The sequence below is a fragment of the Primulina eburnea genome, chromosome 6 (genome assembly GCF_022965805.1).
Source record: "Primulina eburnea isolate SZY01 chromosome 6, ASM2296580v1, whole genome shotgun sequence".
Lineage (NCBI taxonomy): Eukaryota > Viridiplantae > Streptophyta > Magnoliopsida > Lamiales > Gesneriaceae > Primulina > Primulina eburnea.
The window spans coordinates 37,134,470-37,275,479 of NC_133106.1; the positions used below are offsets into that span (position 1 = coordinate 37,134,470).

At 33.7% G+C, this 141,010-nt stretch overlaps 17 protein-coding genes, 2 long non-coding RNA genes and 2 pseudogenes across 33 annotated transcripts in view; 10 read left to right on the top strand and 11 right to left on the bottom strand.

The window, feature by feature from the left end:
* Positions 1–2,902: 2,902 nt before the first annotated feature.
* LOC140834973 (ATPase 9, plasma membrane-type-like) lies at positions 2,903–8,265 on the bottom strand. The gene is made up of 15 exons (XM_073200220.1): positions 8,070–8,265; positions 7,221–7,340; positions 7,031–7,129; positions 6,777–6,914; positions 6,373–6,687; positions 5,772–6,098; positions 5,516–5,635; positions 5,265–5,387; positions 5,043–5,147; positions 4,663–4,972; positions 3,980–4,494; positions 3,685–3,858; positions 3,403–3,585; positions 3,145–3,326; positions 2,903–3,037 (listed from the first exon to the last, which is right to left on the bottom strand). Exons 1-15 carry the CDS (start codon positions 8,124–8,126, stop codon positions 2,941–2,943), a joined length of 2,865 nt encoding a protein of 954 aa, XP_073056321.1. The 5' UTR covers positions 8,127–8,265; the 3' UTR covers positions 2,903–2,940.
* A 3,267-nt stretch (positions 8,266–11,532) lies between these two features.
* On the top strand, positions 11,533–17,372 carry LOC140834972 (nuclear pore complex protein NUP96). Of its 2 annotated transcripts, none has more exons than XM_073200218.1 (6): positions 11,533–11,667; positions 12,458–15,089; positions 15,414–15,537; positions 16,026–16,174; positions 16,352–16,449; positions 17,114–17,372. In XM_073200218.1, exons 2-6 carry the CDS (start codon positions 12,513–12,515, stop codon positions 17,346–17,348), a joined length of 3,183 nt encoding a protein of 1,060 aa, XP_073056319.1. In that variant the 5' UTR covers positions 11,533–11,667; positions 12,458–12,512; the 3' UTR covers positions 17,349–17,372. The 2 variants fall into 2 exon arrangements, with proteins under 2 accessions (XP_073056319.1, XP_073056320.1); XM_073200219.1 differs by having other exon boundaries at positions 17,153–17,372.
* A 2,794-nt stretch (positions 17,373–20,166) lies between these two features.
* On the top strand, positions 20,167–31,420 carry LOC140834974 (sister chromatid cohesion protein PDS5 homolog D-like). 4 transcript variants are annotated; one of them, XM_073200222.1, is made up of 14 exons: positions 20,167–20,429; positions 20,543–20,665; positions 21,226–21,429; positions 21,542–21,723; positions 22,318–22,444; positions 22,542–22,709; positions 28,012–28,285; positions 28,355–28,482; positions 28,775–28,851; positions 29,997–30,048; positions 30,296–30,376; positions 30,488–30,540; positions 30,834–30,905; positions 31,068–31,420. In XM_073200222.1, exons 1-14 carry the CDS (start codon positions 20,292–20,294, stop codon positions 31,075–31,077), a joined length of 1,689 nt encoding a protein of 562 aa, XP_073056323.1. In that variant the 5' UTR covers positions 20,167–20,291; the 3' UTR covers positions 31,078–31,420. The 4 variants fall into 4 exon arrangements, with proteins under 4 accessions (XP_073056323.1, XP_073056322.1, XP_073056324.1 ...); XM_073200221.1 differs by having other exon boundaries at positions 28,012–28,482; XM_073200223.1 differs by having other exon boundaries at positions 20,167–20,278; positions 28,012–28,482.
* Positions 31,421–39,135: 7,715 nt separating this feature from the next.
* On the top strand, positions 39,136–41,544 carry LOC140834977 (probable WRKY transcription factor 40). The gene is made up of 5 exons (XM_073200226.1): positions 39,136–39,417; positions 39,530–39,589; positions 40,109–40,435; positions 40,566–40,682; positions 40,976–41,544. The coding sequence occupies exons 1-5, from the start codon at positions 39,337–39,339 to the stop codon at positions 41,336–41,338; spliced, it is 948 nt and encodes a 315-aa protein (XP_073056327.1). The 5' UTR covers positions 39,136–39,336; the 3' UTR covers positions 41,339–41,544.
* Positions 41,545–42,539: 995 nt separating this feature from the next.
* Positions 42,540–44,395, top strand: LOC140834976 (putative receptor-like protein kinase At1g80870; annotated as a pseudogene).
* LOC140834978 (early nodulin-like protein 17) lies at positions 44,350–45,225 on the bottom strand. The gene is made up of 2 exons (XM_073200227.1): positions 44,935–45,225; positions 44,350–44,842 (listed from the first exon to the last, which is right to left on the bottom strand). Exons 1-2 carry the CDS (start codon positions 45,104–45,106, stop codon positions 44,499–44,501), a joined length of 516 nt encoding a protein of 171 aa, XP_073056328.1. The 5' UTR covers positions 45,107–45,225; the 3' UTR covers positions 44,350–44,498.
* Positions 45,226–45,659: 434 nt separating this feature from the next.
* LOC140835540 (pentatricopeptide repeat-containing protein At2g03380, mitochondrial-like) lies at positions 45,660–46,136 on the bottom strand. The gene has a single exon (XM_073201027.1). It carries the CDS (start codon positions 46,134–46,136, stop codon positions 45,660–45,662), a length of 477 nt encoding a protein of 158 aa, XP_073057128.1.
* Positions 46,137–46,772: 636 nt separating this feature from the next.
* On the bottom strand, positions 46,773–48,253 carry LOC140834979 (chaperone protein dnaJ 8, chloroplastic-like). Its single transcript, XM_073200228.1, has 3 exons — positions 47,825–48,253; positions 47,470–47,538; positions 46,773–47,150 (listed from the first exon to the last, which is right to left on the bottom strand). Exons 1-3 carry the CDS (start codon positions 48,047–48,049, stop codon positions 46,992–46,994), a joined length of 453 nt encoding a protein of 150 aa, XP_073056329.1. The 5' UTR covers positions 48,050–48,253; the 3' UTR covers positions 46,773–46,991.
* Positions 48,254–55,331: 7,078 nt separating this feature from the next.
* Positions 55,332–56,841, top strand: LOC140833596 (uncharacterized). Its single transcript, XR_012118503.1, has 4 exons — positions 55,332–55,475; positions 55,556–55,620; positions 56,125–56,201; positions 56,328–56,841. It is a non-coding gene; the product is annotated as an uncharacterized lncRNA (long non-coding RNA).
* Positions 56,842–58,003: 1,162 nt separating this feature from the next.
* LOC140833597 (uncharacterized) lies at positions 58,004–58,680 on the bottom strand. Its single transcript, XR_012118504.1, has 2 exons — positions 58,485–58,680; positions 58,004–58,295 (listed from the first exon to the last, which is right to left on the bottom strand). It is a non-coding gene; the product is annotated as an uncharacterized lncRNA (long non-coding RNA).
* Positions 58,681–62,643: 3,963 nt separating this feature from the next.
* LOC140834980 (AP2-like ethylene-responsive transcription factor At1g16060) lies at positions 62,644–66,396 on the top strand. Of its 2 annotated transcripts, XM_073200229.1 has the most exons (8): positions 62,644–63,051; positions 63,203–63,285; positions 63,464–63,472; positions 63,671–63,759; positions 63,878–63,951; positions 64,221–64,271; positions 64,893–64,969; positions 65,724–66,396. In XM_073200229.1, exons 1-8 carry the CDS (start codon positions 62,900–62,902, stop codon positions 66,242–66,244), a joined length of 1,056 nt encoding a protein of 351 aa, XP_073056330.1. In that variant the 5' UTR covers positions 62,644–62,899; the 3' UTR covers positions 66,245–66,396. The 2 variants fall into 2 exon arrangements, with proteins under 2 accessions (XP_073056330.1, XP_073056331.1); XM_073200230.1 differs by lacking the exon at positions 63,464–63,472.
* Positions 66,397–66,645: 249 nt separating this feature from the next.
* Positions 66,646–74,891, bottom strand: LOC140834982 (tubby-like protein 8). Its single transcript, XM_073200238.1, has 9 exons — positions 74,241–74,891; positions 73,923–74,037; positions 73,622–73,798; positions 67,797–67,849; positions 67,625–67,721; positions 67,161–67,250; positions 66,988–67,083; positions 66,854–66,921; positions 66,646–66,765 (listed from the first exon to the last, which is right to left on the bottom strand). The coding sequence occupies exons 1-9, from the start codon at positions 74,699–74,701 to the stop codon at positions 66,690–66,692; spliced, it is 1,233 nt and encodes a 410-aa protein (XP_073056339.1). The 5' UTR covers positions 74,702–74,891; the 3' UTR covers positions 66,646–66,689.
* A 4,118-nt stretch (positions 74,892–79,009) lies between these two features.
* Positions 79,010–86,779, top strand: LOC140834981 (uncharacterized). Of its 7 annotated transcripts, none has more exons than XM_073200232.1 (21): positions 79,010–79,118; positions 79,724–79,905; positions 80,251–80,505; positions 81,437–81,561; positions 81,953–81,997; positions 82,086–82,167; positions 82,272–82,340; positions 82,422–82,592; positions 82,703–82,768; positions 83,294–83,362; positions 83,455–83,637; positions 83,726–83,775; positions 84,169–84,330; positions 84,657–84,766; positions 84,871–84,965; positions 85,043–85,084; positions 85,604–85,726; positions 85,807–85,855; positions 85,939–85,988; positions 86,149–86,210; positions 86,466–86,779. In XM_073200232.1, the coding sequence occupies exons 2-21, from the start codon at positions 79,741–79,743 to the stop codon at positions 86,533–86,535; spliced, it is 2,043 nt and encodes a 680-aa protein (XP_073056333.1). In that variant the 5' UTR covers positions 79,010–79,118; positions 79,724–79,740; the 3' UTR covers positions 86,536–86,779. The 7 variants fall into 7 exon arrangements, 6 of the variants coding, with proteins under 6 accessions (XP_073056333.1, XP_073056336.1, XP_073056332.1 ...); XM_073200235.1 differs by lacking the exon at positions 79,010–79,118 and adding an exon at positions 79,147–79,264; XM_073200231.1 differs by lacking the exon at positions 79,010–79,118 and adding an exon at positions 79,271–79,437.
* Positions 86,780–89,908: 3,129 nt separating this feature from the next.
* On the top strand, positions 89,909–93,949 carry LOC140834983 (very-long-chain aldehyde decarbonylase CER3-like). Its single transcript, XM_073200239.1, has 11 exons — positions 89,909–90,111; positions 90,221–90,441; positions 90,537–90,769; positions 90,933–91,152; positions 91,414–91,541; positions 91,695–91,945; positions 92,163–92,270; positions 92,668–92,874; positions 92,981–93,091; positions 93,242–93,415; positions 93,535–93,949. The coding sequence occupies exons 1-11, from the start codon at positions 89,995–89,997 to the stop codon at positions 93,688–93,690; spliced, it is 1,926 nt and encodes a 641-aa protein (XP_073056340.1). The 5' UTR covers positions 89,909–89,994; the 3' UTR covers positions 93,691–93,949.
* A 1,785-nt stretch (positions 93,950–95,734) lies between these two features.
* Positions 95,735–98,662, bottom strand: LOC140834984 (4-coumarate:CoA ligase 1-like). The gene is made up of 5 exons (XM_073200240.1): positions 97,601–98,662; positions 97,189–97,387; positions 96,519–96,732; positions 96,316–96,418; positions 95,735–96,035 (listed from the first exon to the last, which is right to left on the bottom strand). The coding sequence occupies exons 1-5, from the start codon at positions 98,594–98,596 to the stop codon at positions 95,922–95,924; spliced, it is 1,626 nt and encodes a 541-aa protein (XP_073056341.1). The 5' UTR covers positions 98,597–98,662; the 3' UTR covers positions 95,735–95,921.
* Positions 98,663–106,626: 7,964 nt separating this feature from the next.
* LOC140834985 (uncharacterized) lies at positions 106,627–109,169 on the bottom strand. Its single transcript, XM_073200241.1, has 5 exons — positions 109,112–109,169; positions 107,786–108,635; positions 107,540–107,701; positions 107,209–107,444; positions 106,627–106,851 (listed from the first exon to the last, which is right to left on the bottom strand). Exons 1-4 carry the CDS (start codon positions 109,156–109,158, stop codon positions 107,229–107,231), a joined length of 1,275 nt encoding a protein of 424 aa, XP_073056342.1. The 5' UTR covers positions 109,159–109,169; the 3' UTR covers positions 106,627–106,851; positions 107,209–107,228.
* Positions 109,170–113,820: 4,651 nt separating this feature from the next.
* On the top strand, positions 113,821–117,326 carry LOC140834987 (chromophore lyase CRL, chloroplastic-like). Its single transcript, XM_073200242.1, has 9 exons — positions 113,821–114,075; positions 114,151–114,200; positions 114,685–114,745; positions 114,840–114,875; positions 115,079–115,129; positions 115,867–115,959; positions 116,716–116,820; positions 116,924–117,016; positions 117,099–117,326. The coding sequence occupies exons 1-9, from the start codon at positions 113,884–113,886 to the stop codon at positions 117,231–117,233; spliced, it is 816 nt and encodes a 271-aa protein (XP_073056343.1). The 5' UTR covers positions 113,821–113,883; the 3' UTR covers positions 117,234–117,326.
* A 289-nt stretch (positions 117,327–117,615) lies between these two features.
* On the bottom strand, positions 117,616–126,540 carry LOC140834988 (probable beta-1,4-xylosyltransferase IRX10L). The gene is made up of 4 exons (XM_073200243.1): positions 126,047–126,540; positions 119,659–120,047; positions 118,835–119,076; positions 117,616–118,376 (listed from the first exon to the last, which is right to left on the bottom strand). The coding sequence occupies exons 1-4, from the start codon at positions 126,150–126,152 to the stop codon at positions 117,863–117,865; spliced, it is 1,251 nt and encodes a 416-aa protein (XP_073056344.1). The 5' UTR covers positions 126,153–126,540; the 3' UTR covers positions 117,616–117,862.
* A 1,204-nt stretch (positions 126,541–127,744) lies between these two features.
* On the bottom strand, positions 127,745–131,032 carry LOC140835542 (pentatricopeptide repeat-containing protein At5g50990-like; annotated as a pseudogene).
* Positions 130,884–133,323, top strand: LOC140834989 (mitochondrial import inner membrane translocase subunit PAM16 like 1-like). 2 transcript variants are annotated; one of them, XM_073200244.1, is made up of 4 exons: positions 130,884–131,033; positions 132,298–132,385; positions 132,738–132,868; positions 132,970–133,323. In XM_073200244.1, exons 1-4 carry the CDS (start codon positions 131,031–131,033, stop codon positions 133,093–133,095), a joined length of 348 nt encoding a protein of 115 aa, XP_073056345.1. In that variant the 5' UTR covers positions 130,884–131,030; the 3' UTR covers positions 133,096–133,323. The 2 variants fall into 2 exon arrangements, with proteins under 2 accessions (XP_073056345.1, XP_073056346.1); XM_073200245.1 differs by having other exon boundaries at positions 130,920–131,816.
* Positions 133,324–134,401: 1,078 nt separating this feature from the next.
* LOC140834990 (protein BONZAI 1-like) overlaps positions 134,402–141,010 on the bottom strand; it is a 9,049-nt gene continuing 2,440 nt past the window's right edge. The window contains exons 3-16 of one of the 3 annotated variants that reach the window (XM_073200247.1): positions 140,861–141,009; positions 140,709–140,757; positions 139,880–139,936; positions 139,180–139,365; positions 138,952–139,086; positions 138,489–138,550; positions 138,308–138,410; positions 138,116–138,230; positions 136,265–136,341; positions 136,051–136,188; positions 135,812–135,976; positions 135,497–135,610; positions 135,262–135,358; positions 134,402–134,832 (exon numbers count right to left, since the gene is read on the bottom strand). In XM_073200247.1, the coding sequence (XP_073056348.1) occupies positions 134,738–134,832; positions 135,262–135,358; positions 135,497–135,610; positions 135,812–135,976; positions 136,051–136,188; positions 136,265–136,341; positions 138,116–138,230; positions 138,308–138,410; positions 138,489–138,550; positions 138,952–139,086; positions 139,180–139,365; positions 139,880–139,936; positions 140,709–140,757; positions 140,861–141,009 (1,542 nt within the window). In that variant the 3' untranslated portion in view covers positions 134,402–134,737. Of the gene's footprint in view, positions 135,181–135,261; positions 135,359–135,496; positions 135,611–135,811; positions 135,977–136,050; positions 136,189–136,264; positions 136,342–138,115; positions 138,231–138,307; positions 138,411–138,488; positions 138,551–138,951; positions 139,087–139,179; positions 139,366–139,879; positions 139,937–140,708; positions 140,758–140,860; position 141,010 lie in introns of all 3 variants that reach the window. The other 2 variants (XM_073200249.1, XM_073200248.1) reach the window with 2 other exon arrangements.

Here is a 141,010-nt window from a genome sequence, read left to right on the forward strand (position 1 = left end):
CCTTGTTCTTGTCGAAAACTATCCAACGTATCATCTTTTTAAACAAATTTTTTAACGCAAAGCTTGTAATATTATTGAGATTATGAAATATATTTGATTACAAGATTTACAAACTAATAATGAAAATCACCGGTTTTCCAAACAAAAGAAGTTGGGTGAGAAATAACGAAAGACGTAAGTGAATCTACATAGACGTTCGTTGTGTGACGAATGTGGTTTAAAGTGGTTTTGCTATGTTGACTCAAAGATCGTTTGATATATAAAAGCATATGTACCAACATAGTTAAGGTCCTCTTTTAGTCGAGTGACTGCTTGCACTGCTAATAGATATTCCAATGTAATTCGGTTGATAAAGAGGTTATTTTCCCGTGTGATCTTCATTCCCATATCAATGACCACCAGTTCTCCACAGACGACCGAGGGAGCTAGGCTTCCGGATTTCTTTCTTGAAAGCTATTATTGGTTGGCCCTCATGGTTACGTATCACTCATCCTACGACAAAGTTGTTCAGGTTCTTTTTATAAGCTACATCGACATCCAACCTTAACTCATTTATATACATCAATGTTTATATTTTGAAATTCATTTCTATAACAAATGCTTAATTTACAACCATAGTCGCACACAACTTAGAATATTACGAGGTTGAATTTGAACCACAAGTCTAAATTAGGAACTCAATTATACTGGACCATACAAGTCATGTCCGAAACTCTGATGGGATTGAATTGGGACTTCCTTGTTCTCAAGTTCTGGAGACAATTTATATCAGGGTTTTTATTAAAATTAATCTAATTTTAAAAAAAAAATTTCAAAAATAATTTAAAAAAAAAACCATTTCAAAACTACCCCAGGAGCGCGGACGCATCAGATAATATTAGCGACGGAAAATATAACAAAACCGTCGCTCATTTGCGACGGTTTCACAAACCGTCGCTAAACCGTCGCTAATACACGCGACGGTTTATAATCCGTCGCCATAACCGTCGCTAAATGAAATTTTAATAAATTTCAACTTTAATAAATTTGCATGATGGACTTATACTCTTGCAAGCCCACGATCCATGTCCTCATTATATTAATCTCATTATAATCCCGATCGACGATCCAATATTATCGATGTGACAATTTCAACTTGTTTGTTGTTATGACGCACACTTTAATTTCGAGATACCTACCTCTACGCACTCTACACATAATTGTATCAACAGCGTGCACATATACGCTGCGGATAATCTTGAACTTTCAACGACCTGCAACTTTGTAGCGTGCAATATACGCTGCGGGAAGAGAATTTGCGCGGGCTTTTTTTTTTTGTAGTGAAGATTATGGGTGTTCAAACTTCGGATAAAAACGAAAATCCAAACCGAAGAAACCGAACACCGAACCGAACCGAAAATCGAATTTTGAAATTCAGATCTAAATATTAAACCAAAGTTTATTTGGTCGATTTCGGATTATATATGTCAAAACCGAAAAAATCGAAATTTCATTAAATTAATAATTTTTTATATTTTTATTTATTTTATATATTTTGATATGATATTTAGTGAATGAAGAACTATTTTGAGCAATTTTTAGTTGATTGTTGTTTTCTTAATTAATTTAGACCTTATATTTAAAGATTTTACTAAGAAAACATGTAGAAAAGTTAACATATTATATTTTACAATATATTTATATTATTAATTTAAATAATTATATCAAAATCGAATTAACCGACCGAACCGTTTTGGTAGAAAACCGAACCAATATGAATAAAAATGATTCGGGTATCGGATCATATATTTTTAAAACCGAACCGACCGATGAACACGCCTAGTGCATAGTGCAGATAGAGAAAAAAATCGACCGATGAACACCCCTATTTCTTGTCTTTTTTTTCGTCTGATTAAATTATGCGCATTTAGCGACGGTTTTAGGCATTTATCGACGGTTAAAACCTTTGCTAAATGAGCGACGGTTTTTGAAACCGTGGCAGATTCCATTACAGCGACGAATTATAAACCGTCGCTATTATTAGCGACGGTTTAATAAACCGTCGCAAATTAGCAACGGTTTTATTATATTTTCCGTCGCTAATATTATCTGATGCTGACATAGACCAGCGTCCGTGCTTACGGAGCGCGGACGCTGATCCACCACGTGTGGAGCGTCCGCGCTCCGTAAGCGTATTGATGGTTAATTGAACAGCGTTTTTTGTTTGTTTGAATGAAATCTTGACTTATGCATAAGCACTTATGCACATAATTGTGTAGATTTATAAATATAAAGAAAGGCAAATATCGTTACATTATACACGTGTTATTTACAAGATTCAATACATATCATTATTATATAGAAAGTGAATGGTGAGGAAATTAATGGCGGGACTATACAATTTGACCAATCAGGCCTGGTGATATATAGTCCAACGGTCGATTTAATAACGTGGTCTAATGTCTGTGAATTTATTGACCTAATCTCGTGGATCTACAAAAAATATAATGTCATCTTGACTAACATGATGTATCTTATTTAATTCTCCTGACCAAATGAATTTTTTCCTACCCTTGACCCTATAACTCAAATAACCACCTAAACAAAATTCGTGAAGTTGCCACCTTCGCTATTTTTAATAATTTATGCGAATAATTAATAGGCCAAATCTGGATCTTCATCCAAGGGACTGTTATTTACGTTTTTTTTTAAAAAAAAAATTTAGGGTTCTTTATATTTTTAAAAGACTATATTTATCTTGTATAAAATAAGGCGGAGCAAAATGGGATACGTGTATATACTAAAAAAAATGCAGACAGTGTTCCAAAAAGATAATCAATCAAATCTATCTCTAGTCTAAACGACGATATTCATCGACACCTCCTACTCCAGTTCAAAATTAAAATCCCAGAACTGAAAAATGGCTAGGACCTCTCTTATATTCCCCGCGGCTTCTGCCTCTCACACAGTGTAGTGTTGCTGAATCGTCTCAATGTCGAGGCCCTTCAGCTTCACAACCGACTCAACGTGCCCCTTGAGAGTATGAAGTTCTCTTAACCTGATCAAATTTGGATGTGAAAGGAATCAGATTAAGAAATATCATAACTTTTGAGCACGTTCAAAGATACGACAGGTAGGTGATCAAGTTTCCTCAAAAACAGTTACCTAGCAACTTCAGCGCGCTTCCTGGCCTGTTCTGCTATTTCAGATAATTCCCTGTAGTTGTTTTTGTCGTTAAAGAGCTCTGAAGTATTGGGTTGCTGGAGGCCATGCAACGTACGTTGTGCTGTAGCCCACTGTGCTTCCCTTTCTCCCCGGCCATAATCCTTCTTTGATGTGAACGCGGTCTGTGGAAATTTAAGGAAAGAATAACGTCCGATCAGTTTTTCATTTTCGGTTCAGATATGGGCTAGTAACACTTACCTTGTTCTCGATCATATTATTCCATGCTTTGCCACTCAACGCAAATCTGATAAAGAACTTGAATATGTCTAGTGGGATGTAGAAGACAATGCTGTAAAGCCATATTACACCAGCCCAGCCCCAACCAATGCCGTGGATCCTCGCAAATCCCCAGTTTGCATACACCGCAATTAAAGTTGCAATCTACGGATGAAACCATATCGATAGAATGTTTACATAACGTATATGTTCCTAGGGAGTGGACAGTGGATCTAATATTTACTACATTTACGCGCCACTTACCAGCTGTGCTACAAAAAAGGCAGACAGAAGGAGGAGACCAGGCCGTTCAACATAAGACCAGCTCCTTGATCTGGTGACGAAGATGAGAGCCTGGCTAACGATACTGACTTGAAGATAAAGAGCTGAATTGAGTTCGTGGTAATTGTCCCTTATTGATCTTACGCCAAATTTATCCTGCAAATTAGTAGTGAAGGCAGAGAATTAAGGACATATACTATAACTTGATTTTCTGATGCTGAATTGTTATAGGTTAGGTGCCCAACCCCATTTGCGTATCAAGAATAGTGTTTCCTACCGTGAAAAAGTCAGATTCTTGAGCAGCCCAAAAGAAAATAACGGTCATCACTGCAAGGTAAGTGCCAAGAACAATTCCAGTGAAAAAAATTTCTTTCAGCTTCCATGAGTCGGGCATGGGTGATGGCTTAACTTTGTCTTTTGAAATGGTCATAATGGTTCCATCATTAAGGATCGCGATTATCAAAACCATGAAAGGTGAGAAATCAAACTTCCAGATGAGTGCGATGAGCATGAAACCAAGGACAATACGAATAGTTATGGAAACTGCATAGATTGTGTAGTTCTTCATCCTCTGAAATATGGCACGGCTGGTCAAAACAGCACTCACTATCACACTTAATCCTGGCTCTGTAAGTACTATATCTGATGCACTCTGGGCAGCGTCAGTAGCATCGGCCACTGCAATGCCAATATCTGCTTTCTTTAATGCTGGGGCGTCATTGACACCATCTCCCGTCATTCCACAGATATGGTTTCTTTCTTGCAGCTTCTTCACGATCTCATATTTGTGTTCTGTGTCGCTCTCCAAGTCAGTACACATGACCAATGTAATAATATATGAACTTAGCTAATCAATAAGTTTCAAATTTCAACATACAGGTAGGGGGTTTTGCCTAACCCCCACCAATTATTTGGTAGTTAAAACAGTAGTTCTGAATTTTAAAATCTTCTCAAGCTCACCGGGAAAGACACCGGCAAAGCCATCAGCCTTCTCAATTAACTCTTCTACGGGGAGGTGTGCAATACTTTCATCTTTGTGCTGTCCAAGAAGTGAGGAAGAAGGATACATGTTCGTTCCCATTCCCAACCTTCTACCTGTCTCCTTAGCAATTGCTAGTTGATCACCAGTGATCATCTTAACATTAACACCAAGATTAAGGGCACGCTTAATTGTCTCTGCACTGTCGTGCCTTGGAGGGTCAAAAAGTGGCAGGAGTCCGACAAAGATCCAGGGTCCTCCAGCGCTCTCCTTGGTTTTCTCTGGTACAGTCTGTGAAGTTGAAAACAGTCATAGATATACATTAGGATATCTTGAGGAAGAATTATTATTATATATGAACCTGTTGACAAACAGCAAGTGAGCGAAGACCGCGTTCAGCAAACTTGTCGATGATGGAGTGAACATTCCTTTTTACATCATCCTTTACGCGGCAAAGCTCAACTATCTGATTGATCATTTAAAATAATAATGGATCCAGGATGATTAAGGATTAGACTATGCTGCAGTTACAAAGCACATAATCTAAATCTGTAATGGACTTTCTAAAAGGATGTAGTTTTACCTGTTCGGGCGCACCTTTGCTTACTCGGTGCCAATTGCCGTTGCCATCTATATATGTAATGGCCGTGCGTTTGTCCACGGGATTGAATGGAAGGAAATGCACCTCGGTAATGCCTGCTCTTGCCTAGATGAATAAGAATGGAACAAGACTCTTAATCCTTGGGTACTGTTGAATGCTGATTTCGTTAAGTCTTATCAAGAATTTTCCGTTTTATAGTTGTAGCATCATAGGATGTACTCAATAATAAATACCTCCTTGGGATCAGAAAGCATCCCAACAATACAAGCGTCGATTGCATCCTGATTCTCCACCCTTGAAGCTCTTGCCCCTAACAGAACTACTGTGTCCTTGTCCATGTCCTTCACATATACCTGCAGATCCATGATTAGCAAGTATTCCTCTGAAGTCAAGAGTTACTTATGTTATACATTTATAGTAATGCTATACCCCCGAAAAGTTAATCAGATCCACTTCTTTTCGATTAGTTTTTCTTTATAAATCACCAACCTCAATTAAGCTTTTGTCCACTGTGAGCTTGTTTAGGGTGAGAGTTCCAGTTTTGTCACTACACAGAACATCCATACCGGCCATTTCTTCAATTGCAGTCATCCTCTTAGTGATTGCCCCCTGCTGCGACAACCTGTGGGATCCAATTGCCATTGTTACGGATAAAACCGTTGGCATGGCAATGGGAATGCCTCCAATGAGAAGAACAAGCAGATTGTCTATTCCATCCCTGTATTTTCTTCGCTGAATTGGGAACATAACTAATATCTCGATGATGATCCCCACAGCAATAGAACATATGCAGAAGTTACCTATGGACGTTAACACCTAGCCAAATAGAAATGCAGATATGCAATTAAAATTATGAAGGAGAATGGGCAAAATTATGGCCAGGATGCGGTGCATAATACCACCGAAATTGTTGGTTAACAAAATAAAAAAAGAAGAAGAAGAATAAAGGTCTACTAGTGAAGCAATTATATTTCCATGATTATTGATGTTGTGCATTATATTCCACGATCATTGCTTCCTCTTCATTAATCACTTTCAATTCATGCAAAACAAATGATCAATCAAGGCGATAACTGTAAAAAAGTTTTACCTTTTGGAAGTGCCCAACTTGCTGGGTGCTGTCAACGAGATGTGCAGCTTTACCAAAAAATGTGTTAATTCCAGTGGCAATGACGACAGCCTCGATCTCACCTTGTTTGCATGTGGAACCTGAAAATACTTCAGACCCTGGTTGCTTCGTCACAGGCAAGGACTCGCCAGTGAGTGCAGATTGATCAATTTTAAGTGCATCCCCTTCAAGTAGTCGAGCATCTGCTGGGATGATATCTCCCAACTTAATGCTGACAATATCCCCAGGTACCAGGATGGCAGCTTCCTGCTCACTCCATCTGCCATCCCTCAGTACCTATGTGTAAACAAATGTATTATAATCAATTTAAGACCAAGAATAATAATGTACAATGCTTCTTACAGTAAGTGTAGAAAAGAGATAACCTTAGTCTTAGGTGCAAGGCCTGCCATGAGAGCAGCTGCAGCGTTGCCTGCATTATTCTCTTCAATGAAGCTAATGGTGGAGTTGATGATTAATAAAGCTAGTATGCCGACAAAATCCTGCCAATCTGGAGGTCTTCCCTGCGCAATTATTGTTGTTTTTTCAACAGTTGAGAAGGAAGATGATTAGATGAAGAAATCACGGAGACCTGCTTCAATAAAAATGCTTTGGTTGTGCAAATGTGTATCATAATCACCTGTCCATTGGCCAACGCAATAGCAATAATGGCAGCAGATTCCATCACCCATGACAAAGGATTCCACATAAATCCCAAGAATTTGAGGAACTTGTTTTCCTGTTTCGTGATTAATTAGAGAAATGACTATGTTATTGTCATAAAATAAACAGAAGACATATTGAAAACGGGAATAACAAAAGAAGAATGCCTCCTTCTCCTCTAGCTTATTGGGGCCAAACATTTGGAGCCTCTTCTCGGCCTCACTGGTTGTCAATCCCTCCTTTGTGCACTGCAGTTGATTAAATACTTCGTCCACGGGTATGTGCTCCTGTACTCCAAGAAAAAATAAATAAATTTTGAATAAACAAGCCAGCTATATTGTTTTATATAAAAGACAAGCACTTAAATATAAAAATCTTATTAACACACTGAAAATATCAGTGGGGCTGTATTTCCAATTATTGATCTAGAGCTTCTTTTACGCAGAGACAAATCACAGTCACATAAATGTGATCATTGCATGTTGAATTTCAAGGAAGATGATTTAATTTAATTTTGAGCTAATCATAAACAAAAAATGGCCTATTCCAACCGAAGAATACATTTTAACCAAGATGTCTTTTGTTTGATCCTTATTTGTTGTATTACTTCCACCTTATGTTCGAGTAGATTTCTCGTAAACAAATTTCACTAAGCGACGCCTATTTCTTATAATTGCTGCCGCTTAAAAGATCACTGGAATGGGGACCAAAGAAAATGCATATGACTCCAAGGTACATCACATTCCTGAGAATATAGATATATCTGAGTGCCGAAAATAGTCATTTTTTGGGAAGTGGTGATTCAAAAAACTGAAAACAATGCTAGAAAAGTACCAGATAAACAGTAAAGAATAATCCGAATCGGCATAATACGAAAATCAAAATGTATTACAATTCAAATCAGTCAGTCTTTTACGTAAATCAAGAACATGCATGTACAGCAGTACAAGTTTAAATACAAAAACAAGGAGAAAAAAATCCGATAAACATGATATAAAATGAACTATCTGCATTACCAGATCGACATTCTCCTTTTTTATCTCCTCCAAACTGATACCACCATTCGCCGCCATTGTCTTCTTTATTTCACTCTACCCAGAAAAATCACGTAAAATCGACGGTGATTCTCTATATTAATCCGTCAAAATGCTTTGATATGGAAAATCTTCGTATCCGCTTCAAAAATCCAACGAAAAGTATCGCTCCTCTAGCTAGGGCTCCACGTGAGTTCCAATATTGTTTAGAGAAGGTCGAGTCCTTTATATAAATACAGATCGAGTCGTAGTAGTATTTACTATTTATTTGAATACAAAAAAAAAGAGAGAAATTAATTAAATTATATAACAGGAGAGTGAGACGATGGTGGATTACCATTGCTTTATCAACTACCGCTCTAGTTTGTTGGTGGCGGACCCAGTGTTTTAGTCGCTGTTAGAGGTTAATATGCTTTTAGATGGCATTTAATCAATTAACACTCTATTTCTTGTATTTAAATATATTAATAAATTATATATAAATGTTATCTAATTTTTAATGGAAATAAAACCACTACAAATAATCTTGGTCCTGTGAATTGGTTTTTTTTTTTGGGACTTGTTTTGTCACATTGAGTATTTTTTGATGTGAATGAGTCTCATGTGAGACAGTCTCACGGATCTTAATCCGTGAGATAAGTCAAACCTACTTATATTCACAATAAAAAGTAATACTCTTATGTTTGGTTGAGTGGATTAAATAAAGATAGATTAATAGTCAAATATTTATCGTTAAAATTTTAAGTTGTTTTAATAATCATTTTGACCCGGTTTAAGATCCAATTTTATGGATAACTATTTGATTAATAAAATTGGATCTTAAACCGGGTCAAAATGATTATTAAAACATCTTAAAATTTTAACAATAAATATTTGACTATTAATCTATCCTTATTTAATCCACTCAACCAAACACACCCTTAGCATAAAACATAATATTTTTTCATGGATAACCTAAATAAGATATCGTGAGACCGTCTCATACAAGTTTTTGCCTTATGATGTTATGTTATTTTTTTCATATCACTTCATCATTCTCTATAGACAAAGCACGATAATTTTCGGCGTCATTCAGTGCTCTAACAAAATAAGATTAAAAAGAAAAGTGAAAAACCCGAAGTTCATGACTAATATCCAATTTTACTATTCAAAGAGTCAAAATCCAATGACCAACCAAACACACGAAATTTGTTTTAAGAAAATGGTCGTGTTTTGGTTATTATGATATTATTGCAGCTGTTACATTGTGAAATACGACAAAATATTTAGAATGTATAAACTTATTTTGTTAATATATTTTTTTATTTAAAGTAAGTAGTATTCTATTTTTGTTAAATAAAATCAATTGTTAAGAAGTAGAGTGAATATCATGTGAGACCGTCTCACGGATCATAATCTGTGAGACGGGTCAACCCTATCCATATTCACAATAAAAAGTTATACACTTAGCATAAAAAGTAATACTTTTTCATGGGTGACCCAAATAAAAGATCCGTCTCACAAATACGACCTGTGAAACCGTCTCACACAAATTTTTGTCTAAGAAGTATAGGCATATAACATACTAAATGAGATTACATGATAATGACGACATAAATTTTTGTCTAAAAATTGGCATGGTTTTATATTTTCCCTTTTTTAAAAATAAAATAAACTCGGCTTGTCAAATTTTTACGGAAATTAGTTTGTTTGGAAGGACAGTGATTGCTTTTAGGAGAGCGTTACTTTTAAATCAACGCTGCGTGGTTTTTCATTCAAATAAAGCAAGGATTGGATGGAGGCGAGGGATTCTTGTTTTATATTATATTTTTAGGCATAATTTAGTACAACTGATAGGATAAACGTGTGATATATAATATAAGGATAAGTTAATGATAAATAAGATGTAGAATATTATATTATAGCCAACTATTTATCTCTTTCTGTATACTGTTTGACATTTATTTTTTATTTTAATTTATTTTATTTATTATAAAATAAGAAAAAGAATAAAATTTCATTTTTTACATTTGAAATGAGATTTTTGGTCTTTGAGAAGTATAATTTTGGGAAGATTTTATGAGTAGGTAAACATGCATCTCAAAAAGAATTATTGGATTTCATATCGCAATTCGAAAAAGTAGAACAAAATAATTAATTATTTTTCAATAAATGCACAACCTATTTACTTAAAATATTGCCATCAGTATTTTTATACAGTAAATTAACTTATTATATCATTATATAATATATTTCAAATTTTAAATTGATTACACTCACATATGTATATACTCTACATCACTGTATTTTATTTTATTGAAAGTTATGACACTGTATGTTATGGAAATATAAAAAACAGTAATAAAAATGATTTTATTTTAAAAAATAAAATCAATTTAATGCCAAATTATCAAATTCAATAAAAAAACTAAAACTGTAAAAAGTATGTTTTTAATACAAAGTTGTTTGGCTTAAAAAATGTTGACTGTATATAATAAATTTCTTAATTTATTAAAAAAATAAAAATCTGAATTTCTTCATTTTGTGATTTTTTATTATTAATTTAAAAATAAAAAATATTTCAAAATATTTAATTTGCAAAAGTACTTTAATCCACGCTTACAAAGCGCGAACGCTCCATGTGGACGAGCACTATATATTATTATTATTATTATTATTTATTATAATTTTTAATAATTAATTTAATTCGAATATTATTATTATTATTATTTTTATTATTAATAATTTAATTCGAATTAAAAATATAAAATATCAATATTTATAATATATGTTAATTATTAAATATTTTGTATTATTTAGTTGGGTGATTGAAAAATTAGATATACGAAAGGATTGAAATGAGAAAATTAAAGAGATATGAGTGGATTGAAGGGGAATAAAAATAGTAGTATTTCATCAATACACCAATAAGATGTTTAACTTTAGCATATATTATCGATAAAACTTATACTGAATTACAATATTTTCATTCTATCGTAAATGTACATTGTTTATTTATATTTAAGCAATTATTATTAGTTGAATTTCAATCACAACATTAAAATAAAATATTAATCACAACATAAAAATTTTAATTTTTCAATCACCAAATCAAATAATACAAAATATTTAATAATTAAACTATATTATAAATATTTATATTTTATATTTTTCATTCGAATTAAATTGATAATTAAAAATTATAATAAATAATAATAATATATTCAAATTAAATTAATTATTAAAAATTATAAAAACAATAATCATAATAATATACAATGTTCGTCCATGCTTACAAAGTGCGGATGCTCGTCCACGTGGAACGTATGTGCTTTAAGCGCGAATTAAAATACTTTTGCAAATTAATTTATTTTTAATTTATTTTTAATTTATTTTTGATTTTTTTATTTTAAATTAATAAAAAAAAACCCCGAAAGTTGCCTCTTGCCTCTTAGCAATGGACAAATATCAAAGCGGCCCCTCCTTAAATCTGACTTCGAATTAGCGCCCTAAAACCCCTTCTCTTCTCCCCCGCGCTGCTGGATATGCATCTCACACTGGAGGCACGAGCGAGCCCGGGCAAGCTCAAACACGTAAACTGGTCAGTTTTTTTCTTCGTGTCCGCTTTTGTGAATCAGTTCCTTCGATTTTTAGTGTCAGACTTGTTTGTGATTTTTCAATTTAGCTCATAGTTTCTTCGTAGGCTGTTTATTGGATAATTACTATGGTTGGTAACTCGTTTTCGGCGATTCCAGGGTTCTTGTTAGGAGCATGGTACTTTAACTAAGTATAATATGTGCTACTTCTCTGCTGATTGTACTTCTTTCTTGGCTTGCTGGCTCGAACATATCCAATTGGGTTATGGTAAAGGGATGGGCTTTTGAGTTGTCATATCTTACAATAGTGGAACTGTTTTCAAGTGCATTAAATCTGTTGGGGTTTATCTTTTATAGTTGTAGATCATTCAAGAATTTTGTCTGAAACGATAGTGTGCAAGCGAGAATTAACTTCCCCAAATCCCCATAAGCAGAAGTGGCAAATGTTCTTAAAAAACAGTGGACGTTCACTCCATTTGTTTGCAAATGAACAAGTTGCCAGATTTTTCAACGTGAATCTTTTGGAATTTGATGTAATATTAGTTTTGAGTGAAGACATGTCATTTCACAACTTTCTTTTTCTTTAGGACATGTTAGCAACTATCTTTAAAAACAGGGGTAGACCACTTTAATTTTCACACGTGGTATATGTGATTGAACATATCATGCAGGGTAAATGAAATTCACGTGTGTGTTGAATTCCTCGATTCTCTCTGAGAATTTTGATTTCATGCTTGTATTCACATTTACATTACGTGTTGCTCATGCTAATTGAGCAGCCTGTGTATTTATCAGGGTTACTCTATGTACTTTGCTTGATGCCTAGCTCCTGTATCACGAATCTTTCGAGATGAGCATGGAAGTTGATTTAAGAATGCTTGAGTCAGTTCATGGTCCCCAGGCTCTGCACAAGAGAAGAAGAATTTCTGTTGACGGGGTGGATACTTTTCTCTCATGTCAGGTTTCTCGTCAAGTTGGAACTTCCTTACCAACGCTACGACGCTCAGATTATTATACGAAACCTTGCTTAAGTGAGTTAGCTATTCAGGAGTTTACAAATCCAGGTTACTGTAGCAGAGTCCTAGATTTTACTGTTGGAAGGGTTGGTTATGGATGGGTTAAATTTGTTGGGGAGACTGATATCAGATTTTTGGATTTAGACAACATCATCAAATTCAATAGATGCGAAGTTATTGTCTATGAGGATGAAAGTTCCAAGCCCGTGGTTGGTCAGGGCCTCAACAAGAAAGCTGAAGTAACTTTAGCCCTGCGACTAAAACCTTTGGATTATTTTACCGAGGGGCGCATAAGAAAAATTGTGAGGACATTGAAACACAAGACGGGGAGTCAAGGGGCACAATTTCTCTCATTTGATCCACTTAATGGTGAATGGAAATTCTTGGTACAGCATTTTAGCAGATTTGGTCTGAGTGAAGATGAAGAGGATAATGTAATGAATGATGTGTCTCCGGAAGCTGAAGTTCCAACTGAAATGAATGACAATGAGGATTCAGATGTTGATGAAGTGACTGCCTTGGAAGATCCAACTCTGCTGTCACATTCTCTTCCTGCTCATCTTGGGCTTGACCCGATTAGGATGAAAGAATTGAGAATGTTATTGTTTCCTGCCGAGGAAGTTGAGGCAGAGGGTTTTAGTGGCATGCATTCACGTGATAGTCCAACATTTGCTAAAGAACCATCAACTTCTTCATTACTCCATTCTTCTTCAAAGACAGAGCATAAGATGAGCCCCCATTTGGTTCGCAAGACACCATTAGCTCTAATAGAGTATAACCCTGGAAGTTTTAGTTCTAACTGCCAGGGGTCCATGTTGATGGCTCAACAGAATAAAGGTTTGCATCTAAAGGTGTCTACATCTGAAGGTTTTAAGCTGGATCTTAAACTTCACAAAACACCATTATCCGGAAGTCATTCACATATGGTAGTTGATGCTGCATTGTTTATGGGTAGGTCTTTTCGAGTAGGATGGGGACCCAATGGAGTCCTTGTTCATTCTGGTATGCCTGTTGGCAGTGCTAATGCTCAATGTGTATTATCCTCTGTGATTAATCTTCAAAAGGTTGCAATTGACAACGTGATTAGAGATGAGAGTAATAAAGTGAATAAGGAACTCATCGACCTTTGCTTTGATTCCCCCCTCAATCTTCACAGGCAACTGAACCATGTTATAAAAAGAGTTGATCTGGGAACCTTTGATTTGAAGCTTCAAAAGCTTGTCTGTAACCAACTGACACTTCCAGAGGTTTGTCGAAGTTACATTGAGATAATTGAGAAGCAATTAGAGGTGTCAAGTTTACCACGGCTCCCTCGCGTTCTATTCATGCACCAAGTAATGGTTTGGGAATTAGTAAAAGTTCTCTTTTCATCGAGGAAAATGAGTGCAGAATTTAAGTCTCTTGAAGCCGATGACGAGGGAGATATGGTACCGGATGGGAGGCAAAATTATCCTGAAGTTGACCTGGAAGCACTGCCACTTATGAGGCGGGCAGAGTTTAGTTATTGGCTTCAAGAAAGTGTTTACCACCGTGTACAAGAGGATATTAGTTCACTAGACGAGTCCAATGATTTAGAGCACATATTCTTGCTTCTTACTGGTCGTCAGCTGGATGCTGCCGTGGAGCTTGCCGCTTCTAGAGGGGATGTAAGACTATCCTGTCTGCTGAGCCAGGCTGGTGGGTCCCCTACATCTCGTTCAGATATTGCTCATCAGCTTGATATTTGGAGAAAAAATGGAATGGATTTTAATTTTTTTGAAGAGAATAGGGTAAGGCTTCTTGAATTACTTGCTGGAAACATTCACGAAGCGCTGCACGATGTAAAAATTGACTGGAGAAGGTTCCTAGGACTGTTAATGTGGTATCAGTTTCCACCTGATATTTCATTGCCTGTTGTTTTTAATACTTACCAGAAGCTTCTTAATGATGGAAATGCTCCATATCCAGTTCCAGTTTATGTTGATGAAGGACCAATAGAAGAAGCTGGCAATTGGGAATTAGGTGAACATTTTGACCTTGCATATTATCTCATGCTTCTTCATGCTAGACAAGAAGATGATTTTGGTGCTCTAAAGACCATGTTCAGTGCTTTTGCCTCAACAAATGATCCACTTGATTATCACATGATTTGGCATCACCGTTCAGTTTTAGAAGCCATCGGAACTTTTAGTTCGAATGATCTCCATGTTCTTGACATGGGATTTGTTTCTCAGTTGCTCTGTGTAGGGCAATGCCACTGGGCCATATATGTGGTGCTTCATATGACACATCGTGAAGATTATCCTTATCTGCAAACTTCTGTCATAAGGGAAATTCTCCTCCAGTATTGTGAAGTTTGGAGTGCACAGGACTCACAATGGAGGTTCATTGAAAGCCTAGGTGTCCCTTCTTCATGGTTGCATGAAGCTTTGGTGAGTTAGTGTTTCTTGGACCAGTTTGAATATTTTCGTGGATTAATGGTTTTGCTTTACCTTTCTTGAAGCTCGTTATGACCAATTTTACTAAAATCCGGTTCTTAATTGTTGCTGGTATTATTGAGATTGTATCACATGCTCATGTCGTACTAGGAATATTGAATGAGTCAATTACATGGAGGCCTCAGTAAAATAACTTTTTCCATAGAATACTTGCAATAGCTTAGGAGTGCTTCTTATTCACTTTCACTGATGGTGGCAACTATGGAATTTTTTCTCATGCGTTACTCATATTTTCTCTTGTTTCTTTTTTAAATGCAGGCCATATATTTTAGTTACAATGGTGACCTCACGAAGGCCATGCATCACTTTATTGAATCTTCACACTGGCAGAAAGCTCACTCAATTTTTTTTACTTCAGTCGCTTATTCTCTGTTTTTGTCAGGTAGAAAGTTTTCTGGTCTTTCTTTATGATTCTCCACTGAGTCTAATTTGTTGTCCATCATTGATCAGTTGGTTCTTTTGAATGTTTTATGCCATGTGAGGTACTTCACAGTTATATATTTAAAAGGGTGCCTAGATTCAGATAGCTTTCATTAATCTGAGCAGAATTTACAACTGTTTACTCTTTGTGTGTTGGAACTTTGATATGCTTGATTAGCTACAGTGTTTTTTCCGTTTATCTGCATGACAATATTTTCCGGTTGAATAATGCAATTAGAAGAGGATATAGGATTGAATACTCCTGCATTTTATAGTGTGTCATTAATTTGGTTAAATTGGAAGTGGTTCAGAAACTAATTTTTTTGGATGCATGTGCTTTTGGGTCTGGCGCTTAACTTCCACAAGATATGTCACTCAAATAGTTTGTTCCAGATGATGTATCCATGGCAGATTAAATAAAGAGATTTTGTTAATGTCATTGTCATGCAGCAAAACATTCAGAGATATGGAGGCTTGCAACTACCTTGGAGGACCACAAGTCAGAAATTGAAGATTGGGACATTGGGGCCGGAATTTTTATTTCATTTTATGTCTTAAGAAGTTCATTGCAAGAAGACAGCAATACCATGACTGAACTGGTACAACCTGCTTTTCTTTTTGTAGTTACAGAATTAGTAATTCTCAGTATTGAGATCATGTTGGTTATGAAGCTGATATTATGTTTACTGGCACCTATAAAGCTTTCTGATATTCCTATGATAATTATTTGCCGATACTTGCATTCTTTTCCTGATTTTCCAGTCTTAATTTGGCAGGGCACTCTTGAGAACAAGAATGATGAATGCACGGATTTTATTGTCCGCCTGAACAAATGTTTGGCTGTTTCAGGCAGCAAATTATCACTTGATGCAAGGTATTGATGTTTGAACTCGTGGTTATTGATGCGTTAGAAGCATGTCAATATGTCAGAATAGTTCTTTTCCTTAAATTCCATTGTTGATACCTTAGTACACACCAGTTCATAAATTGTTTGGGGTTCCCAACAGAAATTTAGATGACGTATGTGTGAATCTTCCAACCGTCCAGCTGTACTTAATGGTCTTGATATATATATATCTTGATATATATATATATATATATATATATATAGTGAATATAAAGGTCGATATATAAAAGAGTCTACTATTCAATATGCCAAGACATCAAGCTCGACCTTGGCTGCTTTAGTTTCAGCTACTTTTGCACTACTTCACTGGTCGCGAGCTTTTGATCTTGCAGTCCTGTTATTGTTGTGGAGTTCTTGTTTTCTTTCGCAAAATTGCCACTTTGAATGGCGACTCCTGCAGTTTACCTTTAGCATATTGCCGAATAGCTTTACTTCAGATCTCGTCTGCGGGATCTTTTGCTTTATAACAAGTCATTTTTTCCGGTGATAAGAAACACAATTTTCTGCCATCTCCTCTATATTCCAATGTTCTTGGATGAAGCTGCATTTTTTAAATATTGTTTTCCCTAAAGTACTAGTATTTATATTATTTTGTTGCGAAAGCCATCTATTTGTGTTTTCTCTGTTTCAGCAGCATACAAACAGCTAATCTATTATCTTTAAACCTCAGAGTTGTGTGCTCGAAGATGGCAGAAGAAGTCTGCAGCCTTCTTCTTTCTGATAGTCCCGAAGGTTCATCGGGCGAGGTTCAGTTAAGCTGCTTCAACACGGTTTTTACTGCACCCATACCTGAAAATTTACGGTCATACCATTTGCAAGACTCCGTTTCACTTTTCACATCATGTCTTTCAGAAATGGCACAGTAATCCTTTTCTTCCCCCCTTCACATTGCATGAATAATACTTGTGAGTAGAAAGTGCCGTTGATTGAAACTGTGGCATATGGTGTTGTAAGCAAACATAACTGTCAATTAGTGGGCGGGAATTTCTTTTGGGGTGCGGTTTGTCATCTTCATAAATATTAGCTACTCTGCACACGCGGTGCATGTGTGTACAATTTTTTTTTATAATTATTTATGGACTAAAATGAAATTTGACAAATTATCGAGGTACTAAAGTGCTATTTGAATAATTATAATAAAAAAAATAAAACAAAAATGTTTTTTGAAATTAAAAAAAAAACAAAAATGTAATTTTGATATCAAATAGGGGCAAAATAGGGAAACCAAAAAATAGACCAAAGATACCAAAAACAGTTATTCTAATATGCTTAAACTTAATAAATAGTAAAAGATTATAATTACGTTCAGTTTCTCCATAATATCTTTTGAATTGTATTTTTTCATCGGTAAATAAAAATTCACTAATAAAAAATATTTAGAAGTATATTGTAATATCCGGGCGATATTACAAATCCTGGAGTCTGAAGCAAAATCTTGAGGATACAAACGATGTAAATTCCTAATTACATACTTTTAATCAACAATTAACAATTGGCACGTCATATTGTTTGTAATAAATTATCGAAAATCCATAAAAGAATGGTATATCGACAAAAAAAAAAATTAGAGTAAGTCTATTGTGAGACGGTTTCACGAATCTTTATCTGTGAGAAAGGTCAATCTTATTGATATTCACAATAAAAAGTAATACTCTTAGCATAAAAAATAATATTTTTCATGGATGACTTAAATAAGAGATATATCTCACAAAATACGATCCGTAAGTTCGTCACAAACAAGCTTTTACAAAAAATTTAAGCGTGAGTTGTTCATATATGAAGTCGACATGAGGGACATGAGGCAATTCTGTTTAAAAATTTATTCTGATAAAAAATTATATTGCTTCGTTTTTTTAAAAAAGTATGCTCGTTTTTTTCAAATTTGAACCTCCATCTTTTATTGTATTTTACTTTATCTTCTTCAAAATTTGAATCTCCATCTGTTATTGTATTTTACTTACACATGTTGCATATATACATGTCAAGAGAATGAATAAAGTACAAAATTATGTGTATTGATTTATTTTTTGATATCTTAAAATCGAAAGGAGAAATTGTTACTTGTAAAAGTGCATAGATTAGAAGGAAATTAAAATAAATTAAAATGATGACTAAAGTTTTTATTAACCTGATTTGTTCAAAATGTTTTCATTTGAAAGATTAACGAGAGAGTAAGATTATTTTTTAAAAAATCCTTTTTTAAAGAAAAAAATTGAAATTGTTTTTTGTGACACCGAAAAAATAAAGAGTGTGTCTCTTGTGAGACGGTCTCACGAATCTTTATCTACGAGATGAGTAAACCCTACTGATATTCATAATAAAAATTGATACTTTTATCATAAAAAATAATAATTTTCATGAATGACCTAAATAAGAAACCTGTATAACAAAATACGATCCGTGAGACCGTCTCACAAAAGGTTTTGCTTAAAATAAAAACGAAAAGGGCTAATAAAATATAAGAGATTAGTTATGTGTGTAATTTGTTAAATAAAGTGTCATGTTTTCATTTTGGGGTGACTTAAAAGCGTAATGTAGTGTTTAGACATGTTTAAAAAAAATAGCATCATGTTTATAAAAGTTTTTATAAATTATTTTTAACTATAAAAACGTTTTTTAAATAAATGTCCAAAACATTTTTATAAAATAAATGTTGAAACATATATTTATTCATAAAACAATTTTTAAAACATTTTATTAAACGTTTGTAAAAAATATTTTTGTGATTTTTTTTTATTTACTTATCCAAACAGAATCCTGACTTTTTCAAGATTTTACACCAAAAAATTAAGATTTTGCTACATCTGATGATTACTACAAATTTTGTTCACTCGGCTGGCAGCGGTAATAATTCGATAATAGGAAAATAAAGAACACTCAAGTTTGAAAATTCACGCTCTTCTGGAAATCAATTATCCTTCTTTATTTTTCTTAGAATTTTGCTACCAAATTCGAAATGTTTTGTAAATATAATTCCAAAAAAAACTTAAATCTTTTTGCATTAAATATTTTACTAGATTATTTATAATCAAATATTAATATAAGAATTAACAACATATGAGTGCCCTCTTTCAACCTATTAAGGGAAAGTATTAGATGTGTTGAAATTGTGATGAATGACACTTTAAGTGTGTTTTTTTAATATATAAAATTTAAATATGGAAAAAAAATTATGCAAAGAAAATTAAATTCCAAGTTAAATTTTCTAGTTTTATCATTCTAAAAAAATATTTTTATTATCACATAATGTAATCAAGCATACGTTATATTATTCAGTATATTTTTTTATCATTTTCTTGGATTTTGTGAAATATTATTTGAATTCAATTTGAGAGAATTCGTAATCATTATTTGATGTAATTTTTTTTTCCACTTTTCAAGAAAATCTGTAATCTGGTTGCTTTTATAAATGTGTTAAATTTTTGGTATAAGGTCAACCTTCCAGAATCAGATTTTAATACCTTTTCAAAAAGGGGAAGAAAAAAAAAAGAGAATCAGATTTCAAATATGGAGGGAATATATAAAATTGTAAAAATTTAAGAATAAAATTAGGTCGAATTTACGGTTATGATACATCTCTCGAGACAAGTTTTGCCAAACCCCAGGGGTAATTACGTCATTTCGAGGGAATCTTCTCACTAAAGATTTTGAGAGAAGTGGACAGTAGATTACAGTGTGCTTGCTTTGCATCGTTGATCTCCATAAATTCATCCAAAAAGAGGAAAAAAATTGCGTCAACTACCCGGATTTCAAATCCTGAAATTTGTTGAAATTCATTAAATGGGGCAAAATCCAGGTAGATTCTTTGCATGCAAGAAAGTTGGCAAAGGATCCCTGTTTTACTCAACCCCTTTATACATCATCACCATTTTGGCTGTATCGAGTTTGCATTTTTCAAAATCAATTCGTCTAAGGCTTGTTTTCACATTTCAGTTAGTGTTTTTAAGGTGGGTTTTAGAGGGATGGTGCTGTTTGGTGCAATTCTTGAATTTTTCTTTGATTCTCAAGTTTCTTCCTTTTTTTTCGATTATTGTTTATTATAATTTTCTCGATTAAACAGGCGAACAAGCAAATGGCTTCTTCTCGTGTTTCGGCGAAAAAGATTGCCAAGGAAATACTGGGTGTTGGGAAGAAGCTCCAAGCGTTACCATCCTCCATCGATGAGCTACTCACGCTCCTTGAGGTAAAGCGTTTCCAATGTGAAGATTTCTACGTTTCAGTGGGGTACCTTAGCTTGCACCGTCTAATCCACCACATTTCACGAGCCTTTTGCGTTGGTCATTTATGTGTTTCCCAGAGTGTTGATTTGTGTAAGTGGGTCCAAAGATTCCATTTTTATTCATTTAACAGGGACCAACTGCATTGGATGCCTATTTCTTGAAGAGAGTTATAAAAATCTTATGAACTCCAACTGTTGATGTAAATGATTTCTACTTTTTTGCAACATCTTTGTTGTTGGATGTCTATAACTTTTAGGGAAAAACACATCTGATACCCGAAGGGTTTGAGTCAGTGGACAGCCTCGTACAAATCTATGCATGTTTGACAGGGTCAGCTATTTTATTTCATTCCTCTGTCTTGATGTAAATAATTTTTGACGTCACTGAGTAAATTACATGCGGAATCCGTAGATTTTTCGTGAATGATTATTATTGGACAATTCTGCGAAATTTAAATTCGGCTCTCTTGTTAGGTTGATAATAGTTATGGTTGAATAAAGATGTTATTTGATTTTTCTTTTAGAAAGCTGAGAGCATTTTAACCAAGGTGGATCAACGGCCGCCCGGGGCTATAGAGGTGGCACTTGTTCCATTGACTCAGATGTTGATCACTGATGAAATCATGCGTCACGCCGATGTTAATATCCAAATTTCTGTCGCATGTTGTTTCATGGAGCTAACAAGAATAAGCGCTCCTGATTTTACTTATAATGATGCTGACATGAAGGTATGTAAATACGACCACTTATTCTCTGTCATCCACTTGTATCTCATTATTCCCTCCTCAGAAAAACACTATTTATGTATCCTTACCTAGTAGGTTCTGTTAATGGTGTCAGGAACTCTCTAAATTATGCATCGTTGTATTGAAGCATTTGTCCTCGGAATCTGGTCGCAATTATTCTAGAGCTCTTCGTATGCTTGAAAATTTCGCGAGACTGAAATCAACTGCAATCCTTCTGGACGTAGATAGCGATGAATTGATTGTTGAGATTTTCCAAATTTTCTTCAGTGCCATCAGGTAAGTCTGTAGAAAGGTCCAGTTTATTGGAAAGATTTAATAAATTAACCTCCAATTGACTTTTCGAGGTAGTTAGCAAAATAACTCTTGTCAAACATTTATTTAAAAAAGAACCCTCCTATGTGTATTTGAATACGCTCAAATACATTGGGGCAGAGATACTTTTCAACAATGAAGTTTCCCAACATCATTTCCCCAAATAATCATTACATAATAACTTATTTTTATGTCCATTTTCTTCAAACAATTATGTTATATTCCCAATTTTTTCATTCAACATCGTCTCTATGTCCAACATTGCACCAGCTTTTCAAAATCTTAAACCAAACAAAATTCTAAACATGGTAAAATACTGCGAATAAAATTTTCATTACTTATGAGTTGAAACTAGTTTAGGGGAAACAAAAACCCAACCAAATGGCACCATAAACTCTAGTATATTTGAGGATGCTTGAAGTTTACATATTTTAGTCAAATGAGTGGCTCACTTTCTTTAAATGCTCTGTAAATTTTCTGTATGTTTAAAGATTAATTGACTTAGCTATGACATCAATTTTTACTTGGTATTTCTTATTGAACAAAACGATTATGAAGGCCCAACCAGCCTGCTGACACTTTTGGACATATGGAAACAATAATGTCTCATGTGATACAAGAGAGTCGCAAAATCTCATTTAAACTTCTGATGCCGCTTTTGGACAGTGTCAAAATGGATAATAAGGTAGTGACGGTATCCCTGATTTTAATGTGATTATAATACCCAAAATTTATTTTCATTCCTTTTCACCAATTGTAAAATTTACTGTTTCCTTGTTCAGAATATTTCACCTATGTCCTGGGAGTTGGGGAATACTGTCTTCAAAAACTGCTCGGACAAACTCCAGCGTCCTCTCAAGAAAACAGTGAGGGCAAAGAACCTGGATGTTGCTGAATATGCTGACATAATTGCTTCTCTTTGCCAGGGAGAGCCTATTAAGAAAAACATGGTTTGTTCCTACAATAGCAATTCTGACTTCAATGGCGTGCTTTGTTCGTTTGCTTATGCTTTAATTGAGAATATATATTTGTTATTTCCGTCTGGTGGAGGACATATATTTGATTGACCTTATAGAATCTGAGGATCATTCAGCATGATATAGTAGCATGTGTTTGTGGACAATGAAATAGACTATAACTAGCCTCCGGCTCAGCTATTCTTTGAAAGCCTAATGTGCCGTTTGCTTATGAAATTAGAAGCTCTAATCAAGTCCTGAACAATATTTGGAACATCTATTGGTCATATATTTCATAAATAATTGTTATCAGCCAAAGTACATCGACGGAGATTGAAAACATCTTCTTGGTCTTTGAGATTCTAAGAAGCCTTGAAAGATCTTAACCTTTTGAGATGCAATGGGCCTACTCCACTTGCAAATATTTGGCATCAGCTCAATCTCCCATGAGACATCCTTGTCGACCTATAACGACCAAGTGACGGAAATCCTACCGACCAAAGTGGTCGACGATAGAGTCCGTTCATCGTATCAAATTGATAAGTATAGTTTCTAGTTGACAAGATTGTACTCCCGAGGGAAATTAAGGCTTAATAAATTTTCCCATGTAAGGGATATTAAGGCGACTTTGTTAAAAAGTAATCAACGTTTGTCACAAAATAAAAAATGCCACTTTCCCAGTATGACCCGGTCCTCTGATCACGGAGTCACCTTGCTTCCTCAAAGCGGTGATATATGCTGATCGTACGTGTGGTAAGATGCAATACTAGTGCAAAATAAGAGTATTGAAGAGATACTACACAAATCAAAAAGTAGAAAATGAATGCTAGGAAATACAAATGGAAAATGCATTTTGCCAAACTAATGTGACTTAAAGATTTTTTAAAGATAAAATGTCCTTGTGAAAATCTTAATTTTGTCCCCTCCACGACAACTCCTAGTTGCTAGCATCTAGCAAACATATTTCTTTTCTCTTTTCAAAGCCTTAACACCATAACATTCCTAACAATAAAGGAAAACTAATTACCTTTTCTGCCACATGAGATCAAGGCTACAAATTCATCACCGCATCGGATGGTGCGGGTGTTGGCTCCCTCTATTTCCATTTTGCAAGTATCTGGACGTAGTTAAGTTCATAAAAAGGCTTTCATCTGCAAAATCCAACCCCGAGAGTACTAGTAGGTCAATAATAAGATAAATCACCCACATTTCCTTTTTATCATGTCTCTAACAATCTATAAACCATGAAGTAGATATGCATTATAGTTCATGTTTATAACAATGGCATGTGCTCATAAATATCAGTTCTTTAACTTTGTATTAACATAACAATTTTGTATGGAATGAAGAACACATGAATTTATGGTGCTCAATGAACAATCATTAGTGGCAAGTTTTACCTAGATCACGTCATGAAAGGAAGGAATGAAAAGAGAACAGGACTAATGAAAGAAAGGTGTTGGACGTTGTGCTCATATGGAATGGTTCCAGAACTAAGCCAAGGATGAGATGGTTGCTTACCAATATTAGAAAAGTCTCCCACTTCTAGCTTGAATCAAATAATAAAATCACTTGCAGTTGACGGAACATGTTATAGACATTAACTTTTAAATGTCTTATGATTCAATGATCACAAAGTGGTGATGGCTTGGACAACGGGATAAATGATTATTATTAATCCCTTGTGTGTGTACGACCAAGTGTGATTCGATAATGTAAATTAATATGCCTCATGTCTTCATTTTTTGACGAATGATTTGGCTCTACCCTGGCTACGACATCAAAATCGGAAATGGTATGACAAAAGAATGTTTACCTAACTTGTTGACTATGTAGCACGAACACTCCTAATTTTTTTTAAATATCGGACACGGACGACACGCGTACGTGTGTCGGATGCGGCAAAATCGGCGTCGTTGAATTTTTCCATGTTTGACCAGTCGGATAAGCCATGGACACGGCTAGGATACGTCATGGATACGACGGGGACATGTTTTTATATACGTTTCGCAAAAAAATGATTTTTTTTACCCTTTCTTTTTAAATAATCCTATGAAGGTGTACATTGTATATATTTACATAAATATGTATATATATATTTGTACAATATATTTATATAAATTCGTATATCTTTACAATTTCTAATACTAAATTTATATATATATATATATATATATAATATTTATATATATTTTAATAATTGTCATATCCTAGCCGTATCGTGTCTTATATTTTCAGAATTTTCCGTATTGCCGTATCCCTATCGTATTCCATACGATACCCGTACCCGTATCCATGCAACATAGCTCGTTGACCTTATTTCTTTCCTCCATAACTAGTGAGACTTAATTTTTACTAAAGAATGTTAAGCATGTGTGTTAATCATAAATTCGAGATTTGTTTCATTATCTTCGTAGATAATAAGAAATAAAACCTATAATTTATAGATGGCCAGATAATGTTTATGCTCGTTGTACCCTAGCTCTTGGAGTATCATTGATTATGATTAGGGGTGTGAACAAACCGACTCGGCGACTCAAAAATATTTGATTTGTATTCGAATTTATTAAATTCGAACATGATCGAACCTTTTTCAAGCCGAGCGCGAAACCAAATTATATTGCTTGATAGTTTGCAAGGCTTGTTATTTTATTAGTACAACACAAATATATATTAAATAAATAGATTTCTAGTCTTTCTATTATTTATTTTCGAATAATAGTTGGAATAGCTCTCGAAGATGTTCGAATTTTTCGAGTCGAACGTGAACCCCAGCCTTGATTCAAACTGAACTTGAACAAAAAATTTAAATTTTTCGAGCTTCAATCGAACTCGAGCCTTAAAATTTTCATCAAATTCTGCTCGATTTGGTTCGTTTATACCCTTAATTATGATGTACGCATGCTCATAACAATTGCCTATGTCTACGGGGTAATTCAATGCCAGATACGACTGCAGGATAACACCAACTGCCTAAATATGTTAGTATCCGAAAATTAATCCAATGGAGAAGATGAGGATACCATATCTAGTGCAACACTATATGTATCAGATATGGTGGGACTATTTTAGAAGTTTTTATTTGTCAAAGGCTTTTTTTAAAAGCAAAAGATTTTTTTTTTTTAAAAAAGAACATTTATGTTTGTATTCATGTTTGTGCAATATAGATCAGTTTTGTCCGGAACAGGCTTGTGCCTAAGATTTTTTTGGCTCGAATCGAAGTTCAAAAGTTAGGTATCTCAAACAATAGGATGCATTCAAAATTTCTATGATTATTAAAAAAAATTAGAACTAAATTTATGGAGTATAGACACAAACGTAAAACACAATAATATATAATATCAAAATATTTACAATATAATGATATAAACAAATAGTAAAGCTAAACTATTCTAAATAGCTATTAAAATAGTATTCATCTTGATGATTTCACAGCAAAATATTAACTAAGTTTGCATAATTAAGATATTATACTATTTGTTTCTTAAGCGATGATATAGTCGATTCAATTAATACTTCTTGTGATATAGTTAATTGGATATAAGTATTTATTGACCTCGACTTATAGAAATTTATTTCCCCTCAAAATTGAGCCTAAGTCGAGCACCTCTTGAGCCTCGACTCAGGTCTGGTCCTAGTCCAAACATTGTAGATCAGCCGAGTCCTATAAAGTTTTGAACCTAGGGAAAAAGATTATGTAGGGTTAAAGGTTTTATCAAACACTTATTTAGCAACTTGCATGGATGAAAGAATTAGGTCCCTTAAATTGTGAGTATACATTGAGATCAACCAAGTTCCAAATAAAATTTAACCTTTTTTCATCTTACGGCATTGAATTAAATATCATAGATGTGCAAATTTAGTCTTATAAAATGAAGTACCATTGTCGGAACACTCAACGCATCTCAAAATAAAGGCACGGCAATGGTATACGCTGTCTGGCCCAATTTTAGATGTGAAACCACTTAAAGGGACCGTTCATTCCACGTGAATAACAATTATTTTAAATCCTATTTATGGAAAACATTAATAGGGGGTGAGAATTTCTTCTTGATAGATGCATTTATTAATGCTTTCGAAAAAATACTAGGATGATATATTCACTCATCGTCGAAGGTAACAAATAGAGCTGTATCTTGTGGGGTCCTGCTGCCTCAAATACAATGGAATAGGAAAGACTTTATTGAAACAAAAGCCAAATTTGAAGTCTTGTATGTTGAAGTGCTGAGCCCAAATAAATATGCTTAGATTGAGATCTTGATACATTGTCGCACCATATTCATAAATAGACCAGCTAATGACATGCTGTGGGACATAGCCTTCCCTCTTTCTTGATGAGGGGGTTTGTAATCACAAACTAGGACTGAAGGAGATCCGAATCACATTACAATACCAGAAGTCATCTATAAGATAATTCACTGAAGTCGATCTACCCATCGAATTTGTATTTCATGTTCTTCGTCTTAGCTTTAGAAAATACTCAATTAGTTGCTTCCTAAGCAGAAAATCTCTTTCCATTGCTGTCGCAAAGTCCAAGAGTGCCTAGTGTCTGCTCAATCTTCGTTAGGAACGTTGTCTGAAGATGTTTCCAACATCCATGGCAACACTTGCTATCGGCAGTCTTCAAGACAGCAGTAACGTTGACAGTGTTTTTCTCTAAGATTCAGATCGTGCAAAGTGCGTGCATTATGTTGAGTAGAAAAACGGCCAGCCCTACAATGTCCTTGGTCTTCTTTTTTATAGATGAGAGTCTTATCACATAAGGAAACCTATTAAACAAGGAAATATAAGAGTTTTATTAGAAATAAACTCTATTTAACCATTTATATTATATCTCATCAAATCATTAACATAAATATAATATCTCAGTAAGTCAACAATATGATTAAATATATTTGCACAATTATCTCATTATCTTAAGAAAGGCAAAATCACATAATATTATCATACTCAATTTAAATCAATAAGGAAAGATATAGTTAGGCAAATAATTTGATTCTATCAAACTCGACAATATTATTTCCCTTCAATAATATTATTATTTAAACAATGAGATTACCGGATAAATGCTCCTCGTAAACCTGGTGATTTCATATTGCTCAATATTTTTCTTCATTAAATTTTAATGCTTCACAATTTTCTGATCAATTTTAGCAAAATCTTTTCATACCAGGCTTAATGGTTCAAAGTTCATTCTTTCTGGTTCTTACCACTTCCAAAAATTCTGCTATTGTTTTTCCTGCTTTTATCATCTCAAATTAAGATTCATTTTTTATATTTTTCTTATGTGGGTAAGATGGCAAAAGAAGTTGGTTCAAGTTCAACTGACTTAACGTCCAAGTCAGGTGAACTTTCTATTTATGAACCGGAAGATTTCAATCCACACACGAAGAGTGCTGGTAGCGGGGTCGCGAAAAAGGAGAAAGAGGACATGATAAATCAGCGGACTGATCTCGAGACTTCATCAAGACAGAAAGTGCTGAAAACGGAGGGTATGAAAAAAGGTTCTAACATCCAAAAGAAGACTGGTAAGAGGGGTGCTGGATCTAGTACCATCACAAAGAAGATAGATGAACAAACCGATACTAAGATCAATTCAGATGGAAAAGATGAATCACCATATCTTGATCAACATGGGAATGAACAAACCGATACTAAGATCAATTCAGAAGGAAAAGATGAATCACCATATCTTGATCAACATGGGAATGAACAAATTAAAAATGAGATTATTCTCAAGAAACATGAATCAAGTGATGCAAAAAAGGTAATTGAATTCTATCTGCTATTGATATTTGATGAATCCTGCACCTGTAAGTTCTTTAATTTTCATATGAGTAGCAGCTTCTCTTTCTCAAACTGCAAAAGCTGTTCAAAGGAGAAATAGCTCCAAAGAAGGAGAGCAAGAAAAAAAAGAATTACCTTTAATATTTAATTTAATTTTAGAATGGTTCTTAATATCTCTACAGTAATATTGCTGTGGAATAGATTATATATTTCTCAGCTGTGACTTTGTTTATATATTATCTTGCTTCCACACTTCTGGAAAATTGATTTAGAGATCAAGGTCGCATCTTGGTTCCGAGGAGGATTTGATTGATTTAAGGATAAAGGTTTGGTGGCCGGATGACAGCGAGTAAGCACTAAATATTAATGTCTTTTTTTCTATAATTATTCTTGACAACATTTTCTTTGTGTGTGTTCAACAATTTTCTTGTGTACTTAACGACATATCTAATTGATTTGGATGGATCAAAGAATGAAAGAACATGTTTGTTGTGTTTTTCTCACTTCAAAAAAAGTTTGCTACTTTGGCCATTGTTTGATGGCAATAATGTTTTGAATTTGTCTTTACTTACATTTATCTCTTAGCGACGCAATTCCATTGTATGCATGGCTTCATGCGTTTACAATGTCATAATAATGTATTAGGAAGTAGGAAGTAGGAAGTAGGAAGTAAGAAGTAGGAAGTTCTAGTTCTTAATCCTATAGATTTCATTAATGGCGTGGCCTATATACATAATCAAGATTCAATCAATCAATGCAATTGTGTGCAACTTCAACAGTTTCTTTGAGAAAAATTAAAGATGAGGATTGCTTTTATGAGTTCAAACAAAATAATAGTTTCTTCTGCACTGGAACCGTCTGCTCTTTTCTCTAAATATTTCAAGTTCATCTATCCTCTTATTATTTACAAAAGGAAAATGATGATGTTTTCCAACACCATGATTGGTGTTTATTATGTTTATTATATGTTGGGTTCATTTTCTGGGTTCCAATGTATTTTATTTCTGTACATGCTTTCCATTAGCTAAAAATGATATAGTGCCATGAGTAATCAGCCTAATGTTATGGATGTTGGTAAAAACTCTTGAGTGTTATTTTAGTTTATGTTTGGTGATTAAAGTTCTGATGCATGTGGAAATGAACTTCAGTATAACTCTTAATGTATTACTTCTATCACTCCTTAAATAGAGTAGTGACGGATGCGAAAGGGGAACGTGTCTTGGTATGTTGAATGTATCTTCTCGTGAAAAGTATACAAATGAGGTGCAAGAAAAAATAGATCATAAACTGGTGGGGGCGGTTCTGCCTCGATAAATTTTAAACCTCCACTTTCTCGTTAACAACTTGATTTCTTCTAGTATTGTCTGTGTCTCCTATTTCGAACTCAGAAAGTGTGTTAGGCAAGTGAGATGTGGCCAAAATAAACAACTAATTTTGAGCCTATATTACAAATTATGCAACTCTATGCTCGTATTTAAGGATCTGTTTATGCAGGTATTACCCAGGCACTATTGTATCTTTTGATCATGCAGCAAAGAAGCACAAGGTGATTGAATACTTCCTTTCTTCTAGTTCTTTTAATTTTTTTTTCACAAGGGTGTTTTGCTTTTGAGTGGGAATTATAAGCGACGACCTTTTCCTGGGCCTATGAAGAAGTTAACTTTGTTTTAACAGACTTCTTCCTAATGTCCAGTAGTAATACTCACTATTGCACAGATGCCGGTAGCTTTCTTAGTTTCTGCAAGTTTATTGCTACATTTTCTCCTTCAGATTAGTCAGCTGTTTTCTTACAGGTCGTATATGATGATGGTGATGTGGAAATTTTGTTCATGGACGAAGAAACTTGGGAACCGTTAGATGACCACGAAATTCAAGTTAGACTCGCTGTTATTTATGGACCCATTATCATTCTTTTATTTTAATCGATTGTTATTGTACATGCCTGTTTGGCTTACCTTTCTCCGTGCATATGTCATATAAAACAGGACTCCATGAAACATGACACCAATCCTCCTGCTCCTGCCAAAAAACCTGTCGTGTAAGTTTTTTTTTTAAAAATAGTGAGTAGAATTATCATTCCTCCGTTGATTCTTTGAAGTTGCAGTTAAACTATGTTTAACATCTTTTATTGATGAGATTTATGCTCATACAATTCTGCATTCTTCAGATTTTTTAAATTTTCTGAATTCTCGTGAAAGTCAACTGAAAAAAGGATGAATAAACTCGTCATATTCTTATTAATACATTTTATATTCTGATCTCTGTAATCAAGCTACAATCATGTCAATAAGTCACGGTGTTTGAAAGGAAATTTTTCATGAACTGGAACAGGTCCAAGAAAAAGAAAGGAAACTCTAAGTTAGGTCCATCCAAGAAACAGAAAGCTTCCTCAGCATCTGGATGGTATGTCGTCCTTTCTCGTTTCAAGAAACCTCAATTTGTTGATTGAGTAATGAGTGTGCACATTTGTAATTTTGTAAATGTTTTATAATGAAGTAATGCACTGCATGCCTTCCAATATGATGTTCACTAAGTTTTACGGTGAACTTTTTTATGGTTTCAGAGCAAAAGCTGAAAAGGGTTGCGGCATCGATTCTGGAGAGGTTTCAGTTCCTGTTGTTGGTGTTAAAGATGAACCGGATGCTGAAATGTCTGAGATGAACAGTGCTAAAAAGAATGACGAAAAGACAAACTCTTGTAACCGAAATGCAACCCAGTGATGGCACCACCTTGGATGTGGACAAAGATTAAATCTCCGTTTTTGTTATTGGGATACAACTTATTTACATTAATTCACCGTTTCAAGAATGAATTATACTCGCCTGCTGTTTTATCTCGAGATACTATCGTGCGATGTTTTCTTGCTACAGACTACATTACTTTGAAAAAACAATGTCGAGGATGTTTTGATGACTTAATTGCTTCCTTCGCATGTGGCTCTCAGATATTTATCGAGTTGCTTGTCTAAGAAAAATCACGGTGTTTTATGAAACCGTAGCTGGGCCATGAATTTATTTTTGTTCTCATTGTTCTTTTAAACACTGAAAAATACAACTTGGCAGCATTAGTAGATGTTTCCCATCTCGAGAATTGAATAACTGGGTCGAATTTCGACGCCAATTTAATGGCAAGCACGTGCAAGTGTAGAAAAATGATTCAAGATGTTCGGCACCGACGTCGATGTGAACACGCTCATATTCATATTTCGGCTGCCGTTTCTTCAACGTTTTGAATGCAAAGGCTCATTAAAGTCGATCCATCCCTTTGCGTGCATTATTTACTCATATTCAACAATCAACAATAATCCATCAATCTGGGTAACTTTGTATTGTGCCAGATACTTGGATATAAATACTTGATGGATGTGCATCAGATATTTTATTATACTAGCACGATGCACGTGCAAGCATCGTGTTTGCACGTGAAATCAATTTTTTTAATTTTTATAATATAATTGATATTACGTGCAACACACGTGCAAGCATCGTGTTTGCACACGATTCACGTGCAAGCATCGTGTTTGCACGTGAAATCAATTTTTTTAATATTTATAATATAATTGATATTACGTGCAACGCACGTGCAAGCATCGTGTTTGCACGTGAAATCAATTTTTTTAATATTTATAATATAATTGATATTACGTGCAACGCACGTGCAAGCATCGTGTTTGCACGTGCAAACACGATGCTTGCACGTGGAAACACGATGTTTGCACGTGCGTTGTACGTAATATCAATTATATTATACAAATTAAAAAAATTGATTTTCTAAAAAAACAATTTGAATCACTTTATTATTGAGCTTAATTTCTTATCATATTAGACGATTTATAATAACTTATATAACTTATTTTCAAAATTGTTCCTCAAATTAAAATTCAAGCAGTTGATTTTATGTTATATAATAAATTTTAATGAACATAATATATATATGAACCGAAACAAATTTCTAAAATATATATATATTCAAACACCACGTATAAAACATAATAACTTAGAAATCAACCAAATTATGGATTTTATCTATGTATAAATCATAATCTACAAAAACGAATCATACTAAAGATAAATAATTATAAATTTAAAATTATTGTGACTAACTCATAAAAACAAATGAAATAGTAATATTGATAGTAAAATATAATTCATAATTTAATTTAACCTCCTAAATAATTTTTTTACTTTTTATTTTTACAATTCTATATCATAGATAATAAATTCTATATATCGATCTTTCGTAGACTAACATCGATGACTATTAATTTCTTGTTAAATAAGTTTTAAAATAATAAATAAATCAACATATGTAAAGAAATGCAGATTCAAATATGATTATATGGTAAATATCAAATAAACTCATATAATACTTATTAAATATAGATTTTAAATTATTGGTATGATTTTCACCATTAAAATTTGAAATATAACAAAAAGAAACAAACTTTTATAAAAAATGTTATTTTTGTATCTATTGAATTAATTAGTTTGTTTTCAAAATAATTAAATAAAGATATTAAATATCATATATAAAAATTCTGATACTTTGACAAATGCTAATCAATTATCATTATAATTATATTTATTATAACAATTATATCATATATTGTTTTTACATTAGAAAATAACTTATAGTTTTTTTATTACTCATTAAATCTCTTTTCATTAATTACATATTCAAAGTTTTGATTGATGATTGATTTTATATGCAATACATGTAATTTTTTAGTTATATAATTTAAAAAATAATTATACCTATAACATAAATATTCGTTATAGATGATTTTTTTCATATTTTTTTTTGAAATCGTACTATCTTTTAAAATCAAATTAAACTATTTAATTTCAATTATTTGTTAAAAAACCAATAAAATATGTTAGTTATTCTACTCTTGCACATATAGTTATAAATTTTTCATATATCTTTTTGTGGTAATATAATTTATTATTTAATTAGAAATTGCACTAATAATATAATTACAAAATTACAATAAAATCATTGAAAAAAAATGTAGAGAGAAAATTAAAGGATAAAACATTTAAATGTAGTATAAATATAGGAGTTACATTGAAGTGTACATAGAAAGTTAATTTTGTCATTACACAATTGAAAAACAATGTCTTTTATCCACACTTTAACAGGTATATATATATATGATAACGTAGATCTGAAAAACAAAATCCAGATACCGAATTTAACATGATCAATGATCGGATCTCGATCATATCCAATATAGTTATAAACATATTTTTTTTGTTATATAAATTTATTTCTAAAAATAGTAGGTCTTTTGTTAGATAATTTTTATAGTATTGAATATCTTAATTTTTAGTTTTATCATTTGCGACTAGTTTGTTTGGGTATCGCTTCATCATTCATCACACGAGGGGATCAAGTCATGTAATATTCAATGAAAAAGACTTCACCCCTTTACCAATTCCACGTTCAAATTTTGACGGTTTAACATGTGAAGCACTAAAAAAACAGAACTAATTGGCAAACATGATAGAGATGTTGATTTATTTTTTCAACATTTTGATTGTAAGTCTTGTGCAAAATACCATGCATGCCCTTCTCTTAGACGAGTAGAACAATCACCTTATTAACTTACAATTTTTTTAAACAAAATAATCAAGAAAGATATTTGTTATAATCGAGTCTATAACCCAAGATCTCATCTTAAATTTAAAAAACTAGCATGGTGCACGTGCGTTGTACGTAATATTAATTATATTACAAAAATTAAAAAAAATTGCTTTTCTAAAAAATAATTTGAATCATTATGTTATTTATCTGAGCTTAATTTAAATTTCTTATCATATTAGACTATTTATAAGAACTTATATAACTTACTTTCAAAATTGTTTCCCAGATTAAATTCAAGCAGTTAATTTTATATTATATAATAGATTGTAATGAACATAATATATAGAACAAAATGAACTGAAACAAATTTTTTTTAAAAAAAAATTATATATTCAAACATCACGTATAAAGTATAATAACCTAAAAATCAACCAAATTATGGATTTTATCAATGTATAAATCATAATATACAAAAACGAAGCATATTGAAGACAAATAATTGTTAATTTAGAATCAACGTGACTAACTCATAAAAATAAAACAAATGAAATAATAATATCGATATTAAAAAATTTAAATCATAATATTTAATTTAACATCCTAAAGAATTGTTTTACTTTTCATTTTTACAATTCTATATCATGGATAATAAATTCTATATATCGATTTTTCATAGAATAACATTGACGACTATTAATTTCTTTTTAAATAAGTTTTAAAATAATAAATAAATCAACATATGTAAAATAATGCGCATTCAAATAAGATTATATGGTAAATGTCTTTTATCCACACTTTTATAGATATATAGATTTATGTCAGATGAGCTATAAATCAGCATAAGTTACAATTTTTCAAATGAATGGACGTTACACTTTAAATAAATTAAACCTATGAAGATTTTTTAATTAGTCTTCCTAATTAGGGATAGTGTTCGGTGGCCGGAGGTGATTATGGGAGATTAATTCCGAAATTTTCATTATTTTTTTAGAACCATATCTAGTTGATCTAATGATTCATATTTGTCACATCAATCTTATCAATTTATATAGACATTTTGATATATGATCATGATATTATCTTAAAGTATCCTTTGGTGTACTTTATGAATCAAATTTATAATAGCAACTTTCAAAGAATTTAAGTCGACAAAGTTGAAAACATCAAATTTCTTCTTTGATTATGTAGAATAGATGATGTACTCTTTAGCTAGTTCTCGGCCGCCATTGAAAATCAAGTCCCCCGAAATATAATCTGCACTAGGGGGGTGCAGTGAGTTAGGTAGGCACTAGTGAGTGACAAGATCAAAAATCGATTTTTCAATAGAGTCAAGTTCAAACTTTGATTTGTTTTTATTCGAGTAGTTCGCAAGCTACTCGAATAACTATATATTAATTTTTTTTAATGATACATAATCTAATAGTATTTTTGCTCACATGGAATCAAAATTTAAATCCTAAAATTATGATATAAACATTTTTGAGTTTTTCGAGCACGAGATCTAGTGATTCAATATTTTCACGAGTCCAGCTCGAGTTTGAAATTGAATACTTGATCGAGTTTGAGTAATATGACGCTGGAGCTTGAGTTCACCCTACTCGGCAATATTGTCTATGTAATATATTTGTCTCACATGAGGAAAAAATTGAAGATTTAAAATGATTTATAATTACTCACAATAAAGTTCACCCACAACAATTTGAGTAAATTATTTTCGTAAAACGACGACGAAAACGAATTAGTAGCTATATGAAACTCATTGTCAAAAGCAACTCTAAATCGAGGTTCTATATATCACTTTAATTTTCCTAATTTTACTATTTGGAAAAAGCGGTAGATTAAACGTTGGTGACCTATGTAATTTATTAAATAAATTAAATTTTTTGGCTGGGTCAGGTCATCATAGAGTTCAAATTCCAACCACGTGCTTAGAAAGTGAAGAAAATGTTTGATTTCTCGACTTTTTCCTAGTGTGAACAAGTAAACGACACTTCATTTCACTATAATGTATTTGAGGCTAAAATTGGGTATTTTAGTGACCAAATGTTTTCATATTTATTTTACGTAATATAAATGGAATAATATAGTTATATATGTAGTATAGATCATTTGAGAATATTCTTTCATTAAATCTTAAAAGACAGATAGAAATCTTCTTTTTCAGATATCTGATTTAGTTAGGCGTGTCAAAGTTTGGAGTTAAGGTCTCAAGTTCGAGTCTCATAGAAACATTCTCTGCTTAAGTCTATCTTCAGTTTTCTGTGAGTTTTATTTGGTGTACATGGTTAGTGAACTTTTGCGTATTTTCATAATTTAACCGATGTAGATCCAAAAGATGGTATATGTCCTAAATAAAGCGGTGACCCTCAAATCTGAGTCATAATATTATTTTACGGTTTTCTCAAATTGTTCATTGTGGAAAAAAATTAATTAAAATATATACGCAGATGTTATTGTAATTATCTAATATAATAAAAGTGAAAATATTCAGTGAATATGGACATAGAGTTAACCAGATGTTGCAATTGGTTATTCAACGAACACGACGTCCATCATCTAGTTGTACCTGATCCAGTCTTGGTCCATGCCCAAAGTCTTGGTCTAAGTTTACTTATCCGACTTTTTTGACAAATTCTTTTTTTTTAATATTCTTATAGTACTTTCGATATATCAATTATCTATACTTTTGTAAAAAAATTAAAAATGGAAAATTTCTAAGAAGTGAAATTTCAGTGTGCTAATATATAATGTAAAAAAATTATTTAGTGCGAAAAAATGAAGAAAGAGGAGAAAAAACACTCCTACTTACCCTTTTTTTTACAATTAATTACAACTTGGAAGTAATCTTTGTCGATTAGTCATGCTGATTTGTATGATGACCTCATTACTATGACCTATCAATGTTATACTACAGTTTAATTAATATCAATTATTTTGTGTTTGTTGTCAGTCACGTCAGCATTTCAATCAAAAATAATTAAAATGACAAAATAATATAATGTAGTTGATTAAATATGTAAATTGACCGACAACATTATAAAAAAATAAAAAAACATATTACATGACCAAATAATCAGTATGATTTAGCTAGGGCATTTTTATATTTAAATATTTATCTAACATAACTTAATATAGTCTGAGTGTAGTCCAGGTCTTCCCATGGGCATAAGAAACATTTTTAATGTAGACTGTATTTTTATGAAGGAAAAAACTTGGTCCTAGTAATGTAGCTTGTGCCAAGGAAAATTATGGTATGGTGCTTAAAATCACGTCCACGTGTAGCTAGATATCCTTAGTCAGTTGCGGAGCCAAGAATATGACTTTACCCAAGTTAGAATTTTAAACTCTAGAATCTTTTAATATTTTAAATTGTTCTACGTAGAATGAATTTCAAATGCTTCCATTATTTGATGAGCTTGAAATTCATCCTAATGAACATGAAACATTATATAAACATGCAAGAGATGAATTTGAAGTTTATGATTACATTTCAAAATTTTAGATTAAATATTTTATCTAGTCATAAATTATATCCACACATGTATATTTAACAAACTCCATGAAACAAATCTATTTTTAATTTAATTTATTTATTTACGACAACTCCGCAACGAGTTAAAGTGAGAGTATATTTGAAGTTCATCCTACATAAATTCATTTAATATTGTCAATTAAAACATAACTTTAATGATTATTTGTGAATTTAATAATAAGAAAATTTAGTAATTCGATGATATAACCTTGTTATTAATTAATATTGACAATTCATTAATAATAAGATTTCATGGTGGAAAACGCGAATACAAACGTGGCGGGACAGCCAAGCAAAGCCATAAAATAAGGCCCACGGACGATAAATACTTGGTTCTTAATACCAAAAAAAAAAATTATTATTTGGAGGTAATCAAGGTTCGCACGTTCTAATTCGGTCAAAGGTGGGCGCGACTTTGACTTATATAACCAATATTTGAAAGGTCTTCAACACCGTTTCTTCATTTAATAAATGCGATCTTGAAAACTATTTTAAAATGAATAGAAGAAATTTTGTCTGCTTTTTTTTAAGAAAATAATTTTGGGTTTTTTTGTCCTTCGTATTTTTAGAAAATTACTTATTTTTTTTAAAAATAAATTTGAAAATATTATATTCATATATTTTTTTAAAACAGTTACTTAAAAATTTATCGTTCTCGCTTGTTATGAAGTTTGAAATTTGAAGTTTGAAACAATAATACAAGAATTGATCGTTTTCAAGGGAAAAGGAAAACTACATAATCCAATAGAACTGATCCATTCCCTCCTCCCTCTCACTCCGAATGTTCTTTTGGTGTTTGTTGAAAAATTCGAAATTTAATATATTTTAAACTTTACGGTAACTCATAATACTTTAAAATATTTTACTTGTCTCCATTATATAGATTTTTTTTTTGTTTTAACATACATACATATTAAGAAAAATCAATGGAAAAATAAATTTGCATACAAACTTCCGATTTTATCCATATTAATTAATTCAAAAATAGTTGCTCGTTTTTCAAGACTTAGTTAATAAAAATATATTAATAAAAAAATATTGTTAAATAAGGTACAAACTTATAAATTCGATACATAAAAAAAAGTGAACTATATAATATAACTGAGAGGGATGTAGTGCTAAATACATTTATTTTGACATCATGGACTCGTTAAATGTCTGTTTGCAATAATTGGGAAAACAGATCATATACTATCAGCACAGTTTCAAACCGATTTATTTGATGTACTTTTACAAATGATCTTATGTGTTACTTGCTAGAAATTTAAAAGACCCAAACCTTAAAAATTTTAAGGAATTGATTTCAGCTTGGATTACTCCATATCTTTGATTTTCTTTTCAATTTTTAATTATTTGGTTTTTGCCAATTTTATAATCAGCTAGCCGACCTAAGTCTTAACTTCTTGCTATATCCAATTAAATCCAAACTACTACTCATCTTCAGGAATCCATCCATCCATCCATCCATCCATCTCCCTACTACTTGTCGGTTCAGTTGTATTTATTTACTGCTTTTTTTTCTCTCTATATATCTATCTATATACACACACAGACACACGCATAAATATATGATATTGATCTCTTCAATGTCTTAGACTATTGGGCAGCCAAACATTACACTCTTGAATATATTGAACATATCAAAGAGAACCATTTCTAGAAGAAATAAACTGCTTTAAATTGTTTGGAAAACACCTTCTTGAATCTGCGGGAGATATGGAGTTCTTTAGTGTGTTGAATACTTCATTAGATCTGAATTTGAAACCTCTTCGAATTCTTGATGAAACTCCCGAAATGGTTAGTATGTACTCTTTTATTTGTAGTCCTTTGTGATGGTAAATTGAATGCAGTTCAAGTTGTATTTGGTTATGCAGGTTTGGTGATTGATTTTGTTTGTTCTGGATTTCAGAAACATGAAGTGGATAGCAGTTTGGAACTGGGAGTCAGTTCCGTAGAAGTGAAACAAGAGGTTAGGACATGCAGTGTTTAGTCTCAGAAACACATAGTAACATGCAATATCGATATATATGTGTATATATATATATACACTGTAGCAACTGAGTAGCAATTATGTTTATATGGGATTATGGAAGAAATTTTGTGGGTTAATGGGACATTTTTCATTTGGAGTGTGATTGAAAACTCAAATTTGGTTTCCTTTAATTTCTCCTTTTTGTATAGGTAAACATATCGATGTAATTATGTAAACATTCTGAATTCACCTCTGACTGTGTTCGAGTTCTTGAAAGTAATGGCCAAGAAAAGCATGAGTGAAATTCGTGTTTAGTTGCCGCCCCGTCAAATGAAAATGCAATATATATATATATATATATATATATATATATATATATATATATATATATATATATATATATATATATATATATATATCCACTACTGAATTACCTTTGATGTTGATGGAGCGAATCAGAGTTCTCGTAATGATTTCCTGAGTCTAACTTTATTATATTTATTTCTGGTCATACAGAGGGGTGCTTTGTTAGAGAAACTAAACAGGGCGAGTGCTGAAAACAAGAAACTTACTGAATTATTAACAGTCATGTATGAGAATTACAATGCATTACAAAAAAGATTAAAGGAGTACACGATCAAGAATTCGGAGTTGGATTTGATTTCGAGAAAGAGGAAACCTGAAAGTGGTATCAACAATATTCATGAAGCATACATTAGTGGCTCTTCTGAAAGCAGCTCCGGCGATGAAGAAGATTTGTGCAAGAAACCAAGAGAGGAAAAAGACAACAAAGGAAAAATATGGCGGACTAGTGTTCGAACCGAAGCATCCGATGCAAGCCTTGTAAGTTGTAACGAATATAATCACCACAAATTCAAGAAATGAAAGACAGTAACTTCTTTGAAACAAATTTTGTTAAAAAAAAATATGTATGTTTCTTGTATTCAAAGACTGTAAATTTAAACGGTTTCAGATAGTAAAAGATGGTTATCACTGGAGGAAATATGGGCAGAAGGTGACTAGAGATAACCCTTCTCCACGGGCTTACTACAAGTGTTCTTATGCTCCAAGTTGCCCAGTCAAAAAGAAGGTAATTCAACATGCCTATCCTCTACAAGCCAAGAAATAAGACATGTTATCATGGTGTGATTATTGGTGATAAATACATGATAATAGCACTAAGATTGTTATCATTTTATTTTCATTTCCGTGTGCCATATTTTTCTGATTATGGTCTTGCATTTTTGTCTATTCCCGTCTTGTGCATACAAATGTATCCAATATGATTCCATCTTTTGCTAATGTAGAAAAATAAGTTGCTCTCATGTACAAATTAAACTAATTTCCAAGGAACTAACCTCTACATTGTATACACTCTCACAGGTTCAAAGAAGTATAGAAGATCGAACAGTTGTAGTTGCAACTTATGAAGGGAAGCATAACCATCCTCAACCGTCGGCAAATTCCACCCCCAACAGGAGCGTGACTCTTGGAAACATGCCATGCTCAACCTCTCTTAGTTCATTCGGACCAACGGTCACGCTCGATCTCACAGTGCCAAAGACTAGTCACGACGAAACTACAAGGAGTAAGTCAAGAGGCAAGATTGCTGCACCGGAGCGCCGACACTCTTTGGTGGAACATATGGCTTCTACTTTAACAAGAGATCCAAATTTCAAAGCAGCTGTGGCAGCTGCCATCTCTGGAAAGTTTCTTCAGCTAAATACTCACACACAAAAGCGGTAGAATTTTTTTTTTTTTTGCTCGTCGTTTATCGGTTGTTCAGATTAGAAATACATTTGAGATAGAGATTTACAGAAGATGTCACGCGAAGCGTGGAATCCACAGGATTCTCCAAAATTACAAATTAAATTTCCAAGAGCACCGAATCTTGTATTGTAAAAATATATATAAAAAAAACTAGAAATTAATTTCTTTAGATTGATGTGAAAGCATTCCAGTTATAATCGAATAATTGAGAACATAAGCTTCTGCTAGAGTACAAGAAACAACTTTGTCTTGAACGAAAGTTACCAGCCCCGAAATTGGGTACACAAGCAAATCAAAACTCAAGTCAAATTAGGGACTAAAATGCTAAAAATGCCAATGGGACAACTGATACCAATCCTTTAGAAGAAATATCCCCTCAAAATATTAGATCAAAATGATTCCACCTAGGTACTATATCAGGTTTCTGTCAGGACAAAATAACTGTCATAACCCCGATTACATCAAGCTTAGAAATAAGAACCAAATTTAGAATACGTATCTAATGATATATGTAACCACGCAACTCCCCAGTTTGAAATTTAGGTTTTAAAGCAATAACTGTACTTCTCTTGCAATTTTAGTAAATTTTTTGTCAGTGCTTAATCACCAATATAGCGTCTACATGGTGTAATGAATCCTGCTCTTGCAGATTATCCATAGTTGTTGAGTCCAGTCTAAGATGCACAAATATCCTGTGGCACCTTTTATCATCCACTGCCCATGTTCACTGGTTTCAATCTCCCAGCACAGAGAACACGATAATAGATGATAATGAAATATATCAAGTACTTAATATTTGATAAGATATCTCAAAAGTCATTGTTAGTTGTATATATGAACTTGGACAATCTTATTTGAGCTTTAAAAATTATACTTTTTATGAGTTAAAAAGACATTATCATTATTGATTTGTTGAATTAACCAAGACAAGTAATTTGGAAGAAATTTGGAGTACTATCTATTAAATGTATGTAATTATTATCTCCATATATGCAAGAACACTTTGCACCGGTGTTTCAATTTTATATATCAAAATAATCTCACTTTTTAGTCACCACCTAAAAAGAATTAAATTTTATGTTTTGTTATATATTTCATTGATGTTCAATTCCAATAAACCCTTTTCACAATAATAATGTTTTTAGCTAACGTATGCATGAACAAGTTGCTTCCTTCCCTTCACTTATTTTATTAAAATTTTGAAAATTGAATACTGAAATATTATCTCAACTTTGCCTGTCTTATCCCTGTGATTGTGAATGACTCGTATGGACTACTGTATATCATACATGCTTTGTTGGTACTCATCCATTGCATGATATATATGTATATATATATATATACGAGTAAATGAAGGAATCAAGCATCAAGAACGTTTAGACCACCACATTCTACCTGAAAAGAAAAATGGCTTCAAGACAGCCATTTCCACCAAATTCAAGCCCAAAACCAAGCATTATTGTATTCCACACAAGCTACGAAGATTCAGCTACAAAGAGCTCAAGAACGCAACCCACAACTTCAGTCACTCCAACTCAATAGGTAAAGGGGGCTCTGGTACCGTTTTCAGAGGTATTCTAAAAGATGGGAAATTGGTAGCTGTCAAACTTCTCGATTCAAGTTCATTCCAGTGTGAACCGGAATTTCAAAATGAGTAAAGATTCTTGGTGGGCTGAAGTCCTGTCCTCTTGTTGTTTCTTTATCGGGGTTTTTTGCAGATAAGGGTAAGAGGCTTCTGGTTTATGAGTATATGCCAAATAGAAGTTTGCAAGAATGTTTGTTTTCTGAGTCTGAAAATGGGGGTTTTAATTGTTTGAGGTTGAATTGGGCTAGGAGGTTTGCAGTAATTCTTGATGTTGCAAGGGCATTGGCATTCTTGCATCTTGAGTGTGAGCCTGCAGTGATCCATGGAGATGTGAAGCCAAGCAATGTGCTGCTTGATTCAAAGTTTAGAGCCAAGATTTCGGATTTCGGGCTGTCAAGACTGAAGCTCGAGGGTAAATTTGGTGTTGATTTGTTTAGCCAAGAGTTGGGGAGAAGCCAAGAATTGTGGAAGAGTCGAGAACTTTCGGTTAACTCAAATGCCAGTACTGGAGTAGGTGGAGCCATTGGTACACCAGTGAAAGCCATGAAAACGATGAGGTAAATTTTGCTTTAGCCTTACAAGCATCTACTTCTTCCAAAAATAGTTGTAAAGTTTATCATAACGTGATGGGATTAGGATTGGCAATTAAATCTTTAAATTTTAACTGTAATCTTGGTAATGGGATTGATGATAAGTGTGAAAATTTGAAGGGGAGGGGGTTGTCGACTTTGGAAAATGAAGGGGATGATTGGAACGTGTTTGTGCCTTATGATGATGAATTGAGTAGTAATGATCATAGTAAGGAGTTGAATTTGAATGTTGCTTTGGTTGATGATGATAATAATTGCATTAACGAGGGTGCCAAACAATGGGGGAAGGATTGGTGGTGGAGGCAGGATGGGGATGGCGAATTGTGTAGTAAAGATTACGTGATGGAGTGGATAGGGAGTCAAATAAGTAACACAACGAGCATGAGAGGTACATTGTGCTATGTGGCTCCGGAGTATGGTGGGTGTGGATACTTGATGGAAAAGGCAGATATTTACAGCTTAGGTGTCCTGATTCTTGTTATCATATCTGGTAGAAGGCCTTTGCATGTGCTTTCATCGTCTATGAAGCTCGAGAAAGCAAACCTAACAAGTTGGTGCAGGCATTTAGCTCACAGTGGGAATGTGCTAGAGCTCGTGGACGAAAGAATGAGAGATGAATTTGACGAGAATCAAGCAAAGTTGTGCATCAACTTGGCAGTTGCTTGTTTGCAGAAAATGCCCGAGTTGAGACCGGATATCGGGGACGTTGTCAAGATATTGAAAGGCGAGATGGAACTCCCATCGCTCCCCTTTGCGTTGTCACCTTCTTCTCCTTCCAAGTGTTTTAGTATAATATATTTCCGCCACCAAAGTAAAAAGTCAAAATACGTGCTTGTTGTTCTCAAAGTAAAACAATGAATGAGCAAATGAAACAGACTTATAAATTTGAAAAACAGAAACTAGAAAAATAAAGGAAAAAGAATATTCCTCAGTCACCGCCACGGACACAGCCGGAGCACCGCTAGAACAGTTCAAATCCAAACCATGTCGTGAACAAGCCACTCAAAACAGCTCCAATCAAGTCCCATCCACCAACAAGCGCCGTAGCCGGAGCAGAAGAATCCTTAGGGCCCCCAGCCAAAGCAGCTGTCGGCGGCGGCGGAAGCGAGTGGACGAGCACAGAGACCTTCATGCCGCTGAAGCATCCCCCTGTCCCACAAATGAAATAATACCTCTTCGCCTCGTTGAGAGGGATGAAGTCCTTCCCGCTGCTCCAATTCCCCGTCGCGCTTTCGACGGTGCAGTTATCGTACCCTGTCTGGTTCACTTCAAACACATTGTACTGTGTTTTCTGGTACCTAAATGCTACCCAGGGGAAAAAAAAATTGTACAGAAATCAGTTAAAATTCTTCAGATACCTCAAAGTCATTAATGAGAGAGAAATAAAAGTAGTTTACAAATGAGGTCGCCCACGTAGAACGTATGGTTGTTGGCCCAAAGAGTATAGTTGACGCCGGGGTTCCATCCCTTGTTGGCACCGACAATGTGGTCCGTCGCTGCGGCGGAGTGGAGGAGGATGCAGAGCAAAGCGGCGGCGAGTTGGAGGATAAGGGAAGATGAGGTGGCCATTACTAAATTTGTGGTTGTGGCCAATGGATAGCTAAGGGGATTTGATTTGTTCAGATTAACAGTTAGTTCAACGGATACAAAAAAGTTATTTTATGATTTCAAATTTCTACTTAAGGCGTCGTATATAATAAACATTTATGTAACTTTTATTTCCTTTTTAGATAATATAAGTTGGGTAAAAATGTTTCTGTATTCAGTAGTCCATGTATAGCTGGTGTGTGTGTAACTAAGAATAATTGACGTAATAAATCAAAATGGAGAAGTGATCTGGATCTCAATCAGATAATGCAAGTGGCCGATATCAGATTTGAAGTTGCGAATGTCAGACAGCTAGCTCACGCGTGTCGTAAGACACGTCAATAATCTCTACCCTTTTCTCTTCAGAGCAACGGAAAAGTTCAATACGCTTATTCAAGTCCCCCTGTTTTCCATAACCCACAATCCCCATGTCACTGTGTTCTTGTTTGTCATCTCGTCAAAAACAATTTATGTTAAGTTTGCATCACCGGATTTGGCATACAACTCAAGAAGAGCGGTGCCAACATAAACACTACTAGATGCCAAAAACCCTTGTTTGATGGAGTAAGCATGAAGTGCAGAACCAAATCAGATATCTCCTAAAGGCTAAAGAAGCACAAGCAGATAGGACAGCCACCATGGTCACGGGATCAGGGTGAAGGATAGTGGATCTCATTCTATTAAATAATCTCAGAGCTTCGTAACCATAGTTATTTTTAGAATATCCGCCAATAATCGAGTTCCAAGAAATGACATCCTTGTCTGCCATAGAGTCGAATAGATAAACGGCTTCTTGCATCCTACGACACTTTGCATACATGTCCGCTACAGCATTCATCACATTAGCATCATCCATCCCAATCTTAATCCCTAGACCATGAACTGATGAACCCAATTTAAAATTGCCCGACTGTGCGCAAGCTGAAAGAAAGCTAGCCCATGTGTGTGTCTGAACTGGGAGAAATGTCCAGCCATTTCTTGTTTGTGAATGACACCAATGCTTCGTGTCCATAGCCACTTTGAACATAACCTACTATCATTGCCGTCCATGCAACAAGATCGATGGTGGAACAAATGGCAGGTGTTCTTAACCTGCCCAAACAAACCGAAAGAAGTGAAGCTTCTGCAGGAGATTTAACAGACAAAAGAATGGATTTTTTTAGAATGATTCGATAAGAGGACAGTGGTGCATGAACTTCGAGCTTACGGGTCGGTTCATGAGCAAAGGTTGTGAAATGAGGGTGTGATTTTAATAGCGCGAGACGAGGGGTGTTTCTGTGTATTGATGAGAACAATTTCGTGTTCGTTATTTGGGTTTGCTTTGCTTGCTGAAATCTGCCGCCATGAGGAATCTTGTCTGTATTTTGGGAGCAAAGCCCAGTTAAACTTTTAAATAAAAAAAATTGAGTACGATCTGGTCCAAAATGGAACATTCAAAATGATAGCCCACAACACTAGAAGAAGCCCCTTTTCCACTATTTGTTGAAATTAATTAATTAATGTCACATTCACGAGAGTTGTTTTTATCCCTTTAATGCGGTGATATCTTCATTTGTTGAAAATTAGCATCTGCAGACAGAGTCTCATAGATGGATCCATCGTCTTTATGCTGAATCTTCTTATTTTTCACAAGTTTATAACAAAATGGTAAAATAATCATCGTAAATTCATTATATCAAAGTTTACCTAAATCCTCGAAGAACCGAAATATGTGCACATAAAAAGAAAATAAATATGAACATTATTTATATAATATCATCTTCTCTTGCTCAGAATACTGCAAAGATGTGGGCTGTAGGATTTTCCCAGGCAGCAGAACATTTACGCTTAGTAAACATTGAGTAGACATAAATTGTTCATTGTCCGATCAGATGTAAGGATTGATGTGGGATGAATAGTCCCGAATCCCAGCTCCTTCCCATCCCATCCATTCTTCCCAAAGATCCCATTCTTGATCTACCATCCCCTCGTCCACCTCCGAGTCGTACGTCTCCACCTCTGGTTCTCTCAAATTTCTCATCACAACCTGTTCATCACGAACCTTGTCAGGCGGCATAAATTTGTTTTTTTTCGATTCTTATGTCTATTTTTTCAATTATTATTTCGTTGTAACAACATCTTTTGTTGTATATTGAAAACACATCACATCACTAGCAAATACATGGAAATCAATCAGTCACAAGAGGGTGGTCCACTCAAGTTACGTCACAAACTTTAAAATTATTATAGCATGTGTATTTATTTTAATATTTATAATTATTTTAAAATATACTTATCTCGTTGAATAGTGGGCTAAACCTAAAAAAAGGAAAAGGGCATTATCAATTATTGAGTTAAATACTTACATTGTAAGCCTCGCTAATGTGGTGAAACTGGATTCCACAGTCGTTTCCTCGGCATACATCAGGATGATACTGCAATCATACAACACAACCAGTGATCAGAATATTACCAAATAAAGGTTATCGACAGTCAATTTTAATTTGTCGCAGATAATAGAGACCTGAATTGGTAGCAGATTTCAGTTCATTTGCATTTTTTGAACTCTACATTCAATTCAAGATTTTTTTTTTTAGAAAAAAAAAAAACAGAACAAACTTTTTTCTGGCTTTAGATCTTCCCCAAAGACCAAATCTTCAATGAGTTGGATTAAAAAAAAGATTAAAAATGTTTCACGTGATGTGGAGTCAAACGAATCACCTGAAGAGCGAGGCGTCTAAATGCCTTCTTCACCTCAGATTCAGAAGCACCAGGGTCGATTCTCAGCGTCTCGTACGGATCACTGACAGCAGGCGAGGAAGAAATACACGACACCCTGACTTTTTTCTTGCTATTATTGTTCCTCAAATTTCTCAGCGATGAATTAGAGTCTTTCAATTGACCCCACGAATTAGATGTAGGAGTACAACCCACAGCAGCGGCCATTAAATCTTTTTACAGGAATTCTCAATCCAAGAAATAAGCAATTTGAAGATCCTGAAAACGAGTTCTGAAAAGGGAGTTGGTTCAATGATTTATATAACGTCAATCAAGGAAAACGGAGTGTGCCCGTAATAATTGAAACGGAAAGAATGTAAACCAGTTGAATTGAACAGAAGAGTCCTGTTGTTCATCCGATATGAGGAAACGGGGTTGGTTGGGGGAATATATACAAGTGTGGGGGTGAAAAAGCGTCCTTATCCAAACCTCCATGGGTTGCGTGCCACCGTAATATCTCATTAGGTTACATTTTATTTTCGCCAATCAATAATAGGATTTTTTTTATTTAAATAAATAGACAGAAAAAAGGTAAATTCAAAATATTATTTATGACCATGTATCCATATAGCATCGGGGCCACGTGTCTTAAGGTAATGTTGTGGTGTAAACAGGATAAGAGTTCGGCGTTGACGATCTTATCCGTTTTTAAAGGAACTAATATTTATTTATTTTAAATATTTAAATCTGCCTGATATAAATATATATTATTTTCTATATTATTAATATATTGATTATATAACAAATACTTGCTATTTGATAGTATAATTTTAAATTTTATAATATACATGTGTGTGTGAGAGAGAGAAAGCAGCCGCTCCCAAATATATATATAGAATTGTTTTGTGTGTTCCAAAATGTATGAAGCTTATAAAATAAAATTCAGCAGGATGTGACGTGACGTGTGATAAATATCTAATAATATTATATTGTTTCGTAATTATATATTCATGTTCAGATTGTAAAATATCGTATGGATGAGCGATGTTTTGATCGACTTTCATTATTTTATTATTAATATATTATCGAAAATATATTTAATACATAAAACAAAACTAAAATAGTACAACTACTGATATAAAAAAATAGAGAAAAATGAGCGTAAACTTTATTACATTTGATATATACAGAGTGATTTTATTTTATTTTATTTTGTTTAAAAAAAGCGTAAAGCTAAACAAATAGCTGGCCCCGTTGAGCTCGCATATTCCATGAAATATGCGATTCAGGGTAGAGAATTCTAATTGTTAAAGGTTGTTAAGCACCCAGATCCTTTCATTTTTTGATGAGTCGGGTATTCGGGTTCGTGGACTAATTACAGGAACCTTCTCTTGGTTTAATTTGTTTCCAAAGTAAATATCAATGTGGTCATAGCTTATATTTGTATTTAGGATTGATTCTTATTTGGTTTTTTCCTTATGACTTGAACTTATGATCATCATGTTATCTTCTTAATATTTTATATCACGTTTGTTATATATATATTTTTTTTTTAACTGAAATCAATTGAAATGATTATATATTTAAGTGGCGTAATGTTTTTATCATCTTCGAAAGTGGTGATATTTTATATGATTTGTTTGGATTTTCAGATTAGGACATATAATGATGTAGAGTTAATTATAATTACGTTGTATCTTTGAAGTGCACTGCATCATTGACAAGATGCAATCGTTGTTATCTGAATGGGTGTTTGAGCGGATGGAAAAAGTAAACGTTTGACAAATGATTATGAATTTTATTTTTTTATCAATATTATTTCGTGCGAGCTTGCTATATATGATTTGCTCAGGTTGATTTATTTGATTAACGTGATTTACATATTATTATATTAGTTATGAGGTTTATACAACGTGTGCAAAAAAAAAAAATAGTTGTAGATTTAAACTTGATAAAGAAAATGGAATTGTTTTTTTAAATATAAAAAAAAGGTTATTCGTTTGAATTCAAACTTTGAAAGGTAAATTTATTTCATGGTTAAAATTCTTAATATATGGATTTATCTACTTTTTTGTTTTGTCCACACTTGATGCACATGTTTAGCACGTGATCTAATTGTTTATAAGTAAAAAAAAAAAAAGAAGGACCAAATTAGAAATTAAAATATCAATAAGGAACATTCGGATTTTAAAATAAATTATATTTTAAATGAATGTGTCTTTTCTCATGAGTTCAAAGACAATTTATGCAATTTATTTTATTTTAGAACTCAGAAAACAAATCAAGATAGTTACAAAGTAATTGAATCTCATATGAGATCGTCTCACGGATCTTGATCTGTGAGACAGATCAATTATACCGATATTCACAATAAAAAGTAATATTCTTAGCATAAAAGTAAAAAAATTTCATGAATGACCCAAATAAGAGATCCGTCTAACAGATACGACCCGTGAGACCGTCTCACACAAGTTTTTACCTACAAAATATGCTTCAAACAAAAAATCATCCGAGCAATTTGTTAATAACGCCAATGCGAAATCGTACACGTTTTTTGTTTTTTTAATATGTTTAGATTACAATTATAAAGCAAACAAGTAAAAATAATAATAATTTGTCTCGTTAGCCTTATTTTAAAAAATATATTTGACCCTTTTTAAAATTTATCACTGGTTCAATTCAATAGCCACCTCCCGTGGATTATAAGATACGTTTTGTATTTTCTTTCCCAGTTAAAATATCCCACGTTTTAATAATGATGAGATAATGACATATAACATGAAATCTATATTTTTTTATATAAAAAAATAACAATACAATATTAGATTATTTGTAGTTACCTCACTTATACCAGTCCCTAATTTGAAACTCAATTACAATAATTATATCTCAAATATATATATATATATATATATATATATATATATATATATATATATATATATATATATATATATATATATAAAGAGTAAAATATCGTACACATAACAAATTTTATGACTAAATTAACCCATAAAAACTATATCGTATACTTTTCTTTAATAATCCATCTTGTCATTTCCCGTAAAAAATATTCAATATTTTGAAATCTGTTAGTTTAAATATATGGTTTTAAAACATAGACATGAAAGTTTACAACATATTTTAACGACTAGCCCATATATTTATGTATATAAAACTTTATTTTTTAATATAATTTTTTTAATCAAATATATAATTAATTTAATTTGAATGAAAGAAAAAAAAAATATCGCAATACTTATAACTATGTTAAGCATTAGACAATTAATAATATCTGATTGATTGACTGACAAATTTGACAGACAAAAGACAAAGATGGTATTGAAGAGAGAAAAATTTATGGAGAATAAAAATCATAGATTTCTCCAATGTAATAGTATTTAGATGGATCGATTTCAAATATATCTGTTAAGATTGGAATTTGGACCTAACTCAACCTCAAAAGCTAGCTCAAGGGGGGAGGATTGTCCAAGCCAATATATGCCACTCAAAGGTTATTTATCCAACCGATGTGGGACAATTAACACACCCCTCTCACGTCCAGGAATGAACATCTGGAGCGTGGAGTTTACAAATGACCTAATTATGGGCAGAACGGGTGGCCTAATTATAGGCAGTCCAACACATAACGGTGAAACCCGGGCTCTGATACCATGTTAAGATTGGAACTTGGACCTAACTCAACCCCAAAAGCTAGCTCAAGGGGGAGGATTGTCCAAGCCAATATATGCCACTCAAAGGTTATTAATCCTACCGATGTGGGACATTTAACACACCCCTCTCACGCCCAGGAATGAACATCTGGAGCGTGGAGTTTACAAATGACCCAATTATGGGCAGAACGGGTGGCCTATTTATAGGCAGTCCAACACATAACGGTGAAACCCGGGCTCTGATACCATGTTAAGATTGGAACTTGGACCTAACTCAACCCCAAAAGCTAGCTCAAGGGGGGAGGATTGTCCAAGCCAATATATGTCACTCAAAGGTTATTTATCCAACCGATGTGGGACAATTAACAATATCAAAATGTATTTTTGATGTTTTAAAAGACCAAGATCGTGATTTCAATTCATTCACTGCATATTTGTTTAGTGTTTCATCTTAGTTATGATTAATTTCAAATTCATCCAATAATGATATCATTTTAAATCTTTTATGTAATTAATATGTAGATAAATAAAATATTAATTTAATATTTGATATACGGTTTCATTCTTAACAGTATAATCTAATCAAAATTCCTGGATTTCAATCCATTTCCACAAATCAATGTTTAATTTAATATATAATATAAATTATAGATACACATCGCCGGATGGATGGTCAATAGGGCTGGACTTATTAATTATCAAATTCAGGATTTTATCTTTACATTTAGGGGGGTGTATTCAATCTAAACTTTTAATGACTTTTAATGATTTTTTTTAAAAGGTGGACTTTTGTGGAGTTGATGGATTTTGATTGACTTTTATAGAATCTCATGGAATTGTAAAACATATTTCATAGACTTTTATAGACATTTTTTGTAGACTTTTGTAGACTTTTGTAATTGTGATTTATTTTTTTATTAATTTTTTTAAATAATTATTGGACATATATAACCTATTCAATTTTAAATTTTTATTTATTTATGAAAATGTAAATGAATTTTACTTATTTAAAGGTTAAATAAATTTAATTTGTGAAAAACGACAAATGAATATGTGAATTTGGGATATTTCTCAATAAATGTACATCCAAATCTTTAGGTTGAACCAAAGACTTTTGTTGACATTTTATTGTTGTACATTAGGTTATAATTCTTGTACTTAATAGAATTCCATAGAGTCATTAAAAGTCTATTGACATTTTGAATACCCATAGACTTTTGTAGAGTTTTTAAAAGTCAAGTTTGAATACCACATGACTTTTTAAAATTCTACAAAAGTTTATATTGAATACCACTAAACTTTTATGGAGTATATAAAAGTCTAGTTTGAATACCTCTAGACTTTTAAACTCCATAAAAGTCATTAAAAGTCTATAACCAATACACCCCCCTTAGATTTTGGATTAGCGTGTTGACTTGTATAGCCTGATCAATTTATTTATTTTCTTAATTGCGTGTACAAAACTTATCGAACTTAAATGTGTCCTATATATTTAGTAAGTCTATCCGTTTCACGTATTTTTATTCGTGAGATGAGTCAGCTATATCTATATTTACAATAATAAATAATAATTTTTACCATAAAAAAATTTTTATTTTTAAGATGACCCAAATATGATATTCGTCTCATAAAAATTATTTGTTAGACTCTCCCATCAAAATTTGTCTGATATTTAAAATATCAACAATATATAAGTTCAAATTCAACAATCTTTAATGAAACCGAGCAAATAAAATAACTGTCCGCGTTAACGAGACCTGGAAATTCAGCCGACTAGGCACTAAATGCACGGTTCGTACAGAGCTAGAGCCTTACAAACTTCGAGGTGATTGGGTAAAAAGTTTCAAAGAATTTAATAACTTTAATATCTATTGGTAAATAATACACGTTAATTAAGCAGTATATTTATTTATATTTATAATTTATTTTACACTATTATCTCAAATTTAAGACAATATATGATATTCGATATTCAATTATAACAATCCACTGTCAAAAAAAAAAACTACATATTCATATATTAAATATATATAATAATTAATAATCCATCTGTCCAAATTATTCATACTTACTTTCATTTTTGGGTTGTCCTAAACATACAACCTATTTTCTTCAATTAATAGGATTTTTAATTGTTTTACTAATATACCTTTGTTAAATTAATTAAACAAGTTCTGATTGGATAAAATGATATGTCATTTGATTGTTTGAATGAATGTTTGTTAGATATATTTTAAAGTGTTATCTTTCTAATCTATGTATATATAATGATAAAAATAATAATGGATTTCAAAGATATCCCAATGATCAGTGTCATTTTAAGTATACCATTTACATTATTTATCAAAACCTCTTATTGAAGGGTAAAATAAGAATTTTGTTTATAAACTTTAAATTTTCCATTATTTTTTGAATCTGTGTTAAAAAAACACACAAGCTTATATGTTTTATAAAAATAATTATATAAATTAACACAAAAACTTTCGTGAGACAACTCACGATCTAATTTTACGACACATATATCTTATTCGAGTCACTCATGAAAAAATTACTTTTTCTGTCAAAAGTATATTACATATTTTGTAGATATGAGCATGACTGACTAATCGCATAAATAAAGATTCGTGGAATCGTTTCATACTAGAGTTATTGATAAATTAAATGCTAAAATTTATAAAATCATCTTCATCATTAAAAAATTGATCATCTCACACCTTTTTCATAATACAAATAATAAAATACATAGTGTTTTTTTTATATTTATTGGAATGTGAACGGATCCACGGGCATATCCATGATTTCAAAATGGGGATGATGAACATTACAAATTTAAGGTTTCTTGTGTGACGAGTTGGTTCATACATAAAGCAGGAAAAATATTTTTTTAGTATAAAAAATAATAAATTTAATGAGTTGAATATATGTCTCACAAAATTGACATGTAAAACATTCATAAGAGTTTGTGTGAAAGTGTAAATGTTCTTCATTCATTTTTTTTAAAACACATTATGTTATAATCCTTATAATATGAACAAGATAAAATTTAAATTCCAAAAAAATTCTAAAAATTTAAAGTATCAAGATACAAAATAAATATAGTATACAACAATGAATTGTTTAAATAAATACTCGTAAGTATAAGTAAAAAAAAAATAGAAATTACATAAACATCATTCAATCAAAATTTAGGTAAACAGTTTTTACTATTTTAACAGCGTTTCAATTAATTTTGTTATTTATATTTGTATATAATTGATTGAGGATATTTGTTTATATACATAGTTAAATTAGATACAAAGTATAAAACTATATACTAAGATAACCATATATCTAATATATACTAATTATTATGTACACGCGATGCATGTGTGTACAGTCTTTTTTATCATTATCGATGGATTAAAGTGAAATTTGACAAATTATGGAAGAATTAAATTGATATTTGAATTGTTGAAATTTTAAAAAAATAAAAATAAAAGTGTATGTTGAAATTAAAAAAAACAAAAGTGTAATATTAGTATAATATAAGGGTAAAGATAGAAAAAAAAGTTGGTGTCCTTATTAAATGGTTACTGACTTACTGTCATGTCCTTAATTTTAATAAAATAGAATAGAATAGATAGACTATTTAGTTACTGTTAATAATAATGACATTATTAATCCATCTTTGGTTGATATCGATAATTCTAACACGAATGTAACATATTGGGCTCACTTTTTATGGGCTCGAGCCCTGTATACTTTCTATCAGTTTATGTCAGCCCTGTTAAAATGTGATTTTGAATATAAATCAAATGGGCCGTCCAAAGCCTTCATGCCCTACTAAATCCGAAAGAGGCCCAATAATGTTTTATTGGAAACCCGATGTTGAAGTGATCAAGGATCGATCGTGATACACAAACCTAAGCTAGAATTCAATATTTTTTCTACTGCATTCCGTTCGTAGCATCAAGATCGCAGCGCAAATCATGGCAACCCCTGTAAGTTCCTCTTGTATTACGTAGCATTCGGTTTGTGCGATCTCGTCTTTATATATTTTTTTGGGGTTTAATGCTTTCAGTTGGTCGATTCAAATCCAGCAATGAGCTGTTTGCTCGGCTCGGAAAGTGATTCTCAGAGAACTCTGTATGATATATGCATCTTTTAATGCATCGAATCTACTTATGAGCATGTGATACGTTAATTTTGATCCATGGTTTAGAATCCAGGGTTTTGGCTGCCAATGTGTAAGGTGCTCTTTAGTCGGGCTTTTATCGTTTTGAACTTAGTTTTTCCAGTGTGTAGTGTGTAAGAATTTTCTGGAAGTTCATTAAATTTCTTATTATCTGCAGTTTTTTCGTTTAGTAGTTTGGTTTTTGAACTCGAGCTATATATTTTGAAAATTTTCTGTGTTTGTTGTCTTTAATATTTTATAAATGATGCAATGATAGCAAGATAAGGTATTTTGAAAAGCGAACTGAGTCCTAGCTCTCAGCTGCCAGAGTATAGAGTTTCTGAACTTTTTGTCGTGGAATTAGATATTCTCGAATTTAGCTCAGATTTGAGTTGTTTTCTAATTTTATTATAAATGATTAATTAAGAATGATTGGTTTTCACATATATGCGTCTGCGTTGTGTTTTTTGGCGTAGGTATCCATATGTGACGGGGACCTCAGTGGTTGGTCTCAAGTACAAAGATGGTATTCTTTTGGCCGCTGATATGGGAGGTTGGATCCTGAATCTGCCTCTTTCTTTATGCTCTATTAACATCTAAACATATGTGTCGAGTAATTAATGAATTGCTAGGTCAAGCTTGGTGCCAATTTTACCAAGGTCTGCCTTTTTTTGTACAGATTTCCAGGCTAAAATTCCATCCTACAGTATATACTAGAGTTCTAATACTTGAAAGATGGATATCTAAGGAAGAAACTTGGTGGAATGGAAAGAAACTGGTTGTTGGGGTGGAATGCATGGATTACAGCTTTTTGGTTGTTGGGGACTAGCTATCATACTTTTTCAGTGACAATTAATATTACTCCACAGATATCAAAGATTACAGAGGAAGGAGTTGCAACTTTTCCGCCATACTCGTTGAAGACTTGTTGGAATTTCTCTGCTTTCCAGAATCCAACTATTGGTGCCGAGGGATCATGGTAGGAGGATCAAGTTATAAACTTGTGTTTGCATTTGCTAAATGTTTTTCAGGTTTATTTGGTTCGAATTTGGCTGGATACATTTTAAATATATAATTTTGTATGTTTGTTTTAGTTGCAACCCTTGGTCTTCAACTAATTCATATCAGCTACCCGAATTTCGCATCCATGTGCAATGTTTAAATCAAAGAATCATTCATTCCTGTCCCTTAAATCATGCTTCATAAACTCGGGCAAGTTTTTTTGTTTTCCAATTTTTTCGACCATGTTGCCCTTTTCAACCAACCTCTTTATTTCTCATAATGTATAGTGCAGTAGCGAGTTCCTTTTCATTTTACATGGTTTGTGTGTGAATCTTGTCCATCCAAATCATGTGGAGGCAGTGCCCCCTTAGGTAGCATTGACTTAACCTCATTGGACTCGTAACATTAAATGAGGCGACGCTTGAGACATATTTTCGTCCATTTATGACCGTTTCTGTGAGTTGGCATAAATAAATTATTTTTCATATTATCAACCGGTGAGATTTGGGTACGATTAGAGTATATATAATGTAAAAATAAACAAGTTCAACAAATTATCGAGGAGTACAGAGCAAATTTTATTCTAATCAGCTTAAGTTGGGCGGTTTTAAATATTCATTTTGCTACTGAATGTTGGAGTTTATTTAATCTGACTGGTTTTTTGTTATTATTCTTTGTGCATATTTTCTTCAATTTGCTCGAGTGTAGTCCGGTTCATTGATTCTATATATGTCATATCTAGAGTATGTTTTTATTTCGAATTCCATATTATATTAAAATATAATATACGTGTTACTCTAGATATAGACTAACCCATCACGATGTTGTACAATACATTTAGATTAAGACAATCTCTCGATCGATTTATATCCCATTAATTAAGATATAATTTTTATCTGAAAGTTTTAGGTCGAATCTTGAGGAAAAAGATTCAACTGATTTGAAACTCCTATTGCTAATATAAATCTGTTCAATTTTCTATAATTTTAAAAACATAGATTTAAATCCCCCGATTAGCTCTTACGTTTTCAACAAATTAAAACAAGATATTTAGTTTCAAACTATTATTTGCTGGAATGTTTAAGGAAAGGTGAAGACTTTTTCGAGGTTTTTTGCATGCTTCCGAAAAGTTATTTAAATGCGATCTAGAGTGGAGGCCTTGCCTAAGGTAAGCTTTGCTTCTCAATAGCAAGCCCTCGTTACCACAGCGCTAACGGAGACAAACAGCCGAGTGAAAAGGGGATGAACGAAGATTAACTGATTGAGCTACAACCACAACTGCTATAGGCTATTATAGGCCTTAGGCTGGAAACAACGGAGCTGCTAGTAAGATGTTGATTGTTTATCCCATCGTTACTTGAATCAAATGCTCCAATGATCGAATCATTTCATTTGAATACATAATCCTATACTTGCAATGCCTCATCCAGGGTTTAAAAACAAACTCAAGATTAAAGTCCAATTAGGATTTGAAATCCTTAAATTTATTGAACTAGACACACACACACACACGTGTGTTTGTGGATATATATAGATTGATAGATAACACTCGTTTACGGGGTCGGCGGGACGCTTACTACTGGCGGCGGCGGCGGAGGAGTTGGCTCCCTTACCATATTGAAACTATTGGCCATCAAGACATAATCTGCATTATTTATTTAATATGTAAACAATACAATATTGTAATGGGAATTCAGATATAAACAACATATAGCTTACAGAACAAAAATAATACCAGAATAAAGTAATAATATATAGAATAGTTGTGGGGGGTTGGAGAAATTACTTTCAGGCAAGGCAAAAAAAAACCTTATATTTTCGATTGCATGCATACCTGGAAAGATAATCGATCTCCCTTCAACTCTTGAAGAAACGAGAAATAGTAAAAGCATTAGGACAATCTTCTTCAAGCCCTCCATGGTGTGTGTATGCGTAATAGGCAAGATCGCTGGGCTCAATATATAGACTTTAATTTAGTGGTCGTGCTCGTTTTCTGAGGAAATAATTAATTGAACAATGGCATGAATTGAACGTTGCTATTTTTTTCATTATTTTTTAAACGCAAAATATATATTTTGATTAAATAATCGCTAATCAAGACTTTTAAGTAGCTATACAGCACACTATTTATATATGAATTTGGTATATATAAATATAATCGGTCTTCATCCATATCATTTTCAAATATAGCATGATAGGGAAAGTTACATGTAAGAAGACCATAAAGGTTCAACTTTAATTTCTGGATGTTAAACAAACCAAGTATAATTTTACCGATCTGGTGTGTGTGTGTGTGTGTATATATATATTAAAAAAATGAGCAAAATAGTAAACAAAATAAAAAAATGCACCGTTCGATCGAATTAATTTCCTGTGAAAACTACCACATCGATGAAATTATAATTAGTTTGTTTAGAAATTAAAGTTGAACTTTATGGTCTTAATATATGCATACCTATTATTCTACAAGTACTTTCTCTGCCATTACTACACCATTAATTAAGTTGCTTGACTTGACTCCAAGAAGTCAAATATATCTTTTCAAATATTCCATCACAAATCAATAATTTTAATAAAAGATGATTTAAATTATTAGTTAAAAAATTGTATACGTAATGTAATAATACACGTAAATTTCGAGCGACAACACCATTTTATTAAAATATCGCTTATAAAACTTAAAAAGGAGAAAAAAAAAATCAATGCCCATTATTATATATAATATATATTATATATATATATATATTAATATATATGTGTGTGTGTGTGTGTGTGCCTATTCTCAAGTCTACAAAACGTTTCTTATTTGCTGTCGTGAAGACACTACCGAAGTTTGTGTTATAGAAGTGAACATTTATCAATACATGTAGATCTTCTAAATATTAATAAACTCCATTTATATTAATAAATGTACACTATTAGAATTAGATGCACCTTTCATGATAGCATGAAATTCTCCCGTGGTTGGATAATTTTGGTTTCAAGGTTGTCTGATCAAAATACACGACCAGATTTTCAACATGAAACATCAAGGCCAAGCAGCTCAACAGCCCAAGTAATTGGGACTGAACCAGATTTAATGAAATTAACTTGTGTCAAATGACCCTTGAACAAGTCTAGCAAACTTTGCTGTCACTGAACAAACATCGGCCGATGCCATCTGAAACTTGCAGGCTTTGCCATTTATCGTTCGAGAGATCGGGATTGTCTGATGTTTCTTGCTCCGGTATCCGGCTTTCTAAAGGGCTAACTAAATCACTCATTGACATGGAGTAACGGGGCCCAGGTACCATAATCTGGTCCCAATTGTCGAGTGCCAACAGTTGCTTGACGCAACCATTGTCAATATTTACCACTGTCTGACCATCCCTAGCTGAGTGAGAAGGCATTAAAAGTCGGTTAGACATGAAAGGATGCTCCAGTTCCAAAAAAAAACAGGATAAAATAGAGACCAATAACCTTTTCCTTTACCTCCTTTCCAAAAATGAAACAAAAATCACATTGGAGAGGGAAAAATACAAGGAGCAACTTAAAGATTGTGCCGTATCGTTCCATGAAGCTCAGTTTTATATTTTCACTATATAACATGTCATTGTACGAGTATCTTACCAAATATCTAATCTCAAGAGGAAGATTGATGTAAACATGAATTCTAAATTGTATGACCCCATGGCAATGTAATTACCTGAGCACGGTGAGGGAATATCACGAATGTAAGACCCTAAATGCCCCCTGAGAGTATCTCGATCATTCTTTGAAAAGGAAGACCGAGCTCCTGATGAAGTAGAATCCTGTATTCTGAAAAATGAAGGGCTCCCCTGATTATTCAAAGTCAACTTCATTATCGTTTTTAGCTTGATCATCTAATATAGAGAGTTTGGGTTCAAAATATGGTGAATCCAATGTAATTTCTTCTTGCTGACTGAGAAAGTTTAAGTGCGGATCATATTGAACAAGTTTTTCGAAATGCTTCCCTAACAAGCCATGTCGGCATTCCAACGTTTGGCATGTTTCCTGGGGAAAGTTTAAATTGGATCGACTCCAAAAGTGATGGGCTTTTTTCCTAAGGCTCGATCCCATGGACTCAGTTCATCAAGCGGAGTGTATTGCGAAGCAGGCCGTGCATATCCACATATTCCCGCTTTCTGCTGCTGGATAGAATCAGGAAACAACAACCCATGATGCAAAGCCTTATATACAGTGAATCCATCGCATTGACTCACATATATAATGAAAATAGTCCTCTCCCTATATACAGTCCAAAGTCTAGAAATCAAATCAAACAAAGTATTGGTAAACAATACGGGTTTTATCAAACTTACCAAAAAGGGCTTAATCCATTCGTTTATTTGTACAATTCGAATTAATTCAATTAATAAATCAAGTTAATCTTTGTATAAATTCTAATTATGTTGTAATAATTTTATCTAATCATGTACTGTATTTGAGTTTGTACTTTAATATATATTTTTTCCATCAAAATGAGGGTATTATAGATATAAATATTTTGGGAAGAAAAGTTTATTTGTTTTACAAACAAATTGTTCTAAGAGTTGATAATTAATTGTATAATTGGAGAATATCAACTATATATTGTTGTGGGCTCAACATATGTAACACGCATAGATTTCATGTTTTAATGATTGAAATATGAAATGATTAACTAGAGGAAAATAAGTTTCTTGTTCGATTAAATTGTCTCCATTAGATGCAACAACGAAATACTTCATTAAATATCAGATTGTTTATTTTTGTATCATTCCACTAAACCAGGTCGTATCTGTTATTAATGTATGTATCATGCGATCCGGTCAAACTAGTCTGTTTTTCATCTGGATTTGTTCGTCGAGGAAGATAACACATAAAATAGCACAGATAAGTTACAACATAAGCGGACAAAACTGACTCTTATAACACAGATCATTGTATCATATTATCTTTATTTTACGTGGCGAATGATGGATAAAAAGGGAAAGAAATATTTGTAAATATGGAAGAAGAAATGAGCATGTAAGGATATTTAGATACTTTCATCATTTATCGTCTTTATTTTTCTTTGTCATATAATCAGTCTCATCCCTTGGTGGACGAGGGACGCGTAATGTTCCAAAAATGGTGTTTGACACCGGGCTTGAATTTATCATGCTGATCGAATAACATCCAACTCAATATCTTTTTAATTATAAATCAACACTCCCAGCAGTGTACCAGAATGTAGTGTCCTTAATTAAATCTCTCAATACTTCGGGAAATGCGTGAGTTCCATTTAAACAAAAAATCACACATTATGGACTTTAATTGATTCTATTGTATTGTAAACTTCATCAGCAGTTAGTTTAATTCAACTACTGACATAGTTTATTTTCGTAAAATCATATGTACAAGATTATTTCATTTTAATTAAGGAAGGGAAGCTATATATCCTTGCATGTTAAAGCTTGTACACAAATATGGATTAATATACAAACCTAATTACATGAAACCAGTTAACCATGAATAAACGATTTGAATTGACTCAATATTTGTATTATGTTAATCTAATGGTAAGTTAATCTAACGTTTCAGATATATCTATATGTGCATATGAAAAGTACTCATCAATTAAGAAACGTGCACGCGCGCGAAAACATAAATATACATGCATATATATTAATTCATATAAGTGTGTGATAAAATGTATAATTGTCACATTATTCGTGGTGCAGTGACATAAACATCTTATAATAGACGAGAAATGTGTGTTCGATCCCAAGTGATGATATATATATATATATATATATATATATATATATATATATATATAGTAAAAAAAAATAAAACCGACCGTTATAACAAAGGAAAATGTAAAATCATCAGATGCATGTGTGTATGTAGGCAAATGCATTGACTAAAATAAGATGACCAGAAATTGCAGCTGCGAAATAAATTTTGAAATGAAAAAGTTTATTGGATAATCACGACCCAATAGCCCACATCAAATGAAGACAACATACAAGAAAACTCAGCCGTTTTCAGACGGCCACTAAATACCTACAAAACCACCCTTTACTCCGCCGGCCACCAACCCTACCCCACCTCACTAACGCTATAACATTGTTTCCATTTTCATTGGAGGACTTAGTCTTCTTTTCTGGTTAACAAATCTCATCAAACCCCGTATAATCTTCTTCGCTTCTTCATTTTTCTTACATTTTAAAAACGTGTGGATTTTTTAGGGTCTTCTCGCTGCAGTGCTGCACTGAAATTTTCATGGCGAAAACCTCAAAGCAAAACCTTAAAAACAGTGCTGTCAATTCGACAGAAAAGAAGACTAAGGCTTCCCCAAAGGTCAAACGAACACGTAAAAGTGTTCCGAGAGAGTCTCCTCAGCAACGTAGCTCTGTTTATCGAGGGGTGACAAGGTAATATAATTCTCTATGTGATTTATGTTTTTCTGCATGTTGAATTTTTCGATTTATTACTGATTGTCATGAATTCTTAATTACTTTTTTTTTTATTGGCAAAATGATTAAATTAGTGATGAATGAATGATGTGGTGAAATAATATTTCAGACACCGGTGGACGGGTCGATATGAAGCTCATCTGTGGGATAAGAATTGCTGGAACGAATCCCAGAACAAGAAAGGGAGGCAAGGTATGTCAAGATTTCATTTCTTCTTTTTTTTAATAAATATTTTTATTCATGATTAGGAAGTTTAGCAGAATTTATTTAATTAAAATACGCCATCACTGATGCGGATTTACTTTTTTTTTGCTTTTTGTTGGTTTGCATTGCTGTCAATGGTGGTTGATGTGATCCTACAAAAATGCAGTATATCTTGGTAAGTATATTGACCACAATTATCATGTAATTTAAATGTTCAAACAAAAAGCCAAGAATGAAAAAAATCCCTTTCACAAATTTAAACAAATCGGCAATTAAAAACACTTTTTTAGTGATGAAATTAAAAATCTTGTTGATTTGATCACGAATCGGCCCTTTTCACTGAAATGTTATGATTTTAAATTTGTGTTTTTAGGGGCCTACGATGACGAAGAAGCAGCTGCACATGCATATGACTTGGCTGCATCGAAGTATTGGGGACAAGACACCATCCTAAATTTTCCAGTAATTCGAACTCCAGACAATTTTGATTATCGATGATCATCGACTTCATGAAAAAAATGACGATTCATTTCAATTTAACGACTTATTTAAAAAGCTTGAATTATTTTTATGTACGTAGCTTTCCACTTATCAACAAGAGTTGAAGGACATGGAAGGCCAATCGAAGGAAGAGTACATTGCTTCATTGAGAAGGTACAAAATAAACAGAACCAAGTCAATAGTACTATTCGTTGCAAAGAATGATTAATTAGGGAAAAAAACACCAATTTTAATGAAAATTGATTAAATTTTATGTAATAATCATTAAAATTTAAAATTTTACCCCCTTAATTTTATTTTATAGACTTCATATTAAAATTTAAATACTTCATTTTGGTCAAGATTCTTGTTACATTTTAGGTTATCAACGAATCTAGGTTGTTAACGTTGTTTTGACAATTTTTCATTAACTTCGATGGCAGGAAAAGCAGTGGGTTTTCTAGAGGCGTATCCAAGTATAGAGGAGTGGCGAGGTACGTAGTCTACTGAAATTCATTTCATTTAATTAAAAAATTAATAATGTTTTTTTTATCTTTAAAAATAATAAATATTTTAGCCTCCACAAATATTTTCTACTTCTCTTCTTTTATCTTTTCTAAATGTCCGATTTCGTGACAAAACATTATGACAATGACTCACATAAATCAGGGAAATAATTAATGGCTTTGAAAAAGTTCACAATCTCCCAACTAAAATAATTTGATGCGTTTCATAAATACAATAGGGTCCTATACCAAAATTTGAATTCACATCACTTATTGCCAAAACGGACCCTTTAGTTCATCACATAACAAAAGGTTAAAAATTGTGCCATTATGTTGTGAACTCTATGAATAAATATTTAAAAATTTGAATGATATATACATGTATTATTATGATATAGATTAGAGGCGAATTTCATGCGTCCTCGGGAAAAAATATTCAAATTATACGCACATTTTTATCTTCTCCATCCAGACTAATGCCAATGAAATTGGCTCTAGATATGGGAAATTGATAGGCATGATGAATGTGAGTGAAATGCTAGGTTCTATTCCATGATTTCAAGATTTTCGGGCAATAATTTGTTTGCCTTTTTTTTTTTTTTTGCTTAGACATCATCACAATGGAAGATGGGAAGCTCGAATAGGAAGAGTCTTCGGCAACAAATATCTTTACCTTGGGACATATGGTACGTCATAATATATATTTGCTTATATATTAAGATATTTATTTATTTAATTATTATTCATCATTTTTCATTCTCGAGCTATTTTCACTCACTATTGAATGTATTATTTCATTATTATTATATTAAATATTGGGTGATTGAGCTTGGAAAGGTCCACAGAGATACTCCTAATATAAAAATACACTGCTTAAGTATAGTTCCTCGAACATACTCGATTTAGAAAATGAAATTTGATAGTACATAAAACCAAAACTATAAATAAAAAGGTACACACATGAGCAAAAATGCAATTTCCCTAAAATATATGAAATTTCTAATAATTATTATAGTTTTGTGGGCGTAAGTAGTCAAATATTAAACCAACATGTTCACATGTATAAACGAGCATCAAGTATAATGGCAAATAGTTAGTAAGCTGAAAGCAAAAGAATATGGTTGGCTAAATTATATTGCGTAGATCACCAACCCTCGACAGCTAGCAAGATCTGCTATTGTACATTGTAAATGCAATTAAAATTTCAACACTCGCCCACCAAATTTTTCATGCAATTTGAAATCTTGAATTTATTATATATAGTTAAGTATTTAAAACAACCGAATTTCCCAAATCGCCCTTGAATAAATTCCATTTAGGTTCTTTGAGTTGAGGTATGAGTCTCAGACTCGTTACTTCGTCCTAAATTTAAGATATTGATGTAGTTGAGTTGTAAGTGGTCGAATTTCATTTTGGTTCTTATATCTTGATTTTGTGCAGCTACCCAAGAAGAAGCTGCGGCTGCATACGACATGGCAGCCATAGAATATCGTGGGATCAATGCTGTTACTAATTTCAACTTAAGTCGTTATATCAATTTGTCGCAACCTCTGGCAAGCGATGCACGAGCAATCCCTAATGACAAAGTTGACATTAACAAGATCCACGACCCTAATCAAGAGTCAGGATTAACCTACCTCAACTACCACGAGCAAAGCTCGAGTTCGGCTGAGACCACCACCGAAACGCCACCATATCTCGGTGGCTCATCCATCACTGCCATGTCGGCCCTAGGAATATTGCAACAATCCTCCAAGTTCAAGGAAATGTTGGAGCAAACAGCAACCTGTGACAGTCCTTTGAGCCTCTCTGAACGCGATATCCCTCCTCGAAGTTGCTTTCCTGATGACATACAAACCTCGTTCGATTTTCAAGATTCGAGCAGGTTCTCTGAGGAGCAAAGCATTATTTTCGGGGACTATGATTCCTTTGCGTTGCCAATGTACGAGCTTGATGATTAGCAATAAATTAAAAGTGATATTATTTCATTGCTTAGTGACTGAGATTAATTGATTCTTTTTTTGAAGCCAACAATATTCTAAGGAAGATTGACACTTGGTTACTTGGAGCATGCAAAAGAGGCTAGGTTTTTAATACTATAATAGAAATGAGAGATTTCATTAAAGTTCTATTTTGGGCAGTCTATGTCAATGCATGATTAGTTTTTCCATCTTGCAATCATAGTTCTTGAGGTAACTGCAGCTATTTTTTTTGTGTGTTGAAATTTTTTCTACCAATTTATTGTGATATTTTATGTGTTAAAAGTTGCTTTCATGGAACTGAACTCTATTATGGATGAAAATCTAGCACATAAGCGCATAAAATATTTAGTGCGGAAAATTAATGGGAAAATAGTGATGGATTTGATCCTTGCGGTAGAATTTTGATTCATCAAGAAATGCTCGATCATACTGTGCAGCAGAGTTTTGAATCTATGGAAGCCAAACATATGCAGAAGGCTTGGTATCCAGTTAATGGATATCTGCAAAATAGATTATTTCTGATTCTCAGTAATGTATCACGGAAAATAACACCAGGGATACTTGACATTTATATTTGATGTCACCTACCTATAATCCATTTCATATTTGGACTTTGCCACTCTTCCAAGTTGAAGGATCATTTGCTTTCCGTTCCTCTAATGTCAATCACAATAAGATTTTGATCGGTAGCTTAAAACGAAAGATGTATAATGAATGATTACCTCCAAAGTTAACTGGAAGTTCTTCATCGAACTTTGAATTTTAAGACCTGCCCTTCCTCCTCTGTCTCTGAAATCCAGCTCGTATTGCTTCGAGGTCTAAGCAAAATAATGGAGTTATCTTACGTTCTGTAAGAGAAGGAAATGATCAGATTAAATCCACTATACACACCTACCTTATTGTAATGAGGAACTTTTGAGAACAGCTGATGAACTTTATCTTTGTTCATCTCCCATTCTGTGGGTAATCCATTAATATGTTGTACCTAATACATGAAAAGCTACTCGATATGATTATAGGATCACATTTTTTCAAAAAGTTCGATGAAACTATTGATTAAAAAAGCACAGGGCCTAACATCTACAACTATTACTGAAAACTGATGGTAAGCATCAACCTTATCCAAATCTTTCATGCTGCAGAACAAAAAACACCAAATTTCAGATATAACTGGACCATATTTGGGATTGTTAGGGTATATAGTGGTAGAGTTGGAGACTCAGAGGCCTCTCTTCAATTTTCCTCGTAACATATATTCTTAGGTATTGCATATAAAAAAAAATTGATTTCTATTCTCCTAATTTTTTGAGTTTATATATATCCTCCATTCTCAAAACTTCAGGCTTTCATCAAGTTTACCTGATTAGCATTCTTCAGCTGCATAGAGTAGTGCTTAGGAATCCATGCCTTCATGCTTCGGTAACTTCCAGTCCAGGAAGATATAGTAGGCACGAATCTGCAAAATCCATAGTCGAGCTTTCATAACTTCATCAGGAACCTGTAAAAAATGGTTCCTAAAGATTCAACTTACTTCACAGCAGCCAATAATTTGGGGTTTCTATTCAACATATTCTGACTTTGCCCCTGTAAAATGCAGCAAATACTGTTAAAGAAAATAAAATGAATTTACTAATGCAGATGAAGCTAACTCACGACTCTTTTTCAATAATCTGCTTAGTTTACATTTTAAATTATTAAAATCAGGACAAGTTTAAATACGTGATAAAGTCAAATTAAAATATGGCTCATTGTGGTCTCGTGACTTCAACATGGGAATCAGTTTGACTTCTAATTCTAATTGTTGAGAAAAATCGAATAGACAAACTCTCAAGATAAAGAATCAGCAAAGCATCACCGAGCAATAAGAAGAGACACGCATTTACTTTGTTCGGATTATGAACAATCCTACATCCAAGGTTCTGGGAACACCCCAATGTAATCCACTAAAATGAACAAAGTCGGAATGATTACAACACACTCTCAAGATTTCACAGAGCCACACTTCTACCCAGTTGTAAATACAAAACTATATGTGTATATCAAGCTTTGATTCAGAACTCGATCTCGCTTAATCCAGCAACTCTAAGCTCAAGAATTGTATCTAGAAAAGTAAGAGGATCAGAGTGAATTTTATGCCCTGTATGTTGAGAGATTTTGATTCCGTGAAGAAGCTCAAGAACGTTGGCTATTCAGTTATATCAGATGGAACCACCACCATCCGTAACCAACTTTCTTCCATTTAATCCATTGGCTTATTTAGGATTGTTTTCAGCCGTTGGATGAGCTTCCTATTGTTATATACAATCCAAGCTCTTCCCTGCTTAATATAATGAGTCAAATAACTCTTCACAATTCTCCACCTATTTGGCTCATTTCAGTGCTTTCAAAACGATGTTCCCATGAATAAGACCTGGCATTCAGTCCATCAAGTTGAGCAAGCTCAAGGCAGCCTTGAGTTTGTTCACTGGAATAACTTTTGTTAACATGTCTGCTGGATTAATCTTTGTGTTGATCTTTTTGACACTAACGAGTTCCCTTGAGATGATTTCTCTGACAAAGTGTAACCTTACATCAATGTGCTTTGTTCTTTCGTGGAATACTGCATTCTTTGAAAGATGAATAGCACTTTGTGAATCACAAAATACTGTAACAGATTTCTGTTCATAACCCAACTCAGTAACAAAGCCCTTGATCCACAATGCCTCCTTGACAGCTTCTGTGAGAGAAATATATTCAGCTTCGGTTGTTGACAAGGCTATCACATGTTGTAAACTAGACTTCCAGCTTACAACATTTCCTCCAACCGTAAAGACGTACCCAGATATTGACCTTCTTTTATCAAGATCAGCAGCATAATCTGAGTCACAATATCCTATGACTCCGCATGTTGTGTGTTGTGATCTGGAATATATCAATTTGAGTTTCTTGGTTTCTTTCAAGTATTTTAGCAGCCATTTCACGGCCTGCCAATGTTCCCTACTTGGGTTACTCATGAATTTGCTAATTAGACCTAATCCATATGCTATATCTGGTCTCGTTGATACCATAGTGTACATAATGCTTCCTACAGCATTTGAGTATGGTACTGACTTCATGTAAGCACGTTCAGATTCAGTATCTTCTTCCTTGACCGACTTTAGCTTGAAGTGTGCACCAATGGGAGTGCTTACACTCCTAGCATCTTTCATACCGAAAATGTCCAATAGCTTACATATGTATCCTTCTTGTGATAGACTCAGAGATCTTGCAGATCTGTCTCTGATGATATCCATTCCTAAGATGCGTTTGGCTGGCCCGAGATCCTTCATGTCAAATTCAGAGTTAATGAGGCCCTTCAATCTCTGTATTTCCTTCAAGTCCTTACATGCAATGAGCATGTCATCTACATAGATTAGTAGATATATTTGTGACTTGTCTAAAAGTCTAGCATAGTAAATGCAGCTGTCATAGTTTGACCTCTGGAACCCTTGGCTCAAAATAAAGTCATCAAACCGCCTATACCACTGCCGGGGAGATTGCTTGAGACCATAGAGCGATTTGTGCAGTAGGCAGACTTTTCCAGCAGCATCTTGTTGTACAAATCCTTCAGGTTGTGTCATCAGTATCTCTTCTTCTAATTTGCCATGTAAGAAGGCAGTCTTGACATCCAACTGCTCTAATTCCAAGTCAAGAGCAGCAGTAATAGACAGTAGAATCCTGATTGAGGTGTGCTTTACAACAGGAGAGAAAACCTCATGATAATCTATGCCTTCAACTTGGGAGAATCCTTTTGCCACTAACGTGGCCTTAAATCTCGCTGCTTCTACACCTGGTATCCCTGTTTTTCTTTTGAATACCCACTTGCAACCAATGATTCTTTTGCCTTTTGGTCTATCAACGAGGGTCCAAGTGTTATTTTTATATAAGGACTCAAGTTCCTCATCCATGGCTTTCTTCCAGCTTTTGCTCATTTTGGCTTCAGTATAGCTGGTTGGTTCCTCAAGCTCTAATAGCTCAGCCACATTCAAAGCAAATGCTATGAAGTCAGCATTAGCAAATCTCGGTGGCATTCTTATCTGTCTTCTAATGCGATCTCTTGACAAAACATAGTCATCTAGTGGTTGGGCATTATCATTATCCATATGAACTTCCTCATCATTCTGGACTTCTTGCACATTAGTATGAGAATCTCCTTGAGTCTGATTCTGTGACATGTCATAGGTATTTTCGGTTTGCGAGTGATTGCCACCAAAAGGATTTTGGTTTTCAGTGTTTACATCTTCGACATTTCCTTCCAAGTCTTGAGGATTCACCTGATTTTGCAAGTCCTGCTCAGCTTGTTTAGAGCTGGCAATTTCTGGAATGTTCATGTTAGTTTTATAAAACACATTTTCATTAAAAGTTACATCTCTGCTTATCACACATTTGAGATCATCTAATAGCCATACTTTGTAACCTTTTATTCCACTAGGATATCCTAGAAATATACCTTTCTTTGCTCTAGGATTGAGTTTACCTTGTTTAACATGAACATATACCACACAGCCGAAGGTTCTTATGTGTTCATAATCAGGCTTTATCGAGGACCATTTCATTTCGGGAACTAGAAAATCTATAGCAGAAGATGGTGACCGATTTATCAAATAACAAGCTGTTGAAACAGCTTCAGCCCAGAATTTATTTGGCAAACCACTCTCACTTAGCATGCATCTAACTTTGTCCATAATGGTTCTGTTCATGCGTTCTGCCACACCATTTTGTTGTGGTGTGTATGTGCATGTTCTATGTCTAACAATTCCATATTTTGCACAAAGGTTGTCAAATTGTTGATTGCAAAATTCTAACCCATTATCTGTTCTTAGCCTCTTTATTTTATTTCCTGTTTGGTTTTCAATCATGATTTTCCATTCAAGGAATTTATTGAATGCATCGGCCTTTGTTTTTAGGAAATAGATCCACACTTTCCTGGAGTAATCATCAATTAAGGAAATGAAATATTGAGATTCAGAAAGTGACAGAGGTACCTTAGACAACCCCCCATAAATCAGAGTGGATGTAATCAAGGGTTGATTTTGTATTGTGAGTGGCTGTGTTGAACTTCAGTCTATGAGCCTTTCCCAACACACAATTTTCACAGAATTCCAGATTGTTGATTTGCTGCGGGTCCAGGAGACCTTGTTTGCTTAGTTCTTGTAGTCCCTTTAGACTCATATGCCCGAGTCTTTTGTGCCACAAAGCTGTTTTATCCTTGACAGGTGCTATGATATTTGTTTCTGAAGTGACGGTACTACCTTGCAAAACATACAGTCCTAACTTCAAATTTCCTTTCATTATTACCAGAGACCCTTTTGCAACTTTTAGTACACCGTCTTGAGCTTTATAGCTAAAACCTTTTTGGTCCAGTGTACCTAAAGAGATTAGGTTCCTTTTTAGGTCAGGGATGAATCGAACTACAGTGATCACTTTCACTGATCCATCCCACATTTTGAGTTTCACTGAGCCAACACCATGTACTTTGCAAGACTGATTGTTCCCCATTAGAACTTGTCCTGAGTCTTGTTCCTCGAAGTCAAATAACCAATCTCTTCTAGGAGACATGTGGTATGTACACCCCGAGTCCATGATCCATTGATCTTTTGGATCATCAGTAGTTATGGTTAGAACTTCGGCATCCTCATATCCTTGGTGTACATTTGCAACTTCTGTTCCTGAACTTATTTCAGTCCTCTGATTTGCCTTCCTTTGAGGACAATTTCTTCTAAAATGACCTTCTTTCTTACAGGTCCAGCAAGTCCTTTTAGGTCTAGACCATGATCTGGTTTGAGATCTTTGCTTGTTCCCGTAGACTTTCTTTTCCACTGATCTGCCTCTTACATTCAAGCCTTCGCCAGCTTGTCTATATTGCTTTCCAGCAGCCTTAAGATCCAACTCCTTCGAATAAGCAGCACCTGTGACTTCTTCAAGGGTGAGAGAGTCTCTCCCATACTTCAAAGTGTCTCTCAATTGATCATACTGTTTTGGCAAAGAGTTCAGCAAGAATATGGCCTTATCTTCTTCATCGATTGTTACTTCTATGTTCTCTAGATCAGAGAGTAACTTTGTGAAGTCATCAATATTTTCATCTATGGACTTATTCTCATCCATCTTGAATCCATAGAAACGTTGCTTCAAGTAAATTCTATTAGGAAGGGCCTTTGTCATATAGAGTTGTTCCAATTTGTTCCACATCTCACAGGCAGACCTTTCTTTCACCACTTTTCTGAGAATTTGATCGCTTAAACTCAGTACAATCGTGTTTCTTGCTTTCTTTAGAATCTCGGTTTTGTTCTGCATTGTGTCGGGCATTTTTGATTCACCATTTAGAGCCTCATCCAGCCCTAAGTTTCCCAGGTGTGCGATCATCTTTTCCCTCCACAAATTGAAGTCATTCCTGCCATCGAATTTCTCCACCTCAAATCTTGCAGTTGACATATTGTAGGTTTGCCCCTGGCCAGTAGACTATCCTAAAAAAGATCAACTCAAGATTTCGGACGGGATCACGATCAAGTGAATTCCTCCAGCTCAGTCAAGATTCAACTATCAATAAACTAACCTGGCTCTGATACCAATCTGTTGAGAAAAATCGAATAGACAAACTCTCAAGATAAAGAATCAGCAAAGCATCAACGAGCAATAAGAAGAGACACGCATTTACTTGGTTCGGATTATGAACAATCCTACATCCAAGGTTCTGGGAACACCCCAATGTAATCCACTAAAATGAACAAAGTCGGAATGATTACAACACACTCTCAAGATTTCACAGAGCCACACTTCTACCAAGTTGTAAATACAAAACTATATGTGTATATCAAGCTTTGATTCAGAACTCGATCTCGCTTAATCCAGCAACTCTAAGCTCAAGAATTGTATCTAGAAAAGTAAGAGGATCAGAGTGAATTTTATGCCCTGTATGTGGAGAGATTTTGATTCCGTGAAGAAGCTCAAGAACGTTGGCTATTCAGTTATATCAGATGGAACCACCACCATCCGTAACCAACTTTCTTCCATTTAATCCATTGGCTTATTTAGGATTGTTTTCAGCCGTTGGATGAGCTTCCTATTGTTATATACAATCCAAGCTCTTCCCAGATTAATATAATGAGTCAAATAACTCTTCACACTAATTCAAGTGACTCGATCAGACCATTGTATGTGTCGTTGGGATAGGGATCCTGAACGGTTTCTAGTTAAAAAAAATAATTTAAAAAAGGACATAAAATGCATCTTTAAGCTTCAAGCTCAGATATAAAAGAACATATTGAAAAGAGTACTCATATGAACCCATATGTGAAGTGAAATATGCCTATAGCTAAATTTAGGAAACTTTATGCTTACCTGATCCCATATATGGTATTTTGATCCCATTATGTTGGCAGTCACGATGCCAATTAAGTTGTCATCTAAGCCAATATTTTTGGCCTTTGGATTTATAGATATTGTGAACTCTGATCTTCCTTTGGATCTTCTGTGATGAGCCACCCCAAGTTTGCGATTTTGTCGCCCCTGACCCTCCTATCATGTGACATAAGCAACAATTATAAGTCTTGTGCATCAAACCCAAAATTTTCATATGATACTTGGTCAAGTGCCAAACATCAAGTCGAAAACCAATTCCATAAACTCGAAATGGTCTTACGTTTGTATAAAGTGTGTACAATGTGCCTCCATCGAATCCATCCGGCGACCTTTCTTTCACTATAATACATGTGCATCTCCCTACGTCCACCGGCAAGGGCCTACACAACAAGGACCTGCAAAGCACAATCACCAAGAACCCCGCCACCTTCAATGATTAAATCCAGAGCCAGTATTATCCGAACATTTTGATATTTTTTCCTATTCCAGATGGCCAATGGATGTTTCTGTTGTGCCTCTTAATAATTAAAACTTATTTCCCATTACTAGCATTATGTCAAGCTGAAATCTTGAATAAAATTCATTGAGTATTACCAACCTATTCGGCAAAGTCGACCACGAAGAAACTGGAGCAGCTTCGGAATCAGAATGGTCCCAAACATTGACCGAATCCTTGTTCTCTGAACCAAAATTATCCGAAATCTTCAATCCAATGTTCGAATCGGGCACTTGCCTCTTCATGCACAGCTGCAAAGAAGATGGCTTCAACAGATTCTCCTTCCCATTTGAAGATTCTCTCAAGAAACTCTCTTTTTTCCCATTTTCAATAACCTTGTTTTCTCTCCCATTAATTTTCTCGGGTGTGATATTTGGTGCTGAATTCTCTTTATCGTCATTATAAAAAGCTGAATTACAGCGCATTCTCACAGAAATTGAGGCCCCGTTCCACTCTCCTTCGCTGGAGCTACGGCTATGTTTCCTCTCGATAAGGGGGTTCCGATACAGGGAAGAGCTGCACGAAGATTGGCGAGAAATCGTGGTTTCTTTGCAACAAGCCATGGTTCAAAAGTTTGGAGTTTTGGAGGAAGTACTTGAGGGGTTTTGGAGAGTTGAGTGGAAATTATGAATCTTGGATTTATGTAGTAGCGTTTCTTTTTTGGTGTTACAGATGAAACCAACGGCTGTTTGAATTTGAAATTTTGAACAAGCAAGTGTTTCGGTTTTGTGTGTGAAATCTCGTACTTGGAACTAATCGGGTAAATTTATTACGGCTTGACAAATGATTCATCCCGTGTTTTGGTTTCGTTTCCATCTAAATAATATTTTAAGGGCACCTAGGTATTGTGGGTGTCATGTCATCCAAATATTTGACACCATCAAACCAAATATTGTGGCCTCTTGATTTGTGTGCAAAGTGAATAACCGATTTATAACCGGTTATTCATATTTTTTTTTTTCATTTTTTAAATATTTTTAATTAAACTTTCTAATTTTAATAATCATTTAAATACTTTTTTTAATATTAAAAAATATTCAAAAATATTTTTAATATTTTTTATAAAATTGTAAGTTATTTTATTAAATGAAAATAAACAATTAATTAAAGTGACAGTGAGACCCATAAATATTTGATCACCAATATTTGATTGTGAAATGTGAGATATTTGAGTAGTGAAATATTTGTTGATGATGTGGACTATCGGACCCACAAATATTTGGAGAAAATACATCTACTACTGTGGATGGCCTAATAATAAAAACATATTGATATCTGTTTGCAAATACGTTAGTCGAATAAATTGTAACGAACGAACTCTGACTCGACTAAAAAAGTATTGACAAAGCTATAAAATTTTTACTGTTCATAATATGCTTACCTATTTCATTGACTCAAACATGGATAAACAGCTCGAAGGGCCCAACTAATAAATAAATTTTCTACTTTGGAAGGAGGTGTATAGACAAAGATAACAGTACTTGATGTTTATTATTTTTAAATATTTTTATTGGACTTCGAGTCTTGAATCTGAGTGTGTATGGGCGCCCCTTCAGATTTTCTTTTTTTTAGTTGCGGCTCGGTCTGGGAAGAAGAGCAAGCGCCAAGAAATTTAAACTGAGAAAAGTCAGGATCCATTATCATTGGGAGGCCCAAAAGAAACACTAGAATGGGTGGGTTTTTTTTAATTAATAAAAAAACAATGGTTGAAATGTTTGGATACAGGAATTTTTTTAAAAAAAAAACTCGATTTATAAATATATTTACCAAATGTCGATTTATTTGCTATGTGTATAAATTAATATTAGTATTTAAAAAAAACAAAATTTCATATATCTTTACTAATAACTTAACAATATAGTTAAAATTTTTGTTACTGAAATAAATAACTTTTTAAAAAAATTAAAAAGAGTGGCAGGTAGGTAATTGGAGGGTTTTGGTGATGGCTGTGAGGGAGCACCATTGATTGATAGGTCAACTAAACATTTTAGTATCATTAGTTTGAGTAAAACTTAAAAATTCCGTATCACCAATTGTCTTGTCTATATTAACTTTTTTTGTTGGAACAAAAGGAAGCACACTTACAAGATCAAGATATAATATGTTGTAACATGAATAATTGTCCTTGTAAGATTTGGAGCCAAGTGTGTGTTACGATAAATATTTGATAGTGTTAAATATCTCACATCGGTAAACGTGGATTTAAACAATTTTCTTAAACTAACTTGTAGATAAAATCAGAGTCAAGTTCATAATCTTAATTTGATATCAAATATAAAGCTCATCTCGAAAACCAAGATGCACTTGAGAAGCAAATTCTTGAGAAGCTTAATTGGATATGTGCTTTCTTGCTTGTTTGAGCCCGTCATCCTGGCGCGCGCTACAGTTGGTGCTGTGGAGAAGAATATTGTTCTGAGGTAGACAGTGCCCATTTCAGCTTACCTAAATAATCATCTCTTGTATATAACGAGTATCATTTGATATGAACATTCATTGAACGATCGGCTATTTTAAATTGTTGAACTCTGACAGAATATTGAATGTAAATGCAAACAACTAGGCTAATCTAAAACTTGCAACATTAAGTGTCTGCCCTTATATCAGAATTGGCAGCCGCAGCTGCTGCAGAGATCGAAAGGTATAGTCTTCGAAGAAGCAATGGAAGACCGATTATGTGCTTACTCGTGTGCGGCTGCACCCTTCCCCAATGCAGTCAAGCAGGTAAAGAACTTGATTTCGCGTTTGGTAAATGTTGTGTTTGCAGTTCAAATGGCGGAATGGTTGGTTTTACTCACTCTCAGAGAAAACAATTGCAGAAGGAAAACAAGATCCGTACCCATTGCATACCACATGGCTCCAAGAACTAAAAATTGTGTAGAATTCAAATTACTGTTTATATCTAAAAACATTCGTATACAATTTAATTTGATTGACAAGAATTTTGACCATATTCCATAGTTGAACGATTTAGCACCAACTACATGATTATTAAGTTACAATTGACACCTTGATCGTTCATTCCAGATCAGATGCTCACACTTTCACTATGTTGGTGTGTGGACATCCTCACCCTCTACAACTTGCTGTTGCTTTAGGATTTTTCTTTTTCTTTTTGTTTTTTGAAACAGCTGTTTGCTTTAGAGTCTGTGGAATTGGATATCTCCTTGTACTAATTTGTTCCGGAAAAGTGGCTCCTTTTCTCTTTTGTAAAGTAATTTTCACAGTATTCAATATTCAGTGGCATAAACAAGAATGATTGATGAACCTATAGTCCTATACAATAAATCATGAAATGGGCCTCCAATATGAAATCACCGATTACTGTATCCATAATCAATTTATGAGACATATTTTTATTCGTTCCAAAATTGACTCGTTTGATATTTGAACTTTATTTAAATAAGTTATATATGACCATTTGTTTTGTCATCTAAATCTAATGGTATTATAATACTATATTTTGTTAAGGAAGATCTAAGATTAAATTTCTAAAAAAAATGAAAAGTCGTCTGAAAAAAAATTAAGAGGTGAGTAAACTTTGATTCAAGGTTAAGCTAATCATACTTAAAATATTGATGGATGGACCCCTTTAATGTAAAGAATTCCAGACACATGATTAACAGTAATTCTGTTGTGTTTGAATATTTATTTTATTAATTAAAATAACTTCACATGAATTGGAATTTTCATAATTTTTCTTTATTTTTTAAATAATATTTAAAAATACCTAATATTTGCTTTAAGGGTATATATAAATATATATATATATATATATATATATATATATATATATATTTATATATATATATATATATATATTTATTTATAATATCATGAGTCCATGACTGGGAGTTGAACCCGTGTGAGGTAAGTACAACCGGTCTTCCAATTGAAATTTATTAAAGTTTGTTCATAGTTAGGTGATATTAATTGTATTGTTATAATTAAATTTGGAAGTCGAGATTTCATATTAAATTTGTATGATTTCGTTTTCAACAGAAATGTTATTTTTTCAACAATCGAATATTTTGGTCTGCCTTTTCAAAATAAATGACAAAAATATACGAAAAGGGGCAATTTAAAGAAATGACCACATTCCAATTATAACTACCCCCGAATAAATTTGTGTAGGCAGTAGGCTTTGACTTGCAATGATTTTAATATAATTATAAATTAACACTTTCTTACAATTAATTGATAATAATCGTGATTTTTTTTCTTGTTACCATATTTGGTTAGCGAACGCATATCGTATCGCTGTGATTATATTCCATATCGGATGAAAAAAGTATATTACGCTAAATTTTTATACAAATATATTTTATACATATACATACATCTTACAAATATTTGATAGGAAAACAGATATTTACAAATATATTATAATAATAATAATTTTAATATGTTGTTTACTAATCATATCAATTTTTGTGTCAATAAATGAGATGACACTCATCTAATAAACATATAATTTTGATATATTTCATCGAATACAGTGAATAAATGACATTTCTTAAATATGAACACCATAAATGAATAACATAACAAAATTATAAAATATTTTTTCGATATATATAAGATAAAACAATCCACCTAAAAACATGCATATGTAAAATAAAACAAAAACAAAAACTTGTGTAAGACGGTCTCACAAGTCGTATTTTGTGAGACGATCTCACGAGTCGTATTTTGTGATTTATTTGAGGTCAACCATGAAAAAATATTACTTTTTATGTTAAGAATATTAGTTTTTAGTGTGAATATCGATAGAATTGATCGTTTTACAAATAAAAATTCGTGAGACAATAGAACTACTCGAAAAAAAAAAAAACATAAGAATTGTACAATGCTTCATAAAAACATAACAGGTCGCGAAATTTACTCTCCCTCCATTTTTCACCGACGATACTATTGATCTCTCCTCTATGTAGATACGTATATATCTTTATATCAATCGACGTTCAACTCCCTCGATTTCAGGTTTCTGCCACTCTCTGTTTTCAAGTTCTCTTTTTTATTTATTGTGTCATCATTCCCCGTGATTCTTTTCCTGCATTTATTAATGAACTATTATTGCCTGTTGGCATCACATGCAAGGGATGAAGAGCAGGAAAATCTCGAATAAAGTTTGAGTTTTTACGTTATTCTGTTATAGGTTTTTGGAATCGGTTTCATTTGTTGATGAATTTTGGATTCTAGGATGATTCTGCATTTATTCACACTCTTGGTTGATATCCCATGCAACAGATGAAAAGGAGCAAAATCGCAAAGAAAGATTGAATTCAACGTGTCTTCGCATGTTTGTTTTGGGTTTTTCGTTTTGGGTTTGTTTGTTCATGAAATTTCGAATGTAGGATGGTTCTGGGTTTATCCATCCACGCAACCGATGATGATGAGGAAATTCTATAAGAATTTTTTAATTCCAACGAGTCTGTTTGCGTGGGTCTAGAAGTCAAGCTTATTTTTTTTTATGAATTTAGGATTCTAGGACGACCGGCTAGGCGTAGTTATGTATGTATCGAGCTTCGAGGTTGTGCTTTGGGGTTGATTTGTATTTACGTGAGTGTTTTGACTTTTGATTGTAGATCGAGGTTTGAGTTCAATGGAGAAGGAGAAGAAGAAATATCCAATTGGAGCAGAGCATTATCTTCTGTTTGAGGAGATTGGGAATGGTGTCAGTGCCTCGGTTCATAGGGCGCTGTGCAACACACTAAATGAGATAGTTGCCATCAAAATTCTGGACTTTGAACGGGCTAATTGTGATCTGGTAATTCACCTCTCTACTATCTATGTATATTATTCCTATGGATGAAGACTCATGAATTTGAAATGTTTATGATACCTGTTTAAGGTGTTTTCCTTGTGATTTTAAGTAGTGTTTTGTTTAAAAATTAAAGTTCTATTTTTATTTATGCTATGATGCTTTCAACAAGAGCTAATCTGATCAATTTTATCAGTTCTACTAGTGGCAATTTCACTCAGTTGCTTGTAAAACATCACTGAATATGTTCTTATCTGCTTAAACTTATCCTTATAAATGAATGATGATTGATCCTGTATCCTGAAACATTAGCAAAACAATTTCTTATTCAGTTCTGGCATTTACATCCAGAATAATGTTTCACGGGAAGCGCAGACAATGGTCCTAGTTGACCACCCCAATGTTCTTAAATCACACTGCTCTTTTGTTATCGATCACACTCTGTGGGTTGTTATGCCTTTCATGGCTGGAGGTTCTTGCCTTCACATATTGAAGGCTGCACATCCAAATGGTTTTGAGGAGGCAGTTATTGCTACCATTTTACGCGAGGTGTTGAAGGGCTTGGAATATCTTCATCAACATGGCCATATCCATCGTGATGTCAAGGTGAGTAGATGTTTGTTTAATTGTCTCAAATACAATCTACTCTTAAATGCCTATTTTTTAGGTGCAGTTGGAAATAAGAACTTTAAATGTCTAAGACTAATCTCTTTAATAGCTTAAACTTTTAACTGCCATTCAATATGAGATCATTGCCGTTTATTTACGAAAAAGAGTTTCAAAAAAGGTTTAATAAAAAGGATACTTCCAGCGCATGATAAGACATGTTAGAGACAGTGAATCATGTCTTGTATCTCGAGGGACTGGATTAACGAGTGCTCAGTAGCTTCCATGTTTGCATAGGTGGTTGTTGCATAGGTTCTAGTGAAATGAGAACGCAAGTCATTATTTTTCTGTTTCACTAAGGGTAAGGACATGAAAATATTGATCGCGGCTGGCCATTTCTTAGTCTTGTTTTTTTCTCTCCAAGTCATAACATCCCCTTCTGTTAATGATAATAATAATATTGTTCAAGTGCAACATTTAAGGGTTTTGAGGAAAAACCTTGTGTTATTAATTCAGTCCGCTCCTTTAGTATTAAAATTTATTCTGTGTTTGTTATGGCTAGTATGAGTTTCTTCAACTCTAGGGATCCCATTATCATCCAAACCAGGTTCCCTTCAAGTTATTCTGAGGTTATACAGTGGAAGGACTTTTCTTCTTTAAAATGGTGTCATGAAAAACTCTCGTGTGTGATGAGAGGTAGCATTTTCTAGTCCAAAATGTCAAGAAGTTAATAGATTATGCAAATAAGAATTCTTTTGAGCTGAGAGCCTGTGTTATCATGAGCATCCCTGATAGATTGGGCACTTGCTTTAGTACCATCACAATAAATTAGCACCAAGCCATTGACATGGCCGTTAGGATAGTGCACAATATCCTGCATCTTTTTATCATGTGAATGTTATGCATTACTTATTTGATTGCATTCTCTCAGGCTGGTAATATTCTGGTTGATGCTCGCGGTGGTATCAAACTCGGGGATTTTGGTGTTTCTGCCTGCTTGTTTGATTCTGGTGATAGACAACGTATGAGAAATACATTTGTGGGCACTCCTTGCTGGTATGAGTAAGAATGATTTGGTGTTCTATACATTACCTGTTACTAGGACTCTTGGTAATGTATTTTTTTATGTTGGTCCGGTATCTGAATTTTATTTGCACCAGACAAGATTGACAACATATAAATTGATAGGATAATATTTGACAAAATGCACATACAGGCAAAACAAAACCTATTGGTTGGAATTTAGAACTTTTAACACCATTCCACTATACTTGTGCAACTGTCAGTGACTGTCAGTGGCAACATCAAACTGACAGATAAGCTTGAGTTGATGAAATTTACATTGTTTGAAGGATGTTGCTCATCATAGAGTTCAATTTGAGCTTGCACTTTCACCATTTGTCATTTTTGTGTCTGTATTATGGGAGTGAATTTTGTACTTTTGTAGGATGGCTCCAGAAGTCATGGAACAATTGCATGGTTATGACTTCAAGTCAGTGAATAAGTTTTGCATTCTACAGTTGCTATAATAACCAAAAATATGGAATTTTTTCTTACTTAAAAGTGTAAATGTTTTACAGAGCTGATATTTGGTCTTTTGGCATAACCGCTTTGGAGCTTGCCCATGGTCATGCCCCTTTCTCAAAATACCCTCCAATGAAGGTCTTTATTGATTTAAGAAGGGTTTTCTTTCAACGTGGGGAGCCCTTTGGTAAGCAGGTTATCTTCTGATTCAAGAATATTCACAGTATGGTTTGTTTTTATAGGTATTGCTCATGACCTTGCAAAATGCACCCCCAGGTCTGGATTATGAGAGCGACAAAAAATTCTCAAAGGTATATTAGTGAAAATCATGTCTGATTAGTTATCAATGAAACATTTTTTTACATGTTTTATGTGTATATTTGCGTTTCCAGTCCTTTAAGCAGATGATTGCTAGTTGTTTGGTTAAAGATCCTTTAAAAAGGCCTTCTGCAAAAAAGTTATTGAGGCATTCTTTTTTCAAGCAAGCAAGATCTAATGACTATATTTCTAGAACTCTTATAGAAGGGTTGCCAACTCTTGGTGATCGTCTTCAAGCATTAAAGGTCTGTTATTTTATAACACCGTGCCAAAATAATACTTCATAGCTGTCATCATCATCATATTTTTCTATGTGATCATATTCTAAATCGAAAAAAAAGTGTGATATGTTTAGAGAAAGGAGGAAGACATGCTTGCACAAAAGAAAATTCCAGATGGGCAGAAAGAAGAAATATCACAGGTTTGATTCCACGTCCTTGCCCCTCGGTAACAATGACATTTTGATGAACCCAATGTCTACAGCTGATTATTTGTTTGATATTTATAGCAGTTCGTGTACATGTATATTATCTGAACTTAACTTCATACTTTGAAGCAACGAGACTCCATAAAAATATATACCTAGCTTATAATATTTCCTTCTAGCAATCAGCCTTTTTTGAAATGATGTTTACTTTTGCAGCCCCAATTATTTCTCCTATGTCCTTTTTTCAAACAACATATTATCCAATCAAATAGGTTACAACTTACAATCGATACCTGGCACATGTTATAAATTTTTTTAATAACTTTGATATGCGAAGTTGATTGTAAATCTCCCCATAGTTTTAGCGAAATGGATGCAATTCCTTGACAAGTGTATAGAAGGTCTTTCATTTGAAGAAAATCTGGCCCTTGTGTTAAAAGATATTGTGGGAATTCAACTTTTTTGTACTTGGTGTTTGTTGCAAGCTTTTTTTTTTAATTTGTTCACGAACATCTGCAGAATGAATATAAACGTGGTATTAGTGGTTGGAACTTCAACCTTGACGATATGAAGGCACAAGCGTCATTGGTATTCAATATTTTGAATTTTGTTTACAAATATGATTAAATCGATACAATTAGTTGCCTGATGAATACATATATGATATCTCATGCTTTCAGGTTCAGGATGATGATGTTATAGCAGAAAAAGATGAAGATATGCAAAGCAAACAACTTCAGCATCAGATATCTCTGTCTAAGCAAGCTTCACAGCTTCAACATCAGTCGTCTTTGTCTAAACAAGTTTCACAACTTCAACACCAGTTATCCTTTTCAAGTGGATATTCTGATGCTGCAGATTCAGTATGTTTATGCCATAATGTGGTTTTGGAAAAAGTTACTCCTGGATATCTTTTTGGCATCAAGGTTCTAAGTTCATAGCTTTTTGCAGGACGATAATGTTCATGCTTCTCTTTCAATAGTTGACTCCAAATATAAAACGTATGTCTTCATAATCATAATCATAATCATAATATGATAACCGTTTCCTTTATATCATGTTTATACAGGATAGCATAGCAGCATGAATTATTTTCATACTGCTTATTTGCCTTTTCATTTTCTAATATTCAACTTTTTGTTTTGTTTTGTAATGCTCAGACATTGGATAGTGCATATGTTTCCTGTTTTATTGTGCCAATAATATACATAGTCCTGCATATGATGTCTTTCCCATTGTATAAAGCTCACAATATTGCAACTCCATCACTTTATTGAACTGCTCTTATCTAGCGTTTATAAGTTACTGGGCCATTCTTTGTCGTTCTCATAATTCTGATCTTGAAAATGAATATGATTGCATGTGCTTATGAAAATCAATTTTTTTCCCTTTAGAGTCAAAGATGAAAAGGCTGATGATGATCTGAACTCCCCGGGTTCAACGACTGAGCAGTTAAAATCAAGTGCATCTCATGAAAATGAAAACCTGTCGGAAAAACTTTTGTCCAATATAAATAGACCTTTATCAGGCGCGGCTCCTACAAATTCTCATATGGGGTACATTTTAATTCGCTTATTCACTCGTCCTGACAACCAGCGATACTGTTCTTTATACATCATGTCATTCATTTGTTCTCTCTATATGCTACAAGGATTCAGTGCTTTACTTTTGAAGTGGGCAGAGTAATTTATTAATTTTTTTTTGTTTAGTTAAAATATGTCTGGAGAAATTTTTAATTTCCTCAAACGGAAATTCCTACCATCTGGTGGAAAAAGTTACAATTATTCACATATGTAGATCTAATTACACAAATAGTTTCTTGTTGCATGTTTTCAATGTTTCCCTCATTACCTTGACATTTTTTACAATCTGTTATTCTTAGAGGTAAAGCCCAAAACCAATCACAAGTTTTGTCAACTGGTGGAGTTTCCAGTCAGCAAACAACGGATAATGGGCATTCAGAAATTTTATCCAAAGGCTTAAAAACATCAAGTAAGAGGTGCCCTATATTTCAGAACTTCTCATTATGACAGAAATGAGCTTTTCATGTATTTAAAATTATAACATTCTTGCTTGACTGCGGATTTTGAATGCAGCTAGTGTTGATGACCTTGATGAGAAGGCAAAATGTGCAGTGGTTCAGCAAAAAGGACGATTTAAGGTTACATCAGAAAATGTTGAGGTGGAAAAGGTTGTTATTCTGGTCCTCTTGTAACTTGTATGTGGTTGTGCTTACATTTGCTTCAGATTAATTAACTTATTCCACAGGTGGTTCCCTCTCCAACACTACAGAAAAGCTACAGTATGCAGGTTGGTTACAAATCTGTGTCAATGTAACAAAAATATTGTCTTTTCCAAGCTATTTACTTGATTTTTCTTTAGATCTTTTTACAAAGTGACAAAACAACTTTTTTGACAACTTAAATATGCTAATATTACTTCTCTGATAAAAAGAAATATTCTTTGATGTTGAATAAAATTCTTCGATAACACAGAAATAACTTCTATCACTGATTAAATCTAAAACATTGAACAGATAAAAAATTGTTTATAAATTGATGGATTATGTAGGATCGCTTTATTGAAAGTTATAATTGATAGTAACGGTATAATTCAAAACTTTTAAATCTTACAACGGACAAGCACCACGTTAAGATCACTATCTTTGTAGGAGCAATTATTCCAACTTAGCATATTAAAATAAAAATTTTTGGCAGGTGTTAAAACAGCATATTGAGTTCTTTGCTCGAAAACCTGATCTGTGTAATTAGAGTTTCCGCATGATTTTATGTCCTTCCTAATCACATTTCCACTTGTGTCGATTTTTAGGTGATCAATCAACATCCTTCTAGTCCTTTACCATTTCCTTCTGATGCTACACCATCAAGTCCTCTTGGTCATGCCATTTTCCCTATGCTGCACTCTGTTCTACAGACGAATATTTCTCAAAGGGTAATTCATCTGAAAAAGAACATTGTATTGAGGTGTTCTTGTAAAAAAATTTATTTACGTATTTATGTTTTTCTTGACAGGATTGCATTCTTAATCTTTTGAAGCAAATAGCTGTTGCTGATTCTACGGGTAACCAGTATAATGAATCTGGAAATAACGTAATTTTATATATGTCTATTCTTAGTACTTCATTTGACTAGTCCTCTTTGTAGATGGAGGCAGCATGCCAATGAATACAACTGTGACAGATAAATCTTTGCCGGTATGCAAAAGTACAGTGTTTATATGAATTCACTATGACTTCTTAAACTTTAAACATGTCTTTTTCTTTTGGGAAAAAAAACTTGAGTGTGAAAATGGCCCCATTAGTTTCCACTAGCTACGTATGCCCAGATTCCATTCATTGGATTCTGTTTTTGCAGTCAGAGGCAGCTCCTGACAGGGAAAAAGAATTACTCCTCGAGATATCTGATTTGCAATGGAGGTATTTATAACCACCAAAAACCTCATGTTTGATGATCATGCTTCCTTATATGTCCATTGGATATAGATAATTGACAAGCTTAAGAGATCATATTTGAATTTCTTACAAGAACAAGATTCGCTTGTCTAGGTACAAATAAAGAAAACAAATAGGGGGAATGTATGAAACAGTGCCTAAATTGATTCTTGACTCCACGTACTATGAACTTATGATTAACCAACTTGACATAAAGAAACTCATTTTCTTTTTGTGCAGGCTCATTTGTGCCCAAGAAGAGCTTCAAAAGTACAAAGCTGAGAATGCACAGGTCAACTTCATGAGTTAAATTTGGATTTGTTTCTTGATACATATAATTCCTTTCGGTTCGGTATGGGTATGGCTCAAAATACAGATAGTTACTATTTGGAAACCACGTTTAACATATATGCTATTCATTTATTGTGTACGAGTACAAGCTATAGCTATGGACATGAGTTCGAAAATGGGCATTTGTGGGCAGTTCGGTATGCATCGTTTACATCTACTGACAACAGGCCGTATGTTTTGATGAGGTGCATCAACTTGGTATATTTTTACATGAAATTTGTTTATGTTCTTTTCAGTGGTAAAGTACAAGTCTGAAAAATGTAATTTCTCTAATACATCTCTATTATTAAAGAAAACTATAAATAGTTTTAAAACTCATAATTGTTTTGGCATGCATATTATTTTTGTTAAGTTATAAAACATGTTACGTGTTTCTTCTATTTCTTCCTATAATGATAATAAAATGTTTAATTAGACATTAGTTTCTGAAACTGAACCACACTTGTAGCGCTCTGCTTTAAATTATTATAAGAAATAGTGTGTAGGGTCCCCTTCATTTGTTATAATAATAATAATACACAAAAACTCTTGTAAGACGGTCTCGTGAGTGAATTTTGTGATATAGATTTTGTACGTGGATCACTCATGAATAAATATTATGTTTTATGTCAAATATATTATTTTTGTAAATATGAGCGATTCATCTCACGAATAAAGATATGACGTACTTATAATAACAATAATAATAACAATAAGAGGACATTATATTAATTTGCTAATGAACCTTATCACAACCTGGAGGAGGGGCGCACACCGAAGAAAATTTGGCCAAGTTGTATTACAAACCCAGATATGTCGAGCTTTGGATCGGAGAACTGATTAAGGTCCAACCAGATATTCAAATTTCCAAGACACTCATTTAGATCATAATTGTGCAGCACCAACCCAACACCAAGCAAAGGCTATCTTTAGATAGATATGATACTCAATTCCTCAACACATACTTCAATATGATCCTTCCATTCTCGATTGGTTGATCAAATAATTCTGATTGCATCCATCCATATGCTTCCTTGCCAATTCGATTTTCGGCGGCGCATAGTCAGCTGCATGTCCATCGCATGGCGTCATCATATACGTATATATGTATATTGATATGGAATTCTAATAGGATGTGTTGATGCAACTTATTATGGTACTGAGACCTTTTGTGATGTGCCTGGGCACAGTTTCGGATTTGTTGGTGAGTGGGAGGGAGCGCTTGACTTGACAATATCAATTACTGGTATTGAAAATAATTTGAGTCAAAACAAACCAATTTTCCAAATGAGCACGATGTGGTCGTACATTAAAAATATCGAGGACTAGTCGGATTAGTTGGCGATCATCTAGAAAACACGCGTTAGGCAAATGGGTATCAGTTGTTGTGTTGGCCAGTAGTGGTTACTGTCACTTAATTAGGCGGTCAAATCCACTATACAGGTGGAGTTTATTGACTCCAAATGTATTGATAAATGTCTACATTCGGATGTAATCTTGGGAAAATGTCCTAAATTAGCATCTCATTGATTCGAATGTCTTATTCACACTTCTGATAAATTAAGCAATAAATATTTAGCAATTACCAGTACTTTCTCGGACGAGCAGCTTGTCACACAAGACTTGTTCAATGTATTTTACTTGACTAAGCTCGGAGTTTAATCAATACACGCCTAAAATGACTACGTGTTCTCACAACATCAAATAACAACAACAACAATAATAACAAATATTTATGCATGGTACTCCAATTCTCATGATCTCTAACTCTGAATTAGGTTTCAATATTCTAAAATAAGATCGTACACCATCTATTATATAAAATAAACAAAAATTACATCGAGATAACTCTGGATTATAATAGATTAATATTTGAGTTGTTTTTGCATTATTAATCTAACTAGCTAGATTAATTTTAAAAAAGAGTAAGTCTCCTATAAGAAGATATCACATATCTATATCAGTGATATGAGTTTGCTCAATTCATATTTACAAATAAAAGTAATATTTTTTTTTACATAAAAAATAATATTTTTCATATAAGGTCGGATTGAAAATCTGTCTAACAAAATTGACATATGAGAATGAGTTTTTGTAGAAATGCAGCTATACTACTTAGTAGCCAAAGACTATTCAAATTATGTTTAGATGCATTAAATTCTGAATTTTCAAAACTAAAGCTCGAATGAAAAGTTGTTAACTACCATTTTTACAATAATGGATCATATAGCTTGGTCCTGTGCATTTACATATATAGGTGGTAGACTGGTAGTATAATAACATTCTTTTGCCAGAAACTAATAACCTGTACAACATTTAAATATCTCCATTATTATTTTTAATTAATTAATTAATTAACTGACATTCCTTACTAATCCTATATACGAATTTAAGATTGGGTGACGTGTTGTAATCAACAAGTAATGAAAAAAATAAGTTATAATTGAGCAGAAACCGTCCAACTTCTCTGCTGAAAATTTTGGTATCGAATTGGAAATGGGAAAGTTACTTCATTGATTTTGTCATGTGATGAAATAAATATTTATTAGTCGGCTGTGAGTGTTGACACGATCTTCTTGGCAATGCGTTTGTGCGTAAAGGACGAATTGTTCTAAAAAAAACTAGAGGTAGGGACGGTTTTACTATTCGACAAGAATCTCTATCGAATATCTGCTACGTACTCCTCCATAATTCGTGGGCCTTCCTGTCTTAATGGAGACTAAATATTGGCCAAACTTTAGAGGAAGCGATTATTGAGTTCATTATCAACATCTCAACCGTAACCTACAATCTGCAATCCACCACCGATCTCTGTCATGGCTTCATGTACATTCTAACCATATTCATTTCCTTTATTGTCTGATGTAACACCGACTGGGGTCGACCGTTAATTGTTTATTTATTATTTATCTCTAGTATGTTTCAAACTGATTTTTTTTATTTTGCATTTACCTTGCATTTAAAGAATTTGACAAGTACGATATAATTTTTACCTTTAAAATAAAATAAAATGCCGAGTACTATAAAAACGAGATAGGTGAATGCAAAGATCTCATTTATTACTGTAGGCATGCATAAACTCTATATATTTAGAAAGTGTGAATACAATCTAAATTTCGTCTAAGCAGGCCCCTCTCTAGATGACACCTATGACCTATACACTCGAATCATGATAAGATTATCGTTGACTTTTTCCGATCACGTTCAAGAATTTGAATGTTGTTTTTGGATCCCGCAAACTGAGGAAATATTACCGGAGTAGATTTTTTTTGATTCCTCTCTCTCTCTCTTTCTCTGAAATATATATATATATATATATATATATATATATATATATATATATATATATATACAGCTTATCCTTGCCAGTGGAAGGGTCACTCAGAGATCATAAACAGTTTTTGTTATCTGTGTATATGTAATATATACGCAACAAGAAATGGCTGAGAAAGAAAAAGAGGGAAATATGATATCAGAAAACAAGAGAGTTTGCAGTCCAAACAAAAGGGATGCTCCATTTTTTCCTTGGCCGTGGGAGAATTTGGATAATTTCAAGGCAAGTATTTCAAAGCCCGATCTTTTGTTGACTAGAAAATGATATATTTAGTGTATGATATTTTCAAAAGTACACGGTCTGATTGTTTGTCAGTTTGTTCTTGGAACAGTATTTGCTGTATGGACCTTTAATAGGAAAAGTCGTGTATTCTATCTACAAAGATGAAATGATGAAAGGTGCTTGGTGCTTGCATATTCTTCTCTTGTTTGCACTTAGAGCACTTGTTCATCAGCTATGGAGCACTTTCAGTAACATGCTTTTCCTTACTCGTACGCGGCGAATCGACCAACGAGGCGTGGATTTTAAACAAATCGATGCGGAGTGGCATTGGTTCGACTTCGCGTTCTTTAAGATTTCTATTTACTTATTGATAGAATTGTTGTGCTTGTTGATGACTTTAAGTTTCTTGATCATATGTGTGACAGGGATAATTTCCTGATTCTTCAAATTATTGTGGCTTCATTGTTGTACTTGAGTTTCCCTTCCTTGGCTAGTCTTCCAATTTGGAACACGAGGGGTGTTCTATGTTGCCTGATTCTCCACATAGGAATATCGGAACCACTGTTTTATTGGATGCACAGACTATTGCACTCTCCCGATTTATTTCAACGGTACCATTGGCTGCATCATAGCTCTAAAATTACTAATCCTTTCACAGGTACCAAGTTACACCTGTCTTCTTCACAATACTGATATAGAATTATTGTGTTACTGGATTTCTTTATCATTCATATTTCACCAATACGTTTTTTAAATTTTCATTTGACACAAAAGAAAATATGTGAAAACTTCTGATGGGTATTTCGTTCATGGTGGCGCAGCCGGGCACACAACATTCTTGGAGCAGCTGTTGCTATGTATGGTCGTGGGGATTCCGACTTTGGGAACCGCCGTTCTTGGTTATGCATCGATAACTATGATGTACGGTTATCTTTTGCTGTTCGATTTTCTTCGATGTTTGGGACACTGCAATGTTGAAGTATTTCCTTGTCGCCTTTTCGAGGCCATCCCTATTCTGAAGTACCTGATCTACACACCAACGTAAGTTCTCATTCTTTCTTTTTTTTTTTTTGAGAAACATGAAATAACTAAATTAAACCAAGTGTTTGAGTTGTCTTCCTAACAAAATTTCAAAAATCAATTACGGGGCTTTACAAGTGTCTGATGTTGAAGTGGCATTAGTTCAATTATCGTGTTCATGTGTGTGAATCATTGTTATCCATGAGCTAGTCTTAATGTTTTTTGGTAATTAGTGCCTCAGTTTGGTTTTCTTAATAAAGTATCAGCTCATTGACTCTGCAGATACCACAGCCTTCATCACACGGAGATGAGGTCTAATTTTTGCCTCTTTATGCCTCTTTATGATAAGTTATGGAATACAATAGATGCAAAATATTGGGCTTCTCATCAAGAAACCTGTTCCAGGACAAGTGAGTTTCTTCTAAATTATAGAGTTGTCCATAACAATTTTTTATAAAATTCCTCTGAATATAGTTAATGGTTTATAGATATTATAACATTCGCATATTTAATCCACGCTGTGGTTTTTAACAGTTGTTTATACCTGTGACGCAATGGCGCAGGTAGCAGGGTACCCGATTTTGTGTTCCTAGCACACGTTGTAGATGTGATGTCAGCAATGCACGCACCCTTTGTTTTCCGATCATTTAGCTCGATACCTTTTAGCAACAAGCTCTTCTTGTTTCCAATGTGGCCTTGTACATTTTTGGCAATGCTTATCATGTGGGCCAAGTCAAAGACCTTCTTGTTTAGCTTTTACAATCTCAGAGGGAAACTGCACCAAACTTGGGCAGTGCCAAGATTCGGTTTTCAGGTATCTTATTTTTATGGAATCAAATCTTATGCTAAATTTGCTACTCTATATTTTACTACATCTAGTCCTTATGTTGGATAATACAGACAAATGATAGAATACAATATGTAGCCGGAGATTTGGAGTGAACCTTGTATTCGCCTCAACCAATCACAGTCATATTTATATTTTTCTATTAAAGTGTGGCTCCTGACGTTTTCGGTGTTAAATATTGTAGTATTTCCTACCTTTTGCTGCAAATGGCATCAATAACCATATTGAAGATGCCATCCTCACCGCTGATAAGCTTGGAGTTAAAGTCATCAGCCTTGCTGCATTAAACAAGGTAAGATTTGTTTTTTTTTTTTTTGCTTTTGCTTTTCATATAAGAGGCAGATTAACAATGGAAAAATGTAACTCAGTAATTTTGCCACAAAAATATTTATACAGTGCAATAGCCCAAACACTATATTTTGATAGTTAGGGGGTATTTACGGAGCTCCTTCAGAGGAAGTTGTCTCATGTCCATAGGTATTCTCACCGTGCCCACCCGTGTCTGTTCCGGATACATTTACCCTTTTATTTAAAGGTTGTTTCATCTTTTCCTGGGAGAATGACATGGGTTACTTCAGCACCGTAGCACTTGGTGGTAGTAGATTTTCTCTGCCACACATGCAAGGCCATCATTACTACCCAATATTGTGGTTATTTTCCTATTTAAATTAAATAAATGAAAATTCCAGAATGAAGGTCTAAATGGAGGTGGAACACTCTTTACTTCGAAGCATCCCGATCTTAAAGTCAGAGTGGTTCATGGGAACACCTTGACGGCTGCAGTGATCCTACATGAGATTCCTCAAGACGTTGATGAAGTTTTCTTAACAGGGGCGACCTCTAAACTTGGCAGGGCTATCGCCCTTTATCTTGCTCAACGCAAGGTTAAAGTTATGGTATGCGAAACTTTACAAAATTTTCATGCCGTCCTCTTCTAAACTGTAATGTGATGGAATATCATAGAAAACTGAAAGAACTTTTGTAAACATCCGATTTATGCAGATGCTAACACTGTCGACAGAGAGATTCATGAAGATTCAGAAAGAATTACCAGTGGAGTGCCAAAAATACTTAGTTCAGGTTACCAAGCATCAAGCAGCTAAGAACTGTAAGGTAAACATTTTGGCAAATCATTTTATGCACGCATTCTGCTTCAAGTCTATGGTACATAACAAGGAACCATCTGAAATGTATCGCGAAATCCATCAATCTACATACACATAAACAAGCCATATGCAAAACTTGAATCATGCATTTTTGCAGACATGGATCATCGGCAAATGGGCAACGCCACGTGAACAGTATTGGGCTCCATCAGGAACACATTTTCACCAGTTTGTAGTTCCGCCCGTTATTCCATTCAGGAGAGACTGCACTTATGGGAAGCTTGCAGCAATGAAACTCCCTGAAGAAGTCGAGGGACTGGGATCATGTGAGGTAATTACTTTATTTCTTATTTTTAGGTAATTAACTCCCTGACGAATTCGCGGCAAGTACCTTAAATTTAGATGTGAAATCGAGCCTTTAACTTTATCTCTTCTTTCTATTATTTGTAGTATACATTGGAACGAGGCATAGTTCATGCTTGCCATGCTGGTGGGGTGGTTCATTTTCTTGAAGGGTGGAAACATCATGAAGTTGGGGCAATCTATGTTGATCAGATTGATATTGTGTGGGAGGCCGCACTCAAGCATGGACTCAAGCCGTTATAGTCTCCATGTATATACTGCACACACATTAGTGATTTTACTAGATGATCTGTATGAGTGTATACATACATATATACATATATTATATGTATGTATGTATACTGCACACACATTAGTGATTTTACTAGATGATCTGTATTAGATTGCCAAATGTTAATTAATTTAAAAAATACCTCACTTTCGTTTCGTTATTTGACCATACCTTTTGTATTTTTTCAAAAAATTTATATGGGGAAATCATATTAATTATGTAATTATGGAAATAAGATTTTCAGATTTAAGCAAAATAAATTTGATAACCATATGGGAAAATAAGGGGCCATCTTGGTTTTGTATCCTGCTTTTCATGTTATTATGGTGTTAAAACTTTTTAAATAATATATTCTTTTCACACAATTTTTTAGGAAGTTGTCTCGTTTATCAATTTTGTAAGAAAAATCTCCTACTCAATTGACCATAAAAAATATTATTTTTCATTCTAAATTTAGACGTATCAACTCATATTCGTATATAAATCCATGAGATCGTGACACAGAGACCTACTCTTGTTTCAACAGTCTTTGAAAAAATATCAGTTTTCATTCGTCAATTAGATAGGCATATAATTACTTGTTACATTTTTACAAAATAATATTCGTAGTAGATTAGAGATCTAAACTTATATTATTAGTAAATGATAATAAACAAAACACATATAAAATAATATGGATTGAAACAAACTCAAAAAAATGTTTATTCATCCACACACCATACATTAAGGAAATTAGCCAAAAAAACAAAATCAACAATTTAGATAGAGATGAACGTCAATTCAAATTTATAGTTTGATCACAAATGCAGTTTTCAAGGAAATATCAAACTTTTCAATCTTAAGTCCTTAGCAATTAACAAATATTCTAAACAATAATTACAATAAGGCGAATCATTTGTGAGTATTCAAAGAAATTAAAAAGAAGAAATAATTATTATAGAATTTAAATTGTGATTGATGTTAGCATTTAGTTTGACATTCATGATCATTGATCCATTAATCTAATAATAAATTATGTTAAAAAATTAAAATTAATACAAAATAAAAATAATTTAGAATATAATTTTCATTTATGTCTTATGATATTAAAATTTTAAATATGTGTACATATGGACAGGGACATAGGATGAGAACTAAATCTAGCATGTGCTGCGTCCGTTCATTATTCCATTGAAAATCTTCCCCAGATATAACATATATGTAAGGAGAAATAAGAACTGGCCGCAGTACATGAGCTTATAACATGTGCTGTCGCCACTCATTCCATTTGACCTCTAATAAATGTCTTTTTTCTTTGTGATTACGACCTCTATTAAACATTATTATTATATTAATAAATAAATATAAGTGTGTGTCTTAATATAAACTGAGTAATAAAGATTAAAATTTTCAATATCTACACGTGTATTATCACGTTTCCTTATTACAACGTCTCTAAATTTGCATATTTTGTGTTGGGTGTGTCTTATGTGAGACTATGTGAGACCGTCTCACGGATCTTAATCTGTGAGACGGGTCAACCCTACTCATATTCACAATAAAAAGTAATATTCTTAGCTTAAAAGATAATACTTTTTCATAGATAATCCATTTAAGAGACTCGTCTCACAAATATGATCCGTAAGACCGTCTCACACAGGTTTTTATCTTTTGTGTTTTGGTTTTGTAAGTTGAATTTTAGATTTTGGTCATGAAAGTCATATTGTATTTTATACTTTGGTCCTCAGAAGATTAATTTGTTTATTTTCTCAGATAAATTTTATTATGTTTCGAATCAACTTTTTATAATATCCTTTACTTTTGTGTTTCATAATCAATGGCAATCATGGAATTACCTCCCGATCTCCACACTTTTGACACTTGTATTCCCATTGAACTTTGTTTACCCAAAAAATAAAATAAAAAACGAATTTATTGTACATTATTTTCCATCGAGTGACGCATAACTAAATTAAATAAAGCCATGTCTTCAGCGTTTTACTTCAATTTTCATTGATAGAAAAAAAGATAACAAACTAAACAAAAATACTGATGTATATGTTGTGATTCGAGGATTCAAGTTCCTTACACATACAAATTTACAGGCATGTATTTGATTGATTTCCCAAATGGGTACTTCAAACAAAAATATATGCATCACAATTATGCAGAAACGGGGTAATTATAGTAATTCTTCTGAAAATCTTTATTTTTTATTCATGCTTTAAACACCAGCTGCTAATCTTGCTCTGAGATCCTTTCTCAATATTTTGCCTGATGGAGACTTGGGAATCGCATCGATGAAAAATACGCGATTTATTCTCTTGTAGTATATCACCTACCACAAGTAACCAAACAATTAACAGCTATTATATATACTAGCCCATCAAGTGCAATATCAGAGCCCGCATATATAATCAAATTTGAGAAGAAAAATATCGCGATATATGACAATTTTGAGAAAAAAATGTTTACGTAAAAACAATTTGTGAAATAAAATATGGTGCCTTTTGTGAGATTCTTTATATAATAATATAGAAGATAACACTTACTAATATAATGAATTTTATGAGAAAGATTTATAAGAAATAAATCAAAATGAAAATTTGAAATCTAACCTGTTTAGCCATAAACTGTTTAATCTCTTCCTCGGAAATTATCCATCCATTTGATCTCACAACAAAGGCCACCGGAACTTCTCCCGCGGCCTCGTCTTTCATGCTGCAAATTAAAATAAACCCCGAATTTGCTTATATATATTAACTCTACTTATTCATACTTAAATGTAATGTATAGGTATCCTTCATGTTGATTGACTTACGGGACGACGGCCGCATCGGAAATGCAAGGATGGTTGAGGAGTATCGCTTCGAGTTCGGCTGGTGCCACCTGAAATCCTTTGTACTTAATTATTTCTTTCAACCGATCGACGATGAATAACTCGTCGTCCGCATCGATGAACCCGATATCGCCTGTGTGTAGCCATCCATCTATATCTATTGTCTTCTCGGTAGATTCCGGATCATTCAAATACCCTGAATTCATAAAAATACAAGAGTTGATCGATCACATCTCATCGCATCCAATTTTTTAGAATAGGGAATATCATGGCAAAATAATGGCATAACATAAAAATATATTTTAAAACAACTAGTGGGATTGGTAAGATTTGCCAGATGCCATGATTAGAAAATGGCTCGACTTTTTATTTTATTATCATATATACACTACAAAATGTGAAAACAAGAGGTCACCAAATTCACCAGACTTTTTAAATTAAAGTTTGTGGGGTAGCTGAATTATACGTCATTCATATTGGTGGTCAAAGGCAAATGAGACCTTTTTCCGGATCTTGCTATATATGATTTTCATTATCACTTTTAGCTGCGCGGCCGGTTGAAAGTTGTTATTTTGTATTTTGTAACATATATAATACTCCATAAATTTAAGATATAAAAAAAGATCAGATTGAAAAATTAATAAAAAGTAACCTTTCATGATTTGATCGCCTCTGATGCAGATTTCACCAGCGTGGTTGCGTCCTAGAGAAACTCCGGTCTCCGTGTCCACTATTTTCATCTCGGCATTTCTGACCACCGTCCCGCACGCGCCCGATTTTATCTCGAACGCTTCTTTTGCAAATGCTAAGCACATCGCCAGCACCGGCCCAGCTTCCGTCATTCCATAACCCTGCACGTTTGTATATAATTTAATATAATGTATGAGGAAATTTAGGTGCATGTTATAATATTATTCATCTTTCGTGCTGAGAATCATGATTAAACTCATTTTTTTTATATAAATGGGGTTGCTGTCGAAATTTTTTGGGAAATCGAATTTTCTAAATAATTAATGAATATTGCCGACAAGTAAATTAACCAAGTAAGGATCCAACGTACGTACCTGCCCAAGTTTCGCGCTCGGAAACTTGATCCTCACAGCATCCTCCAACTCCCTCCCCAGAGGCGCCGCGCCGGACATCACAGTCCGCACGGACGAAAGATCGTATTTATCCACCACCGGGCTCTTCGCAATCGCCAAAACAATCGGCGGTACGAAGGGCCCAATAGTCACTTTATACTTCTGCATCAGCTCCAAAAAGGGGACGATGTCAAACTTCTTCATGATCAAAATGGCGGCCCCGACCCGCAACCCGCAGAGCAAAACGGAGTTCAAAGAGTAAATGTGAAACAAAGGCATCACGCAGAGCATAACATCTTCGCTGTGTATGTACAAATTCGGGTTCTCCCCGTCAACTTGCTGGGCCACGCTGGTGACCAGACCTTTATGTGTGAGCATCACTCCCTTGGGTAGCCCGGTCGTCCCGGAGGAGTACGGCAGCGCCACCACGTCGTCGGGGTGTATCTTCACAGCCGGTATGTCCCTTTCATCGGCGGAAGTGAGCTCCGAGAACTGGTGACACCCCTCCGTGGGCGTCGAGTCAATGCACATCACCTTGATACCACTATCCAAAGCGTAGTTTCGGACTTTATCCACATAACACCCTTGTGTAATGATAAGCTTGGCATTCGAGGCCTTGACTTGCTTTAAAACCTCGGCAGGAGTGAAAAAGGGATTCGCCATAGTGGAAACGGCCCCAATATATGAAGCACCTAAAAACGCGAACACAAAATGGGGTGAATTCGGGAGCAAGAGCATAATGGTATCGCCTTGATTGATTCCGAGCTTGCTGAGGCCGCTCCCGACTTTTCGGGACGTAAGCTCAACGTCCTCGTAGGTGTAAACCACGTCTGTGGAGCCATCTATAAGACACGGTCGCGAACTAAATTTGGAAATGTTCTCGAAACAGTAGGAGTGCAACGGGAGATGCTTTGGGATGTAGATATCGGGGAGCTTTGATCGGAATATGATTTCTTCTTGCTTTGTAATGGTCTCCATTTATATTTCTTGGGATTTTGGGTGTCAACCTTTCTTTCTTTCAGAGTTGAACCTAAGTATGATACGTCGTGAGTTAGGGGTATAAATATTAATTTGGCATTGGCCAAATTACAGGGTTGGTAAACGGGGGAGTTGATTGGAGTTTTGGGTTGTTCAAGGGTAGAGTAGGGAATTTGTCTTTGTTGGGATTTGAGTATGGAATCTGTAACGGGTGGTTGGTGAGTAGAAGTGGAGGTCTGGGGTCCGTTTGAGGTAGGTAATATCGAAATATAATAATAATCTCTTATTTATTATTGTGTAATAGAACATTATATTATATTTAAAATTTATATAATATAACATTCAACAATGTACATTATATGAATATCAACTTATTTGGTGGATTCGGTCGTTTATATCACAATAGAAGAATCAATTCAATCTATGGTCAATCAATCAGAAATGAAATAAGCCATACATATAACAAATCGTGTAAGATGTGTGTCTCTTATTTTTTAAAAAAACGAGGGGAAATACGATTTGAATATAATCTATACATAAAATAAATGAATAAACGTAATTTTATTTTATAGAGATTTATTCATTTATGTGTGGAACATTTCTTTGACTTTTGGATGTCATCGTGTGGACTTTTCCGACTTGTGATGTATATACCTACCAAGAAGCGGTTGTTGACGGCCAACATCACGGCTACTGTCTTCACCTACTACAACGACGTCGTATAGCAGAGACTGGATTTTTGTACTCGTTTTCTGCACTAACGCCATTAATACACGTATAATTTATTGGGCAAATACTTATGTGAAACGGTTTCACGGATCGTATTTTGTGAGACATATATCTTATTTGGGTAATCCATAAAAAAATATTACTTTTTATTGTGAATATCGGTAAAGTTGACTCGTCTCACAAATAAAGATTCGTGACATCGTCTTACAAGATATCTACTCAATTTATTGTTATATTATCAAATTAAAGATGATTTTTTGACATATAAAAAAATAAATAGCTGTGAAATTTTAACATACTATACATTTATTGATTTAAGTTAGTATTAAAGGAAGTTGTAATTTAAAAAATTAGAATACTGTATCAAATATATTAAGTTAATTAGTTAGTTAGTTAGATAGAGAGTTAGCAGTTAACCAATACTGATATAAGTAAGGATACATGTAAACAGAGCTTCGCTCTGGTTCATTCTTCAGATACTCAATTTTCTCTCGATCAATGAATGCGTTCATGCAAACTTCGCATCTTCATATCTTCATGTAATATGGTATCAGAGCCAGGTTTCACCGTTATGTGTTGGACTGCCTATAATTAGGCCACCCGTTCTGCCCATAATTGGGTCATTTGTAAACTCCACGCTCCAGATGTTCATTCCTGGGCGTGAGAGGGGTGTGTTAAATGTCCCACATCGGTTAGATAATTAACCTTTGAGTGGCATATATTGGCTTGGACAATCCTCTCCCCTTGAGCTAGCTTTTGGGGTTGAGTTAGGTCCAAGTTCCAATCTTAACATGGTAATTGCGCTTTCGGTGAAGAACAAATTTGGTTTCGTTAACGGAACGATCAACAAACCATCGGAAGAAGATGCAAATCTTCTAAATTTTTGGACTCGGAACAACAACATTGTAATTTCTTGGATCTTGAATTCGGTTTCCAAAGATATTTCAGCCAGCGTCCTGTTCTCTGAATCTGCGGCCAACATCTGGGCAGATCTCCAAGAGCGATTTCAACAAAGCAACGGGCCCCGAATTTATCAATTGCGACGTGATTTACTCAACCTGCGCCAAGAACAGCAATCTGTAAGCGTGTATTTTACAAAACTGAAAGCTCTTTGGGAAGAATTGAATAATTTCCGTCCGATGTGTAGCTGTGGTCGATGTACTTGTGATGGGGTTAAGAAGATGGAAGCACACTTTCAGATGGATTATAGCATGACATTTCTTATGGGTCTCAATGATTCTTTTGCCCAAATCCGAAGTCAAGTATTGTTACATGATCCACTTCCTCCCATCAACCGTGTTTTCTCGTTGGTTGTTCAGGAAGAACGCCAAAGAGCAATTGGATCTCAACTCACAGCTCATAACTCGCCAGGAAACATGGCATTTGCCCTGAAGAGTGATCAGTCCCAAAAACAAGCTTATGTTCGAGGGCCACAGAGATTTCATCGCGAACGGCCATTTTGCACTAAGTGCAATATCCATGGCCACACAGTGGAGACTTGTTATAAGATTCATGGGTATCCCCCAGGGTCTAAGCCTCGTGGAAACACCACCACTCGACCAAATTTAGTCACTGCAAATCAGATATCGGGCTCACATGATTCTTCGGGTAATAATGCCAATGATGGTCCATCTCAGAATCTATTAGAAAGTTTTAATACTGATCAACTGAATCAGCTCAAGATAATGTTTGATCAACATCTTTCTTCGATTGATAAACACACTGGCAGTGTGAGTGGCTCAAATAATGCTCACACCACAGGTATGTGTTTATCCACATACATTCCGCCTGATTTATCTTCACATTCGCATTGGGTTGTTGATTCTGGTGCATCAAGACACATATGTTCCAATGCACGTTTGTTTACATCACTTCAACCAATCATTGGGTCTACAGTTACTCTACCTAACAACACAACAATCGAAGTTAAATTCTGTGGCAATATTCGAATTGGTGACTCACTAATACTTGAGGATGTTTTGTTTATACCGGGTTTCAAGTTCAATCTATTATCTGTCAGTTCTCTTCTTACTAATGCCAAATCAATGATCAGTTTTTATCACAACTCCTTCATTATTCAGGAGGCAATGACGAGGAAGACGATTGGCAAGGGTAAGAAAATAGACGGGCTATATGTTCTTGATACAAGTTCAGATCTTCAGCATATTGTTGTCAATCAGGTATCGATGGAAACATGGCATAGCCGTCTTGGACACCCATCTACTATAGTCTTGGATGCTCTCAAGAGTCACTTACAGTACAGTACACAAACATCTGATAAATATAAACCTTGCTTCATTTGTTCATTAGCTAAACAGAGAAGGTTAGCCTTTGTTTCTCACAATAACATGTCTACTTGTCCTTTTGATCTTGTACATTGCGATATATGGGGACCGTATCATGTTTCAACACAAAATAATCAACGTTACTTTCTAACATTGGTGGATGATTGTACACGTTTTACATGGATTTTTCTGCTTCAACACAAATCTGATGCTCATAAATTTGTGTCAAAATTCTGCATTATGGTTGAAACTCAATTCCTCAAGAAAATCAAAGCATTTCGCACTGACAACGCAAAAGATCTTGCGTTTACAGATTTGTTTCTTGAAAGAGGAATCATGCATCAGTTCTCGTGTGTGCAAACACCACAACAAAACTCTGTAGTCGAAAGGAAACATCAACATCTTCTCAATGTTGCTCGGGCTTTACTCTTCCAATCACACGTGTCTGCTAAGTTTTGGGGCGAGTGTATATTGACAGCCACCTTCCTGATCAACAGAATACCATCACCTACAACTCAGAATAAGTCACCTTATGAACTATTATATCAGAAAGCATTTGACTATTCTTCATTGCGCGTCTTTGGCTGTCTTGCATTTGCTTCCACTCTTGCTGCTAATCGTGACAAGTTGTCACCCCGAGCTCGTGCTTGTGTTTTCCTGGGATATCCTCCAGGTATTAAAGGCTACAAATTACTGGATATCCAGCGCCATGAAGTACTTGTGTCTCGGGACGTCATATTTCATGAAGGCATATTTCCATTTCTGTCAACTGACTCACCTGTCAGCTTCGATCCATTTCCAGATGTGGTCCTTCCATTGTCATTGGCCTCACCATCCATAGACACCATCACTCCAACATCTGTTGAAGATTCACATTCCAATGAATCCAGCCCCAACACTTCTTCTCATAATCATGCTTCTGATCAACCAGTAGCAATACCACCTCGCACATCATGTAGACATACACAACCCCTATCGTATCTTCGAGACTATCATTGCAACTTAATGCAGCAAAACAATCCTTTGCCATCAGGATCCTCATATCCTTTGAGCACTTATCTTTCTTATGACTCCCTAGCTCCTTCATATCGCCATTTGATACTCAATGTATCTTCCCAGTTTGAACCGCAATTTTATCATGAAGCTGTCAACCTTCCTCATTGGCAACAGGCGATGAAGGATGAACTAGACGCTATGGAAGCCAACAAAACATGGTCAGTTGTGCCATTACCACATGGGAAGCATTCTATTGGATGTCGATGGGTTTACAAGATTAAATATATGTCCAATGGCTCGGTGGACAGACACAAGGCTCGTCTTGTAGCCAAGGGGTTCACTCAACAGGAAGGAGTAGATTTCTTTGAAACTTTCTCACCCGTAGCCAAATTAGCCACCGTCAAAGTTCTATTAGCATTGGCCGCCAGTCAACATTGGCATCTTGTTCAATTGGATGTGAACAATGCCTTTCTTAATGGTGATCTATCGGAGGAAGTCTTTATGGATCTACCTCTTGGATACACTACCCGAGTTTCACATAGCAATGCATCTCAGAAACTCGTCTGTAAGCTTCATAAATCGATCTATGGCCTGCGTCAAGCCTCCAGGCAATGGTATACCAAGTTTTCTCAAGCATTACTCACATCTGGATTTGCTCAATCTCAATCTGATCATACGCTATTTACAAAAGGAACAGGATCATCTTTCATTGCTTTACTCGTATACGTGGATGATATTATCATCGCAGGGCCATCTCCACACCTGATTCAATCTTTAAAAACATTTCTTCAAGGCCAATTCAAAATGAAAGATCTAGGTTCTGTTAAATACTTTCTTGGTCTCGAAATAGCAAGATCACAACAAGGTATTTGTCTTTCCCAACGACAATACACTTTGAAGCTATTGGAGGATACTGGATTTCTTGCCAGTAAACCGGTTTCCACACCAATGGAACCACGCATCTGTTTAAACACCAATGATGGTGAGCTGTTGAAGGACGCCTCACAATATAGGCGCCTCATTGGCCGACTGCTTTATCTCACGTTATCACGTCCGGACATTACATTTGCGGTCCACAAACTAAGTCAGTATGTATCTCGGCCCCGTACAACTCATCTCCAGGCAGTGCACCATATCTTACGATATCTCAAATCATCCCCTGGTCAAGGCATATTCTTCTCCACTTCTTCATCCACCCAATTGCGAGCATTCTCCGACGCTGATTGGGCCTCATGTTCTGACACAAGGAAATCTGTAACAGGTTACTGTGTCTTCCTTGGTGATGCTTTGATATCTTGGAGGGCAAAGAAACAAGCCACCATTTCCAGGTCATCCACTGAAGCCGAATATCGAGCCTTGGCCAGCACCACAAGTGAAATTTTATGGCTCATTCACTTACTGCGTGACTTCCACATATTGTCGCCTTCTCCAGCCACATTATTTTGCGATAATCAGTCCGCAATTCACATTGCCACTAATTCCGTTTTCCACGAAAGGACCAAACACATCGACATAGATTGTCACTTTGTTCGTGGACATGTCCTAGATGGATCTATCAAGCTGCTACCCGTTCGCTCTACCTCACAATTGGCGGATATGTTTACAAAACCGCTCCCATCTACTACCCTATCGCATTTAATGTCCAAGATGTCTATCAAAAACATTTATAGTACATCTTGAGGGGGGTATATCAAATATATTAAGTTAATTAGTTAGTTAGTTAGATAGAGAGTTAGCAGTTAACCAATACTGATATAAGTACGGATACATGTAAACAGAGCTTCGCTCTGGTTCATTCTTCAGATACTCAATTTTCTCTCGATCAATGAATGCGTTCATGCAAACTTCGCATCTTCATATCTTCATGTAATATACTGTGCCGAAAGCTTAGCCATTATGAGTTATTCTAAGACGTATAAATCGACTTTGATAAGTTTATATAAATGGACTTTTAGGCTACGTTTCTTGTATTAATTTATGTCATATTATAAAATGTATAGGATGATTGATCTATATGAAACTTTAATATACGCCCAAAATTTTCTATGTCAGTTCGCATGTCCAGACTACAGTGCACTGTAGTCTGGTATCCGAAGGCACGTAAGCTTTCACAGCAAGTTCTCGGTTCAGACCATGCGGTCTGAATTGGATCTTAACACGGTTCGTTATGGTAGAGGAGGAGGTCCTTTGACCTCCAAGACTTAAGGAATTTCTTGAAAAAAACCAAACGTTGTTTTGATTGGGACCTGTATGGTTATCGGAGATAGCGCACTGACTCCTGCAACTTGTGGTAACTTCGGCATGCAAAAAAAAAAACTATTTAGGAAATTTTTTTTAGCCGTTTATAACATTTGTGTCAACTTATCCTAAAGTAAATATACCATATCTTATTGCATGTTGATTCTTGATTTAAGAACACGTAAAGTATTAAATTTCTCCTTTTGCTGTAGTTCTTTCAGCTCTCCAAGGAATTCAATCTCGCTCCACCAAAATAACTCAAGGGATATTATAAGTTTATAATTAATAATCGTAGAGTTACATTGAATGATGCACTCGTCAACTTTAATGAATTTTTTGAGATTCTGAATTGATTATCTTGCGCGTTTTTCGATTAAATTGAAGCCGCGACATGCTAATCGTCTATTAATATTGATCTCTTCGATGTTAGATCATGTTGTTTGGATATCAGTCGTGCTTCTGATTGCCCTGTTTGCCTTCCAAAGTTGTGGGACTAGCAAATTTAGATTCTTGTTCTCTCCAGTTATGCTAAATTGGTTTGCTACAAACGTTTCAATTGGTATATACAATATTATAAAGCATTTAAGAAAACAATTGTCATGAGGAGAAAAAGAAAAGAAAATAAAACAAAGAGAGTAAAAAAGACAAAGTCAAGCAATCAGAAGCGTAGCAGATAATCCTTGCAAGAAGTGACTTTCCCTTTTGAAAGCAACGGAAAATCCTGAAATTTATACTCTGTTTTATAGATGCTTGACACCCCCAATTAATCATTTTTGGATGACTGTCCAATTCCATTATATTACTGGAAAATAAAAATAAACGAAGAGGCTTTAATTTAACCAAAAGTCAAGCAATCAAACATTCAAAATATTGAACCACACAATCTTAATGGTGTTACATAACTTTTGGTTAAAAATAAAATATCAGTCCTTGTTACCTGTAATATAATCAATATTTATCTCATCACTAGTACCAGACACACCATATCTATTTAATTATTGGACATTATGAGTGGCATGGTAACAGCAAAAACGTGAACGTCTCTAATAAATTTCGAAAATATCAAGTTGATGGGATTGCAAACAGGTAGGGGTTTCGCAAATTAGCCCGACACAAAAAAATAAGATTAAGAATTGGGGTTTTCGAATTCGGGTTGACCTGAATGGAGAATCAGGTCATCTATTAACTCAAATTCACTTGGCCCTTTTTTGTCAAAGCTTAAATTGTGAAAAAAAAAAAACATGTAAAACAATGTAGAAGTAGAGTTTGAAACTTGAAAGTTACTTTGTGATGCTTGATATTTTTTTATTTTATATTGATATCGTAAATTTCCATAGTGTAATATTTATTTTGTAAAATATTTGAGTTTTCTATATAAACAATTGCCTTTTGTGGAGTAAATCATTGTTCAGATAATCAGACTCTTAAATTAAAATATTTAAACTCATGAAACATGATTATAATATTTATGTAAAGTTTTGTTATTATGCGTTTAAATTAAAATATTATTTTTATGTGTTTTTCTGAATTTTTATTCAATTATTTTGTTAAAAAATAAAAGAATAATATTGCAAAGTAAAAAAAATAGATCGGGTTGGGAAATTTTTTTTATACTCTTACTTCAGTCCGACCCACCTGAAAACATGTTTAACTTATCATAATCATAGTTCTTGATTGTTAATTTTAATCTACTTCCGTTGAATTTATATATGGATTTGTTGGGCTTAGTTTATACTCTATAAGAAGAAATATTAAGAATATGTAGTATATGAATCATAAATATTCAACACAAAATAAATATCCACATAAATTATAATCAGTAAGCACATCTTATTGTTTATGATACTTTAATACAAAGTGGAGATTAAAGACATTACATTTCCACTAAATTATTACACTACAAAAAATCTGCATGTAATGATGAAAATTAATGTGCTGACTCGAAACAAAGAAGTTTATTATAGTGTAACCAAAGTAAATATCTTCAATATCCTCCTAGCTGTGTGCCTGTACATGCAACATATATAGAAACTGTGGTCAGATTAAGTTACTAATTAAGCTTCAAAAGATGTAAAGATCTTAATGTAATCACGATTTTGCATAAACAAGAATAAAATTTTTATACTTTATTAATTCGAAGAGATTTTTAACTGTGTGCGGTAAAAATATCTACCCGCATTAATTTTGTCTATTGAGGTATAATTAACACAAACGTATATCAGAAAATATAAGTTGGCTTGCTTGCAAGTTCACAGTTTTGAATTTTGAAATAACGTCATATTTTTTGCATACCGAATTATTGATTATATATATGAATTAAACGAGGGGGAAAAATATTAGAGCTGTTGGAATTGAGAACCGTACGAGTAGGGTATAATTCAAGATCAATCAGCAAGCAAGATGGTAAAGAGTCCCATGACTCCTGCATGTCTTCTTGCACTGCTGTATTTAGATACGAGCGTCAGAGTTTCCCCATCACTAATTTTGACTGAGCCTGGTTTAGGGTAACAGGTCGACATTCCCACAACGTAGCCAGCTTCGTTTCCAGGTTCATGTCCTCTCCCGTATTTTGGAATCGACGTACATAGATCTCTTCCTCCCTGGATCCATTATGATAAATTAATATATGGTTTGCTATATTTTATTATCAGGTTCATCAGGGGAAAAAAAAGTTATATACTACCCTAATACGTACCTGTCCATAGAGGGCAATACCCACGCCTCCTACATGCTGATGCCCAACTCCATATACGAGATTGCCGCCTCTTGGTAAAGTAAAACTCACGGATTTTGTGTCAATGCAACGAGTCTTAGCGAAATCGATAATGCTGGAGCAAGATTTCACTTGATACTCAACCTGTACGATAATATAAATATACATTCATTAATACCACATGATTTCATCCGTGTCCATCAGCAAAAGATTATATTGCTTGACTACCTGACAATCATGTCGATAAACGATCCCTTGTGAATTGTTATCCTTTGTCACGATATCTGTTACATCAAGAACAAAGACTCGAACAGGCACGATGGATGTATCCCATTCCAAATACCTCACCGTATATTTCAAATAATAGGTTATATTGCCACTCTTGTTATATCCTTCCTCCATCCTGCACCTACTCCCATCAAGGCAACAGCTCAAACCACCGTAGTAATCGGGAGGCAAGAGCTCACCGTTTCCGTCCCTCGTCACGTTGTACAGCTCGCACGTACACTCGAGACATCCTGCTTTATCCACCACCCCTCGAGTGTCGATAACGTGCACATTGAGCAACCATTTCTCCTCATACCCCGCGGGAGCATCCGACGGATTGCCGACGACAATACCATAAGGATCCGGCACGGCGCTCGGGGTCCTTCGTGTCTCAGCCCCGGAACCAAAATACTGTATGAGAGCAATACCGCTGCACACTCCACTAATGTTGCCGAAAATCAGTGGGAGGCTGGAGTTAAGAGTGGGTTGGAAGTATTTGTCAACGATCCAATGGTGCAGATAAATTTGGTTGAGAGGGACCGATTTTCCATCTTGGTCGACTATTTCGGCGTCGAAGCTCTTGATGGCGACGTGGCCTTGGGGGAAATCGATGCTCGGGTAGTTTTTGTTGGAAACCATGCCTGGTTCCAACTCGATTTTTGGTGAGTAGTACACTTTGGTTTTGACTTCATTTTTGGCTTGGGCTTCTGAGTTATGTGCTGAAGCTAGGAGAAGAAGAAGGATGGACAGGTATGGCAGCCGGGTTTTTGAAAAGTTGACCATTGCGCAGGTTGAGCTAGGATGATGAACTCTGCAGAAAGATTATCGAAACACAGTTGATTGTTAAACTACTTAGGACAAGATAAATATATATGGACACTTGAAAAAACTATTTGTTAAAAAGAATCAAACTAATTAATATTTCTCGTCAGTTCTTTTAAAAAAAACATTTATATAAGTGGGAACACTCATTGAAGTGGTTTTTTTGAACAATTTTTCGATCAAAACATGAGAATTCTTGAAAAAGAATCATTTTTTGTATCAAAGTATGCTTCATTAACTACATAAAAAATTTTGCGAAATGATATCATAGATCAATTTTGTGAGATAGATCTTCTATTTGGATTGCTCATAAAAAAATTATTTTTTATTGTAAATATGGACATGGTTGATTCGTCTTATAGGATTTGTGTCACCATCTCTCATAAGAAATATTGTGAGACCTACTGCATAAAATATAATTCAAAACGGAATAAAATAGAAGAAAGAGTTCGAGCATAGACTTACGAAGTATAACAGTAGCGTCGAATGAAAAGATATGGTTCACAATACATACACAACTGAATGTGGTTTCAACTTTGGGTGCTATATATAGACAATTTTAAAATAGTATTATATATATGACTCTTTTTATTATTGGTCAATTTTATAATAAAGTTGACCAATATAATTATATGATAATATTCTTGAAACTATTTTTTCCTCGAAATTTCTGGGACCGAGTTTCTTGCTGGTCACACTTAATTAACACGCGCGCATGCAGGGTTTTGAAGAAATCTCCACCACATTGAACAACGAGAGTCAGAATAGTCGCAAATTATTCAAAAAAGAATGAACGAGAATAGTCGCACATTAAAATTTTCATGTTTCATCTACTTTTTTTTGTTTTTTTTGTTTTTTAATAACATAAATTTTATACAAAAAAAATTTATTAATCCGTTTCTCAGTTCAATTTTGTGAGACTTTTATTTTTTTTATACCAAAAATATTAATTGTTGAAGACATTATGTCTTATGTATTTATATGGACAATACATGAATGAAAATAAGTTGCTACACGAGTGGTGCATGCATGAGATATAGGAATACGAGGATCGTACTTTTCTAATTAACTCATGTACACACGGAAGCTTCGTAAAATCGGACAGGTGTAACGGTGTTATTTGATCACTGTCATCTCCACAAATAAAATAATAGAAACGTGTTTTTTCCTCTAGTTTTACGTATTTATTATTATTATTATTATTATTATTATTATTATTATTATTATAGCCGTGAAGATCGGCTTGGATATGAGTTTTTTTCCTTTCAATCCAAGACAAGATTTCACTGGTTGATTTTGCATAGATATGAAGATATTTAACAACATGTGTATACACATGTTTCTATATGCTTGGATTAATTTATTGACGGTTTACATATCCCTTGATTCCTGATATATTTATTGCGATTCATTTAGATTGTATTTTGAATTTGGACGCATGACTGAGCTCATCCAGAGTAGATTTGAGATTGAATCAAAAAAATATATACATTAATACTTGAACAAAACGAGTTATTTCATATATATCTTACAATTTTGTTTCGAGTCATGAAATTTGAGATGTAAATCTGAAAATCAAATCATTCGATTCAAAGACAAAATTAGATCTTCGTTTTCCCATTAACGCGCTAACACCAACTCTGGAATTCAAATGTTTATTCATTTACCGAGAAATATTTGTCTCTACAATGTTTAGTTTCACATTTGATTTAATACAAAAACTCTTGTGAGACTATCTCACGGGTCAATTTTGTAAGACGAATTTTCAATTTGACCCAAATCCTAAAAAATATTATTTTTTATGTCAAAAATAGTATTTTTTCTAGTATGTATGGATCGAGTTGACTCATCTTACGAATATAGTCTAACTCAATAAAGAATACAAAAGTACGAGTAAAATATTGTGAGATTTAATATTATGGATATTAATAATTTTTGACGTAATTTATGATTGAGTAGTGTACTAAAAGAATATATATTTTTTGCAAAAAATCGTCAGCCAAACGACCAATTAACAGGCTATTTGCATGTTAAGTTAATTGTTTTCTTTGAATTTATAACACATTATCAATATTTATTAATTATGATGTTACATTAATATAATTATCATTTCATGTGTATACAGTAATGCATTGCGTGGTATTGATCAGAGTATATAATTAACTTTTGGAACTCAACGCGGGATTAGGTATAATAATGTTTATAATGCAAGTCCACGCTTTATTTAATTTTCAAAAAAAAAAAAAAAGATCTCACTAATCAATTGTGTAAAAAAAAAAAAACTCTAACCCGATTCGATCCATGAAAAATTATTAATGTGGTACTGCAAGTATGAATCGAATCTTCCCGTCTTATAAATATATATTTGTGAAACTGTCTAATAAGATATATTTGTGAAACTGGCTAATAAGATATATGTTCTTTTTTATTTTTATTTGTTACGCTTTTAATAAATAATAAATAATAAATTGTGGATACGTACTTACGCATCATATGTGCGGAAACTGTGTTAATTAATGCCACTTTAACCAAATTTATTACTTCAATTCTTCGTTGTATATATATCGATTTTGGTATCTCATGAATCATTATTCTTCCACTATATAAATATTATCAAATGATATATAGTAAATATACACACACACACACACACACACACACACAAGAATTTATTTGTGAATTTGTTCATTTCCTACATTAATCAGGGCTGGATTAGTCTTTCTTTGTTGGTTTTCGTCATATGATAAGTTATCAGTGAACCCAGCTAGCGATTTATATTGATTATTACTTGTTTGGTTCATGTTTTAGTATAATTCGAATTTAAAAATAAGCATGTTATCGTTATCTTTCAATTTATCACATAAATGAGTCGAATGATGTCGAATGATCCATACGATTGTTATTACATTACTTTATATCTCGAATGTTTTTTTTTATTACTTATGTTTTATTGTCGCGTCCGATAAATCAATAGATCAATGCGAAAGCAACTAAAAATAATTCTTTTTGTCAAACTTTATGCAAAGAAGTTCTTTTTTAAAAAAATAAAAATAAAACTTTAGACTCCTGAATTTTAAAATATATATATTGGATTTCGACTGGTAAAATGTTACTGTAAAGAAATTGGCGAGAACTGAGAAGTTGGGTCGCTCTAGGCTTCTCGTAGTACTTGTTATTTCTTTTACGATACCAATTAATCCATCCAAAAATAGAACTAAATATTAATATGTCAAATTATTTGCTTTCTCTAAAAATATATATTCTTTATAAGAAAGAATATAATCAAACCAGGTTAAGTTGACCATTTGGAGCACAAAATCAAATCGAATACATAAATTGATTAGTCAAACTCCTTTCAAGCTAAGAAACAAATTTTTTGAGCAGTCAACAAATGGGGACAGTTTACCAAACTCTTTTTGGATATATATATCTGAAATATTCGGTAGTTTTCATGGGTCCATGCTGCATTAACTAGTTAATAAAAATATTGAAAGTCAAAAATTGCTCGATTACAATAATTTGTATTGGCCGCGTGAAATTTTTCCTCCGAAGCTACCAAATACTTAGCAGAGAAAGTTTGAATTAACAAAAGCATGGAAATTTATATGCATCGTCTCCAAGAAATATCCTGACACAGTGTGATCTTTACAATAATTAAGAGGATCCTCGGAAAATAAGAGGTCAATACGTATCTTTTATTCGGATCATTTATTTCTTATGCTAAAAACATATCATAAATACGTGTATAGTTGACTTATATCACAAATAAAGATTTGTGAGATTGTCTCGAGACATGCAGTTAAATATATGACATTCCTTTCATATTTATTTATTTAATAAACCATATGTGAATATCATTTTTTTAAACTCAAAATTGTGTAGAATTGTTTACTCAAATCTCAAATATAATCTTCATTTTAGACAATTCGTACATTATTACCTTTTAAAAGTTCTCTTGTGTTTTATGTTTAAGTTCCAAGTTTGAAACTCAAAACAGCCAAAAGTCTTGATATATTGGGCCAAACATATGGATTCAAAATTTCTACGATAGCTTGAAACTAAAAATAGCCGAACAAGACAGTTTATTGGGTCGAATCAAATGGATCCAACATTCAATGGACCAAAACATCTGGCCCATTTTCTTGTATTTTATTCTAAATTCACCCTTTTATCTTAATATTAAATAAATATTATTATCATTCGCATTATCTTTGAAAAAGCGCTATAAATCAAACGAAATACGTGTGGTGACAGTTCAAAGAACTAAAAAACAAAATTACAAACTCTCGAAATAGTATCATATTGATATTTTGTGAGACGTGGACGGATTAACTTGATCCATATTATAGTAAAAAATTATATTTTGATATTCATAATAATATTTTTTTATGAGCTGGGTAGTTAGAAATCCTCTCGTTTAAATTTTTGTGATAATATTTATGTACAAATAGAGACAAGTAAATTTTTTAAAACTTCGACACACATTATAGGTCATGTGAGATGACTTAAATTATTCACGTCTATCAATAGAAAAAGGAAAGTATTTTTTGGGAACAAAATTTAAATTTTAATTCGGCATATTTTTAAACATAATCTAATAAGTTTTAACATACAAACATTAAACCAGACCTTTTCATATATAGAGTTCAAAATTACATTATCAAGAAAAACTTTGATCTTTAATATCAGTTATAAATTGCGGTCATTTGCATCTCTAACACGATAAATAAATATTTGCCGACTTTATTAGATATTGTATTTGTATGTAGAGTAGGTCTCTTATGAGATAGTCTCACGAATCTTTATCTATGAGACGAGTCAACTCTATCGATATTCACAATAAAAAATAATATTCTTAACATAAAAATAATATTTTTTCATGGATAACCCAAATAAGATATATGTTTCACAAATATGATCCGTGAGACCGTATCACATAAGTTTTTGGCTTGTATATATACTCATATAATTGTGCATTATACATGTTTTAAATCGTATCCGAGACATTAACAAATTAGTACTGAAATTGTGAGTCCGATAGAATTGTGATCTCTCAAAATATATTACTCCTGTTTTAACTAACTAAGAGAGAAATTAATAATCAAAAGGACTCTGGGTGCAAAGTGCAATTCACATTTTTTTTTAAAAGACCATTAAATTAAATTCCATAATATTAAATTTTTTCTTCTTAAAATTGAATGTGAAGGAGCAGTGTGTGGATTGAGTAGCGTGATACTATGTGCACTGGCTCGGCTTCGGGCTCCGGCTCCGACACCGGCTCCGACTCGAACGGGTGGAACAAAGCTCGCGGTGTGGTGCTGAAAGCTCTGGTATTGATCGGCGGCGCGTTATTGCTAAAGCGCGTCACCAAGTCTACCACGCGCTGGGACCATACTCGCATCGTCGCCGACTCTCTAGCCGGTGAGAAGGTAGGTTTCTTGATACTCTTTTTCTGCGATTGAGTTATCTTTTTTATTAAAAAAATTGTTTTTCAAATCTGTTAGTTTTCGAGGGAGCAAGCCTCGAGAGACCCGGAAAATTACTTCAATATAAGGTACTGCTTGTTTTCAACCACGGAAATTTGCTCTAGCAGCGTTTTAAAGCTTCATTGGTGAGATGGGGTTTGATTAATTGATATATGCTTTTTAATTTTTGTCTGTGTTGTTAATATGTGGGAGGAAAGAAGTGGATGATGCTTGATTTTTCTTTACCACTTTGTGAAATTGGTGAAAATATATATTACGGTTGAAGCTTGAAACTTTCAAATATGTTTGTTTACGTTTGAAAGCTCGAGAATTTGGGGACTCGGAATTGGAATTTATGAAAAAACAGCTGAAATTGGATAATTGTTTTCTGGTTTCGAATGTTAGTTTGCCATTTATTGCTTCCAAGTTCTGGTCAGTTTAGAAGTTTCTTATCCACAAATTCTTTTAAAATGGGCTTTTTTAAGTGAAACGTAATTTGAAACAGTTTTTCTTTTTCTTCTCTTCTTCATTGAAAGATGTTAAATTTCTTTGACATCATATGTTGTTTTACAGATGGCTTTCATGTCCAGCTGCAGAAATGGTGGATGGTTCAAAGGTTTTATATTTTGAACAGGTCAGAAGTTGTGAAGTCATCTTCAAGAAGCTTTGGCCTTGGATTCATTTTTCACTTGCGTGACTGGGCTTTTAATTAAATTTTCTGTGTTTAGGCATTCTGGAGAACTCCTCGCAAACCTTTTCGGCAGGTACCTCGCATGATGCCATTTTATTCATGCTGTTCCTAATTCCTTTCTATCTCCATATCTTCTTGATTCTGAAACTATAATAAGGCAATGTCGTTGAGATATTTGCTTATATCTTTTGAATAGTTGACGTTATAATTGCTAGGAGGCCTATATTCCAAAGTTTCTTACTTTCTTTCATTTATATATGTATTGTCTGGATGCAGAGATTTTTCATGGTTAAACCTTGTTCGAAGGAGATGAAATGTGACGTTGAGGTCAGCTTCAAATCTGTATTTCACTTAATTTTGTAGCTGTTACCTTCAATTTTATATGCAACTTTACCAGTGTTCATTTTCAGTAACACTCAAATACTGCATTAATGTGGTGCAGCATACAAATTCTTAAATAAAAACTAAGAATTTTCCATCATAATATATATTCCATGCAGATATTTTAGAAAGTGGTGGATTGAATTGATCTTTTGGGTCAGGATGGTTTTTGGAGAATGAAATATTACCAAGAAGAATGATTCTCTCTAACAATTTATGCAGTCTTAATTTAACATGTTTATGGTCATGAAACAATAGTTAATACCCAAAATGAAGGATCTCTCTTTGGTTTATCATGCATTAAGAATATGATCCATGGAATAATGCTTTGACCTTGTTGCCTATATTATTTATTTGCCCTGTAGGCGTACTCTTGTGATTTCTCATCGATCAGTGATGGTTATTTTCATATTTTTCAATCTGGCAGAGTTTTATTGCAATAATTCTACAGACTCCTATTACGGATAATTGGCACGGATAACTCTTGGATTTTGTTTGTCATGATGTGTACTCACCTTCTTTTTTTTTGGTCTCAGTTTCTTCGTATACACTGTCTTTAATGGTTAAAGTTGAGCGGTGGTAGAATCTTAGGACCTTTCAAAAGTCAATTTTGTTTTTTTTCTTCTCTCCCTGAGAGCCAAGTTGTAATATTTTGAGATTAACACCCATTGCTCAATGAACAGCTGCGTACATATGCAATAAGGGATGCAGAAGAGTACCGGAACTTTTGTGATCGACCAATGGAACAGCGGCCTCAACCTGATGAAGTTATTGAAGTAAGCTGTCTTTTATATCTGAATGTGAAATTAAAAGAGTAGTTGTGATTAATGCTATTTATCTTTGCTTCCTTTTACTTTTGGCTAAAAGAACCTTTCCTTTATAAGTTCATAACTTGTGTGATGCTATTGTATATTTGAGTACCGTTTGGTTCGTAAATCTAATATTTTGTAGAATTTGAGTAAAATGTTGAATGAAGCAAATATGTGCAATCGATTAAGAAGAAATCCTTTTATCATCGTGCATGATAAAGTGAACTGATGAAAGCATCTTTTGGTGATATATTCCTTTCTTTGCTGCCTTTTCCTTTGGTTTTGAGGAAGAGGTGTCCATTTACAATTGCTTTGAACTGAATCGATAGTTGGCGACATTGACATTTAGCAGACAGAAAGAGCGAAGTAACCATCTCAAATCGTTAAAAGTAAGCCAAAATATACTCAAGATTAGGCTAAAAGATTCATTGTGTTTTAGGACAGTAGATTCTTAAAGAAACTGAGATGGTTAAATTTCTCGGTAAAATTTGTTCACACGGAACGGCAATGGATTACAGGGGATGTGCCAATCAAGCTGCCAAATGCCTGGGGCAGTTAGATTTTTAGGCCTACAGTAGGGCTTTTTTTAAAAAAAAAAAAACCCAAACGGATATCTATTTTTTGAAGGGCAGCTGTGAGGGTATATCAGAGGCAATTGGTTTGGTGGCAAAACATTTGTCAGACAAGGACATTTTTTGACAGTAACTTCAACTTTAACTGTAGGACATTGCCGAGCATTTGACAACCATTCATTTGAAACGTTGTGAACGAGGGAAACGTTGCTTGTATGAAGGTTCAACACCAGGAGACGGATTTCCCAATACATGGGTATGTCTACTGATCTTTCTTTTGAATTGATAAATCTGCATCAGGTTTTCATAACCGTAGAATTTGACACACCAATGTGTTAATGATGTCCAACATATTGCAGAATGGTGCTTCATACTGTACCTCAGAACTCGCTGTATTGAAAAATAATGAAATACACAAATGGGACAAAGGATACGATGAAGATGGGAACCAAGTTGGTTTTGACTCTATGAAACTTTGTTTTTTCAAGTCTTTAATGCTTTAGTAATTTAGAATATTCTTCACTTGTTTTTCAGGTTTGGGGTGTCAAGGGCGGCCCATACGCGTTTAAACCTGCGCCACCTTCGAGTTTTAGCGACCCTTTTGCCCCTTTAAGTTTTCCTAAATTCTTGGAGAAAAAGATAGAAGGTTCATTTGTTCTACAAGAGTGATGATGGTTTCTTTCTTATATTAATTCTTAAATGCATCCTGTTGTGTAAATAACACACTGTAATTTTCGAAATGCCAGATTATTTTCGAGTATTCACTTTCCCGTCTCGCAATTTTCCTGTGTCCTCGTCGAAATGAAACAAACCTGTTTAGTTCCATTTATCACGAACTATATTGAAAAAGTATCATATATATTTACTATTAGTTTTTTAAAAATAAAAATAAAACAAACCCACAAATTAAAACCATAGCATCAATCTCAACTTGATATCTAACTTTAAAACAAAAAAATCGAACGCCAATTAAAACAAATTTTAGCTCAAAATGCTATCTGACTTGAATCATCGATAAATTTCAAGATCAAATTAAAATAAAAAGTTGAGCTCCATTATAGTAAGATCTTTATCGACACACGAACATTTATGCTGTAACTCAAAGATCATATCCTAATCCTAGATAAACCATACTCCGTCAAACGACATTAAGAAATGAAGCCAACACAAAGCCATAAAGAACCATTTGACAAGAAAAAATAGAGTCGTCAAATATATTTCAAGATACGCAAAATCCTGCTGCAAAAACATAAAAGGTAGAAATTCGTGTGTAAAAATCTGAATTATCAGTCAGCAAATTACCAAGGCTTAAGATCAGTTACTGGACCTGCTGTCCAGTTCAACATCTTTTCACCTGGTTTCAAGAAGACACCATTACCATGTGGCAACTTACGAGCAAGCCCATTCAAGATTTGATGAAAAGCATCCCTAGCCTGAGCAGGTTGCGGGAAAAGCATCGCCTGTTTCATGGAAGGGTTGGCGAGCAATCTCTGCTTCCTTAGTATTTCGTCAATGGGAATCGAGGTAAGAATTGTATCCAGCTTAGGAACGTCATTTTCTGCTACATATACCCCAATTTCTTCCCATGGAATAGCATCAGCAAACGGTAAGACAATGTCATCAGCTATAATGACAGGGATGCAACCGAAAATAACTGCTTCCACTAATCTGGGGCTCCATGGAGCCCATCCAAGTGGGCACAGACAAAAGATAGCCCTCTGCATATCCTCATAGTAAGTGGTTGGGTGCTCCGTGGAGATGTCAAACAAAGGATTGTCCTTAAAGTTTTCCCACACTGACGCTCGGGCTCCTCTGCGAAGTTAGTAGCATAGATATTACTACAAAATCTAGATTCCAGATGGGAATATAAAACTTTAAGCATGATGGTGAAATTTTAGATGAATGTTTCACAAACTAAATTTTATGAACTTTCCCCCTTGGTTAAATTGCTAGGCCCACCTTTATTCAATTGGGTGAGGAGGTTTTTTGTGTTCACAAAAAGAACCGGACATGTCTCTCAATCCTCAAAGAAACCATCAAGTGATTATCGTAATTTTCATAATTCAGAACAGGCGAGTAAACAGTGATTTCAAATAACTCTAATAATGAATGACTCTATTTGAATGTGACAGCAGCTATTTTTATACGATAGATTATGTTGTTTGCTTATTTAGTTATTTTTTAAAAAATACTTATTAATGGACTCACCAATTTAGATTTTCTTATTTTAAAAAATACGCATTCTAACTGAATAAAGAGTGAGAGAATACCTTGCATAGTAACCACCTTCAGGATCATTACCAACATCATAGAACAAACCTCGAAAGTAAACAAAGATCGACCGAGGAGTACTAGGAGGAATTAAATGGGCTTGCATTTTCTGTGGAGGAGCATATGGAGGAATTGTGATAGAACCATCCTTTAAGCAAACATGGTTTCGTTGTCCAAAAGTTTGAACCAAGGTAGCCCGTTGGAGTAGTGAAAGAATCCCCCTTTCAATAGCTTTCTCTTCCTTCAACAAGAATGGTACATACATTTAACAAAGAAATATTCGTATGTAACAAAATTATTTCCAATATTTTATAGTAAGTTCAAGACATTTAAGCTAAAACTGACATAAACACTAATTTAACTCCTTATTACAATATAGGACTTGACATAACTTTTTTAACACAAAAACTCCTACAAAACCGTCTCGCGAGTACATTTGATGAGACAGATCTCTTAGCCGACCCGACACATGAAAAATTATTACTTTATATGTCAAAAATATTACTTTTTACTCTGGATATGGACTAAGTCGACCCGTCTTATGGACATTGATCCGTGACACAGATTGTCTCACGGGAGACATACTCTCTTTTTAAATATATGGTATCAGTTGTTTATATGATGCTTATTGACATTTTGACATACAAATTGCACTGGATGATATTCTGTCAGTGATAACAAGAAAATATTTCTTTAATATACCAAATTCTCAAAGTTTATAGTCTAGTAAATGATATCCACATTTTTCCGTCAGAAAAAAATGATAACGGAATCCTGAATTTGTAAGTATAGAATACAGAGATGCATTGAATGAATTTCTTACTTGATAGTGAAAGCATGGACCAAAATCATGAGGCACAATGAAAAAGTGATCTGCACCTTCAGTCCGGTTCCAATAAGGCCAATTTGAAGCAATAAGTTGTATCGCACTCCTCATCATACGAGGCGATTTGAAAGGCAAAGGGAGACCATTTGGTGTGAGGTCACAAGTAGTATACACAGGCGTGTAAAACCAATCAGCCTCTTCAGGATTAAGAGTTCGAACAGCGCTTGATAAAAGAAAACGGTGCATGTAAATCTCTGCAGCAAACATATGATTGAGACATCTTGGATCCTTATGTAGAATCTTTTTGTTGTATTTGCTGGGGAGCTCGTAAATGAAAACTTTTAACCTTCCAACCGGGTCATCTTCCAAAACATCACCAGCACTTCCTGAGATTCAATTGATAGACATATTAAGCATGATTATAAGTTCAAATTAATAATATCTCAAAAGAAGTTGAAGCTTGTCAACTGAACTAGTAGATAGTTCAAATTTAAAAAAACATAGAGAATCAATTACCCAGCCAGGTGTTTTTTGCTCCTAACAGTTTGATGTCATGTCAATTCACACAGTACGAGTTATTCTTTCGACTGATAATACCTTAAGAATTTGAACAAATTGAAGAGCTAGCAACAAAGTATAAAACATGAACAACGGGGCCTGCACTCATTTTCTTTGTAGAACCGTTTTTGACATTAAAAAATACTTAAATCCCACTAAACAAATCAATTTTTGGAAAACACATTTCAAAACAATCGAATATATGTGCACTTTTAATCAACTCCCAAAGTTGTAATGACCCGAATTCTTATTTTGAATGACGTACAAATTAAGAGATAATTAAAATGTTGTTAATTAAATATTATTAAGGAATTGATAATTCGGGATCAAACTGTTGGATCTATTGAATTTAAAATGGACAACCCGATCTACTTCACATTACATTATCTCGAGAAAATCCTACTAGACAAATGAGATTCTGACACTTGACAGATAAGATTGATTCGGATTTCTGAACTAGTGCGGATCTAGCCTATAAATGAAAGCTGATTTCTTTTGTTTCCTACACCGCATTCTTCAGAGAGACTTCTAACCATATATCTTAGGTTTTCTAGTCAATTTTTAGGGCACTTTGGTGTCGGGAAGTTTCAGAGCTAGTGTCGACTCGAGGAGGGGTCGGTTAACTGAGATCGAGACATCATCAGCGGGCTGACGACGGAGGGAGGTATAATCCTAAAACCTTAAATAGTGATTTAAGGATCATTAGGGAGAACTTTGCAGCATGTTTGGTAATTCAAGATCTGGTTTGATTGTGATTTCATTATGTTGGTATTGTCTAGATTCAGAGCTTTCTATCAAATTGTTTTAGTGAGGTACGTGATGTACCGAGATATCCAAGCGTAGTATACATACTTATATTCTGCATATTTATCTGTTGCATTGGGCTTCCCATTCCACTGGGCAGGTCTTAGGTTGGACGGTTCGGATGGCCAGGACAATGGCTAGAGCAGTTGGGTTTTTGGTGGTGATCCAGTGGAGGTTTTATGTGGTTTATTGTTTCCTCATTCACAATTATGTTTTCGATATGGTTGAATTAATGTTTAATATTGCTGTTATTGTTTTGTTTTCGTTTGGGTTGTAAGATGATTAAGTATTTGGTTTCCGTTCTTTAATTGTTGTTATTAAGTTTAATGTTGCATGTTTATTAGTCTGTTTAGTAGTGCTCGGGTAAAGACACTACAAAAGTAGTCCAAATGGACTCTTTAACACAAATACCCAGAAGACATGCTTCATAGGCTTTGACAACAGCTTGCACAAAAACAAAACCCGTTAACTTACCATTAGCAGCTTTATGATCTAATGAACACATACAAATACCAGATGACACCATAAAATGGCTTAAACTTCTCTAGTAATCGCTACTTTCCTAATACAATAAACCTACATGGCTAAGCATGTCACCAGAAGTCCAGAACCCCACCAAAAATAGTTAAAAGACTGGAATAATTTGATCTAAAAACAACTGAAAGCCGGTCCAAAACTGGAACCTCTGACACACCAGAAAATCATGGGTCACACGGGCTACCTAGAAAATGAGTTCACCTGATAGTAGAGTGTGGTGTGTTCAGTGAACACTGGTACGGTGATTTAAGGAAAGTGCTCTGTGCACAGTGATGAGTGTCTGCTGAACATACTGGACACACTAACTTCAAGAAGTTGTTTTGCCGGAATTGTAATTTCAGGAAAGTGCTCTGTGCGAAGTTGTCTGTTTAAGCATGCTCGACACATATTTCAAGGAGTTTGTTCTATGGTTTTGGTACATGAACATGATGTTTTGAGGAGTTAAAAACAAACTCGTTAATGATTTGATACTTCAACAAGCAATTACAGATTGAACCAAGTTTTTCAAGTCTGGCAAACGGAAAAAAAAAACATATATCCTTGGAGTTTATTTACCAATAGAAAATAAAGGGCTACAAACACATCCATCTATATCTATATCTATATACCTATAAAAGTGTGGATGAAAGGTATTGTTTTCCAATTGTGCAATGACAAAATTAACCTTCTACACACATGACTTTAAGATTAGAATGTAACTCCTATATTAATTTTATCAAATAACTCATCTTTATACTACATTTAAATGTTTTATCCTTTTAATTCTCTCTACATGTTTTTCCAATGATTTTATTGTAATTTTGTAATTATATTTTCATTGCAATTTCTAATTAAGTAATAAATTATAGTATCACAAAAATATATATGAACGTCTATTTCTTTTGTTATATTTCAAATTTTAATGGTTAAAATCATATAGTTTCAAATCTATATTTAATAATTATATGAGTTTATTTGATATTTACCATATAATCTTATTTGAATGTCCGTTTTTTTACATATATTGATTTATTTATTATTTTAAAACTTATTTAACAAGAAAGTAACAGTCATCAATGTTAGTTTACGAAAGATCGATATATAGAATTTATTATCCATAGAATTGTAAAAATAAAAAGTAAAAAAAAAATTAGGAGGTTAAATTAAATATTATGAGTTATATTTTTCTATGAATTTTACTATTTCGTTGGTATTAATATTGTTTTTAAGAGTTAGTCATAGTGATTTTAAATTGATAATTATTTGTCTTTAGTACGCTTCGCTTTTGTAGATTATGATTTATACATAATTTGGTTGATTTTTAAGTTATTATGATTTATACGTTGTGTTTGAATATATAATTTTTTTAAAAAAATTTGTTTCAGTTCATTTTGTTTTATATATTATGTTCATTACAATTTATTATATAGCATAAAATCAACTGCTTGAATTTTAATCTGGGATTCTGGGAAACAATTTTGAAAGTAAGTTATATAAGTTTTTATAAATCATCTAATATGATAAGAAATTAAGCTCAGATAAATAACAAAATGATTCAATTTTTTTTTTAGAAAATCATATTTTTTTAATTTTTATAATATAATTGAAATTACGTGCAACGCACGTGCATCATGCTAGTACCTGTAAAAGTGTGGATAAATGACATCGTTTTCTAATTAAGCATTGACAAAATTAATCTTCTATACACACTTTTATGTGTACATCACGAAACACAACATATTGCATTCCACTTGATTCTTTTTTGAAAAACATTTTATTTTATTCTATATATCTATAAAAGTGTGGATGGAAAAAAATTTCAATTATAAACGGACATGAGAAAAATAAGGTTGAGTTATATTTATACTTTAGTTTGTATGCAGCAAAGTAAGTCATGTTCATATTCTTAAATGTTTGAGCTAATTAAAAAGATCACTATTAAATTTACTTAATATTAGCATTAATTATTTTTCTAGTTTTAATAATTTTCTTGGAATTTCATTTAAATTCTAAATTAAATTAATTGTGTTATTTATTGGTATATTTCACTATCAGTAGATAAACTCAAAAATTATTAAAAATAATTATAATGTAATTAAATTAAAAGATACTTCAAAAATTTATATATATGAAGGATCCAGATAAAGTATCTGAATGCTTTGAATGGAGAGTCATCTAAATAAATCTAGATTAAATATATTGGCAAATGAGAAAACAAAAAAAAAGTAAAATCATTTTAAATTAAATAAATGAACTGGACTGAAAGAAAATAATATTTAAACAATCTTTTTAAAATTTATTTTGTCAAATTTCAAACTTCATGAACAAATATAATATTTTATAACCCAAAATTATTGCGAATTTAAATATTATTAATCAATAAAATTACTAAATTTAACATACGTAGCTATAAAATCATCTACATATATCATATGATATGATACTAGAAAGATATTTTTGTAAAATGTTAAATGAGAAAGAGTTTACTTGGAAAATCAAATCAATTTTTCATTAGTTTTTTCTCACTAATTCTAATGATAAATAAAATAAATTGAATAATTAATTGTTTTAATTCCTCTCCTAACTTCTATTTTATTTTAGCATCTCCAAAATTATATATTATCAAATAGTACTTAATTATAAGAATAATGACATGACAATCTATTTGTACCTGTAAAGTTAATTTAATGACAATTATATTGACAAAAAAATAATCAATCATAACTAAAAAATACAATTAATTTGAACGAATTAATACAATATATTTTATGCTCATTCATTTATGTTATTTTTTTTAGTAAATTGACTCCATTACTAAAAAAATTTGGTATGTGCAGAGGTTGAATATGGTTATCTTACGTAGCATTGTTTGTCTTTTTGTTGAACGTAAATAGAATAATTCGGTGCATATATTTATTTAACTAATATGTCAATTAATTGGTTTATAATGAAATGATTATAAGTTAATTAGGAGAATATATGAATTAAGTTTTTTGATTTATGATTATTTGTTATTGTTAATGTGAATGTGAATTGTAATGATTTGGATATTATTAAATTTATCTCCGTCTCTTCACTTGTCCTTGCATTATATGTGTTTATTATTTAATTTACGTTATTTATTCATTTCATATATATTTTCATTTCATTATAATATGATTATTGTGCCTGAAAATTTAAATATTTTTATAATTATTTTAAATAACTTTAATTGTCCAATTTTGAATATCTCAAATCAGCTACATAAATCGAAAGACTCCGCAGGGACATCTTTAAAATTTTAATATCATAAGACATATATGAAAATTATATTCCAAATTATTTTTATTTTTATCACTTTAATTTTCTAAAATAATTTATTATTAGATTAATGGGTCAATGACCATGAATGTCAAATTAAAGGCTAATATTAATCACAATGACTATGAATGTCAAATGAAAGGCTAAAATTAATTACAATTTAAATTATATAACTAACTCTTTAATTCCTCTGAATACTCACAAGTGATCCACCTTGTTTGGGGTATTTTTTAATTGTTAAGGGCTTAAGATTGAAAAGTTCGATATTTTCTGGAAAATTGTATTTATGATCATAGTTTTAACATCGAGTTTCTCTCAAGGAATTGCAGATAGGTAAGTGCAAAATGAAGAGAGAGCAATTCATTTAATTTACTTGTTTGGTTGTCGTTTTTTTCAAGTGTCACGTCATCCATTTTTTTCCGTATTGCACTTACTATTTACTTTATGATATATATTTAATGGAATGTTACAATGATAGTAAATCTTTGAAGTAAAACTATAAATTTGAATTGACATATGTTGTATTATCTATATATTATACATGTAATTTCCTCTTCATGTAAATTGTTGATTTTTTTGTTACTTTCCCTAATGTATGGTGAGTGGAAAGATAAATTTTTTTTTAGTTTGTTTCAATCTATATTGTTTTATATGTGTTTTGTTTATTATCATTGCTAATAATATAAGTTTTAGAATTGAATTTTTAACTTTTATATATTTTCTTTTCTTTTAATTCATATTATATATAATTAGTGTAAAGGCAATCGCACATACTTCATGCTAGAATTGAACAGAAGTCCACAAAACCCTATTGAAGCAAGTCATTATGACGATAAATACAATTGTTTCTTCCCCACAATGTACTGTGTTATATGAAATCAAACTTCAATTCACCAATACTTCTCATGGCAGTTCAAACAAAGCCAAAAATCACATTGAAAATAACCCCCAATTGTGTTGTGGCATCAGCACCAAGTCACAAACCTTTTGAAACTTGCATTTAAAAAAAAAATTGAAAATTGAACTGCGAACGAGCAGTCCTCGCTTTTTCTCAAATAAAAAATTAGTTCAACAAGACTGAATCGAAAACAAACCATAAGATGTTAATCCAACTTAACCGATAATGGTACGAAATACCAAGTCAAGTTAAATGAACAAAAGAAAAGGAAAAAGGCCCACCAAGAACACAGGAAAACAAGATTCTTACCGGAGATTCTCTCAGTTTGTTGCGTCCTTTGAAACTTGAAAGCTCCGATCCTCCAACAGGAACACAAAACCAAAATCACAGCAAAAACCCATCTTCCGCTCTTCATGTTTCACACTTCCCCACCACTCTCCCTCAAGAATCGACCAAAATAGACAATAAATCAAGGAAATCCCAATGCTTTATCACATTAAATCAGCCCCAAAGAACAAATTATGGGAAAAAATTAACTTGGTATTAATGCTAATGGTTGAAGTGAGAGAACTTCGACAGTTGGAATGTCATCACAAAGGGTAGTTGGCGGGTAAGCCATTTCTTGCAAGCTGGGATTTTTGGCAATGCATCACCAAAAAGAATAATAATAAAGAAATTCCAGGTATGTGATTTGCTTGTAGAAACAGGTAAGCTCGATATATTTTTTGGCGGAGGAAGGGATGTTTGGTCTGGATGGGCAAGTGGCTGTCAAGTAGCTTTTGGGGAGAGAGAGAGAGAGAGAGAGAGATATTCGGTGTTTAATCTATAATTTTCATGTACGATGTATTTTTCATCATCTTAATTTTCAACTTGTTAAGATTATATATTTGAGTAGTCTGTCTCAATATGAATTTGAGCCTGTTTAACAAAAAATTGGATCAATATATATAATTCTCAAAATTTAATTTAACACACGACTCCAAAAACTAGTTCAACGGAGATGATGATTTAGATTCATATATACAACTTTCAAGAACCTAATTAAGTCGATGTTGACATCTAACACATACTCTTACGCCCCACGTTAGCAGGTGGCTCATTAGGATACTCCAATACATACCGGAGCCAGATCCAGTGTATCATAAGAAATTTTCTTTTTTTATTGATCGTTATGTATGTCTGTTCTGATATCATATTAACATCTTGGACTTATGTCTTACTCCATCCCAAATGGTTTTATCTCTATTTCATGTTAAGATAATGGATTTGAATCTAACTTCAACCTAAAATTTAGATCAAGAGAAGATTGTTCAAGCTCATATATACAATTTTCATGAACTTAATTCAATCGATGTGTGACATATAAACACCTTCTTACTTGAAATGTGAGCTCTGATACCATATTGAGATTATGGACTTGATTCTAACTCCTCCAAAAAATTTAGCTCAATGAAAATAATTGTTCAAGCTCAGATATACAACTTCCAAGAATTTGATTAAATAATTAACAGAAATAACTAATCAAACAAGTTATAATATTTTTTATCTTAACAAATTGTACTCCTCCCATCAATTATCATATTGTGATAATTCTCAAGGTTAATACGTTGAGGAAAAAGTTACTTAATATCTACTACTTGGGGGACAAATATGATGCATGAATGTAGAAAATTGTATTTTTTTTGTTAATTGTAACATATAGTGTCAACTTTTTTTTTTCGTTGAAAAAACAAATGAACACATGTGAATCTCTTGCAAGAGAAACACGAGATTGTGCAAATTAATACTCGATCAGTGTCTATATAGAGAAACCTCGTGGTGGTGGTGACATTTTCATGGGAGATTATTCATATTCTTTTTTTTCTATAAATATAAATAATTAAAATCTAAATCACATACAAAAAATGTGATTGATAATATTAAATCCGTCAGGAATACCTTTCCATTTACAAGATCAGAGGATGCGTCGAAATTGAGAAGGTCAGGCCTCACTCTCAAGATTGCGTTGCTTCACTTTTTTTTTATTTGTTGGTGTTCGATTTATATCTAATGCACAAGTAGAAACATTTTTCACCTAATTAAGGAGCAACCATAGCTCAAGAATCAACAAAGGAATACTGCATTAATGGATTAAGAAGCAACTAAGCTCAACAAGTAAAATTTGAATATTCATGTACTTGAATTTTTTCTAAAAAAAATTCTAGCTCATTGTCACTGAGTCTCGGAGAGAAACAAACCCCTCATTAGCTCATCCCATATGATGCACCTCAACCTTTGTTCACCATCAGATTTGCTACCAGGTTGAATCCACATCTTTCTTGCAAGGTCGATGCAGGACCCATAATATGCGAATTTCAAGTTCAGCTACCAATAATCTCTATAGGTACATGAGCCCTTTTCAAAACTATGAAACCACATCCTATCTGTTAAAACAAATGCAAGAAAGATTAACGTAAAAAATCAACACACAAAATTACGTGATTCACTAACAATGTGTTAGCTACGTCCACGGGCAGAGAAGAGGATGCTTTATTGCCTTTTGTATTCAGAAATTACAGAGTATGTTTCTAGGTTACAGAATAAGCCCAGGGCTGTGGAGCAAAGGATTATTCCGGACCTACACCGAGGTATTGACGGTCATTTTTAAATCTCGCGGAACAGAATGGGATACGATGAGATAGAAACAAAGACGGGGGACAGGTTCCCTACTCTTAACGGTCAAAGTGAGCCCCTTTATTCTGAATTCGTTAATTCAAAATGAATCAAATCTCCCCAAGTAGGATTCGAACCTACGACCAATCGCAGTATTTATTCAGCGAGACCCCGTTAAGGGTCGTAGCAGGGGCTAGACAGGTTCAAGGCATATTCTAACACTATCCCTTACTGTTATAATCCTGTTCAACAACACGATTTTCATCCAAGAGTGGCAGTCGGCGCAAGTGCGCAAGTTCTAAGAAATCAAAATTTCAGTTCCTGGACTAGATTTCAGGATCCCAAACCCCAAGGCCAGCTTTTTTCACTGTGATAATTAAAGTTTTCCTCCTTTTCTTCCTCAGATATATCCATGAAAACAGAGTCTCGTGCACATACATTCCATTCTTGTGTGATGGATCAACGCTTCCAATATTCTGTAGATCGCCTCAGTTTCAGGGTGTGACCTATCACCAGCGTGAAAGTAGTGAATGGAACCATGCAATTCGACCCAACTTCTTCCTCTAAACTCACGGACTCCTTTCGTATTCATGACATGCCTCACAGTTTCTGCATTGTCCCATTTACTTACAGAGCAGTACATATTTGACAGCAATACGTAATCTCCAGTTCCAAGATTCTTTAATTTTTCCAACCGCAATTTCACCCAACTCGTAATTTTTACATGTTTTCAAGCACTAAGCAGTGCCGTCCATGCAACAACATCAGGTTCCATCGACATTTCCTGAATTAATGCACAAGCTTCTTCTAGCAGTTCTGCTCTTCCAAACAGATCAACCATGGCTCCATAATGCTCAAGCTGTGGCTGAATCGAGAAATTCTTTTGCATTATGTTAAAATAATAGCGACCCTGGTCTACAAATCGCAAATGACTACATGCTGTCAGAATACCGATAAAGGTAACGGATCGGGTGGGTGAAATTTTTTTTATTTGCATGTTTAAGAACACTGATATTGCATCTGAAACAAGGCCATGTATCACGAAACCGTTAATCATAGCATTATATACGGAAACATCATATCTTACAGCAGTACCAAATATAGATTTAGCTATCTCAATTCTTCCACATCTTGAGTACATATCTATGAGTGCAGAAGACAAAATATATTTAGTTGAATTTTTTTCTCGATCATCAACTCATGCACCCACTGTCCATGATTAAGAGCTCCAAGCCTGGAGCAAGCGGTAATAGCAAACGCAAAAGTAAATCCGTCCAGTTCAGTACTTGCTTTTAACATGTCTTTGAATATGCCAATTGCCACAAGAAAGTATCCGTTTCTTACACAACCTCCAATTTTTAAGTTCCATGTGACTATATCTCGAGCAGATGATGACAAAAATATTTTCTTGGCAACATCAAATCAACCTTCATGAAACTATCGATAACCCAATTGGAAGAAACCACAACAAATTAAGGTGGCAAAATTCATCTAGTAGTTTCTTTAGCAAGATTGAGTTGTTCACACGATGTATACACAGTAATCAACTGGGATAAAAGGGATCCGTACATTCCATACCCATGTTTAATGATTTTTCCGTGTACAGAATTCGCTGTTCTGAAATTTTGGGATAGCTTGCACCCTTCAAGAATATAAAGAAGTGTTCGATCATCTAGAGAAATCAGCCCATAAAGGAGAATCAATTATAGAACCGAGAAGAAACGTAAGCATTTTACACCTGAATACGAAATCTCATTCACGCTGGACACAACGGAAAATTTAAAGTTGATTGATTTGGCCTTTTAATATTTGGAATTCTAAAAACATCTTCAGCCACAGATCCGCAAATTAATCAAACAACAAAACAATATCTAAAAGCATGTAAATTTTAAATACAAAAGTAAAAAACAAAAAACATTTTTAAGAAGTACACTCGTCAAAACCAGCACACCAATCCCCAGTCGGATAATAAATCAAACAACCAAACAAAGTTGAACTTAGATGATCTATCCACTTTTCACTTTCTTCAAACGCCAAAATTTAAAACTTCAGCTCGATGTACTGATTCCATTCAGAAAAACATAAGAACTGCGAACGATACAAGATTACACTCTAAAACACTGAAATGCCACAAACAAATAAAAAAGCGGAAAAACAAAAACAAAACAAACAAACAAAACAAGCAGAATCAGGCCAAATGGAAAGAAAAGAACCTGTCACTGAATGAAGGGTTCGAGCTGAAGGAATGAAAAATGTTATGGGATGAAAGTGGACTTGTTTAGTGATCCAAGAAACGGTGTTTTTGAAGAAAATAGGTTCCTTCGCTGCAGAATCTTCATCTATTTCTCAAATAATAAATAATAAATTTCATTACAAATATCCTTCAAAAATAAATAAAAAAAAATTAGTCTCCTCAAGAGCCGGGCTTCGTAACCCCGGTTCTTCTCTAAAATCAAAGGGACCCGGCTTACTAACCCCGGTTCCTTGTACCTAACAATTTACAATTCCCCTTTTTCTAAGGTTGAAATGTAAAGCAAATAAATCAAGAAAAGTCCATTATATCCCTCCGTTCCATCACCATCGCCCTGATCGACGCTACCGCCTTCATCAACTCCGGTCGAAGCTACGTCCACCGCCTGCCATGGTTCACTTCTCTGTCTTTTTCTCCTTTCCTTTTGTGCGTTTCAATATTAATTTGTTTCGTTAGTTTTTTATAGTTGGTAAACCTATTCTCACGCACGTATTTACATGAATTGCGGACATGGTTGAAACGCGGAAAAAGAGATGAAACAGGAGTTTTTTTTCCATTCAGCTTACTCTAACCATTTTATGTGGTTTGTTTCCTCATAGTATTGTATTTTTTGTTATCCAAATGGCTTTTTGTAGGCTCAAAAAAATCTTTCATGTCGATTTTTTGTAAATCTAATTCAGTAGATGAATACAGAATCCATGAATTTCGATTGTGGTGATTTGGTAAATATTGAAAGCATAAGTTACTTATGAAAATCGAAGTGCATTTAAAGAGATTTAATTGGTAGAAACCTAAAGTTAAGCTATCTATTTTATCTGATCGGATGGCTAGTTCTATAGCTCTTCATGGAATTTGAGGATGTCAATTTTCGAAGAAACAGGAGAGTGTTGTGCAGTAATCTGTCGAGTTTTGATTTCTATCTTTGATCCAATTTCTTTAAATTTTAAGCTTCTGTCACAAACTGTTATTTATTTCCCATAGAAGGTACTTTGAGAGTCAGTGGTACACACACTGGTAATTCGGGAAAGTAAACCATGGATGTAATTCATTTCCATTTTTAGCATGATATATTGATTTATCTTCAAGTGCTCATAGGAAAGGATGATATCTTGCGAGTGATCAAGTCCTGGCATGCAACTTTAGGGATATGAAATTCTTTTCCAGAACAATTGAAAGGTTATTTTATATCTGTTCCTATGTTTCTGTTGTATCGATGAGGCATATTTTTGTGTTGCAAGCAGTATTTCTTGCCCAGGTAACATGGTACTGATACGACTTGGAAATGCGCTATTCGATTAGCTCTGAATGAATGCTACATTTTCTCATGCAATTTTGATCTATCTTGATAGTATTAAGGTCTTCTGCCAATTTTGAATTGAGAGTCGTGGATAACTTATCTATTTTTTATATGTACTGCAAATAACTTACGTTTATCTTAACGCAATTTTATGCTTGCTTTCATGTTTGGATCTTGTTTTTATATTTGACATTCCTGAAATAGCTTAAATGTCCAGTATTAAACAACAGATAATCATATTTGGACCCCCGGGTTATATTGAACTTAAGAACCAACTCCCCCACCATTAAAATCAAGAGTAATTATTTGGGAGGCTGTGTTCAATTGCTAATTCATTATTATTGTCACTTAATTTTGTAGGCTGCGAGGATTCTCGCAAACTTGATTGTAATGGGCTCTGGAATAATGGCCAGAGCGTTGGTGCAAGCATATCGTCAGGCACTTGCAAGTAAGTCTTTTTTTGGGATTCTGACTGGCGTTCTTGTGTAAGCTTATTGTGAACATCTTAGAAGCTTCAACAGATTATAAGATGTGTTCAATGACAACCTTTTATATGGAGAAATAGTAAGAATAGTTGGGGGTCTCTTTGTTTTCGATTCAGGAGCTTTGAATCTGATAACATATCACTGTTGGTGCATATGAGCCTTCACCATAACAGTTCAATTTGATCGAATGTATCTTTTGCTTTCATTGAAATTAGTTTGGGAATAACTCATGGATTATGATCATGCTGTGTGGTCAGATCCTTTTTTAGGATTGGCCTTTTTCAATATTTCTTACACTTTTACTATTTATTTCAGATGCCTCAAAGAATGGAGTTGCTCAAGAAGCTGTGCAGAACATCAAAAGGGCAGGTAAGACAATGACTGAAGAAGAGGCAAGGCAAATTTTAGGCGTCACCGAACAGACAACATGGGAAGAGATTTTGAAGGTTTCACCTCCCCTATACAATCACTAAAAGAAGTCTGTATGTTTTTTTTCTGTTTTCTTCAAATAATGGCCTTGACTTGGAATATCACCTCTTGTTTTCAGAGGTATGATAACCTGTTCGAACGGAACACCAAGAATGGGAGTTTTTATCTTCAATCAAAGGTCCACAGAGCCAAAGAGTGTCTGGAAACAACAATTCACCAAACAAAACCACCAGAAACGAATTGAATGGATTACGCAGTCTCCCACCACTCTTCTGCATATTTAGGGATGGGGAGCTGCCCAAGAATTCTTGGCAGGTTTTCGTCTCACGCGTCTTCCAACTGTGGCTTTCCTACAATTTTGATACAAAATGTTACTCTTCCGCCCCTCGATATGTATTGATATTTGGCTGATGGTTCTGACTTCTGTATAATTTGAAGACCAGAATTTTTAATTTCCAACATTAGCATTTGATACTTTGTCCTGTTTGTAGCCTTACCAAATCTAAGTTTAGGAATGCCTAACAATTCATGGCAACTCCTTGTTTCAAAGTATTGTAATGCTTGAGCAAAAGAAACGAGACCTCTGGTGCTCCAACCTTAACGGGAATTTTTTTTTTTTTTTATGAGTGTAGGAAGCTCGGGGAGGTTTTATTTTTTCTAATTAATTTTCTTTAAGCTAAAGATTCGACTTGTTCGGTCCAAGTGAGTGATTGGGTTTGTCATCAGATTTATGTTGGATTAGTTTGGTCGGCACAAGAATCGAATAGTATTTCAGTATTCACATCTTTATGTCGAGCTTAAGTTAAATTTTACTGAGGTGTCCTAAAAGTAAAACGAGCGATTTGATATATATATATGTAGGCTTAATTTTGCATTTGAGTTTAGGGCAGGTTAATTAGAACCTAAAGCTTAATTTTGCTTGATTTGAATGTGGTTTATGAATACTCTTATGAATTACAATAACACTAATAAATCAAAAGCACACGGGCGATTTGATATACAACAAGCGAACGTATTAAATGAGTCATCGCCCAGGAGAAGAGATTGATATAGAAATCTGAAATATATTTGCATTTATTCAAATTAAGTCGAGTACAAGAATTTGATCGTGTCATGAAAGATATTTGACCTCGTCATAAAAGATATTAGGGCCAACCGAAAAAGTTTGGAATTAAGCTCAAATTGTTTGTACCATTGCAATAATAAAATATAAATATTGTAATGTATCATACTGCCTTACCTTTCCATTTGGATTGCCAGAAAATACAAGGAAAAAAACCTAAATTCATTTCAGATGTATGTTAGGTTATACTTCGGATGACTTTTTTTTTCGAGGATAATAGAACATTAATTTTTTAAATATATATATATAATTGGATTCAAGAGTATTTTGGTAATTTATCAGGTAAATTGTAAGCATGAATGCGCACACAATTTTTTTTTTTAAAAAAAAACAATCTTAGGTCAACAAATTGTAAAGTTCCTCTCAATTCTCAGCGGAAGCAATGATATACCCAGGCTAATAGCAAAAATAAGAAATACGCTCTGGATGACCAAAATATATTTCTTCACAAATTGAACAGAATCTTTATCAACAAAATGAAACTCTGTACAACTTCATCATTCAAGAAATGTTTCTGGAGCAAATGTTTTCCAACAAAATGAAACATTACACATTAAACAAGAAATATAACATTTCTCATTTAACTAGAAATATTTCTGTACTAATTTTCAAAGTGTCACGTGCAAAATTGATATATAAACAACTTCAATTGTTTTCACCAGTAAGACGGGAAAAGATCTCACCAGAAGCTTAACGAAGGTGATGCTGGTGCTCCATACATGGGCCACATGAAAAGAAATGCTGTAAGTGAATCTAAAGATTGTCATGTATTTGGAGTAATACCCCGAGCTCGCATGTAACTCAAAAACTGGGAAGGCAACTCTGCCAAAAGAGATTGAGTCACCGAGATCTCTCCGCCTGCATAAATATTAAAATCTGGGTATCAAAACAATCTTTTAGCGTAATTTTAAATTCCAACTTTAGATAACAGTTATATTGAATCGACCCCGACTGCAACACTAAAATTTATAAAGTAATAATAATGGTACAATTCAAATCTTTAAAATATAGGTTAACCCATGCATAACACTTTGGTTGCTTTCTCGCAAAGGTTATCAGAGAATCCAGGGATTTGGATTATTTTTCATGCCGATCCAAAAATCCCCACCACTTGCTTCGACTGAGAATCAATCCAGTGCCATTGGTTCTGATATTTAATTTTTTGGCCAAGCATCTGTCATCGTTTCAGAAAGCACATCTTTTGAGCTATACAACAACCAAGCGTCATGCTCGTATATTATCCCATATAGGCCAAGAGGTTCTTTATCTAATATATTTGAGGCCTACCCTGTATATCTCGGAAAGGGACAAACTGAACTATATCACGTGATGCAACCCTTCCACTCGAACTTTCAAGTCTCTCCCCTTTATCAGCATCTAATATCTGCTAAAAAAAATTGGCAACATTATACCATAGAAGTGGGGTAGATGTTAAATATCAGCAGGAGATGTTGCTACGGCCATTTTAGGAAATGCTTTTAACAAGTAAAGACCATTTAAAGAAGATAAGAAAAACATATACCTCCATTTCCTTAAAATCAGCACCTCCAACCCCAACAATTAGTATGGACAGTGGCAGATCTGATGCCATAACGAGGGCATCCTTTGTTTCCTGAAGATCGGTTATAACCCCATCCTAAAGAGATTCGGGTGTGGAAAACAGATATTAAATGACAGGATCAAACAAAAAACACATGAAAACAAATAGAAGTGACAATGACTTGACCTAATCGCAAGGTTATTACAGTTCTGTTACGAGATGCAGATGTACCAACAAAAACGCAATTCAACATAGACAGTCCTTGTATGAAACTTGAAAGTTTAAAATTTTCATTACCGTGATGATCAACAAAATGAAATACTTTTTTTCACTATTGGCAACAGATCCACTAGCTATCTGTGCTGCCTTTGTAACTACATGCCCAAATAATGTAGGTCCAGCCAGTGAGACATTAAAAAGAGCACTTGTATATGCCATCATAATCCCATGAATTCCTTCAACCTGGGAGAAATGATAAGTAATGATGAAAATTCACCACTAGTGGAGAGAAACAAGTTTTTAAAAAGAAGGTTCACCTCACAATAATGACTGCTGCCATTTAAGTTGAAACAATGGGATACAGGACCATCAATTGGACGTGCTCCAAAACCCCAAGAAGGAAATTTTTTGTCTGAATCATAAAACTGCAAAACTCCACCAACCTCTGAAATTGCCTAAATTTAGAGAAGTTAAATTAGTTGTATGTTTTCACACCCATATGCATTAAAATCACTTAGAAACATATCTCACTCTCTGATATGCATTTAGTCGTCCTGAAGGATCGATATAGTGCAATGAATCCGGTAATCGGGGATTGCCATTTGAAGCTGATAAACAAGTGAGCATTAGTGAATAGGTATCAAGTGAACATTAGTGAAGGCCTATTCAAAACTCCGATCAAATTGTTATATATATATATATATATATATATATATATATTGACGTGCATTCATCACTGAGAGATAGAAGCAAAAGACGCCATATATTTGAAGGTAGGGTAAGGGAAACATTGATATATTAGCTTTTCTTCCTATATATATATATATATATATATATATATATATATATATATATATATATTGACGTGCATTCATCATTGAGAGATAGAAGCAAAAGACGCCATTTATTTGAAGGTAGGGTAAGGGAAACATTGATATATTAGCTTTTCTTCCTAAATTTTATATCGCTAAGGAAAATGATAATCACAAATGTATGCTCATGCATAATCCACCTTTGATACTTCAACCTTTTTTTATAATATTGCATTATAGTAGCTATTAAATTAAGTAGGCCATTTTGTAACTTAGGCTTATGGTCCCTCATATGTCCACAACGAAGAGGCAACACAGTTTTAGACAATCAAATGATTACAATATTTTGCATCGAATTTCATGTTTGATTTATTCAGAATTCCGAACAGTAAAAGATGTTAAAAAAAGGAAAGCCACGTAAATGTGGTTCAACCACCTGACCTACATCCACTGTCCAAGGACCATATGCCCAAATAAACTGTAAATCTTATTTATTATTACAGTCACTACCTCTTCATAGGCAATAAAATTCCAAAAATGAGAACAATTAATGGATGAAATCAATATAATCTATTCATGATCAAATCAGAAAATTATTTCTACATGGTGCACAATCTTGTGATCATATTTCTACAGTTTTTCGGTACTCATTTGTGTAATAAGTAGACCGCGCATTTTCCCCCTTATTTAAGATAAAGAGAATTTTGAAGCAGCTACCGTCTTGTACTTTTCAATGCATTGGGCAAAGGGACAGAAAAAAGTTAAATATGACAAAATATGCCATAGCAGCAGTAGGGAGTAATGAGTGAAGTGGATCAAGTTGAAAGGTTGAGGCCACTAGAGGAACCACAAGCTTATATACAAAAAGGTGAGGCAGTCCCAGCTTTTAGGAATTACATGACCACTGCATCTCTATATACATGTCTATTAACATCAATATAATTGGGTGAGTATTAGGTTTCTGAGGAACTCACCTATATCTTAAATGGCTAAACCCAAAAATACAGAAAATTAGTAAGTAACCTTGAACCCGACCTCTAGCCCAAACAGCCCACTGGAATTGGTTGAAACAATATCAGGTAACCTCCACTATATAGCAGGATCTGCTCCGGATTGAACCAGCAAGTACCGTTTTAGGAAGGAGAAAAATCAGGCTTAGAACAAGAAGTAACCTATATCAACTTAATTTAGAAATGTCTTAACAATACAAAAACCACACAAAATTTATAATTCTTCCCATCCACTAGTACATGGCTTGGTTTGGATTTCACAATAAGAACTCTTTATCTTAGACGTGTATTATAACAAGTCGCATGCTCTCACCAAAAAATTTCCTTAAGACAATAAATACCACCAATGGAGCATAATTATGACGCATGAATCTAGGCAAAACCTAGAGCAGCATAAAATGATTATCTAACTATCACCGAAAAGAATCTATAATTCAATGCACAAACTGAAATTGAAGAAAGTGAGCAAGGTACTAATATCCAGTTCTCGAAATATTAAACAGCTCTAGCAAACAGTAGACAACCAAAACAAAATCAAACACACATGTAGACAAGCATACCAGTGAAATCGATTGCAACCATGAAGTTCAGCTCAAAACCTCCAGCCAAGTAATCTAGGAATGTATGACGGATGTTTTCTGAATACTTGTCCACGAACAACTGACTCTTTAAGACCTATGGATTAAAGACAAACACCAAGCAACAATGACACTCTGGTAGGAAAATTTATTGAGGAAAACTAGAAATTTTACCTTGTTTTGGTGATTTTGCCCAACAGACACTGGGATGAACAAATTCTCCCCTGTGACAACAGAATGCAGCTTATCTAACTCTGCCAGTGATTTTTGAACTTTCCTGGACAATAAGGACATGGAGAATGCAAGTTCAGAAACTGTAAACATATTTGGCAAATAGAAAAGAACAGTCACTTACCCGAGTAAATCATGTTTTCCATTGCTATTGAAGTTAAAACACTCAATAGTTAATAGGCTGTCCTGTAATAGTAAGAATATATTATTGCATTGAAAACAAATATATTATTGCATTGAAACACAATTTAATGCCCCAAAAACAGAAAGAAGAAAAGCTTCTATAAAAAGGATGAGCAAAAATAATAACTTCCAATTTTGCATTCGGTTCTATTTCAACTATCCATGTTTCATTTGAACATACCAATGCCAGTCCATGATATAGCTCGTTATAGGGTTTCAGCATGGAATTAGTTTTTCATGGTTAGCTTGAATGAAAACTCCATATTTCGTCAGACAAGTGGGTAGGACCATGGAGAAAGATATTTAATTCTCATCTAACATGGAAGTATGCCACCAAGTGAGAGGATGTGGTTTCAGTTTAGGTGCAATCTTTTGATGCAACCTTTTAGGACTAGTTGCAGTACCTTACTTCCAACTTGCTGAATACTCAAGAAAATTGGTTTCCATTTTGGATTATGGTCATTATTCAAGACTTCAGTTTTGCAAATTGGAACGGTTACACCACTTTCTGTGATTTTCGATATCACCAGAAAAGGATCCTGTTAACACAACCAATACAAGAACCTTTATATCAGCTCTTCCACCTTCATATGCAAATACAAAAGCAAAATATAAAGGAAGAACTTCCATACGCATTTGCAGAACAAATCCTTAGATTCCAAGTCTGAGCATCTCAATTTCAATTCAATTGTAGTCTTTGACGCCACAATTTCTTCGGCGTAAATTGTGAGCTGGCCATATCTTTGCACATGGGTTGGACTACGAATTTCTTTCCATCCAAGATCTAAGGTCAATGTCTTGTTTGTTTTTGTGACGATCTAAAAGGAACAAAGAAAGGTTAATCACTGAGGTGAGTGAAATGACCAACTTCTAATGGTAATTTCTTGCACTGGAAAGCTCTTTAACAAATATATTTCTTGTTGCCAAAAAAAGCTGGATGATTGAATAATTAAACCAGAATAAAGAAGTTGCTGAAACAGACTTGAATCCTGGCAACACTCCAGTCAACTAACAAATTCGATATCAGAGAAGCCGTGATGGAAACTTTTAAGCAGTACTCATGAGATTAATGAGGCATTCCAATCAGGATAACATATCAAAGAACTTTGAATATGATAACAACAATCCTTTACTGCTTTCTATATTCTGAACTATATCATAAAACAAAGCAGGCTATAAAAAATTGGAATCAGAAAAACAGAGAGCCATTGTAGCGCAATTAGTCTGGGTTCTCAGGCATTGATTGTGCAATGCATACCGGTAGCTTTATTCACATTTCTGCTGCATTTCTTTGATAAAGGCAACATGGATAGAATGATAAAAAAATTACACCTGTGATAATGAACAACAGGCCTCACCAAGAAACTGCTGCTCCTCCAGCTTAAGTGCCTATACAAGACAAGAATATATTTATCCAAACATAAATACAAACTTAGCAGATAGGAGTGAACATTAAACTAGCATAAATCACATACCAGAATCCATGTAAAAGTATAGGGCTCATAAAATTGTAAAAACATATTCCATATACAGCAAATACATGTAAGAGAACAAAGATCCGCGACCGTGATAAAAGAGAATTTGAAAAACAGGAAACGGAATAAATAAGGTACTAAACAACAGCTTCAGATGCACCATTGAGAGAACATCCCAAGTGCAATTAGGCTCAGAAATACAATTTCTCCTTTACCATATCCTTCTAACAGATTTTACATATTGCCATTAGCTAGCAAAATAAAACAAATACAATGAAATGGGATCTTTTCTTTGATACATAAAACTACATTTTGTTTCTATCGGCGATGCATGAAAACTTAGAGAGAGAGAGAGAGAGAGACCTAAAGCCGAAAGTAAGTTGAAAAATGGAAGTTAGAAAAGTTGAGCAGATAATTTAGCTAGATGAAAGTCAAACAAGAATTTTGCCAAATGAAAGAACCCGGCCAACCAAAAGTCAAAACCATAGACCTCAAACATTGCCTCACTGATTATTCAACAAAATCTCCGCATATCTTCACTAAAGATTGTTTAGCTGTAAATATCATCCAAGAGAGTTATAATCTGACATCCGATCAGAGTAATGGTACATCTGTGTAAATTAAAATATTTTAAAAAGTGCCATCTCTCTTTAATAAAAACCATACCGAAAAGACAATTGATATACCTTCACGTCAACATCGTGAAACTGAGTGTCAACATCATAGACCCGAACCCTGGAATGAATACAGTTTCTTAGTTTTTTAAGACACTGAGCCACAAAAATAAGGAAGAGTGATAATTTTGTTATTAAGGCAATGGTAAAACATGAAAACTCACACCAAATTCTGCACCATCTCAAACTGATAAGTAACTATGTGCTTTCTAATCCAATTGGGATTCAATGAATTCAAAACTACTTCGGTGCGTCCAAGCTCTTGAAGCAAACCATCTATCCCTTTCATATAAAGAACCGCCATAGGATCACTC

Bases quoted from the DNA above. Each gene is read 5' to 3' on its own strand.
- LOC140835540 (XM_073201027.1), bottom strand. From the start codon at position 46,136: ATGGACACGAAGCATTGGTGTCATTCACAAACAAGAAATGGCTGGACA.
- LOC140834985 (XM_073200241.1), bottom strand. From the start codon at position 109,158: ATGTATTGTGAACCATATCTTTTCATTCGACGCTACTGTTATACTTC. The intron at 107,702-107,785 runs GTAGTCAAGCAA...ATTATCGTACAG, and splicing joins TTTATCGACATGATTGTCAG to GTTGAGTATCAAGTGAAATC. The intron at 107,445-107,539 runs GTACGTATTAGG...TAATGGATCCAG, and splicing joins GTATTGCCCTCTATGGACAG to GGAGGAAGAGATCTATGTAC.
- LOC140834974 (XM_073200221.1), top strand. From the start codon at position 20,292: ATGCAAGAAAGTTGGCAAAGGATCCCTGTTTTACTCAACCCCTTTATA. The intron at 22,445-22,541 runs GTAGTGACGGTA...TTCCTTGTTCAG, and splicing joins GTGTCAAAATGGATAATAAG to AATATTTCACCTATGTCCTG. The intron at 28,483-28,774 runs GTAATTGAATTC...AAATTGATTTAG, and splicing joins AATCAAGTGATGCAAAAAAG to AGATCAAGGTCGCATCTTGG.
- LOC140834983 (XM_073200239.1), top strand. From the start codon at position 89,995: ATGGCTGAGAAAGAAAAAGAGGGAAATATGATATCAGAAAACAAGAGA. The intron at 90,442-90,536 runs GTTCGACTTCGC...TATGTGTGACAG, and splicing joins ATCGATGCGGAGTGGCATTG to GGATAATTTCCTGATTCTTC. The intron at 92,271-92,667 runs GTAAGATTTGTT...TGAAAATTCCAG, and splicing joins GCCTTGCTGCATTAAACAAG to AATGAAGGTCTAAATGGAGG.
- LOC140834988 (XM_073200243.1), bottom strand. From the start codon at position 126,152: ATGAAGAGCGGAAGATGGGTTTTTGCTGTGATTTTGGTTTTGTGTTCC. The intron at 120,048-126,046 runs GTAAGAATCTTG...ATTGAATCTCAG, and splicing joins ACAAACTGAGAGAATCTCCG to GAAGTGCTGGTGATGTTTTG. The intron at 118,377-118,834 runs GTATTCTCTCAC...CTAACTTCGCAG, and splicing joins GAAGGTGGTTACTATGCAAG to AGGAGCCCGAGCGTCAGTGT.
- LOC140834984 (XM_073200240.1), bottom strand. From the start codon at position 98,596: ATGGAGACCATTACAAAGCAAGAAGAAATCATATTCCGATCAAAGCTC. The intron at 97,388-97,600 runs GTACGTACGTTG...ACAAACGTGCAG, and splicing joins CGAGCGCGAAACTTGGGCAG to GGTTATGGAATGACGGAAGC. The intron at 96,419-96,518 runs GTAAGTCAATCA...TTTAATTTGCAG, and splicing joins TCCGATGCGGCCGTCGTCCC to CATGAAAGACGAGGCCGCGG.
- LOC140834977 (XM_073200226.1), top strand. From the start codon at position 39,337: ATGGAGTTCTTTAGTGTGTTGAATACTTCATTAGATCTGAATTTGAAA. The intron at 39,590-40,108 runs GTTAGGACATGC...CTGGTCATACAG, and splicing joins CCGTAGAAGTGAAACAAGAG to AGGGGTGCTTTGTTAGAGAA. The intron at 40,683-40,975 runs GTAATTCAACAT...ACACTCTCACAG, and splicing joins GTTGCCCAGTCAAAAAGAAG to GTTCAAAGAAGTATAGAAGA.
- LOC140834989 (XM_073200244.1), top strand. The intron at 132,386-132,737 runs GTAAGTCTTTTT...TATTTATTTCAG, and splicing joins ATATCGTCAGGCACTTGCAA to ATGCCTCAAAGAATGGAGTT. The intron at 132,869-132,969 runs GTTTCACCTCCC...TCTTGTTTTCAG, and splicing joins CATGGGAAGAGATTTTGAAG to AGGTATGATAACCTGTTCGA.
- LOC140834972 (XM_073200218.1), top strand. From the start codon at position 12,513: ATGAGCATGGAAGTTGATTTAAGAATGCTTGAGTCAGTTCATGGTCCC. The intron at 15,538-16,025 runs GTAGAAAGTTTT...ATTGTCATGCAG, and splicing joins TTATTCTCTGTTTTTGTCAG to CAAAACATTCAGAGATATGG. The intron at 16,175-16,351 runs GTACAACCTGCT...TTAATTTGGCAG, and splicing joins GCAATACCATGACTGAACTG to GGCACTCTTGAGAACAAGAA.
- LOC140834979 (XM_073200228.1), bottom strand. From the start codon at position 48,049: ATGGCCGCTGCTGTGGGTTGTACTCCTACATCTAATTCGTGGGGTCAA. The intron at 47,539-47,824 runs GTGATTCGTTTG...GTATGATTGCAG, and splicing joins TTAGACGCCTCGCTCTTCAG to TATCATCCTGATGTATGCCG. The intron at 47,151-47,469 runs GTAAGTATTTAA...CGTGATGAACAG, and splicing joins ACATTAGCGAGGCTTACAAT to GTTGTGATGAGAAATTTGAG.
- LOC140834981 (XM_073200232.1), top strand. From the start codon at position 79,741: ATGGAGAAGGAGAAGAAGAAATATCCAATTGGAGCAGAGCATTATCTT. The intron at 80,506-81,436 runs GTGAGTAGATGT...GCATTCTCTCAG, and splicing joins ATATCCATCGTGATGTCAAG to GCTGGTAATATTCTGGTTGA. The intron at 83,638-83,725 runs GTATGTTTATGC...AGCTTTTTGCAG, and splicing joins ATTCTGATGCTGCAGATTCA to GACGATAATGTTCATGCTTC.
- LOC140834978 (XM_073200227.1), bottom strand. From the start codon at position 45,106: ATGGCCACCTCATCTTCCCTTATCCTCCAACTCGCCGCCGCTTTGCTC. The intron at 44,843-44,934 runs GTAAACTACTTT...TCCCCTGGGTAG, and splicing joins CTACGTGGGCGACCTCATTT to CATTTAGGTACCAGAAAACA.
- LOC140834980 (XM_073200229.1), top strand. From the start codon at position 62,900: ATGGCGAAAACCTCAAAGCAAAACCTTAAAAACAGTGCTGTCAATTCG. The intron at 63,760-63,877 runs GTAATTCGAACT...TTATGTACGTAG, and splicing joins ACACCATCCTAAATTTTCCA to CTTTCCACTTATCAACAAGA. The intron at 63,952-64,220 runs GTACAAAATAAA...CTTCGATGGCAG, and splicing joins TACATTGCTTCATTGAGAAG to GAAAAGCAGTGGGTTTTCTA.
- LOC140834982 (XM_073200238.1), bottom strand. From the start codon at position 74,701: ATGGCTTGTTGCAAAGAAACCACGATTTCTCGCCAATCTTCGTGCAGC. The intron at 74,038-74,240 runs GTTGGTAATACT...TGTGCTTTGCAG, and splicing joins TGGTCGACTTTGCCGAATAG to GTCCTTGTTGTGTAGGCCCT. The intron at 66,766-66,853 runs GTAGGTGACATC...TCTATTTTGCAG, and splicing joins AAATATGAAATGGATTATAG to ATATCCATTAACTGGATACC.
- LOC140834987 (XM_073200242.1), top strand. From the start codon at position 113,884: ATGTGCACTGGCTCGGCTTCGGGCTCCGGCTCCGACACCGGCTCCGAC. The intron at 115,960-116,715 runs GTAAGCTGTCTT...CTTTAACTGTAG, and splicing joins AACCTGATGAAGTTATTGAA to GACATTGCCGAGCATTTGAC. The intron at 116,821-116,923 runs GTATGTCTACTG...AACATATTGCAG, and splicing joins ACGGATTTCCCAATACATGG to AATGGTGCTTCATACTGTAC.
- LOC140834973 (XM_073200220.1), bottom strand. From the start codon at position 8,126: ATGGCGGCGAATGGTGGTATCAGTTTGGAGGAGATAAAAAAGGAGAAT. The intron at 6,688-6,776 runs GTTATCTCTTTT...GTTTACACATAG, and splicing joins GCCTTGCACCTAAGACTAAG to GTACTGAGGGATGGCAGATG. The intron at 3,859-3,979 runs GTAGGAAACACT...ACTAATTTGCAG, and splicing joins AAGAATCTGACTTTTTCACG to GATAAATTTGGCGTAAGATC.